At 39.4% G+C, this 128,071-nt stretch overlaps 3 protein-coding genes across 4 annotated transcripts; all 3 read left to right on the top strand.

Moving 5' to 3' along the window:
• The first annotated feature begins 2,150 nt into the window (after positions 1-2,150).
• On the top strand, positions 2,151-10,728 carry LOC140245126 (serine protease inhibitor dipetalogastin-like). The gene is made up of 7 exons (XM_072324729.1): positions 2,151-2,264; positions 2,777-2,884; positions 4,502-4,858; positions 5,644-5,802; positions 8,625-8,774; positions 9,675-9,863; positions 10,682-10,728. The coding sequence occupies exons 2-7, from the start codon at positions 2,827-2,829 to the stop codon at positions 10,726-10,728; spliced, it is 960 nt and encodes a 319-aa protein (XP_072180830.1). The 5' UTR covers positions 2,151-2,264; positions 2,777-2,826.
• Positions 10,729-21,682: 10,954 nt separating this feature from the next.
• LOC140245116 (putative aldolase class 2 protein PA3430) lies at positions 21,683-31,032 on the top strand. The gene is made up of 6 exons (XM_072324717.1): positions 21,683-21,744; positions 22,581-22,661; positions 25,433-25,625; positions 26,644-26,818; positions 30,104-30,354; positions 30,833-31,032. Exons 1-6 carry the CDS (start codon positions 21,683-21,685, stop codon positions 30,986-30,988), a joined length of 918 nt encoding a protein of 305 aa, XP_072180818.1. The 3' UTR covers positions 30,989-31,032.
• Positions 31,033-49,442: 18,410 nt separating this feature from the next.
• On the top strand, positions 49,443-125,978 carry LOC140245994 (uncharacterized). 2 transcript variants are annotated; one of them, XM_072325445.1, is made up of 13 exons: positions 49,443-49,758; positions 90,579-90,720; positions 98,225-98,449; positions 107,192-107,402; positions 108,435-108,624; positions 115,408-115,521; positions 116,121-116,295; positions 117,862-118,210; positions 118,858-119,036; positions 119,592-119,713; positions 121,861-121,969; positions 123,216-124,036; positions 125,724-125,978. In XM_072325445.1, exons 2-13 carry the CDS (start codon positions 90,622-90,624, stop codon positions 125,893-125,895), a joined length of 2,766 nt encoding a protein of 921 aa, XP_072181546.1. In that variant the 5' UTR covers positions 49,443-49,758; positions 90,579-90,621; the 3' UTR covers positions 125,896-125,978. The 2 variants fall into 2 exon arrangements, with proteins under 2 accessions (XP_072181546.1, XP_072181545.1); XM_072325444.1 differs by having other exon boundaries at positions 118,855-119,036.
• The last annotated feature ends 2,093 nt before the right edge of the window (positions 125,979-128,071 follow it).

Below are 128,071 nucleotides of genomic sequence, written 5' to 3'. Positions count from 1 at the left end.
AGGATAGAGACATACTCTCTACAAAAAGATCGAGTGAAAATATTCACTCTTGAAGGAGTGAATACAAAAAAAGAGTGAATTTAGAGTGAAATTGGAGTGAAATTTGAGTGAAAATTTTCATTTTCACTCGTTTTGGAATGACCTCAGGGATCACTCGAAGATTTTGGAGTGATCCCTGAGGTCACTCGAAAAAGAGTGAAAATAAACATTTTCACTCAAAATTCACTCCAATTTCACTCTAAATTCACTCTTTTTTGTTTTCACTCCTTCAAGAGTGAATATTTCCACTCGATTTTTTTAAAGAGAGAACAGGGTATCGTAGGGTCTTTTTTATCTGTCACAAAGATAGTGAGAGAATAATGTAAAGACATGACAGAGACAGACAGACACACAGACAGATAGACAGACACACACACACAGACACACACACACACACAGAATAAAGTCCCATCGAAGAGGAATAAAAGGACTGATGACCGCAGACAGGGAACTCTGCGGTAGTAGCAATGTTCAATTTCAGCAGGATTCTGCGTGTTTTGATTAGAGAGTATATCCTTTGCGTCACGCTGTCTGTATCAAGTCCCCCAAACTGCTTCGAGCGGGAAGGAAAAGTTTATTAAAGTTATTTCCATGGTAACGGCCCTTGTAAATAAAAAGGGGAGGCATTGAACATGATGGGGCAGGAATGGCAGTAGTGACTAAGAGGTACAAACGGACGTGCATTGTTTTCTGGTTATGATGACATCATGTTGTTGTTTCTCTACCTGTAACCATGGTAACCTTGAATCTACTTCAACCTTGATTTTATTGAGTTCAAGGTTATTGCTCGTCATATTATATCAAATCATCATGTCAAATCATTAATATAATGTTTCCATCAACTTATGAACTTATAAGTGGCAATAGATATTCTTCGACTTGCAGTGTGAATTGCGGTGAATTGCGAGGGCGGTGAGTTGGCTCAGTCGGTAGCGCGTCTGCCTCACGATCACGCGGCCCGGGTTCGAACCCGAGTCTGGACTGAGCAATGTTGTGTGTAGACATACCGTCCCCTCTAGCAAGAGGCAAAACACTCTGTCCCTCGGATAGGACATAAAATGGAGGTCCCGTGTATGAGAGAGTCACAGCTCATGCACGTAAAAGATCCCGCTTCATTCATTCATCGCAAAGAGCAGGGTGTCTAACCCGGTTAAGTGGTCCCACCCCACATCCAACTGGACCCCATGGAAGACCAGCTTAGTGTAGCTGAATATGGGCTATCCAGCCATCTTCACAGATGGAAAAGGAACAACAACAACAACAACAACAAAATTGGCATCAGGATGAAAGTGATGTACATACTAATCACGTATTTTCGGCCCCTTTAAAGTGCCCTTGAGTACAATATACCGCGTCATGTTTAAGTTAGATTTTTTTTAAGAGGCTGAAACCACAGAAAAAAAGTCAGAGATTTCATCAAAATCAAACCCTCAAATCCCAACCGACGAAAGTATATGATCCTGCTTTATTCGTTCATCGCAAAGAGTAGGGCGCATAAATATCCTGTGAATGGTGGTCCGCCCCAAGTAGTGTACATACAACTCGACCCTATGGAAGACCAGCTTATGCAGCTGAATATGGGCTGTCCAGCCTCTTGTGAACTAGAAAAAAAAAACCAAACATAATCATAATCATAAAAATTGAACTAGAAAGTATAAAATGTCACTTGTGAGATTGGAATATTGGAAACTTGAATAAGATGATGTAAATAGTTTCCCATCGCCCTACAGGACCTTATAATCTTTTAAATTTCCCTTTTTCGACATCAATTCAAAAAGAAAAATGTATATCTTTCGCAAAAAGTGTTTACAAGTTATGAGTTGTGATTGACATAAAACATTTGTTTCAGAGTCAGTGACATTTTAATGTGTGCTATACAATTTTAAGTGTTTTGAGCGCGTAATTATAAATTCCTGTAAATGATCTTTATTTCCTTGCATGGTCGCTTTTTCCCTCATTTTTTTTTTTCATCATTGGATATTTTGACATGTAATTCGTCGATTATTTCAAAGGTTGCAGGAAGATACGTCGCCGGTGTCCGCCAAACACAGTCAGAGGTCCCGTCTGCGATTCTAACGGTCAAACGTGGCCCAGTCATTGCTCGCTGCTGAGAGGCCAATGTGCTAACACCGGACTTCACACGAGATTGGCTTATGTTGGAAACTGTTTGCAGCCAAGACTGACGCAACAGCCGTGGCTGCGCCAACAGTGGCCAAACTTTCAAGGTTGCGTGTTTGCAGATATTTTCTTTGAACCTGTTCGTTGTAACGGTATGATGATTAGTGAGTAATAATTTCATATATGCATATATGGTATAACGTATATAAAATGATGACACTGGACCTGTTACGTGAGTATTTCAAAAGGTACATGATGAACCAACATGGGATTTGAAATCGTCATTTACACCAGACCATTTAAAGTTGATGCCAGTTCCTGGTAGTAACAGAACGAACTTGAAACAAATAACTTATTGCTCTTTATTTCTCACTTGTTATGCCTGTCATATTACGGTCATGAGTCCCCAACCACTTGATAATGAATCAAAAATATAATCATGAGATGCATCTGCTGAAAATTCTTCCATGTGATTGAACGAAGAAGGAGCATATAATATGGATATCAAGACGGTTTTGTTTGTAACCTATAATTTCTCGGTCATCTCTGATATTTCATGGCACTGTGTTACAACTTCGAAGAGTTATCCCGAAAACTATATTCGTATCTGTTATCACAGAAACTTTTTCCGTACCAGAGAGCAGTGAGGAGACAAGCGAAGAAGTTGGGATGTGGACCACAGCTGCCCCAGCCGCCAGGAACACAGTGCCGATGAGATTTCCCAATGGTATCAGTTTGTTGTTTGAAAAGAATCTCTGACAATTCAGACGTTGTCTTTTGATGGGACTCTGCGATCAAACCAAATTTATCTTAAGTTATGCTGTTGCATCTATTGTTAGTAATGATACGACTGCTTTCAATTAAAACCAGGAAGGCGAGTTCTTCTCACTTTCCTGATTCTAACCAACTATTGTATTCTTGATGCTCACAAGATAATAAAGTATTTGCCGATTTGCTGTATAGGATTTATTCAAGTGGATTTGCTTTGAATTCATCAGATTTCCGTGAGAGGAATGAGCACAAAAGATCGAACATTTTATTTCAAAACGTCCCAAATTACATTGACAAAGAGCTTTCAAATTCAACAAAATTTGATATCATTTACAATCATAAGTCTTGCACATCATGATTGAAAAGAAAACAGCATTAAATACCAAATTGTATAGAGCATCAAGTACTGCCTGAAAAAAAGAAAACCACATATTTTTATTTTTGTTTTACAGAAATTAATGATAAATGCGACTTACGAAGGCAGAATTGATAATTCGATGTGCAGTTGCTGTTTTCTAGTCATATTTGCAAACTGTATGTTCATCATTTCGTCATGTTGGCAAATTACATGTTGTTTTTCAGACTTGCTTTCCCCCAACACTTCGTGATTCTAGGTAAAAGATATTATTTGTCTATGAAAATTGTCGCTTGCATTCTCGGTTTGATTTCAAACTATGATAAATATTACATGACCCATACCATGCCGTTTGGAAGTGTAGGCAGCTCTTCATGCACCTGCTTTGCTTTGCTGTAGTTTAAAGGGATTGTACTGTTTTGGTTGAGACCTAATTTCAGGTTGCTTATACAATTTTGTGAGATAATGAAAAACCTCTTATGAAATATGAAAGAGCATGTAATTCTATGAGGAATTCAACATTTATTTGATGAAAATTTGTTTTGGAATGGCTGAGATATCCAAAAAAGAGCAATTCTAATAAAGTGTAGGACCAACACTTTATTACGATCTCTTTGTTTTACTTTGTTTTTGGATGTTTCAGTCATTCCAAAGCCAATTTTCATCAAAGAAACTTTGAATTCCTCATAAAATAATGTGTTTTCTTGGTATCTCGCTAAAATTTAAAAGCCCAATTTTCATATCCACCAATACTGTACCATCCCTTTAACCCGCCATGGAGAGAACTGCATGCATTCTGAAGAGAATTCGTAGAAGAAGCAGAATAATAATTAGTTGCATTTGAGACAGCAATAGTCAAGTAACAGTACTTGAAAAGCTAGTGGAAGTAGCAGTGGCATTAGTTACCGTAGTAAATAAGTGAATACCTGAATATACAAACGACCCAAGTCCAAATTTGGCTATCGTCTTTGGAGACACTTAACAAAGTCGATCAAAGATAGATAATCAGTCAAATGAATGTTTTACATTTAAATTTGTATAGATACATTCCATTAACCGAAAAAACTTTAACATTAGGGAAATTATTCAATGGTGTCTATTTTTTTTTTCAAAATTTTTTGTAATGGATTTGGGTCATTTTTATATTCGGGTATTCAATTTTTCGTCTTGAGGCCTGATTTTCTGTAAAATTTGCTGTCATTCTGCTGACCTGAATAGATCCTGTTACCTTACCACCGGAAGGAGCGATGCCCTATCCGTGTCCTCAGCGATGCGGCGCCAGCGGTAAGCGCGTTTGCGGCACGGATGGGCGCACGTACGATTCGGGGTGCCACATGCGAATGGAAGGGTGTCGAACACGTGATCGAACGCTGATGGTCAACTACGTCGGGCCATGCCAGTGTCCCGAGAGCTGCCCGATGGTGTACGAGCCGGTGTGCGCCACTAGTAGACGCCAGGGCTTCGGGCGGGAGCGAACTTACTCGTCGGAGTGTGAGATGCAGAAAGACGCATGTCGACACAATGATAAATCGGTGGCTGTCTCATACAACGGTGAATGTGCCGCAGCTCTTACTGGTAATCTCCCTGGCCACACAAATTGATTAAGTTTGAGTTTTTCTCCTTTTTTTTTTTTCTTATTCATTGGAGAAGTATCCACCGTTTTTCAGATATACATAAGGCGTTATCTTAATATTAACAGTTCTGAATGAATTATGAATGTCAGCGAGAAGTCAAAAGCACAATGTCACAATGCACAATATCTAAAGACTCATTCTTTCAAAATAAATGGAATTGTAAAGTTTAGTGAATTGCAATTAAAGTGAATAATCAAGCCTAGTATCGATGGCTAAAAAGGGTCGAAAAGGTCCAACGGTTGAACATAAATCATGAAAGAATTTTCAGCTTCATTATCAACTGCTACTATAATACTCCTTTTCCTTCCTCGATGACACTACATATCAACATTTTTGTTTGTTTGTTTGTTTGTTTGTGTGTGTATGTGTGTGTGTGTGTGTGTGTGTGTTTGTTCGTTTGTTTGCTGGTGTGTAGTTGGCAGGGTTTTTTGGGGGAACCTACATCTACGTCTACATTGCGCTGTTTCTTTCATAATGGAGATGAGAGGATTAGACAGCATTTGATGAAAAGGCTGAAGCTGTGTTTTATTTTACGTTAATTGAGTCACCATTAACAGGAAAAGCAGAATGTACTTTTGAGTGATAGAGACCTGCCATTGTTTGAGTTTAAGGTGCTGGTATTCTACCAGCCGTTTTCATTCACCTCCTTGCTTTCTCCCTCAGGATTGATAAGCCAAGCACACATCAGACATGGCTTTCTTAATAATTTCTTTTTCCTTCTGCCAGGGCGATGCCGAATACAGTGTGATTCCGTCTACGACCCCGTCTGCAGTTCGACGAACGTGACGTACAGAAATGAATGCGAACTCCGACGACATCGCTGCATCTCGCAAGTCCGCTCGCTGTCTGTTGCCTACTCCGGAGCCTGTCCCCACGCACCAATTAGTGAGTAAGCAATAGCCACACACACACAGAAAAAAATAAATAAATATCGGACTGAGACAACTGCAAAATTTCGACAGTCACTCGAGAGAGAGAGTAAAATTTGAAAAGAAATGCAATCGACAGCAACTTCCTTCGGAGTTACAAGAAGATTTCTTGATTGTTTCGCTTTCTACAAAGTTAGTTGGCGAATTATGTGCGAGAACTGAATTTGAGCTACATGTAAGCTCTGAAAACAACGCTTAGTTAAGCTCACTTATCAAGCAAGAGTTAGGTTTCAGAAGAAGAATGGTTTCATAGTGATAGCCTATGCGATGGATACATTTTCATCACCCTTTTCATGTTCAAACATGTGCATTACGTCAAACGGTGAGAATGATAATCAGATAACTGTTATTACTTCTACTTTCCTCAGTTCAGCTTAAAATGAAGTTTCCCTATATTGACGCTTGATTTTAACATTTAGTCAAAATTCAATACACATTAATGTAGTACAGTCTGAAGGGCAGAAAAAGTCGTCAAGACTTAAAAGCCGCAGTCCACGTGAGACATTCTCCAAGGGCATAAAAAATATCAACAAATTCTACCAACAAAGGTTGCGAATATCATTTTGCAGCTAGGCAACAACCAATCACCTGTAAGCAGCTGAATTCTTGCTTTTGCAATTGCAATTATCACAACTTTCATAACTTGCTACCTTCTCTATGAAAGGTGTCCCAGGGAGGCGGGGTCAGACTACGGATACCCAAGGGAGCTAAACACTGTCGAAAGCATGACTGTCTCCTTTACACTTCGTAATGTCACGCTCGAGACTTTGCAGGCGTGGCTTGCTGATATTGACATTTTCAATCGGATGGACGTTCCCTCTCAGGGGACAAGTCTTTCACGCACTTCGATACAGAATATTCCAGATACTCCCCTCGGAGCGAAAAGAATAGAATTTGATAACAATAATGAAAAGGGAATTCAAGTTCATAAGCACGTGTGCGTGATGTGCCAATATCGTCATGGCGACGTCAATGCGGTGTGTTAGTGAGATCTTGAATTGCTCCTTTACATTTTCGTCATAAAGTGTGGGCCACACTCAAATAGGGGCGATGTATCCCCCTTCACTCTCCCCATCTATTATACCCATCTCCCACCCCCATCCCAACCTCTTCCTCAGAAAATAGTTTGCTCCGCGTAACCTTGCTGTGTTGCATTAAGGCGTAGCCGATTGAATGTGTCTGAGCTTGACATAGAAATAAAAAATATCAGTATGTACATATTCCTGTTGTTTCTTGAATGTTCCCATCCAAGATTGCAGTCATCTTGGACCCTTCCCATCACTCTCTTTTCTGCATACATCTATGTAGCAATAAATCATACGATTTTACGTTCATTTTAGTCCTAAACATAGTTCGTTTTGATCATATTCATTTATTTATTTATTTAGTCATATTTATACAGGGTGGCCCTATCAGTAGTCAATGCACTGTTCTCCCTAGAGGCCCTGTGTCACAAACTCATTCATAAAAGTCAAACGAAACAGACAAATAACACTACAGAAATCTACAACAAAGATTACAGAAAATGGATCTAACAAAATCTACAGATAACAAATAACCCAGGTTATGAGGCGAAATGTTTCAAATAATTACAGCAAAAGGTAGCTTTTGAAGGAGAACTGCGTATAATTGCAGGAAGTGCATTCCAAAGCATAGCTCCAGAGAAAGAAAAAGCCCTTTTCCCACTCTCAGAGGTGACTTTGGGCAAAACAAGACCATGGGTGCCCGCCCTTCTTGTCCTGTACCTATTCATATTCTATTCATATTGTTTATTTCGATGATTGGACTAGAACTAAATTTCATCTAAATTCGAAATTGAATGACACTAAGGTTATTTCCAATTTAGAGTCTCACGACTGTCCAGTTTAACAAGCTCTGGTGCATAAAGATCACATTTCTGTCATCATTTTGTTTGAATTTGTCCCCACGTCCATTTCCTTCACTTCAAAATCAATTACTTAGTATTCCGGTAAAAGTAAGGCCTATAGTTGTTGGATGTTCAATTCTACACTCATGCAGGTGCTTGTTTTATTCAGAGATGTTATTGTCATTCTTTCAAGCCATAAAATTTGTCCTTGAGAATCTGCACAATCAAAAAAAAGGCAAGCAATTATTACAATGATAATTATTGTTTTAATTGAAATTACTATTATCTTCATTATTATCTGTACATGTTTTAGATAACCATACGGAGATGCGCATTGCCGCAAAGATAGTCAGCATGAGTGAATATTAACACATGTTTTTCCCATTATTTTTTTTTAGTAAAGACAAACTTGGTAACAATCTCACAGAGAAATATGAGATTGATATCTGGTTATCAAATTAGATATTAAAGTGGAATGATGTACTTCTCAACATGCGTAATGAATTGTCCAAGATGTCAAAAGTGTAATATTTATTATGTAAAAGTCATTTCGTACAGAACACAGGAACTTCGATTTATAACTATAGAAGGTATCTTTATATTTACGTCGTCCTATTAAGGGATCCTAGCCATGAGTTCTTTGATTTTTCACATCAAATTAGTGGAAAATTGAGGTCAGTCAGTTATTTTTTCGCACAAAACCATGTTCAGATAACGAGCAATATCCATTTAAATTAATTTAGTGTATTGGAATATTATACCATTATTGTATACTGTCCAAACAGATTTTCCATGTCGCTGAAAGAAGGGTCAGATGTTTGGAAAATCTTTAATGTCAGTGCAGTGTATCATAACCTCACGTATTCTGTCTTACGTTTTTTGTTTTTTTGTTTTTTTTTTCATGCGTACAGGGTGTCCAAACCTGTGCCAACCAGCAAAAGACCCCCACTGCGGAAGTGACGGAGTGACGTACTCATCTCTTTGCGAGTACGGGGTGGCAGCGTGCAAGGACCCCACCCTCAGGCTGAGATACGCAGGACCGTGCGTTCCGGGCACCGTTGGTATGTCGTGACGTGGATATGGTTGTGGCTTATCACTATCTTTATACAATGTATTTTGTGATGTGATCTGCGTATTAAAAAGAAGGAATGGTTATTTCTGAGTTGACGGGAGGAAACGTTATTGGAACTTATGATCATATAAGGACATGGAAACTTATTCAAATTCAAAGTCAAATTCAAATGAAATCTTATTTCTAATAACACGTTTGTTGTCGATACAGATTCAAAGAAAACAAAAAGTACAATGTATTGCAGCAACAACAAAAATATGCATGTATTAGGGAACTAATTATTGTTCAAAACAATAGCGTAAATGGGGAAAAATCGTTATAGAACCATCTGCTTTCAGAAAGCAAAATAACTTACGATTAGGCATACCGATATTTGGGTTTCAGTAACCAGGTACAATCATGAGAGACATGATTTTTTTAATGTAAGTAGCTCCTTAGAATTGGGAATTCTTTCAAAACGAATAGTCATTCATAATGGGGGAAATTAACTTTAGAGCAATAAACGGCGAAGCTATTCTTATCGACCAAGAAATCACCTCGTCATAACGTATGTGAGTCGTCATAATAAAAGAGAGTTTAATGATCTTTATATCGATTTAATCAAATCGCTGTGATTTTAGTTCTTTGCTTATACTGCAAGAGGTTTTGGTTGCACTTCTTGATATATGTATGTGTCGCGCGGGACATACTAATATAGATGTCAATCTTTCGTGAAAACAAAACAAAACAAAAATCTTTGATTCCATAACGGTCTTAGTTTCTGTCCGATGTAAATTAAGCTTTTCCTGTTCTGATTGTTCCTTTAAATTCCATTTCTTCTTCAAGTTTAAATTTGAATATCACTTTTCTTTTTAACTTATTTTGATGACTTGAACTCCCTTTCTCGCAGACCCGTGTGCCAGAATCTGCGACAGTTTCGAAGACCCTGTGTGTGGGACTGATGGGGAGACTTATTGGAATCCATGTCTTCTTCAACTGGCCCATTGTAAGGACCCAACCATTACACTCGCATTCCGCGGGCACTGCCCCGGGACCACGCGGAACATCGGGAACGCTGTGCCCGTAGGACGAAGGAGATGTAAGGGAATTTTTCATTTGGTATCATTTACAGATATAACCTATGCCATTTCATGTGAATTTTTGCTAGCTCAATCAAAAATGCTTATTGATCATAATTGGAGATCCTTCATTAAATGGGATACGTGTTTATTGTCACACCAACTTCATATTCTTTCTGTATTTTCAACATTATCACGAAAATATGCAGTTGTATACTGTAGAATACTGTAGAAAAAACAACAAACGTGCTTTTGTAAACCGTTGTTAGTGTTTTGAGAACATGCGCAGTGAATTGTAATAATAAATAAGGAAATTCTGCTACATTCAGATATACGAGCCAAGTCTTGTCAAGCTAGCAATGTAACAAATCAATGTTGTTGATTGTATCCTGTTGAGGTACATTTTTTTTTTCTTTTAGTCGCTCTGAATAACCGATTCGCAAATGTTAATAGGAACTGCTGACATTAACTTCTCATTTGCCGAGGAGACGCAGGATGCGTGCCCCTCGCGGGAACTGAAACACCCATGTCAAGATAAATATGTTTAAAAAGTTGTTTCTTTAATTGATCCAATTTGCGAGTATGTATTTTGGTCTTATGCAGCTTAATGAGTCTTATGCATTTCCTAACATTCAGAGCTCATAGCGAACTCTGCACGACCTGAGATATACAAAATCAACAAAATTGAGTTAGTTGCCTCGCCACTTACGGTACTTAAATTACGTATCCGGCTCTACCCACCATTTTGATTTCGCCAATTCCAATACGTACATTGCATTGTTGAGGTTTAAGTTTCACTCAATAAAATTTATAACGCAACATTTCGCTTACCTTGCAGATTACACGGCGTACGGTGCCAAGAGTGCTTTTATGGGCTTTCCGTGAGCGAACGCGACAGGTAGAGTTGAGTCATTCAGTAGTAGCGACGCTCACTTTTCGTTCTCAGAGGCTTTCGACTCGGGAAGTGCTAGTGACAACTTGGATTCGTCTTCTAGTCCGTAGTGCTTACATTGCAAAACCAAAGAGGGACTGAACTCTTTTGTGTGGATGATTTCTGGGAGAAAAATAAAGAACTGAATGTAATTCATTCTTGATAGTGCCTTGCATTGCTTTCAGAATGACCCTCCTATACACTCAGTGGCATTTGAAACATTAAGGTCATGTATTGTACTGTATATAGATAGTATAAGTTAAATCTTTTCTATTGCGACAATCAAGTGAGATCATGTAGTTTTAAACAATTATATTGATATACTATTCTTTTGAGGTATGGAAAGCGGCGACAATAATCAAGCAGTAACTGAAATGTTGGGATGGTGTCAAGCGATCATAATCTTTCTTTACTTGTACAAGAAGGTAAAGCGATGAATTGAAAAAGCTAATCTCCTTCAATCTTAGTTTACATTTGTCACAAAGTATGTCTTATTTTGTTTACTTTTGTTCACAAGTTAGTGGAGAATCTGTACATTTTTCATATCCCATTTTTTTTGCAAAGTACCATGTACAGGCACACTGCTGCCTATATTACAAAATATTTTTTAGATGGTGCAGCATTCTATCACAATTATTCAGTTTTAAGACGCAATTTAACGTATAGTTTTGTGAGGTTTCTGTGAACTTATAACTAAACTGACAAAAATACATATATTATATTTTGTAATTTCCTAGGAAATGAATATACCTCAAACAACACTGTCTGCTGTTACTTTTTCTGTAATCATATAGGGCCTACATGTCATCAAGGTACAGATGTGTTAATTGGTTGATTCATATTGTAAGCTTGATATTTCAAACTGAGATCATCTATTGATGGTTTCCTTTATATAATCCATTATATCATGATAATAACCCCATGTTTACTAAATAGGTACTTCTAAGTCATTCTGTCTTATCAGCTCACATGCATGCTAAACAACATGCTCATGATTTTCCTGTGTTTTCCTTCACATGAGATTCTTAAAATAAAACTTTAATGATACTGTTTGAAACTGACGTCTCTTTTTCTTCCATTAAACACAAGGCCACCTGATTGCTCTGGATGCAGCCTGTTTACAGGGAAACAAGTGCGAATTACACAATTATTTTTGAGAAGGGGAATCGATCGTGTCACAGGAAACCGAGTTTGGGTAAAATCGAATGCTCTATGTGGATAACCAACGCGACCAGCTTATTAATGTTCCAGGGATATGATTATAAATAAAGTTTGATAGCGACCAACTTATTAATGTTTCAGGGATTATGATTAAGTCTTGATAGCGACCAATTTATTAATGTTTCAGGGACATGACATTAAGGTTTGATAGCGACCAACTCATTAATGTTATAGGGATATGATATTAAGGTTTGATAGCGACCAACTCATCAATGTCTTAGGGATTTGATATCAAGGTTTGATAGCGACCAACTCATTAATGTTTCAGGGATATGATATTAAGGTTTAATGGGCTCTTCATAGGTGATTTGATCACGTCATACTGATTTTCTTGCAGGCTCCCAGTTTCCTAACCCAACTGATATATGACTTTAAATTGATAAAGATATATATATATATATATATATATACACTCAAAACAAAAAGTAAGTTCCCCCTAGCATTTTTGGATATATCTCAAAAAGTATTTCACCGATTTTCATAATTCAAACGGAAATGGATAAGGAATTTTATTACTCATAACATGAGTGGCAAATCATTGCCACCAGATATCATTATTGGTGTGAAAAAAAAATGCATCTTATGTCAAAATGCATGGAAACAAAAGTTGCACTTTAGTGATTTGCAATGACTTTTACACAAATAATCAAACAATCACTCATGATTCTGAACATTTAAGCATGGTTTATTGCATATTTCTCTATCTCTTTCTTTTCATGAGCATACAGTGAAGTATTTGATAATTATTGATATGTCCAACATCCGCTTCAATGACCAGCCGGCATCTCTTCCTCATACTGTTAACTAAAGTTTGTACTTGGCGCTGCTCAATGTTGGGCCATGCTCTCTGCAAGATGCGCTGAAATTCTTGCAGTGAAGTGTCATCTTTCACCTTCTTGCTCGCTTTCCGCTTAATGATATCCCAAAGATTCTCTACTGGATTACAGTCAGGGGATCTTGCAGGCCACTCCATACGTTTGATGCCATTTCCCTGAACAAACTGATCTACAACTTGAGCGAATGATGCAAAATGGCCATAGGCACATTAATGTGATCAACCCAAATTGGAATTACAAATCACATGGTTTCTACCAATATTTTCATATTGAAAATGCTATTGTTTAAAAAGTATGCATAACATCTGTTTGATAGGGAAGCACATTGTACCTGAAGAAATTCCTGAGAATTACACAATTTAAAAAGGTAATTTGCTAACTTACATAGGAAATGTATACAATATGCTTCATATATCCACAAGTGCAACATTTTTCCCCATGCATTTTGACATAAAATGCATTTTTTACACCAATAATGATATCTGGTGGCAATGATATGCCATTCATGTTATGAGTTATGAAATTCCCTATCCATTTCCGTTTGAATTATGAAAATCCATACAATACTTTTTGAGATATATCAAAAATTGTTAGGGGTTGTTGTTGTTGTTGTTGTTGTTGTTGTTGTTGTTGTTGTTGTTGTTGTTGTTGTTGTTGTTGTTGCTGTTGTTGTTGCTGTTGTTGTTGCTGTTGTTGTTGCTGTTGTTGTTGTTGTTGTTCATTTTCCATCTGCGAAGATGGCTGGATAGCCCATATTCAGCTACACTAAGCTGGTCTTCCATGGGGTCCAGTTGGATGTGGGGTGGGACCACTTCACCGGGTTAGACACCCTGCTCTTTGCGATGAATGAATGAAGCGGGATCTTTTACGTGCATGAGCTGTGACTCTCTCATACACGGGACCTCCATTTTATGTCCTATCCGAGGGACAGAGTGTTTTGCCTCTTGCTAGAGGGGACGGTATGTTTACACACAACATTGCTCAGTCCAGACTCGGGTTCGAACCCGGGCCGCGTGATCGTGAGGCAGACGCGCTACCGACTGAGCCAACTCACCGCCCTTTGGGAACTTACTTGTTTTGCTGAGTGTGTGTATTATATATATATATATATATATATATATATATATATATATATATATATATATATATATCGAAAGTTTTTCATCGTTTGCTGACGTTTTAACAACAAATACGTATTAGCTGGAAGAGATAAAGCATAGTACAATGTATAACAATATCAGCATAACGAGTATTCCAAATCAAAATCATTTATTTGACAAAAGATGTATCCACGTTGAATCATCGTAAAACGCATTTGTCCACTGGTATGATACTACCTTCTCTGCTGGTCCTTTTCACAGTATCATAGATGAGGGATGGTCTTCTGATTCGTTAACTTGATGCCCATTTCCAGGACAGAGTAAAAAGAAGAAGAAGAAGAAGAAGAAAAAGAAGAAGAAAATAAACTGTAGATTCGAAAGACAGTCAAGAAATGCACGGTGACCAGAAAAAGTGTACTTTTTGTTATATACCCCCCCCCCCCCCCGGGTTTATTTTGCTGACACTACACGGATATAAACCACATGCGGGTATGAAATTTAGGAACATGGAGATTGCACCGACCTAGTTTATATTATCAGGGTTGTGTTTGGAAGAGCCATTCGTGCCAAAGCAAAAGCTTCCTGTGTGTGATACAATCCTTCTATTGAAAGGACCCACCTTATCTGCACTTAATCAAACAGTGCACTCACCCGAAATCAGAGCAAAAATGGACCTGTAAGTGAGAAAGTTTGATTAAGGGAAAAATACAGAGCATCGTCCGCCTCAAACTTGATTTCTTCAATACATAATGTATGTGTTTGTAAACATGTAAATGATCACATAATTTCATTCTTTTGAAATAGAAAAGGAAGAAAACAGTTATTAAATTCAATTACTTTATTTCCATCAAACAAATTGCGATACATAATACAAAGTATACAAGCAAAAAGTAAAGAAGTCCAAGCTATAAAGTATAGGATAAAATGTATATGCGAGTGAATGTATAATGGTATGAGACAAACAATGCATACTTTGCAGAAATGAAATGACATTAATGATTATCATCGTAAGTACATGGTAATAAACATTTTTATAAGCTCCCTAATATTACATTGATAGCATAACACTGTATATTTCATTATAATGTTTGATTCGTCTTTAATTCATTATGGTCTAACTTCATGTCAGTATTGTGTGGGGCAAATTGTTTTTAATAGGGTCCCTATTTTTTTTTCTGGAAAAGCATAGTTAATTCCATTTGCACTTTTCAAGAGAATAATGTTCCTGCATGAGGGCGCCTGACCACAACGTAGACCGGACTTTCATATTTTATATTTACATAAAAGCACGTAATATATCATATTCCTGATCCCATGTACATACGTAAACACATACATACTTAATAATATCAACAAATCATGTGAACACATATGAACATTAACAAAGGAAAGTTTGCTCCGCTTTTGCTTTTGTTTGTTTGGCTGGTTTTTGTTTTTTTTTTTCACGGAAACTGCCAGATACATCTCGATGCGATGTCACTCACCCGGATTCGGCTTTGGAACAAGGTATAGGTAAGAAGGACATGCATATTAATAAACTAAGGTACTACCGTGATCCATATACGTGATTATACCTTTATCTTAGCAGTCTTGCACAAATATCATCTTTCATTTATCTAAGCTGGGAAAATTAGATGATCAAAGAATCCCAAGTATCGGATGTTTGCCTTTTTATATCGGGTAAGTTAGAGGCCCTATGGCCCGAATTCACGAAGGTGGTACAAATGAAACCATGGTTTAAACCATGGACAAAAGCTGTGGAGTGCCAAGTGTCGCACGGAATATTTCGTTACGAAATTGGTCATTTCGTCGACAAAATGACCGTTTCGTTAACGAAATTATCATTTCGTGGACAAAGTGTTCATTTGGTTACCAAACGTTGTCATTTCGTTACAAAATCATCATTTCATTGACGAAATGACTGATTTCGTAACGAAATATTCCATGCGACACTTGGCGCTCCATAGATTTTGTCCATGGTTTAAACCATGGTTTCATTTGTACCACCTTCGTGAATTCGGGCCTATAAGTTCATTATTTGGAGGATTTTTCATTAGTCTTGATGAAATCAACAGTTTTTGTAAAATATGAATGCCTTCCGCAGCATACATAATCAAGGTTAAAGACACCCTTATAGCCAGCTATACATGTGATTGTACTACACTGTAGGTGTTTATACAAAAAATGCATTTCCCACTTTTGACCCTTAATAGTTCAAATACTATATATCCGATAACACTTTTATGAGTTAAATAGTGCATTGTTGGAGGTAATTAAAAAATGAAAGAATAAATCAGTTTCATTAAAGTCAAGATTTATTTTGTTAGGGTTCAGGTTTTGCTCGATTTTCAACCCTCTGTACAAAACTTGAACTTTCCAGGGGTCAATTGGTGTGTATGGGAGTGTGTGGTTAAAGGGGTCGTATAGTTTTGGTTAAGACCTAATTTCAGATTTCTAACATTTTTGGTGAGATAATGAGAAACCTCTTATGAAATATGAAAGAGCATGTAATTATATGAGGAATTCAACGTTTATTTGATGAAAATTGGCTTTGAAATGGCTGAGATATCCAAAAAAGAGCGATTGTAATAAAGTGTGGGACCCACACTTTATTACGATCGCTTTGTTTTACTTTGTTTTTGGATGTTTCAGTCATTCCAAACCTGATTTTCATCAAATAAACTTTGAATTCCTCTTAAAATGGTATGCTCTCTACTATACCATAAGTGTTTCAGTCTTGGTATCTCGCAAAAAGTTAAAAGCCCAATTCTCATCTCCACCAATACTGTACCATCCCTTTAACACCCAGACAATGGTCCTGAACGATAGCCACGGTTTGAATGCTCTATTACCTGATTACATATTCATAAGAAATTCCACTATCACAGCTAGTCTTTATTCATCCTGAGATGTAGTGTATGCAAGCACACGAAAACATGTGCTTACCTTCTTCGCGTGTTTTCATTTTATATGCAATATCAACAGCTCAAACTTTGAACTCTTTCAAGAACAAATTAAAATTGTTTGGAAAAAAAAATGAAAAGGGGCTTGTGGGTTTGTGTGTTTGCTTGTCAGCCGATGAAACCCGGAAGTGGCATGCACGAGAAACGATTTTTGCTTGTTAGCTGATTAAACCCGGAAGTGGTCCACTTTTTCTAATTCTGAACCCCTCATAAAAATACTAGTTACTGGCCTAGAATTACTGAATTCCCCATAAAATTCAATGGTCTTTCATGTTTCATAAGTGGTTTCTCATTATCTTGCTAAAAAAATAATAATAATAATAATAATTCTGATGTGCCGTCGCCAACCAAAACTGGACGTCCCCTTTAAGGCCCGGTCACACCTTTCCGGGCAAGCCTTGCGTGAGACTTGGGAAGAACAATTATTACTACCCGGGGGTCCCCGCAGATGACCCACACATGACAGTACCTAGCACGTATCTCACTCGTAGTCACCCGGATTTCCGCACACAAGTCCTATTCACCCGCAGCCAAATTTAGGCCCTGTCACACCTTTCCGGGCAAGCTAGGCGGGCTTGTTGCTTGTGGGGATTTTCCAGCACGCTGGACAATTTTTGCAGGTGGACAAGGATTTGGGCGAGTTTCGCATGCGTCTTACTTGATGGACCCGTGGTACTTGCCTTCTACTTACGTGTATTCTGTGTGACCTGTGTCAGGCTGTCAGGCTCATAGGTGGGGGTATGAGTGAGGGCTGAAAACTCGGTGAATGAATCCCAATAGGAAGACAGTAACTGACCCTCAGCATGCACGCAATTTGCTTCTGTAGCTCGCTCCACTCCCGCAGAACTGATCAGCTACACGGATATTGGCAGTGCCGACACCGTTCCTTGCCAGTAAAATACCCGTATTATGCCCGTAGAATGCCCGCAGATGACACACGCTTCCGGCCAATAAGCATGGATCCACGGGCAACTTACCTACTTCAAGCGGGCCAACTGTCTGTGATTTGCGGGCCTCGGGCCTCCTACTTGCGTTCTGCGTGGACCTCTGCAGGCAAGCCCCGCGACTCACCAGGAAAAAGTTTTGGCCATGCTCAATACTTGGCTGCGGGTAAATCGGACTTGCGTGCGCACCTCCGGGCAACTACGGGCGAGATACGCGCTGGGTAATGTCAGGTGCGCGTGCCAACTGCGTGGAGGTCCGGGTAGCAAATTTTTTCCCCGCAAGTCAACCCGCAAGTCTTCCACAGAAAGGGGGTTTGCCCACGGAGGTACACGCAGAACACCAGTAGCACCTCGCAGGCAACTCCCACGCAGGTACTTCGCAGTCCCCGTATATCGCTCGTAACTGAAAACGGATCTGTTTCGAAGCTCTCACGCAGGTCACACAGAATACACGTAAGTTGCAGGTAAGTAGCACGCGTCCAGCAGGAAGACGCAAGTACGGAACTTGAAAACATCCTTGTCCGCCCAAGGGAAATTCTCCTGCGACCTGGGCCCCGTTTTGTCAAAAGATAAAATCGACTTTAAATTTCCTTACCACACAGGCTGCCATGGACTTAAAGTTGAAATATAATCAATTTTAACTCTTCATAAAACAGAGCCCTGGGCCCTGTTTTATAAAGCTGTTCATGTAAAGTTACAAACAACTTACGAGCGACTGGTGACCAGTTCTGATGTGCTATACATAATTCAGTACAAGAACTGATCACCAGTTGCTCGCAAGTCGTTCGTAACTTTACGAACAGCTTTATGAAACACCCCATGGAATATCTCGCAACAAGCCCGTAGCTTACCCAGAAAGGTGTGACAGGGCCTTGCTTGCGACTTGCGAAGAACAATTTCTGCAACCCGAAGGTCCCCGCAGATGATCCGCACATGACAGTACCTAGCACGTATCTTACCCGTAGTTACTCGGAGTTGCGCAAGCAAGTCCTATTTACCCGCAGCCAAGTTTAGGCCCTGCATGTCACACCTTTCCGGGCAAGCTAGGCAGTATTGTTGCTTGTGGGGATTTTCCAGCACGCAGGACAATGGATTATTTTTTGTTGGAGCCGGGCTACTTACGTTCTTCTTACATGTGACCTGCGTGTCAGGCACATGGGTGACGAGTGATGAGGGCTGACAACTCGGTGAAGGAATCCCTCTGAAGGAACGGCAGAAGTCCCACAGAATATCATTATCTTGGCCGCATACGGGGGCTGCGAAGTACCTGCGTTGGAGTTGCCTGCGAGGTGCCGCTAAGGGCCTCCTACTGGCGTTCTGCGTGGACCTCTGTGGGCAATCCCCGCGACTCACCCAGAAAAAGTTTTGGTCATGCTCAAAACTTGGCTGCGGGTAAATCGAACTTGCGTGCGCACCTTCGGGCAACTACGGGCGAGATACGCGCTAGGTATAATGTCAGGTGCGGACCAACTGCTGGGAGGTCCGGGTAGCAAAAATTTTTCCCCATAAGTCAACCCGCAAGACTTCCCCAGACACGATGTGACAAGGCCATGAGCATGCTCAAAACTCGTTCCGAGTGAGTCGCGGGGTTTGCCCGCAGATGTAGCTCAGAACACCGACACCAATAGGAGGCCTTTAGCAGGCAAGTCCCACGTAGGTACTTCGCAGCTGTAACGCAGGTACTTCGCAGTCCCCGTATGTCACTCGTAGCTGAAAATCAGCTGAAGATCGGTTTCAAAGCTCTCAAGCAGGTCACACGGAATACACCCAAGTAGCAGGTAAATAGCACGCGTCTAGCAGTAAGACGCAAGTATGGAATTCGCCAACATTCTTTTCTCCTGCGTGCTGGAAAATCCCTATTCGCAACAAGCACGCGTAGCTTACCCGGAAGGGTGTGACAGGGCCTTTACTCGAGACACAGTGAACAGTCCAGCACGTTTATTTTCATATTTCACTTCACATCTGTACATGTACTTAACAAAAAAAGAAAAAAAATACATACAAGCAAGATACAAAATGTGATATAAAGTTGGTCATGACAAGAAAATGTGTCAGAATATATGTACATGAAAGACAATTCTCTGTAACTTTATTGTGACCGCGGGTTATATATTTTTAAAAATACAATTGTGTTTTCTTCATTTGTTACTCATTTCACATGTACTTTTGTTAATTCGCGGGTGTTGTTTTTTTTTTCTTCAATTTTTACAAATATGTTCTGCTTATACATTGCATATAATTTCTCTGTTTATTTGATGGAAATTAAATAAATTTGAATCTTGAATCTACCCTTCACTATGAATTCAGACTAGCAGTTATAAGGGCAATCCATTATGAATTATCAATAGAGCATTGATTTTAATAGTGTACCTTGGAGCAAGAGACCAGAACAGAGCTCTGAAAAGGAGGTATTCGTGGTATACATATATTGTTTACAGGTTTAGGGGCATTGTAAGCACACACTCACATGTACGTCATTGGTTCCTATGTAATGTTCAATTTTGTACACAGGGTTCAAATTGGATCAAAATCTGGAACTTAACTTTAAAATGAATCATGGATTTAATGAAAATGATTTATGCTTTAAAATTCAAATCACCTCCAACTAAACTGTACATACACTACTCAGCTATAATTCATGTCAATGACATAGTAGCATAATTTTTGAACTACATGTATGAAGGATCAAAAGTGGGATTTTTCTAACACCTATAGCATATACAATGTGAAGATGTCACTGCAGACACCCACTGACGAGCCATGGCCTAATGTTTAAAAGGGAGCTCTGCTCAAAATCCGCTCAGATTTCCTTCCCAAAGGAAGACTGTGATTTCACTTCTCAAAAAATTGCACGTGTGTTCTTGAGCTACGTTGGAACAAATACAAGACATTCTGAATTAAGACTAAAAATGCGGATCCAGCCTCCAAATGAGGCCAATTTTGAAGAGAGATTCACCCTAATCATCCACAGCTAATTAGTTTTTACCAAGCTGGTATGACTTTATACCATGCGTTTTCTTCATTTATTTCAGTTTCTTTGTAACGACAAAGTGATGGGACTTGAGCTGGCACATTAATTTTACGTAAATTTTACGCGTGTGAGGCCTGAATGCAACGGAATGCGAGAATGTATTTCGTATGGATAAGGGATACCATCAGAGATCTGTAATTGACCCTCATATCGCACTTTTTCTTTGCTCTTCATGCATGCACACATCATATAATTTGCGACATCAAAATGACCGGCTTCTCGGATGCTTAATTACAGTATAGTTTCACTTCATGTTATGTTTAGCAGAAATAAACGGAGTAAAAGCAAACTAGAGGTTTCAGAAACGCCGGAAGTATAGGAAATAAAGTTTTGGGAAGCACACACGCACACACACACATACACAAACACAAACACAAACATGACAAGGGGACACACTTTTAAATCAATTCCATAGCCAGGTTTACTAGAATGTGAGACAACACGCCCCCTTGAACTTTGGACACCATTGTGTTGAGATGTTGAGACAGACAGGGGGGAAGTTCAACCATGCAGGTAATGCGATATCTTTACCCCTGCATGCTAACTTTTCAGCCCCATTTGAACAAGCTGTCTGAAGTATTTGCTGTTCCATCCGCTTATTTTCTTGCATGTGACGGCGTCCATGATGACAAATCCTATCTTTTATACAAAGTTTTCCTCAAAGATGAAAATTCCGAAGAGACAGACAAAAAACTATTGTAGTTTTAAGTTTCAAATAATCAAAGCGCTGGAAGCGAGACTATGAGTGTTCTGCAAGCTATGTAGGCACTGTGTGTTGTCACCACATCCAGCCGACGTACAGCTGATAACAAAATGGCAGCCAGCACTGTTAAAAGCATAGCCTCTCTGCTCTTCAGAGGAGCCTGTTCCAAGGGGTATGTCGGTAACCAAATTTAATAGATTGACCAGTCAATTATAGAATACACTATAAGAGTAGGGTTGCAATCTTAAGAGCGTACAAAGTCATGGGTCATCGGTATTGGGGCTCACAGCGTGAAGGCTACTTTGGTATACTATTATTGTCAACATTGTGTCCGTGCATCCATATCATCCGGTGTATACATTTAACTCGAAGTCCTGTCGAATATATACCTGCGCGGACCTAAAGGCCAGTGTTACTGGACTATAGTGTATTGAAACCTATGGATATTTTTCCTCTGCATGGACCTAGATTACTCAGTAGCTGATGAAACGTATTCCATCCTCCTGTATAAAATAAATAATGTCAATATTTGGAATGCCCTTTGCCTGTATTAGTTGTTGTTATGTCGGGCAAGCCTCGGGAGAACTCATATAGTTTGGCCGGAAGATCAGTTTATATCTTAAGGGATTATTAGGACCATATTAGGGCCGATACGGCGAGCTTCACGCAATCCACTGTTTTATGAGAAGAGTCGTCAAAATATTTTTTTAATAATGAAACTCGTCCAAATTGACAATTTTTTTTTTTTCTGTCTAGAGAGCTACATGCTTGTCAGGATGAGTCTTTGTTTTAAAAGGTATAGGCCATGTCAGCAGACAGGCATTCTTGAAATACAATGTCATAATTCGGTGCTTTTTATAGTCTTATCCAGTTATAGATATTGGCCTATTTATTGTCTGAGTCTTTGTTCAACACACAAAGTATAGCATAATGTCGTGTTTTATCACTGAACGATGGTGTTCTTTTATTGTTTGTCTGTCACGCATGTTTCTTTAAAACATACTAAAGCTTCACCGGCCGTCATAGCAGAGCAGCTCCTACTTTGTTACAAAGATGGCTATCAACGGCTACATCTACAAAACAGAACAGGTAAGGTTTGCTTCATAATTATATTATCGACATTAGCGGTGACCTGGGGGCCCGGACAACTCAAAATTTATGTCGGGCTACCGAATTTCATAGCGTTTTCTTTTGGTCGCTCGATCGGACACCTGAGATTATAGATCATGAAAGATTCATTTCTTTTCTTTATATTTTTTCTTGCCACCAAAATCTTAAATTTAAAGGTATCAGTGGCAAGAACGGGCTGCCAGATAACATAGTGTCTTCTTTCAATCTAAGCTCAGGATCTAATATTGGGTTCCACATGAAGTTTTGCAAGAAATGTTCACTTTGCTGACACTATTGGAATGTGCAGGGCTGCAAACTCACATCAAAATCAAGGAAATGTTTGTATTTTGCTTGGGCCTCATGGGTAAGAGTGATTTATTTCTAAATCAGGGAGGCTTTTATTTTCTCTTGTCATGCAGGATAATTATGAAGAGTTTAGGGATCTTCCCTCAGAGTCATGGATACTTGTCCGCTCTCAATGTGGAATATGAATATCCGCATCCTCGCAGCTGATATGGAATCTGAACTCAACGTCTTTGAATAAAAAGCAAAAGATGTATTTAATATCTTTATCCACTATTTGAATGTCAGACATCATGCATGCTGATTCTATCAGGTGTTCGAATTAATCGATACAATTAATCCTCTTTTCTTAAGCCCCTTACACAGTCTGTCTGCGACCGTTTGCGACTATTTGGTCTTCCGGACTTCCGGACAGGCTGCAACAGGCTTCAAGCGCGATTAACCTCATCAGGTCGCAGACGGGCAGTCACAAATGCCACAGCTGTCGAACAACAAGTAAAGAGATCGTTGCACGAGTAAATGGGGTATCTCACCGACCGGCGAATGTTTGCGAACATAGCAAATTCTAGGGAATTTCAGGATTCGTTAATACACTGTAGTTGCAATCAAATTCGCCAACAGTTTTCACGACAATGAAAACTGTTTGCGAATTTGATTGCAGTTACGAATTTGATTGCAACTGTTAACGAACCCTGACGAAACTTAAAATTCCCTAGAATTCGCTACGCTCGCAAACATTCGTCGCTCAATATGTCGCATTATTTTGTTCGCATTCGTCAGAGTGGTCGTGCGTTCACATGCGAGTTTTTCACAAATATCAGTGACTGCGAGTTGCTTGGTGCTAATCACATTATAGTTGCACGACCGATTACATGACTGTGCGAGTGGACGTTAGACCATGCGATCGCTCGTGCTTTTGAATGAGACTGATGCGAGTGGTCGAGAGAGTGGGGTGGGGTAACCCCTCCCCCTAACAATATTGACTTGTAGTCACAGTCAAGTTGGACTTCATTATACTAGTAATCAAAATTCCAAAGAAGAAAGTTAGGAAGAAGAGTAAGTTGATAGATGAGAAGTTCTCATTGAGAACCCTGATGCTACAGAGGAACAAGTGATCATCAGAGAACAAGCTGTTGTAAACCCTTTTGTCTGGCACGACTAAGACAGTGCGTGCTGCCAGCTGGGCACCGCTTCTTTCTCTTATTACGTTGTAGTCTTGTAGAGCATCCCAGTCCAAATATAAGTTAATCTGATAAGAAAGAGTAGAATATTACGACTTCAACGGTATGATTTTGATCGAATCGGATGAAAAATATGGAAGTTATGCAATTTTGAAGTTTTGCTAATTTTCAGGAAACAGTTCTCGAACAGTCAATATGAATATGCAAAAAAAAAAAAAATGGCAAAAAGAGCGTGTCATTCCCTCACAACTTGTCATATAGTTTGTACATAAAATTTTGAAATTTCCCGGAGTTTTTCATTCAAACGCAATTATGCCCGAGGCTCAAATCCTATAGTATATCTAACTGATCACTTTTCTGAAGTTATATTCAACCAGGATTAACATTATGTTTCAGACTTCAATGACAGAAACATTGAATTATCATTATGTTTGTACACGATCAATGGAAAATTGTGAGGTTATGACATGGTTAGCTCACTCACTTGCATATTCATGTCCACTGTACAAGAACCCTTTTGCAGAAATGAGCAAAACTTCAAAAATTAATGTCCTAACTTCCTTATTTTTCGTCTGATTTCAATCAAATTTTTACCATTGAACTTGCAAGATGTTACTCTTTTTTTATCAGACTAGCTTACATTTGGACTGGATTTCCCCTTTAAAGGCTAAGAACGTTCTGAAGCTCATCTACAAAGTGTCCCTGTATAAATCCCGAAGAGTAGTCGTATGCAGTCTCATACAGTCGGCCAACGGCAATACAAGATGTGCTGCAGTCGGTCGTGAAACAGTCTCTATGGTCTATAATAGCACGATAGCACTGCCACTCGTGAGAATGGTCTCTGCAGGTCGCTTGCGCACGAGAGAGTTACTTGCACGAACTACTGCCAACCCAATGCGACTGTCGAGCCGTTAGACTCAGATTGCTCCAAATCGTGCAACGATGTGCAACACTCGTACAATAATCGCACAACTGAAACGACCTTATGCGAGTGAATTAATCTCATAGGATGAGTATGTTTCAAGGTCAGATGCAACCAGCCACGACCACTGCAGGTTCGTGCGACCATCTGCAACCACTGCGAGTGCTCGTAAGACACCGAGCATTCGATAGTGCAACAACCCGGGAAAAAAACAAAAACAAAAGCAAACAAATAAAAATGTTGCATGCTGTCGCAAACTGGTCACAGACTAATAAATCATGTGAGAGGGGCGTCGAAATCATAACCAATTATCAAATATTACCACACGTTCCCCTCCTCATCAGCTCGCCCCTGGATCAAGCTTGTCGACAGAAAGCAAACTACGAGGCACGGGTCGAGTTGGCCGCAGCCTACCGCGCAGTCGATCTGCATGGACTTGGTGAGGGCGTGTGCAACCACTTGACGATGAGGGCGCCAGCCAGGGACCGTGAAGGGGACGTGATGCTGGTAGTCCCATATGGCTTACAGTGGCGACAGGTTAGGACCGAGAAAAGGACACTTCTCATGCCTTATGTATATAGACCTGTCTACATTAACTGATTGTTGGTTTGTTACATAGTTGTTGCTGTTGTCTTTTGTTGTTGTTGTTGTTGTTATTGTTGTTGTTGTGTTGTGTTTTTTTGTTTTTTTTTTTGCTTTGTTTCATTTTGGGGTGCTTTTTTTTTTGTTCCTCGAGTCCGATTCATTTTTTTTTTCTTTTATTCTTTTCCCGCGTATGTCTGCAAAGGTGACAACCATGCAGATGAAATGCAGGAGAGAGCTATTTTGTGCTCAATTTGCTTGTTTTTTATATAAACATTTTCGAAATAAAAATGGTTGTCAAGTCAAACCCTTTCTGGCAATTTCTCTAACATTGGGACAGGTCGATTTATGTCATTTTTATTCATTTGTTCTCTTTTGCCTTTGATGATGGTTATATATTTCTAAACTTTAGGGGCATCGTTCTAGCTATTTTTTTTTAATGTCTTTTCGATTTTTAAGGAGTTTTTTCCTCTTTACCTGACCACGGGCTGCACTAATACTGATCATTTATAGCAATGCAATGGCTCCACTATGAAAATATCATACTTTATTATCATCACTCTTCTCTAACCAGTGCTAATTGTATTGTTACCAAAGACACCAGTTGCACTGCATACAGTAGTTACAAAAAAACAAAACAAAAAAAACTGTCGGATAAGCAGGATATTTACCTTAAAATAGTACCATTATAATGTGGGCAGTGGTGTATGGCAAAATAGAACATGATAATCTACCACTCAAAAAGATTTCTTTCTTCACATCATTCTTTTGTTTTCATTTTGTGAGTGTACACGTTTGTTTTTTTAGTTGGTTGTTGTTGTTTTTTCTTTGACAAGTAACGATGTTCCTCAGTTCGCAGCAATCGAAGAAGCCCAGCGACTCACATTTCACCGCTAAATGCATAATGTATATATACGTTGCCATGGTAAACAACGCTGAAGTTATTTTTCCTTTTGGCCACTTTGTATTTTAGGTGACGGCATCGTCTCTAGTCGGTGTCGACTTTGAAACGGGCGAGAAAGTGGAGGGCGAGGGAGTGGCCCTACAGACCGCTGTCTGTATCCACGTTCCCATACATAGGATGAGGTACGAGATGGATGGAACCACTGCTGTCATGCACACACATCAACCATATGTGCTCGCCCTAGGTGAGACGACATTGCATCACATGCATAATGAAGATGATATTAAACCACATATAGTTGATATTATATTTTGGATTAGAAATTTATCCTGTGATGATTGGTTGAACGAGCTTCACGATTATAGGTATTTTCAGCTATGTCAGAAAGTTGACACTCCATAAAGTACTATCTGCAAAATGACGTCACTTCTATGACGACATTTTGCATATAGTATACTATTTGCAAAATGATGTTACAAAGCAATTCTGAAATTGTGCGCAGCTTTGTACCCGTCACTCTGTAAAATGTAACAATTTCTATTAAAACAATTGTGAGGTCACAAAGCAATTTTGACATTGCGCACTGCTCGTACCGTCACTCTGTGAAATGTATCCATTTCTAACAAAACAATTGCGACGTCATAAAAACAATTCTGACATTGCGCATTTCCTCAACATTTTTAAGAAACATCACTTTAGGGGGGTTCGCACGTACACCAATTAGCGGGATACAAATCTCGAGATTTGCATCGCGATCGGTATCTCGAGTATTTTTGCACGTGTGGACAGAAAAAAAAACCCCGAAAATTAGCGCGATAAGCATCGCGATGCTAATCCCAAGAAATCTTGCGCTAATTCCTCAATTAGCGGGATAATTTGCCCCGCGCCAGTACGTGTGAACGGTCGGGTTTAGAATCTCGAGTTTTATATCCCATCATGCAATGCGCACATCACAACAGCGAGGCCTCTGCGAAGAGGTCCTTATCTCTTTGGCGCAACACAACAACAGCGTGTGAACGGTCAACAACAGCGTGTGAACGGTTGCAAAAAATCTCGAGATATGGAGCGCGATCATCATCCCGCTAATTTGTACGTGTGAACCCGGCTATTGTGCGCTGCTACATGCTTTTTATGGTCAATGTAGGATCCTTTCACAACATCGCATCCACCTTACGTCTTCTCGCTTTGCATTTCCCCCTATTTCCCCTTCTTTTGTTTAAATTTTTGATCCAAAATATAAAGACAAATATACTTTGCCTAATTTCGAGTTTCTTGTTCAAACTATAGGCCTCGATGGCTCCAAAGAACTATTCACTGAGGGGCGCAGCCCCGAAGTGAATAGTTCTTTTGGAGTCATTTCTGCCCATAGTTTTAACAAGAAACTCTCAGGGCAAAGTACATTTGTATACTACATAAGTAAACAGACAACATACAGTGACCTCCAAGTTCATCACAGAACAGGTGACTAGCAATACTCAGAAAATGATACCAAACATTTTAATCCGATTCGAGAAATGATGATAAAGTTCAGACTGTCCTGAAACTTCGATTTCGATCATTGATTTTGCGAGGTCTTTTTTAATTTGAAAATTATGTCGGCTTAAAATTTGGTGAGATTTATCTCCGAACATAATTATCGTGATGACAGGAACACAGGTGTTCCATAGAGAAAGTATACTGGAATTATTCAAGTCACTATACATTGATGTTATCGATCTCACAAAGGAAACTGTTCACGATGTGAAAGGCCAATTTTGCTCTGACAAATGCGACGTAGGGATCTTATCTGGCTTTTTCACTGCTATGCATATGGCTTGAGTATTGGTTTAGAACAGTAACAGATTCAATTCAGTCAGTATGAAACAGTCTGTTATTTGTCTAGTGTAGGACTCCTATATGTTGGGGGGGGGGGGGGGGGTTCTGCCGGAGTCACGCACAATGGATTTCGGAGCTATGCGATAAAGTGAATATTGTGCGTTTAGACGTTGAGAATTGAACAAGGGCGCCGGAAGCGGGGGGAGAGGGGCAAAACGAGTTTTTGCCCCCCAAAGTGCCCCCAAAGTGCCCCCCTGTGACAAATTATTGATCAATTATTTAAAGACCAAAATGAACAATAAAGGCATTTTTCTTGTCTAAAAGTTGTCAATTTCATAACTGAAAATGCGAAAGTTTCGCCCCTGAACGGGGCGAAAATTATAATACACTAACAATATACATCATTATCTATACACTAAATATTCACTTATGAGTAAATTTAGTGTGTACATGGTAGCCTCGCGTCCTCGAGTGTGCCCGCTGAAACATAAGTTCTGATCATAGTCCTTCGCAGGGATTTTTTATTTTGTTTAATTCCCTACAAATTTACGTTAAAATGCTCTATAAACGCGACTTTTATACTCTGTTTTTACAAAAAGTCCCTACCGTGGGAGGGGGTATCCCGCTCCCATACCCTCCCCCGCTCGGTTGCTTCGCTCCCTCGCTGAGGATCTCACACCGTCACATAGTGTACGCCCGTGTGTTATATTCAGTAATCATAGTCCTTCTCACTTATTTTTTTCCCTATGTTTAATTCCCTAGAAATTTGCTTTTAAATGCTCTATAAACGCGACTTTTATACTCTGTTTTTCAAAAAGTCCCTATCCCGTGGGAGGGGGAGGGGTATCCCCCCTCCCACACCCTCCCCCGCTCGGTTGCTTTGCTCCCTCGCCGAAGATCTCACACCGTCATAATGTATCCCCCCCCCCCCCGTATGTTATGATCATAGTCCTTCCAACTGATTTTTTCATATGTTAACTCCCTAGAAATTTGCTTTTAAGTGCTCTATAAACGCGACTTTTGCACTCTGTTTTTACAAAAAGTCCCTACCGTGGGAGGGGGCACCCTCCCCCGACTCGGTCGCTTCGCTCCCTCACCAGGAATCTCACACCGTCACATTAATGTACCCCGCATGTAATAATCATAGTCCTTCGCACTGACTTTTTTTTTTTCACTATGTGTAATTCCTTAGAAATTTGCTTCTAAATGCTCTACAAACGCGACTTTGGTACTCTGTTTTACAAGGTCGGGGGGGGGGGAGGGAGGGGGAGGTGTTATTCCCCCTTCCACACCCTCCCCCCGCTTCGCTCCCTCGCCGAGGATCTCACATCGTCACATAGGGCCTACATGTGCCCCCGTTGAGATTTTGCCCCCCCCCCCCCCCAACCAGTGTTCCGGCGCGCTTGCATAGACATCAGGGCCCCGTCTTATGAAGCCTTCAAATCAATCACAAGTCCCCAAATCAATCGCAACTTGCATTGCAGCATACACAAAACTTGTGATTGATTTCTATCACAAGTCTTTATAAGATAGGCCCCAGGAAACACAATATGTATGATGATGAAATGAAAAATTACTGTTTAAGCTATGACTCAAAGAAATGGTACTAATGTCACTTGTATTGCTTCTTAAAAGCAGAACGTTAATCTCAGTTACTTGTCAATGGAATCATATCTGGCAATTTGTTCACATCGATTATCATGAATATTTACAGCTTGCCTGGACGAACCGGCTCCGTTTGACGAAACGATGTGTCAGAACAGTATGAGGTTCGCCGGAAAGATCGCCTACGACTGGGTGTACGAGACGCTCGCCTACGCCATGGACGAGGGAGAAAGACTGGGGAAGGCACTGGGGGATAAAGATGTTCTGATCATGGGTCAGCATGGAGTGCTGACCGTAGGGCGTAGAGTCTGCGATGCGTTCGACGCACTATACTATCTTGAAAGAGCGGCGAAAGTTCAGGTTAGTTAAAGATGATGAGATGATTATGGAAAATGTGTTTCCTGGAAATCTATAGTTTACATTTCTTCACACCTCATCGTACGTAACATAATACAGAAAAATCATACGTCAGAAATTGATTGAATGTTCCCTGGAGTAACCCTCATAGGCTAAGAATCATGAGAATCTCGAATGGCAGAGGAGGGCGTCTTGTTGACGTCTCGCATGAAATACATTATTTGGCTTTTGCAAAGGTTGTGCTGAGGCTGTTGTTACTCGGTGGGCAAGAAGACAGACTCTCAAATATATTTTCAGTCTCCGCTTTGAGCCTCCTGGAAACAGCGGTAGTGCCCGTGTGAACATCTCGATATTTGCATCGCAATCGACATCCCGCTATTTTTAATTATTTTTTAAAACAATAATCGAAAAACTTACAGTAACGATGTATTGTAATGGGTGCTGAGGTAACGGAAGTGAAATATTTCTGTGTGTTATGCAGATTCTGGCTCGTTCCGCGGGAGCCAAAACTCGCTCCGCACCTCCATCGGTAGTGAAGTTCGTCTCGGAACACGACTGCTATCCTTACAACGCCATCAACCACTTCGAGAGTATCAAGAAGCTCATAGCCAATCAGGAGCCGAATTTTCGCGAGTGAGGTGTACATGGTAGCCATGACAACGCTATGGGGCTGGTAGTCATTTTTTTTTCCTATTTGTGTATACAGTGGAAGCGTGAAGCAACAGCACGAGGTATATCCCAGAGTTGAATAAATATCTTGAGTAAAGATGCTGTTTCAAGCATAAAACATGACATTGGCGCTAAACGAGAGAAAGCTGAATTGTTTTCTGATTTTTCCACTCTGGCCCAATGATTTAAACTGAAAACTATTATTATTTTATGTTAGCTGAATATTCTCGTTAATGTTTTTGACCCCTCATTCTTCCGTTCTAGTTCAAGTTGTTTATTTCATCTCCAACAAATTGAGGATACAATGAAATGTTTAGATATACAAATAATGTACGAAATCAGTACAATAATGTATTGAACATAAAGAGATGCTAAGACAGTAGGTTCATCAAACCTACTTCTCTTTCATCGCATTATCTTCCGTTCTTTTTTCATTTAATTTCTGTTTGGTAAACTGTGGCATACTTCGTAGTGGAGTTTTTTTTTTATATATTATTTTTTAAAGATGTTGCAATAGGGGACACTTAAGTGAGCCGAACCGTTGAGTTTACAACGAAAAAAAAAAATGCCTCATACTGCATCATTGATTGGACTTGATCGAGATGTTTGGTGCAATACTAATTTTCTACTGCTTCTTTTAACTGGTTCACAGAAGTACTAGTAAATAAATTGCTTGAATGTGCTTCCTCAATATGCCAAATTAAAGCATATTGGTCGAAAGAGGGAGCCGTGTATAAGAAATTGTTTTTGCTTCGCGTATCTGTTGAGCAGTCAATACGAATTCACCGCACTAGAATAGTATTACTTCTTTTATTTTTTCATTTTGTTAGTAATGTGCTCCATTTTTTTTTAACAACAACAGTGAAGGATATTTTATCTAAATGATCTGTTTGACCTGTCATTTGGAGAATATGATTGATTACCGAATATTTAAAGCAAGTAATTACAAGACTACTATACACAAATTACTGGTCAAATATGGACTCAAATTACCTTGTATATACTGGTCCGGAAATTGAAAGATATGTGGTTTGTCAGGCTTTCGGGTACAATACTGAGTATCAAAAGTATCAACACTGGAGTTCGAGAGCGAGAAAATGCAAACCTGCAACAAGGAAATGGCTGAACCGAAATAATACAAAGGCGAGACAGAAATAAGAGAAAGGACAGCACCAAGACGTAGCTACTGATACCGACATTCTGTTGATGGTTGGATACTACTGAGCGAAATGGACTGATGTGAATCGTCGCAACGCAGTGCATTATCAGAGTATTTCTTTCTTCAAAGTAATTGAATTCTTGCGTCGGGTTGGTGTGTTTTTTTTTTTTATTATTGTATTTGATTGACTTTGATTTGATTTTATATTTTGGTTACTGAATTTAATTGTTTGTATAGTTTATTAAACTTCCTGATATTTTTATTATGCATTTTCTAGACTCTAAAAAAAAAATCATAATTGCATAATGTGTACTTTGTATTTTTTTAATGAACGAATGGAAATAAAATCTCAGTTGAACTGAACTGAACTGACAAAGTACCCTACATAGACGTAAGCACCGAATTTATCGATGGTTAGAAGTAAAATAGCCATGATTAAACGGAAAAAAAAAAAAATCAAGGGCATGCATACGGGCTGGATTTCTTTCTGTTCAGTTGGCCCTATCTTTGCTTTGAAGAAACAATATTCGTATCAAAGTTATTATTTTAAAAGCGTGAACTACAGCTTAAACCCCCCCCCCCCCCCCTTTGCGACTTCGAGAATAACAGTCGGATTGCAACTATAGGAGAGATCATGATTGATTGTGTCACAGAAGTGATGTTTGAATAATGATTGTCTCTTTTCTGAATTCCCATGCAGCTTTTTCAATCAAATGCGATACTTGTGGTCACTTTTGGCTGCAATCAGATAACGACCTAACAGTGGAAAGATATCGAGACTTTCCACATAGTAAATTATATATTATAACTATTGTTACAAGTTACATTACCAGTATTTCGCAGAACGGGCTTCAGATGTTTCCATTTGCCGTTATCAGAGTATACCCTACTGCTGGAATCAAAATCAAACTATTTCCATGTTTTGTCAGCAACACATGAAATTAACTCCGTTATTCCCCCTCATCTTTTTCTCTTTGTTTTAAACGTTTTCCTGTCGGGTAAGCTATTTCCTTGTAACCATACGACAATGATCTGATGTTTATCGACGTGAAATGAACCAGTACAAACACGATAAGTAGACCTATGTTGCAACAGATGCGTCACCAGCCCATGCTAACGCAAGTGCTAAAAACAACAACGCGCGGAAAATCATATTATACTAAAATAGCAACTATTTCTTTTCCTCCTGTTTTCTTGCGCGGGTATTTTGTGACAGATTCCATTGTTGGATGGAAGGATGGGTTGTGATATTCCCGAAAGGTAACAGATTACAGGCGTGCTATATAGTGTCACTTATATAGCTAAGGCAATCAAGCAACCGCGGACACTAAATTGTGCATTTGAGAGTGGAGGACTTGATGATAATGATAATAAAAATAAATCCTGTTATCAGTTTAAATATATCTCTCAGTCTCGACGATGACATGTTACTATTTTTCAGTTTAATTCAAACTTTATTTCAACTTTTGTCTTGTTCCTCCTTTTTTCAGCAACACAACGTCAGGGGGATTTTAGGTCGATTGTCCAGACTGGGTCAATGTGAATACTTTTGAATTTTGTTCTTGTTGTCGTGTTAATGTTTTTAGAAGCAACAGGCTTCTTTCACTAATATGTAGCTGAAAATTTCCCCTGATTCGCCACATTAGCGATGCAAACCAAAGAAGGACGATAGCAGCAGAGGACAGAAGCATGGCATCGAATCGAGTGATAATCAATGACATCACTAATATAATTATATATGTTTGATATAATATATAATATTATATATATCACGTCTATGATCTCCGAGATATAGATTCCGTAAGTTGTATGGATGCTTGATAATAGCACAGTATAACACATTAATGGATATAGAGAATGAGACAATAGTGAGCAGGATGTTGGTGAAAAAAAGTACAAAGCATTATTATAATAGAGCTACTTATATTGAAAAGTAAGAAAACAATCATGATCATCAACAGAAAGTGTTACATCATCTAACGAATACTTAAGAGTGTCAAAAGAAGTCATTTATACAAACAAACTTGTAGCCTTCGCATTTTGTTCTTTCTGCTTTCTGATTTTCCACTTTCTGCTTTCTGTCATTCTGCTTCCGGTGTGTTATATTAGAATCAATCTTTATTCCTCATGGTCAATTTCCGCGACGATCTTGGCGTGTTTGTGTATTATAATAAATTGCATGACCCATGACAACAAGACTTGGTGTCATTTGTTGCAAAAAGTATCTCAGTTTCAGTTTGTATTACTATTGATAGAGGTCAGCCGAAAGAACATGCATAATTATGAACGTCTGCTGTTTCGAGAAGCAATGTAATGCACTGGTCCTCAGTGATCGCAAAATTAGCGGAAGAGCGGAATTCACCAAATTTTCGTTTTTAATGTAGGTCGTGAATCACATAAAGAAGTTAAGCACGTTAATCAGCGGTACATGGTATGTGTGTGTGTGTGTGTGTGTGTGTGTGTGTGTGTGTGTGTGTGTGTGTGTGTGTGTGTGTGTGTGTGTTTGCGTGTGTGTGTGTGTGTGTGTTTGTATGTGTATGCATTGTGGGATCTGTGTTTGCATGTTTATCTGCGTATGATTTTGTTGTCATCTGAAACTGACCACAAATCTTTAATACACAGAGTCTGTAATAGTCAACAATACATTTCACTGTCTAGGTTATACATTGTATTATACTCTTCTCCTTCAAAGTCCCATATTTTTGTCTTTTTTTCGATCACAATTCCCTTCGTTAGCAGCTATCCAAAGAATTCATTATGCGAAATATAAATCATCATACATTTGTCTTAGTACTCTACTATTACAGAAATGATTTCTTGACACTGCCCAGGTGCAAAATAAAATTCAGTCCCACGTTAGCTATATATTGCTAAAATGTGTATAGACCAATTCGATTGCATCTATGCATGATTATGTTTTAAAGTTTGTTATGTTTTAAAGGATGCACACACACACGCAAAAAAAAAAAAATCACACCTACGCACACACACACACATACACACACACTCATAGAAAGTCTAGTACACACTTATATTAATGTAATGAGCATGTATGTATTTGCAAGTGTGTGGAAGTGTTTGTGAATGAGAGCTGCTGCGTTTTATACTTGTAGAACAAAACAGCAGACACAAACATCTGGATTCCAACTTAGCTGTTCCAACTTTTAGCGTACTACCCTCTTCCTATACATCCGCCTCATCTCTGGAAATTCATTTCATTTTAGTGGGTACGTATGCTGTCTTCTAGATCTCAATGTTTTCCATTTTTGCAGCTGGAATGAATTTTGTATTTTGTCCATCATAATCCATGCAACCAGCAGCTAGCAGCAGTGGATTCTATTGTAGATGGCCGTAGGTGGCGTCATTCATATACCAATTCGGTGGATGCGCCCGACGCGTGTACCAAGTTTCGTGGCCTAGCAGGTCTTCATAACATAACTCACTTGACAGTGTCCGCTAATTTCTGTAAGCGTGCAGACGACTCAAAATTTCTTCCGAAGGTGATAGCTCTTTGAAATATGACAAATGACATACGGTAGAGATATCTGTATGTGTCATACCAAACTGCTGTAGTTCCCTGTTTAGCAAGTGGGGGGGGGGGGGTATTACATCTCATCTAAAAGCTGGTGCTATATTGATATTTTTGGGAGAAGTTAAACCGAAATTACCATGAAGATATTAGACAAAGAAAAAATAAAAAAGCTTGTATATAACTGGATTTCATTTTTATGTGTTACGTCCTTCACCTTGATAGGACGGTGAGTTGGCTCAGTCGGTGGAGCGTCTGCCTCACGATCCTAGGGGCCCGGGTTCGAACCCGAGTCTGGACTGAGCAATGTTGTGTGTTATCATACCGTCCCCTCTAGCAAGAGGCAAAACACGCTGTCCCTCGGATAGGACATAAAATGGAGGTCCCGTGTATGAGAGAGTACAACTCATGCACGTAAAAGATCGCGCTTCATTCATTCATTTCACTTCACTTCATTTCACTTCATTTATTTATTTCATTCTCATTTTCATTTTCATTTTTTTTTCTTTCAACAAAACATAACACAAAGTAGATCAAAAATTAAGTCATAGGCATATATATATTACAAAGTATGACAATCAGTGGTAATCAACAAACATACAAAGATATGCACACGTACATACTGGAATTACAAAGTTATGTTTGAAAGGTAAAAAATGAGAACTGAGAGGTCCACTAAAAAGCATTGCTTGTAGATTGTGGACCACTCTAAAATATCTTCAAAATACTTATTGCAATTACAAGTACATAATACATAATACAGGAAATAAGACAAAATGAAACAAACAACAAAGACACAACAACATGACATGACTAAACTGAGGGGGATACGACTGAAAGGAACGGGGCAAAAACAAAATTAAAGGAAGGAAAAAAAGAAGGAGATATGATGAAGGAGAGAGAATGCCTACACGCTGGACAGAGAAACAGAAAAGGGGATTCATCGCAAAGAGCAGGGTGTTTAACCCGGTGAAGTGGTCCCACCCAACTGGACCCCATGGAAGACCAGCTTAACGTAGCTGAATATGGTCTATCCAGCCATCTTCTCAGATGGAAATGAAAAAACAAACAAACAAACAAGCAATCTTACATCAAGTTCTTATTCAACATGCACTGACTTAACGACGATCCAATTAACGTTCTTACAACGTTTCACATTCATAAGATTTAAAATGCCCGTTTCAAACATCGACGAAAGTGTCACTCTATCATGTCGAAATATCAAGTTCTTCTCGGCAGGATTTTGCAACATTTCCTCTTAGCATTGCTGTTCATTTGTCTGTTGTGGGGTTTTTTCCTGAGTCATTTCCCGCCAATCCTCGTGTATATTATTATTTGGTTTGTTTGTGTGGTTGTTGTTGTTTTTTTTTTTTTTTTTTGGGGGGGGGGGTGCAATCCCAGCAGTACCAGCCATGACAACAACTAACATTGCAGCAGTCAATAAGAATATTCATGTTGGAATCAAACAATACACAATTTTGTACTTTAATGATTAATACTTAAAATAATTTAAAGTACGGAGTAGCATCCATCCCCGAATATATGAATGCTTGCAATCAGTTACACGTCATTTTGATACAGGTAAATATTTTTGCCGTCGCGTGGTTGTTTTTTTTTCCTAGTCTTGGCAGTGCAGTTGTTTTCTTCGTGCAGTTTCAAACCGCACTGGCCGCCGCCAGGCAAATATTATATTATACAACAGCAATCATGATTACTCACAGAAAAATTGCTGTACAATTCACAGGATGTTCATATTTTTTTTTTAACTAAACCGAAATCTACCACATGAATCTTGGGTATATATTCTGTCAAACGCTGATACGATGTCTTTGAGCAAATATGTATACCTCTTGATTATAATTATGTGTATTATGTGGGTATAACAGCCTAACAATAAAAGACTTTTACCGGATGGCATTGTTTTCATGTCAAAAAGCTTGACTATTATGTGTATTAAATGTGTGGGTATAACAGCCTAACAATGAAAGACTTTTACCGGATGACATTGTTTTCATATTAATGTAAATAAATTTCTGGATTTGTTCCGTTCTAGACGCGGTAATAGATGAATGCAGTTCATAATGTGAGTTCAAAGTGATCCTATCCATAGTGCTCTGATTTTCAATCAAGTTCCACGCGTACACGACTAGTGGTTTGTGTTAGAATTTCGTGCATCAGATCAAGGAGGTATGCATACCTCCTTGATCAAATATAACATGAAATTTAGACCACGTCGTGTCTAGAAGTAGGATGCGTCTGCCGTGTGTACGACAGTACACGCATTGAACGTGCTCTAGCTGGCTCTGTGACGAGAATATAAAACCTTGGAGTAGATTTTCAGATAGATCTCTAAAGTGTTAGTGTCTATTTTACCTAGTAATTGAAGATGAAAGTTTGAAGCCAAAGTGGCATGATAAAAATTTTTAATTTAGGCTTCTGCCAATTCCCAAGAATCTGTAAGAGGTTAGTCTTCATTGAAAGCTTGCATATTGTAATTGTAACGTTAGTTGGCCAGACCTTTCGTTTGATACCGGGTACAATCTTTTATGAAGAGGGTTGCGTCAATAAGTGTCTGGGTGCCTTGAGTATTACAGAGTGCACTTTCTGAATCAGTCTGACTTTGTTGATTGTAGTGTTGTCCTGGGGTTATTCAGTAACTATAAAACAGTGAAAGTCTGACCTCACTCCACCTGAAATCAACATCATCCTTCAAAGTGTAGGTTTAGACCATAGTCCTTATTTTTAACGCCTTCCAGTAAGTTTCATTTTCCTGATTATTTTACAAACAGGAGAGCAACAATGTTGATTAGGGTCTAGACTGTCATCATCATTTACATGTACCACCAATCGTCATCCGAGATACAGCTGAGTTATTTGGAGCAAGGAGATCGGGAGACACCACACAGGTATAAAGTCTAGAAACACTTCATGTTACAAAGCTTTCATCGTTGACGTTTGTGCTAACAATAAACCATATTAGATATCTCACCAAATTTAATTTGCAAATAATCTTACACAATGTGTTTGTACATGTTTTGAAGTAAGATAGTTACACTTTCATGTTATTAAGGAAGGAATTACTTTGTGTGTGGGTGCACATGATAGGTCTACAGAGACACAATGGGGGGGGGGTGAGACAGAATCTTCCAAATCAGGCATCTTTTTGAAACTTCTCATGAATTTTAAGTGATAACCTACGTAATTGCTATAATGAGCAGGCAGATTGGTGATTTTGATTTCAAGTTTGCTCATGGCAGATCCAGCTCTTGGTTGCTTTTTTTTTTTTTTTTGGGGGGGGGGGTAGCCTGGTATACAATAGGGCCTATTGGGGTCTAATTTCCCCATCCCATTGGAACATCAGAACCTCCACATTAATCTAGAGAGAGCGAGAGCTTACAGAAAAAAAAAAAGAAAAAACAGGTAGACAGCTCATGTAAAAATTGCAGAAATTAATCGTTTCAATGCTAAAATAGTCATCTTTTTTTCTCCTTACAAAATTTAGGTAGTGCATTCACTTGATTAGACTGGGTATGATACATTACAGCACAATGATTTTTTTTTATTCGTCTGTGTAGAAAGAAGTAAAGCTTAAAATCACAAGAAAACTCTGATTTCATTGTATCTTTAATTTCTACGAAGTTATTGAGTATCCAAAAATAAATGAAATATGAATTAATTAATGTGAATGACGAAGGGTTAGTAAATATATTTTGAGTGAAAATTAAGTTTTATTCCCTGTACAATTCTTCAAAGCTCAACAGGTGGTGAAAAATTGAATCGTAAAGCCCATCAGGATTGTCTTGGAAAGCGATGACACCAAAGTGGACGACGATGATGTCCTGACGGCTGTAAAAATCCAGAGTAAGACATTACCTCTGCTGGCAGAGAACGAGGCATGGTGCAGTCAGCAGAGTAAATCAATGGTGATACACCACTGTCAACTACCCATGTGGAAAATTGGAAGTCAAGTTAGTACTCAAAATTGCAGGGCCAAATCAATAAATATTATGTACTTTAAGAGCATGTAAATGATTTTCTATAAAATGCAGATTTTAGATGCTTTAAATTCTTCTGTTTGGAATTCTTTTTTTTTTTTTTTTTGGGGGGGGGGGACCTACTCCCAACTTTTTCCCCAAATTTATAATCCAATCCATTACAACAACAAAAATAATGGAAAATTGATTCATTGCAAAATTGTTGAAAGTGTAAATTACAGATTGAGTGAATATCTACACCCGAGAGACAAAGGATACCGTAATGGTCGTAACTCTGCTTGATAATGATGATGAACAAGAAAGAAGCAATGAAAAGGATCTGCATTATTTCCAGAAAATTCAGCAAAGTATATATATTATAAGTAAAAACTGACGCAAGACACTATGTGCTAATGTGATGAAGGGATTCTGCTCTACCCTTATAATTTGAACTTGCTCATGGATTCAGTCAACTTCTTTGCTATTCATTTATTTTCAGAATCTATGGGAGCAGTTGAGTATTGCAAAGCCAACTGATTTGTTTTCCTTCTTGTGTAATCATTTCTTTTTACCAGTGCCAGTACGTGATGTTGAAACTCCTTGCAAAGAACTAACGCCGCCAAAATTCAGTACCTATACGTCATGGAAGAATTGATCAGGAATCACGCCAACCCTGTCTGGATTATAGAATGAAAGATGCATGCGCTTACTTCTATACAACCCGTCTAACAGTGCAAACATCTGAGGATTACAAGGGCATCGCAAGAGAATATACTGACAGTATCTATACACGCCATAATAATATGAAGGAAATGAACCATTGGTAACAATTTTGAATGCTGATAATCTTTTTCCCGCTAGCCATGTGATGTTGTCTCACTTTGTCATGATGAACTACAGTGCACTCCCGTTGTAACGAACACGGTTATAACGAAATTCCGGTTACAACGAAATAAAAATTGAGGCCGCACCATTTTCTGTTCATGTTTTTTATTGTTTATTTGTTCGGTTATAACGAAATTTCGATAAAACGAAAGAAAATTGCCGGTCCCGAGGACTTCGTTATAACGGGAGTCCACTGCATAGACCTATTGGGAGGCATCCCACCTGTTATAGCAACCTTTCTATTTTTTTATTATTAATATTTTTTTTTTTTACTGACAGTGTGCATCTAAACCTGTATACTAGAATAAAGTAAATCATGTATGGGGATGATAGAGTTTTGTATGCGATGGGGCTTCAGATTTCCCGTGTGTGTGTGTATGTGTGTGTGTGTGTGTGTGTGTGTGTGTGTGTGTGACATACTATGACGAACCTCTTAAGAAATATGAAAGTATATAATTCAAAGAGGAATTCATTGTTTATTTGATGAAAATTGTTTTTGAAATGGCAGAAATATCCAAAACAAAGCGATTCTAATAAGGTCGGACCCACCTGTTTTACGTGAGGCCATGATTGTCCTCATCAAGCATATGCTTATGATAATGGTCACCTGCATTCTTATTGCTCCTAGATTTGTTTAATTTGTATTTTTAACAGCTGATACGTAAAATCGTACATTCATCTTATATGTAAAGACACTCGCTCGAAATTCTTTTGCACAATTAAGAAAAACAGTTTTATTAATTTCATTTGATTCATCAACCAATATCAATGTAGTTCACTGTTAAAATATTGCTCAAGAACTTCATGCGATTGGCTTTCTGTTATATTCTTGTGCAAAAAGGAATGCAGAAATCAAAGCAAATCAAATCAAAATCTCAGCCATTTATTTTTTTTTTTTTCAGGTGCTTCCTATACATTCAGCAGATATTGGACGCCCATAAGAGGTCAGTAGTTGTATTTGTTTGAAATTCTTTGCAATTTTCTTGTAGACCTGCTAGGAAATGCAGCATTCGGTATTTATTTTTTAATTTTTTTTAGACATTCTTGAAATCGGTCACATGGAGAGAGGTATAGAAATGTAGTACAACATTATGGAAAGTAGGGAGGAGTCTTGCAACTGACTGACAAATTGACAAATTGACAAGGGAGGAGTCTCGCTGATCACATCGCGTATTCATATGACAGTCTTGCATACCTTCCCGCCTATGCCGCCTCCAGTTGCAATGAATGATTTTCTCTTTGTTCACGTCCTCTTGTCTTTACCAAAAATCTAGCTGTGTCGAGATTGAAATTAGCCCTCCATACCATGATTAAGTGGAGTATGATGAGACTGATTAGACTCTAATAGACTATTCATGTATACCCATTGAGTTTGACTTCCTTCTCCCAGGTTCTAGCACGGTAGAAGTTTTCTCTCACTCACCCTCTTGAAATCCACTAACATTCTTATTTCTCTCCAAATAGCAAAAGTGAAAAAAAGTTCATACAGTACTGTTAGCCTACATGTACTTCCAGTGATCGTCGCAGTGAAAAGAACAATCCACGAATATGTATTTAAGATCCATTATTGATACTGATCAGGAGTATCGATGTTCACCACAGGCTAAATACTGTGAATTTTTTTTCCTTTGTTTGTTTGTGATGGAGTACATCATCTACACTCCCTGATCAGTACCAATACGCCCATATATATATATTGTGCAATGTATAATTTGCGATGAGCCTAATCTGGTTCGGATATCCCAGAGCACTTCACCAATAATTGATGTAATCTTCAAGGTTGGCATGGATTTGTTCACAGATTGCAGTTATGTTCCTGGAGGTGATGTTACATACATTGTGTCAACCTTCTGAAGCACTGAGTTGCAGCTCACAATCATTAACAATTTTGTTTGTTTGTTTGTTTGTTTGTTTGTTTTACAATACTACGAGTGAGTTCTGAATACAGTGTATAGAAAGAAGGCGATTCTTGAAAGCAGGCCAAGAATTACATGTGACTGAAAAGTAGCTTTTAAATGCAATATTTTTTTCCAAAGTGAGTTGTGTGCGATTGTCTGCAAAATTTAATACAAATTTTACTGTGTGTATCGGAGTGAATTGCATTTTCAATATGTCTTCGTGTACAGGCCTGTCATGACTCCCAGGTCTCTTGCATTTAACTCATGTCATATAGCAAAACATGGTAATATTTAAAGGATTTTAATCTATTATTTATCAGATGTTGCCCAAGCTTTGACTGATGTTGTGATAACTTGCATTCAGAGAATTACCTCTGACTCTTGTAGCCAAAATGTTTGTGAAAGCTAAGCCAGGTCTTCCCTGTTATGCAATGTGCTGCTGATTTGGTACATAATGGGTAAATTCTATAAAATGCCATGCGTTTATCTCATTCCATGCAGAATTGGAAAAAAAAAAATCCGCTTTACATCGAATCAACATGTATGATGAGTAACATGTCTAATGTAAACACTTAGAAATGTATAAATGTATGTGTAAACATGTCTCATATAAACACTTAGCATGTATAAGGTGTAAAAATGTCTGATATAAACACTTAGCATGTATAATTATGTGTAAACATGTTTCATATAAACACTGAGAAATCAGACACGTTTTCTAAGAATAAACACTAAAATGGCAAATAAACATGTCGCAGTGTTTTTAATCTGTCACAGCGAATAAACATGTCTCAGTGTTTACATCTTAAACAGTGCCTCATGTTTATTTTTTGGTTCAGTGTTTAGATCTTAAACAGTCATGCAGTGTGGGTGATTATGTGACTGCGGTGTTCAGTAATTTCAACACTGTGTGTGATTATGGTGTAAACGTTTGGTGTTTAGCCTATAAATGGAGCAGGTGTTTAGTTTTAAACATCAGAACCGTTTAAAACATAAACATGTGTGAGTGATAAACACCTCCCATACGGCGTGATGAAAATAAGCACAGCATGTGTTTAGCTCCTAAACATGTTCAATATAATCATAAACGCGTCGCAACGTTTTAAAACTGTCACTGAAAAGTGTTTAGTTAGGTGTTTAGAAACTAAGCATTTTTTTTTTTTTTGTTTTTTACAGTGAAGGAACGCACGAACGAGGCAAACATTAAAAACTGAAAAAGTACAATCCACTATATTTCTCGAGTGGAGAAATACGAAAATGATTCACGTGAATACACATAAACACAATAGTCGTATAGTATGGATGTAACCATCGAAAAGCATACACATTGCACGTATGATTGTGACTAATGACCAGGGATAATGATTAGACATGCATGGTTGTCTGTACCACCAGTATAGTCCATCATTTGTAAAAGTATAGGTTTTGTGCTTCCGTGAATTCTATACATAATTTATTCACTCTTGTTTCCTTCCAAGTAAACGAGTGGATAGCTTATTATATTCCATTATCAGAAACGCTGCTACAGTAACTGATAAGCAAAATATTTAACTGCGGATAGAACTGCGGACGTATACTTAGGCTTATACTAATAAAGGATTTGTGGAGTTTATAATAATACCTGTTAGTACATCACAAACTTAAAAAAAAACGGCTGAAGATCATTCATAATGGGGACAGGTATGGGATAATCGTAGTGAGTGAAATCATTCCAGGGTTTGAAACTAACAAAAAAAGTATTCTTGTTATTTGATCATTTAACTTTAATCATTAAAGAGATTTTTCTCTGAAACCAGGATCTTCTAAACCATGCGTTTATGTAATACATGCTATCTCCCATCGTGCATGAGACAATATTGAAGTGTTACAAAAATAAAACTATTTTTGTTGTTGTTTATACGCAAACAATGCAGACGGAATTTATGACGAAAGACTAGGTATACTCTAACTCCCATCCCAGCCCCCCCCCCCCCCAATTAAAAAAAAAAAATGCCTCACCAATAACTTTGATATACACTGAAGGCAAAAGTGAGGCAATGGAATAGTTCACTTTCCACTCATCACGAACTGAAAAGGATGTATCGCTGCAAGAATGGGGATTATACGGTGTCTTTATATTACATCATTTATGTAACACCATCAAGCTCTCAAAACGATGAAAAATTTTAGTTATCAGCTTTCATAGGCATGTGTTATTCATAATAAAGGGGGCTTTATTAATTGTGACTTTTTTATAGTAGATTCCTACCTTGACCGAAAGATCGGTCTGTATAGGGCCTACTAGTCGTTGGGGATATGTTTCGCGGAGACTACGTCTGGCTTTCACGGAAAACCCTGGAGAGCCATATGTCAAAAAATGATTAAAAAACAAAAATCCTCCGGACAGACGATATTTTGGTCTAATTCCTACCATGCCTACCATGCTTTCCTGAAGTCCCACTATTTGAGCACGCCCTCTGTAACCGATATAGAGCAACATTTTGCTCCCAATGTGGCACTCGGTGTCCCGAACGCGAGGATACATACTGTCTTGTACATTATTGTGACGCCAGCAACTCCGACTTATATGCTACCATCTAAAACTGATTAATATGAAGGCCTACATTATTATGATAACAATCCAAAAACCCTCTGCTGTGTAATTTTGTCTTTAATCTGAGCAATCACGCGATGCATGCCGACTTGTATCTAAAGTGTATAGGAGTCAATTTATAATCAATTGAAAGACTCTGTATAATGGATCTTCCTTGTCAAGAGTATCCATGTGTGACGTGTGCATAATGAACCCCGGATGTGAACAAAAGCCAAATTACACTTTTTCCATAATTATGCATATGTAATGAGCATATCAATGTATAATCAACAAGATAGTGTGCTATATAAAGAGAAATGAACCACTAAGCAGAAAATTCAATCCAGAAGAAACTGGGAAAGGCACGCTTCTACTGCGCTATGAAAGCAGCCGCAAGAGAGGGAACGTCATTGAACTTTCAGCCAATCAAATCCAAGCTTTGATAAAAACAAATGCAATAGATTCTTCGTGTTGTTGTTGTTTTTTTCTATTCTATTGGCGTTTCATTTGTGGATGAACATTTTGACATGCATAGATATAAGTAAACACACATGTTTGAAGATCGTGGTGCACTTATTCGATACTCTTCGTTTTCGGTTTTGGTTTTGGTTTTGGTTGCTTAGAAAGTTACGAATCTTTAAAGCTTCGGTGCCGCCACGTTTTTAGATGAGAAGACCACAATGTATACAGCATTTTGTGATGTCACGTGTAAAAGACAATATAAATGAGATAAAAAGAAAATTTACCTAATCATTTTCACTTTTCTGGTATAACAAATGGGAAATTGACTTACCTCTAAAAGGGGATTAATATTACCCTTGATATTATATGCTATAGCAAGAAGTTCAGGGAATGTGTACGTTTCAGTTTTCAAGAAATGAAATTTTGTATAATTTTCTTTATATGGTTTTCCATACGTGAGGTTACTAGATGTTCTACGGTCTTCTCATTGCTCAATGGCAGCACCATTAAAACTTCATAAAGTCAACTTTTCAATGGATTGTCCCATTCAGTCTTCAAAGTTTCACTGATGTGTTCTAGTAATATTACTGCTTTCATTGAATTGAATCAAATTGAATTAAATTGAATCAATTTGAATTGAACTGAACTCAATTCACATGTATGAGTATAGATTTGGGTTTCATTCCCCGTTATCCCTGATGGTCGCTTGAACAGAGGCTCAAAGATATAGATTAATTGCATGTGTAATGCAGCCAGTCTTTCGTTGTTTCTTGAAAGAAAAAAAAAACCCTGTGTAAATCATGAGATGCGACATTATACCACTCGACAAAGTTACGGGCGCACTTGAATTAAAGTCGTTTTATTATGGGTTTGTAGAGATGCGATTTTCCATATGTTGTTATCGATGATATCATTATCAATATCGATTCATTGCAGAAAACACTAATTAAACTAGATACGCCAAAGACGCCTAAAGTGCAGTATACAGTATGTCCAAAAAAAAAAAAAATACAATCGGATATTTGCATTGATAACGCCCAATATGATTAAACCGTCTAAATGCTACTTCAGGGTCTTAAAATATTACATCTCAGCTCTATTTTGCAGAAAACCCCATTCAATTTGGTTAAAGGGAAGGTAAACCCAAAAAGCAATGTGGATTGAGTGAAAGCAGCAACATTAGTAGAACACATCAGTGAAAGTTTGAGGAAAATTGGACAATCGATGCAAAAGTTATGAATTTTTAAAGTTTTGGTGTTGAAACCGCTGGATGAGGAGACTACTAGAGGATATGACGTATGAGTGGACAACAATACAAAGAAAATATAAAGGAAATTCAACAAAAATTCACTTTTCTAGAATTATGAAAGAGCAATGGACCAACCTCTTTCAGAAAGTAGGGGGAATAATTGCTACCCCTAACATATGTCAATATCAAGTTGATGGAATTTGTAATTTTCATGAAAAATGGATTTTTGTAGAATTTTCTTTATATTTTCTTGGTATTGTTGTCCACTCATACGTCATAACCTCTAGTAGTCTTCTCGTCCAGCGGTTCCAACACCAAAACTTTAAAAATTCATAACTTTTGCATCGATTGCCCGATTTTCCTCAAACTTTCACTGATGTGTTCTACTAATGCTGCTGCTTTCACTCAATCCACATTGCTCTTGGGGTTTATCTTCCCTTTAAGCGGTCACAGAGAAATTTGGATTTTTGTAAAGCATTTCATGAGTCTGATTCTTTCAAGTTTAGCACTTGGATGCTCTTGGAACTGCATATCAATGTGCAAACACAAAAGACAGAACTTGGAGGAAGGGATTCCTGACATGCTCGACAAAAATCCTCATTTCTCTTTGACCACTGCAAGGCAAATTGAATGGGGTTTTCTGTAAGAAATGGGCAATGAGTTATGGTTTCATACCCTGAAATTGTGTTTGGATTGATTCACTACTTCCAAAGTTATCGTTGCGGAGGGTACCGTTGTATTTTTTTTTTTTTTTGGGGGGGGGGGAGGGGGACATACGGTGCAGAGGCAGTTGAATACAGGACAGGTTAGAGACACAAATCACAGAGTGTACAGAAGTTGCTTTTGTTGGGGTTTATCCCAATACATTTACTGCATAATCCCCCTCAAGGTCAATACCATTCACGTTTGTTACCAGACAGATGTCTTGAACATGATTTGCCCTCCATTAGCCGTTCAAGTTTGTCAATGTCATGAGTCATAGTTCAACGTCATCACATTCATGGCAAGGATGGTACAATGTACTGACTATATTAGGCATTATACATCATTGCAAGGACCGAATTTGAAGGGAGCGGGAAGTCAATAAAGTTTAAAACTTTGCAGGGAAGTCGGCTTATGTAATGCGTATAGTATTCGGATACAAATCCAGGGCCGTATACTTGTCTTGCATTGATTGCATTCGTGTTGTAGAAGAAATTCACGTATGGAGTCTGTTTTTAAAGACTAAGGAAGACATACTGTCATCGGACGCATGCGCAGTCAAGGCGTAAAGATTCAGAGGCGGTAAAATAAACAGTGGGAAGATTACCTTCTTCTCTGATGGATCTTTACACTGCCTCATCGTGGTTTTTTTTTTTTTTTATCATTCGCAGGGTTTGTATGTTGCTTTTGTTGCTGCTTTTTTTTTCCTTTGTGTATACAAATCAGAATCTAACGTGAAGAGTGTTATTTTCGCAGAGCAGAAACAAAGGTCACAAAGAGGATAAGTACTGGTGATGATAACACGCATTTTAGGAATCTTGTGATTACCAGATGACGAAATTTAGTGAAAACGAGCTCTACTTTTTCGTATGATAGCGATTCATCAACTAACAGACAAAAGAAAAATCACTTGATTTGGATTGACGACGCATATAGGTCTTACAGTGATGGCTTATAACCACATAGGCCCTATGAATGATGGGAGACTAGGTTGGCTATGAATAGACAGGTTGGCAAATCGGTTAGATTGGTGGCTACAAATTTCATTGGGGCATTTTTATCGATTTTTAGAGCGCCAAAGAAAGACTACCTCACAGCAGTTGCAGCTATTTTGATGCTAAGCAGGGAAGATAATAATGAATAAACACACATAGGAGTGTTTTGATGCTTAAAATAATTGTGAGACTTCAAGAAACTGCATCCCCGCAGTACACCCCGTGTACACTTCAAGGCATATACCTCAGTTGAAAGACATGTAATGACCAAGAAAAAAAATAAGGGTAGTTACATATGGGAAGTGATCGCTATCATAGATCACCATTTACATCAATAATTGAACTCGGATGAACGACGCGGCAGGAAACACGAATTAATTCTAGATAATATTATATGCTCAGTCAAAAAAAAAAAAAAATAGACAGAAAGAGACGAAAGAAGGAACGAATGAATAAAAGAAGAAAGAAAATGAGGGAACATCTGAATAAAAAAGAAAGAAAGGATAAGATATGATGCATAATCAATGATGCGTGAGAGATTCACATTGTTTCTGCAGATTAGAATTATCGCTTGCTAACCCAATTGCGATCAGTCTGGCTCGCCTGTATCATTGCTGACTGCTGAAACACGGGCGAAACCCCACGCCAGCTCCACGGGCCAATCTGGGCGTGCTGGCTGCTCTATACATGCCTACCCGTGCGCGTCCCTGGGAAACTTTCTGCATAATTAAAAGTGTCCCTGCGACGAAGCCCATGTCGCTATGTCGGATGTTGCGCGATACGGGATGAATTGGAAAAATCTGGAGAAGGGGCAACATGATGCAGGCACTGTCCCTCGAAACCGCATCAACTCATCCCTCCCAGACATCAACATAAAAATAACACGCAGCGCACCGCATTGAGGTAATTTACACGTTGCATTATGGTTTGTTTACACAGCAGGTGACACTGTTGACGTCATGAATATAGGAGACGGAGCACGACTAAGAACAACAACATGCCTCCACCGCCATGTAGCCCAGAAATGCAGACATATCTGTTTGTTTCGGGATTTCCACGGAAATGTCCGTATTAGAGAAACAGAGTATACATATTTCAGTGCATGTACCTAATTTTGTTCTGTTTCGTGGAAAATAAGCGCATCAAATCACAGTGCATATTCTCAATTCCAGCGCACTGATATTTCCATTGTTTATCGTTGTCAGGTTCAGCAAGAAGCTGTACACAGGCTCAATGTCTTTTGCATTCAAGAAACTAGCTGATTTAGGTTTCTTTTACGCCTTGATGAATTGCCGGAGTACATCTCCTAGACGGTGAGTGTTTGCCTTATGTATCTTGTATATCCTAAAATTGTCGTAAACTCACATTACAATGAATTTTCGCTTTATATTATGTATTTTTGTTGTTATTTGTGCTTTCAATGGCTTTCTATTCGGATAAATAATTTGCATAGGAAATGCACGCTCATCGCGCGGAGCCGCGCAATTTGTATGGCCCTCGTGGGTATGGATGGGATTGGGTAACATGTGACAGTTGCCCAGCTCGAATTAAACACAGTCGTTTCTCAACTTGTGTCGATGAAAAATTCTGTTTTCGATGAAAATAATGAATATTAGTAAAGAAATGTGTACGGAGTTAGATCACCCCGTACTCTTCCACTGTCATGTTTCTGCAAAGGAAGGAGAGCGATCGTAACTTCTGTCTGGGGGTACGGTAGTTGCTCGTTATCTCGGCCGAACTGTCAGGCGTGGTATCTTATGTCGCACCGCTTCGCCCTGCGTGCTACGTGCCGTACATTCCACTCGTGAACGTGCAAACGACACCGGTTTACGAAGGGCAACTCGAGCGAGCCCAACGCACATATTTATCTCGGCTAGCTCTGAGCTCTAGACTGTGGCCCATTTCTTACTGTAGACGCAGCCATAATTTTGCTATTTAGCTCTCTGAGTTTACCTGGGATTCACTGAGTAGATTTCTCTCACACTAACAATTCATTGTGGTAGAGCAGTTTGTTAAACTTTAAAGGAATAATGTTAGGAATATTATAATATTTTTTTTTTGTCTTGAGACTTGAGAATGAATGTTCTTAATTTTTAGGACACAGTATTCAGTTGATTACTCAAAATGTAGTGAACTTGAACTTGAGGTTGAGCTCGAGATTTAGAGAGTTGCTAGCATTAATAGCCGTAGCACCTGTCACAGCATGTCCGTCATGCTTTAGAGTCTATTCCTTTTGCCATTGTTGTGGGAATAGACATCAATTTACTTGGGTTAACCCGCTGCAAACAGGGCAGTGCAACAAAGCTGAAACTTGAGACAGCACCACTACGTACTGCTAGACAGGGTGTTTTAAGACTTATTTCTTCCAATTGCCCGAGTGTGCATTTTTTAATATTCGTGTATGCAGGTCTCACAGGAAGCCATTTTAATAAGAACTGATTAATTTCAATGAAGTTGAGACTGATACTCCCGATAGCTTCTTGGCAGCGCTCTTTGTACGTTGGTTGTATCGGCACTATGGAGAGGGTATCCTGCAGTCTCTGACCGGCATCCATCTCTCACCAAATCACTGGCCATGAACACTAGCTCTCACTGGTGTTCAAAATTGAATTATAGAATTCAAAGCTTTAAAATTGTTCTTCACAGGGGTTTTCTATCACATAACTTTTTTTTTTTCCACTGACTAATAGATTTAGCAACAAATGTGAAAAGGTCCAGATAGTTTGAATATTACTTTGGATGAGATATCTTGAATTCTAAGCAAGCATACACTTGTAACACCATTTATCTTAATGAGGTGTTAAACATGTTGGGGTGGGGGAGACACTTCCCTACAGAATTTGTTTGTGTACGAATGTACCGCAGACAACTGGAGTCACACAAATCGACAACTGGATGAGAAATGTAATGGTATTCTTCCAAGTGTTTGTGGAAATTCTGTCATTTATTACTGGTCTGAATTGGATGACCTTGACTTTTAGCAGGACCCTGGGACTGGAAAATATGAAGTCTCTTAAAAAAAAAAAAAAAAAAAATATCTAAGTATATTCTTAATGGTTTAAAGCATAGTAGTACTGATATTTGAGTGTTCATTTACACATTTTTATTGTAATGTAGCAGGCATTAGAATGTCCTGGAGCATATTTTTTTTCTTACTTTGCCATACCAGTAGAAATTCGCCAAGTAGCCAGAAAGACGCAAACTTGGACACCTATAGAACTAGAAATGTAACAGTTTCAATACACCACATGGAGTATGAGGAAAGCATGTAACCATATCATTAGTGGCAGAGTGATTGTGAAAGAAAAGTTAGCTATTTTTGTTTTGGATTAGAGGACTCCAGCTGCCTGACCCACTGACACCAGCATGTTATCAACGACTGCTGAACAGGGGAAAGTACAGGTAATGGTATTGCAACACATCTTTGTACTCCCTAGTCGGTTTTTCACAAATTTGTCAAAATATCAGAGAGCCTTTTTGGTATGTGGACTTAAACAGATTTTGTTTTTGTTCTTGTTCTTGTTGTTGCTGTTGTTGTTGTTGTTGTTGTTGTTGTTGTTGTTGTTGTTGTTGTTGTTGTTGTTGTTGTTGTTGTTGTTGTTGAACTTACAAACTTTAGTGTAAATATTTGCACAAGATTTGTCCCATGTCTTGAGTTTTTAAATACCAATTTTTTAAGTAGGTGTAAAGTATTTGTTGCTGTGTTTTGTTTTGTTTTGTTTTGTTTTTTTTTTTGGGGGGGATTAAGCATTGAGAGAACCTAATGCCTTTTAGGAATAAGAGAGGTTTTACACAAAGACATTTGATCAGAATACAATTTAGAGCTCTTCAAGAGACATGATCAATAAAGGTTAAATGAACAATTTGAGGATAATTCTTTTTGAACATTTTTTTTTTTTTTTGTGCTTAGGCCTACTCATTTTTTAAAGATGTCATTGCTCAGACTCACAAAGAATCTTTTCCACCCTTTTTATCCATTCAAAATGCAATTCTTAGCCACATATCAAGAAGAAGTGAATGAATGAAATTGTCTTTAAAAAAACACAAAACACTCGAATGGCCATGATGTAGGCCCTACACAAAGATACATGTATACTCACACAAATCACTTACAATAAATTAAAAAAGAATCAAATTATGTCTAATACATTCTGATTGCAGTTCCTTTTGTATGGTGCTACTAGTACAGGCCATAAAATCCCAGCCAGAGAAGCATAATCTGATACTCCATTGGAAAATTATGGAAGCGGTATAACTTCCAAAGGCACTGACCTTTTGACCTGATAGATGGGGATGAATGAAATGAGGGAAGAAAGGAAACTTTTAGAAAAGGAAACCTTGTCTTATATGTATCTCTCTTGAATTGTCTGAGTGATGCTCTCTCTTCCTAACCCTCTCTTTTCTCCCCTTCCCCCGTCCTCTCTTTCTCTCGCTGCTCCCCTCCCTCCCCCTCCCTCCTCCCTGCCCCCCCAATGATCTTTGAGGACAAAGAGAGTACCGGTAGTAATTACCTGTAGCACAGAAGATTCTTTAAGAGTTTTCCAATAAAATGTGTACAAGTGCAGTTATGGAAAGAATATGAATGAAATTTATTCTTTACCAGTATTATATCTGTTCTAGAACATATCTGGAATGTCTTCACTGCAACAGGATTCCATAATGACATCAGCCATAGCAGTTGTCATATATTGATTTAGTTTTATTTCTTTACTTTCTTGTTTGTTTTTGTTTTGTTTGTCTTGTTTTAAGTTGAAATTGTGTACTTCAGATGGGTAAGATTCTGTAGAGTTCACTGAGTGTTTGTGGTTGCCCCCTACTATCCACCTAGTATCCTCTCCTCTGAATCTTTAATTAGGAAAAAAAAAAACCTATTTGTATTGTGAATTGGTTGTCCAAGGAGTGATAGGGCAGTTTAACAGTCTCCCTTCTTTCTCCCCTCCCCCCCCCCCCAAAGAGACACAAGAGTAGAAGAGGAAACAAAAGATCCTTTGTGGTACAGTACACACCTTTCAGCATCGTTCATCAGTTGATTGTGCCATATAAAATGCAATCTCCCCATCACTGTAAAAATCAAATTTGCTCTTGAGTACTTGGTTTTTAAAGTCAAGTTTTTTATCGTCAGCACTGAGAATAGTTACAAAATTGCTCCAAATTGCACCAGAGTAGGGTACAATAGGTCCGTGTGCTTATCAACACGCTGAATATAGGCAAGAACAGACAGACAATGGCCAACTACTAATTTTCATGTGTCAATCTCTTTGGCTAGTGGCTATATTGATATTGGTATAAGAAGAAGCAGAGACTAAAATGGAGGGGGGGGATGTGTCCCCATTTGATTTAGTGCATTTTGTCACACAGGAAATTGAATCCACTTTCAATATGAAAATTTGTGAGCAAGCGGGTGTGTTTGTTTACCCAAGGGTTGTTTTTTTGTTCGCGCTGTTTACCTAGCCAAATGGCTGCAAGAGCCTGTTCATGGGCAGAGAGGCTAGGACAACAAAGCGGCCTGAATGCTCAGCTGTCAAGCTGCGCATATTGCTGTTTGTCCACAAGAGTTGTCGACTGCTGTTGCTATTTACTCTGCCCGATTCGTCATTAGAATATCCAATTTTTGTTCTTGTTCTGTCATCGATGTTTTTTTTTTTTTCTTTATGTGTGTGTGTGTGTCTCTCTCTTGCTCGCTCCCTCTCTATCTTCCGGTTTTGTTTTTTTTTTCCTGAACCTCCCATCTCTCTCACCAGCCCCCCCCCCACCCTCCTCATATTGTATGGTTTTAAACTGTCCTATTCAGTATCTAAAACTGAAAGAACATTTTGTACAAGTGACAGAAATATATAGAAAGAGACATGAATGAGACTATGCATCAATCTTATGTTTGTCTCTGTTTTGACCGTTTGATTTGTCATGTTGGAGTGCTTGACATGAAGTAATTATTACAATGTATTTCTTCTTGGAAAAAAAAAATACAGCTAACATGGCATTCAGTGCATGGTCATTAAGCATTCTTTATAGGGACTGTCATAATATCACTCCTTTATTGTTGGTGCTTTTCATTTCTAAGTCCAGATGAACAATCAAAGTACTGGTAGGCCTACATAGTACTTTATTATAGTTTAGATTACCATGTCCTTCTCTCCAATGATCAGAAACTCGTCTTGTCAGAAATTTGATGAGTTGCACACTTGGCCCACTGTTTTTCTCCTCTAAGTCGCAGGAATAGAGTACCTGGAGAGTCTCAGCTAAACCCAATTCAATTTTGTCAAAATATAGCTTTTGTGCTGTACTTTTGGTAATCATTCCATTCTTTGTGCTATAATCTCTTCCTTTTTCTTTTCTTTTTTTTTTTAACGAGAATTGGCACGTTATTAATTCAATGAGATACAGACACTGCACAATGTTAGAGAAAAGTCATTCCCTGCTGTTGCTGTTTTCTTGGGCAATTTTGTATGATATCCATGGTTTGATGAGAGAATGTAGTATAGCCTGTCCTCATATACATCACCAATCATTTTCTCTGTATGATGTGTCCTTGAGTGCCCTGTTTTGGGAACATGAGTGGTTTTGTCAAGGTTTATAGAGACAACACCCATTCTTCACCAACAAGCATGCTGTGTATCATGGAGCCGTATACTAGACTTTAAAGTCAACATAACTTTCACACAATCCTTGTACTTTCTCCACAATGGGGAGAAATGCACCATAGTGTCAGGATTTGAAGGGTTTATATTTCTGTGGATGATTATTATTTCAGGCATTATGGTTAAATATTTACTTGCACGTATGTGTGTATACAATACAGATATCAGAAAATATCGAGGATGCGTCAGAAGCAGACAGAATAGTAAACTGAAAGCAGCTGTGGCCAATATTATGTTCATCTTGGAAATGGATTCCACGTATCAAGACAGTGTGTTGTCAAAATAGAGTGGCTGCAAAAGAGAGTTTAATTTGTAAGCTGCATTTCTGCATTGGTGTCATTGTATATTACTGCATGAGACATAGCCACAAACATTAGGCCCACAGGTGCGTGGCAGTGGGGGCAAGTCATTATTGTAAATGCACCTTGCATTTACTCCTTGTCGTGGCATTAGCTTTTGTGTTTTGGGTGAGATTCAATGCGACTGAGAGACTGGGCCTTGCGTGGTGTTCGCGGTTGGTTTTTGCAGAAAGAAGAAGATCAACAACAACAATAAAAATGCAAACTTTAGACAGAAATATCATAGAAGGCAGATTTCTTTGATGAATAGTAAGCAGTTCACTGAAGCAATTCCTTTTCAGTCAGCATCCATGCTTCGCCACCCTTGGTGCACTTTCCCACAGTATGCGCTGTAGTGTGTACCTCACCTAGCCTCGCGTCTGAGATAGTAGACAGAAAAAAAAAAAATGACGACTTTTCACCTCCCATTCCTCTTTTATCTAGAGTGCTAGCTGTTCATGCGGTAAATGATACCTAATGAGTCATCTTTCCCATGGACGCTCATGCAAGACACCTTGAATGGAGACTAGGCGCTCATTCAGCGCAGTCAATAGTCAGTATTTGTGATTGGTGAAGCGCACCTTTTACCTGGTCTCTGTACACATGCACTTCATACTCCCCTGGTTCTGAATCAGAAAGAACCTCCGCCAAACTTGTAGCCGTTTTGTTTAGAGACACAGTTGGCTTTGCACTCTCAATTGCATTGTTAAGTCGTGTGTTTGAGTGACTATTTCAGGTGCTTAGACATGCATTGTGCCATTTATTTATTTTTCTGCTGCAATGATAGATCAAGTACAAAGATGAAGAGATGCTGGCCTGGTGGTGGTGGTGGGGGGGGGGGGATAGTTAGGACGGGGAGCGTTTATTGTAATTACTGGAGTGAGCTTGCTGCCATGGTTTACATCACATGGTTTGATAAGCAGGTCGTGGTTTTGATTTGTCACCCTATGACTGGTTCTTTCCCCTAGCAGCCAGATGAAATGTACTAAGGGGTTGTAGCTTACTAAATGAGAAATAGATTAAACATTTTGTGTGTGTGTGTGTGTATGTGTTCGTGTGTGTCGCAATGTATAAAGCTGACATGAAAGCATGGGAAGAATTTTTTTATGGGAAGGATTCATAATGCATAAAAAAAAGGGAGACAAAAGAGAAAAAGGAACAGAAGTATATGAGTAATATAACAATGCTTTGTATACAATGTTAGCAGCCACGCTGGCATTGAAGAAAACTTAAGCATCCCTCGAGTGCCTGTATTCTGCGACTTTTTTTCTAATCAAGCATCCATGCACAATGATTTCCCATATTATTGCTGGTATTGTGATTTCAATGACTTAATGCTATTATTACCAGATCTGTCATTGCTTCCTGTCTTCTGACAAGTTATTTATTGCTTCTTCTTCTTCTTTTTTTTCCCCTCTCTTTCCTAACCCCCCCCCCCCCCCCGCCCTCTTTTTTTTTTCTTCTTCTTTTTTTTTAGGGGGTGGGGGATTCACCTCAGATAATCATTTCTATTCTAGACATACATCCATATGTGAAGAGTTTCAAATTACCAGAGTGTCTATTAGATGAACAGTTCATGCTCTCTGTGTTGTCAATTTAGGGAGAGATACATTTGAATTCTTGGGATCTGTGTGGAATTCAACACTTACTTTGATCAGGTTTATGACAGGCATTCGCAAGATCCAAAATGCAGGCAGTTGTGTGAATTTCTGAGTTTCTGGAAAGAGCTTGAGGCGGCCGTGCAGCCAACTACAGATAAAGTTTTCATCTTAGATCTTTGATGCCAACACAGAAGCAGGAACAAGGTATGTCTTTCCTTCCTTCAGAAGAGAAATTTCATAACAATGCACTCATACCGTAATGTAGGATTTATATTGTCAGACGGGTTCTATTGAACAGTTTGTAGGTCGTCAGGGATGAAGGTCAAAGTTAAGACATTTTCCCTGCACCAGCAATGAATCTTTGTCAAAACAAAACAAAAGAATGAAAAGGAAACAAAGCTCCTTTGCAATGCAACAGTTGTGAGCAATTTGATGTCACATGTTTTGCAGCAGTGCAGGAGCACTTCATACGTCTTAGAACAAAGTGATTTGTTCTAAACAAATGTAAGGGCTTCATCTTCTGAGATGGGTTTTTAATAATATGTAGTTAAATATGCTATCTATATCAATTGCAGTTATTTGTATGATTGGTGAAAGACATTTCACTGTTATATTGGTAGGTAAAACACAGTCATGTCCCCTGAGAAGTTTGCAACTCCAGCCTGTTCGTATGAAGCACTATAGATGTTTAAGATAATGGACAGTAACCATTATTTTGATACTTAAGCATTTGCCTAAATGGGGAAAGTAAGTTAGTACCATGACAAATTTGAAAAAAAAAAAGATATATATATATATATATATATACATATATATGTGTGTGTGTGTACTTGTAGATCCAGCCAAAAGAACAAAATATATATCTTCGATTTGTTTCTACGGAAAGGTGTGCTTATACATAGCTGGAACATTATATTCTCTTGTTCAATGTGAAAGTTTATTACATTTGCCCCTCATCAAGCATGCTCTTGAGTTTCATCACTAGGCTTCGTGGGGCTTTTTTTCCCCTGTAGCGACACAGCAACATTAGGGATTTTCCCCATTGCAAAGCGTATCTATCAGCATATACTTGTATGATGGTTTTGCTTGACACCCCACAGACAATGAAAAACAATATTGTAACAAGAGCAGGAGATATCTTTGAGAAAATATCACATAAAACATTGAGAGAAAATGCCCGCAGGTAAGCACAGCGATGTCGCTTATACATCCTACAGGGCAGATGCATTTCTCCAGCAAAGGGGATACATGTAGGACCTACTTGTGAGAGAGTCTTCATAGCAAAGCGTGTGAGGCAAAGAGCACCAAGTCGTAGGGCAAACTTTGGATGAAAAGTACCTCATTGAATGGTCACAACTGGGTTAAAGCACATTTCTTGACACTTTATCTTTCATTTATAAGCCTCTCTTTTCCTTTTTTCTTTTTTTTTTTACTTCCATAACATCTCTAAGGTATATCCTCCCATAAATTTTCATAATTTAGGCCTGAGAAGTTAATTCTTTCATCTTTGTGTGGTATATATCAGTGTGTGTCATTTTTTTTTTTTTTTTCATGTGAATTTCTCAAGTCCACTGATATTTATTAGTGTAATGCACAACTCATGAAAATGTTTCCAGGCCCATAACCCAATAGCCCTATATATCATCTTCAAGGGGAAATCAATAAATTTTCTCCCAAAGAGGGATTACCTTCATTTCATTACTGTGGTGCTCAATGACAAGATGTTAACCTCTCGAAATTCTGTATACACCACATATTCAATGAGTCTAATTTTTCACGAATTGGGACTTCCCGACAATTTTGCGAGTGGTTAAATTCGCGATTGTGGCGTACAGTACTAAAAGGAGAAATTATGTATGTGTGCACGTCACATTCATGTTGGAATTGGAGTTAAGATTTTCGTGTGTTTTTAAATTTGTGAATAGCACCCTATTTGCAAAATTCACGAAAAACAAAAACCTTGCTAAATAATCGGCATAGACAGTACTCGTCTGTTCCAAAGTGCAAAATATTGTACTCTCAACTCTACATGATGCGTGGCATGTAAGCTACAATAACCAATTATTATGTTTCCCCTTAAGTTTGGGATATTTCCTTAAGACATTTGTTAAGTTTCAAACAGAGTTACTACAGCAACCCACATCCCCCTCCTCATGCAGGTTTCATCATTATCTTGTCAGAAATCTAGGTCGGGTCATCTGTTCCATATCAGCATGTTTAACATTAGTCATCTTGCATTTAGTGGTACTTTGCACAATACATTGCATGTCATAGACTAGTATATTTGTACATGTTTGAATGACAACCAAACATATACAATGTATCTAAACTGAATGGTGAAGTGCTTCGCTAAATATGCAAATAAAAGTAGGCGAAAGCAACAACCAAAAGCGCACACTGCTATAGTGAGTGAACTCATTCGCAAGTTTCAGGTATATGCATCGAAGTGTTTGTTATCGAACGTGCAATGTATAAATAGCACCGTTGCCTCCAAGTGGCAATGCATCATTGGTTCGATACATAGTTACTGAACTAATGATGACTGACTAAACAAAATGAAATGTATTAGCTTGCAATGTATACATTTAATTATAGCACCAGTGAGATAAGTCTAAAACACAGCCTCGTGATCGGATGGAAAATGACTAGATGTCCATCGATCAGATAATAACACATCATCTCCATCCTTCCATGTTAAGAGCATTAAAAAGGGAATGATATGCTGAAAGGAACGACACTTTAAAGAACCCATTGAAGATTTACTCCCCATTTATACTCGGGAAGGTATGGGAAATGTGTGATGTGGCAAAATCAGCTCATCTTTACTGGGTTAAACAAGCAAAGAATGATAAGTTAGCTTTTCACAAGTCAGTAAATTCACTATCAGTTTTGATATGGTGAAACTTTTACAGGTTTTGCATACTGTAACTGATATCAAGATTTTTCCATCCTTGGTCTGTCATGGATTTGCACATTTGAATTTGATTGCCTTGATTGTGTGTTCTTTTTCACTTGCTTCACCGTGAATTGTAGTTCTGTTTAGTCAGGATTGCGTACAATGATATACGTTAGAGTGTCTTTACAATGTGTATGCTTGGGAGGGAATAGATGCTCCCTCCACTTCTATCTTTTTCATCTCTATAGTTATACATTCAAAGTGTAAGTGAGTTTGCCCTTTTCCCCTCTTTCTTTTGCGAATCGAAATCATCTCTTATTTTTGTTGTGAACTACAGCGTACATGTATCTTCCGGCTTTTCATTTCCCTTCTCCCCTTTGATGGAGGACTGAAGGTCGAACGTACCTCTACTTTGCTGCCTTTTTTCTCTTTTTCTCTTTTTCTTTTTTCGCAAACTTATTTTTCTTGTTTGTGTTATTTGTATACCATAATTGGAAATGATTTATGTTTGTATGCCAATAGTTGAAATCAATAAAACATATAAAGAAAAAAAAGGATTGCGTACAATGAACTGTAAGTTTTGGAAACCATCTGAAAATACAGTGTGCAGTTTGTAGGCCAATTACCTGACATTTGAGATTAGAGCCAAGGTATATGATGTCAGAGTCTACACAGTTTCTCTTTGCAACCAGAACATTTGAGGCCAAGACAGTCAACAATGGACAGTCCCATACATATACGTGTGTAAAATACTATGTATTTTTGTAAGTAACTTTGGCAGAGTGTGCAGTCTCTTGTATGGTTTAGCCAGTCATGGCAGGTCTACGACTTGAATTCACAGTCAGGAAATTTTTACTTTTGTTGAGAACAACCTATGAAAGTGTACAATTTTTTTTTTTTTGTTTTTTTTTTCCAGAAAGCAAGTTCTGTTCTTTTACAAATGCAGACATGTTTCTTGACATAATAGCACTGTTGTTTGTTCGTAGATATTTGATGCATTATTATCGCATGCCTGCTATCACTAGGTAAAAGTGACACAGCCAAACTTGCAGTGTGTACAAGGAAACCAAGAAAAAAAAAAAATTGTATACAGCTTGCACATAGGGAAAGGCAATGCTCTGCTTGGCAACACTTGGATTGTTTTGTTTTTTCTTCCGCTGATTATTTGAGTGAACTTGATGCCTGATTCCTGTGGCCCTAATTTGGCCATTGTGTTTGGAGGAAACAAAAACATCCCTCGGCTGTACAGGAAACCACTTTATGCATGTACTCTGAAAAAATAGACTTAAGGCCCCCCTCGCAAAAAGAAAGCAAGAAAGACCAAAAAAAAAAAAAGGAAAAAGACCAAAAGGAAAGGAAAAAGGAAAGATGTTAGGGGGGTATTAGGGTATTGTGGATCTGACAACTGTTGGTTTCTGACATTGATGTAAGCTGAAGACTGTTTCGTGTTCTCACCATGTGAATAAAAATTACATAATCATATTGACACGTTCGGATTTTATAACAAAAGAAGACTATGACAGAGGTCTTTGATGTACGTTAACTCTCTTTTCCCCTTCTGAGCAGTAATAACTGTGGTCTGATAACTTGAGTTGTGGTGTGGCATATTCCATCTTTTGACGGTATTTGGCAGAAGTTATATGGTGCTTGAGAGAGGATAAAAACAGGTCATGGCAGCTAAAAAATGACCCAACATAATTATTGTATGTCCTTTAACCAAAGTACTGAAATAGTGATACCGCTTGACAAGGGCTTGAAACTTCAAGGATGGTGTTGGCTTGTTTTCAGGAAAAAATATTGGTCCTTTGCAGAAATTCACATATATGCCAGTTTGCATGGTATTAACCTGCAGCTAACAAAAGGAAAGATGTGTGTCTGTTCGTGTTTAGTCTGTGATTTCAAGCAAAAACTACCACTGAATGTACTAATGTGATAGAAATATTACAGTTTCTTGCTTCCATAACTGATGAAAATTGAAATGAAGAATTTTGTTGAGGACAGAGAGAAAATTGAGGTTAAGAAAAGCGATTAAAAAATCCTCCACATGGCTTGGAGATTTGAAGGGGTACATTTTTTGTAGGAGGAAGTTTTTGACAAGAAATCAAGTTGATGTGAGGATGCTCTTAAAGTTTAGGTACGTTTGTAATGGGATGCCCAGCAGTGTGGTAGTGTGCATATCATTCTAAAAGGGGGGAGGGGAGGGGGGGGGTAAGGATGAGCAAGAGAAAAGTTGTTTGCGTTAAGAAGTATGTCTTAAAATTAACAAGGGTGCAGGCGGATCACATGGATCCCTTTTAAAACGGTTGAGAAATGGAATACAAACCTCAGAGGGCAAATAATAAGCCAACAACACCACCAGAGCACCCCCCTGATGAGACTCAGCCTTGGCGAGGGAGGAAAAAACTAGTTCTGAACATCCTGCTGCCAGCCCTGCACTCGCATGTCGAAGTAATTACCCGGTTTGTTGGCTAATAACGTCTTGTTGTTCTGACAGCGTTTGCAGCATGTTCCGTAATTAATGCTCGCTGCAATATTCTCATCCCGTAATCAAATATGGAATAATTGCATTATGGGATGTTGATGTTTTCTGCTCCGGGGAAAGAGAGGGGGAAAGTGATTGAGTCTCTAGAGGTGTGCTGATTTACTACGCAGCAAGTTCAAGTTCATTTGCTGCAATTCTCTGGGACCTAATTCGAGTAATTGCTTATGAAAATACCAAGTGTGCTCAATCCCTTTTGTTGTATGAGGGGCGCTGCTTCCCTTGTGACTGTGGTGATAAACCGTGTCGATCAGACCCCCATGCTTGAAACGGCGTAAAGATGGAGATTCAACGACTTGTGTTTGATCGTCTCCTTCATTTCTTTACACAGTATGGAAAACCCGGCAGAGGTATCCATCATAATCATAAATGGCATAATAATGTTATATCTGCATGTACATTGTAGTATTATGGAATCTCATCAAGACTTTTGTTTCAGTGATGAAAGTTACACAAAACAGCATAGTACCCTTTTCTGATCTTCATATATCAATGAACATAATGATTCATAGAGCAAGCATAAAGAAGGTTTTCAAGAATCAAATTAGTCCTTGTTCTTTTATTCTAAAATGTTACTTTCAGAGGTTCATCTAAACTGCCCCAGGTGCTGCTCTCCCAGTTGTAGTACTGGGAGATCAGTGAGAATGCATGGAACTTTCTGCACTTCACTTGCCTATGTTGTTGAGAAAGGAAATCATGATCAAGGTTGATGCCGCATATGTGCAACAAAAACAAAAACAAACAAGAAAATGAGAATGGGAGTGCTGTATGTAGCCATGGTTGGCATTCACCCATTGTTAACGCTTGTTTGTAGCTCAACATCATCGGAAATTCGAAGTTAACTTCCTGGAACATTTTGACATGATCTGCTCGCGGTTCGTGACACTGCCAGTATCAAAACCCATTGTTTTGCCCATCTAAGAAATACCATATTGAAGCATATGATGGGTCCTGTATAGTTACCATGGTAACACACTTACAAACACACACACACACACACACACACACAACACTCACACACACACACACACACACACACACAGATCCTCAATGATGTCCTGCTGGCTCCTGACTCTGCTGTAGACTCGTGGCTGAAGCAGAACTGGTCCTGGGACATATGTTCCATATTGGTTGTGCGGTCACTGATTGGAAGAGAGTGTTTACTTTGAATGTACTGTATACCAGTGATTCTGAACATATGTGCACTCACAAAACACAAACACATACATCAGTTCATAAACTCACACACACATACACACACACATACAGACTTTGTATACACTTGCACGTACACACAAATAAACGTGCATGCACCTGATACTGATGTGCTCATGCGACACATCCAAAATTTTGATTACCTTGTTTGTTGCCTATTTGAAAAGGAGCCAAAACCACTCTAGAGTGTGAACAATGTGTGTCCCTGGAGATGAGATGCACTCCCTGGTGATCAGTGCAGTGGCAAGATTTACTCAGATTATAGTAATGACTACAACAGGCATCTTTTCCATATTCTAATGGCTTCAAATAGCCTGGAATTGCTAAGTTATTTTGATCCAGGTACAAAAACATATGTTGAAATCGCAAGAGAAGTCTACACTCCTGTTTATGCACTTTATGAGAGTGTGGCTTGCAATATTGTACTAAAAAAAAAGTTAAAACAAAAATAGTGTTTGTTTCTATGGTCATTTTACATGTGTGAAAGTTTTTAGACCTTGTTTCGTGATCATAGCTCTAATGTCATCTACATGTCCATCATATTAATTAAGATATCTTCCTGTCATGAATCATTTGGAAGAAATGTCTCAGCCTAATCAGAAACCTCTTGAGTCTGACCGTGACATTGTTAGGCCGAGTAATGATTTTAAGACAAGACTGTAAATTCAGAAATTATTGAGAGAAAAATCAATTAAGTATACACTCGCACTACAAATCTACCTACATTGTACCTACGTGGCAAGGGCAACTAGATCAGTACACCCGGCTATTAAAGTGAAATGATATTAAAGAGGACACTTGTCTTTCAGATTATACATCTCTGACAATAGCTGTCTTGCCTGTTCTGCTGAGTAGTACAATTTTGTAAGGCTATATGCAGTGTACAAGAAAAATGCCAAATGTTGAAGAACATGAAACAATTGCTGTGTATTGCAAGTCGTTGCCACCTACACAAGAGTTTTGTTCCTTGTGTACAGTGGTGTATGACACTTGATATTGATAAGATGGGAATATCATCAGACATACATCGTACATTTGCCGAACAATTAGTCATGCGTCATTCCCGTTAATGTGCAGTTGTGACCAGTCTTTACAGCGCGCCATAGCCTTTTCCTTTCGTGGTTGAGCCAACGTACCCTACGATGGCACAGACTCTCCGTGGCGAGTCCCAGGGGAAAGCTACGTCACTGGCAGCTCGAGCTCCCTGGCATGTGTCCTGAAATTAATGATCACCGGCGCGCTCTTTAAGGGGCTGTAAACAAGATTTGTTTGTGTCTGGGCCAGCCCATTGGAAGCATCTGCTCGTTAACCCTTTAGAGTTCATTAGCCATCCCCTAACTTCTCACCGGTTCCCCGTTTTCTTTCCACGCTTTTAAGTTGGAACGATTCAGATGCGAGATTTCCTCTGCATGAACAAGAACCTTGTTCACTTTGACTGATGCCATCATGTACTCAAGTTTACCCACTTTTGAACGCTGTTTTGATTCCACTTGACAGTGCATACATGTTATGGTATATTGAATGTCAAGCATGTCATTTGGCAAGATTTCTCACAGTCTATCATGGCTGATATTGATCAAATCTCTGGATAATTTCTGTTCATAATTTGATGACGCTCAAATTATGGCACAAAGATGCCATTGAAAGCCAAATTGTGAATTTTTCCCAATCTTACAAAGGTAAGACATTTTGGGCAGTAAAATCAAGTAGGTATGTACTCATACCTCCTTGGTAAAATTTAGCTTCATGTTGTTTCAGAGTGGGTTTTATTACTTTTCTTCCTCTCTTTTCTTTCTAGTTTCTACTATGAGTCCAGTCAAGTAATTATGTACAGCCCAAGTATTAAAAAAAAAAATAAAAAATTGGCTTGACATATATTGTACTTCTTATCCACTTGAATCTGTCAACATCCCTTCCTTTTTCTAATAAAGTTTAAAGGACAAGTTCACCTTCATAAACATAAGGATTGAGAGAATGCAGCAATATTAGTAGAACACATCATTGAAAGTTTGAGGAAAATTGGACAATCGATGCAAAAGTTATGAATTTTTAAAATTTTTGTGTTGGAACCGCTGGATGAGGAAACTACTACAGCTTGTGAGTCATATGCGTACAACAGTATAAAGAAAATGTAAAGAAAATTCAACATATTTTCACTTTTTTCGCATAATAAAAGAGCGCTTGACTTGCCTCTTTCTAAAGGCAGGGGGAATAATATTACCCAAAACATTTGTCGGTAACGAGTCGAGGGAATGTGTACTTTTTTCAAAAGATGAAATTTTGTGAAATTCTCTTTATATTTTCCTTTTATTGTTGTACACATGTGACATCTAAGTTATTCACACACTGCAGTAGTCTTCTCATCCAGCGGTTACTGCACAAAAACTTTAAAAATTCATAACTTTTGAACGGATTGTCCGATTTTCCTCAAACTTTCAATGATGTGTTCTACTAATATTGCTACATTCTCTCAATCCTTATGTTTATGATGGTGAACTTGTCCTTTGAGAAATTAAAAGTCATAAGTCATAACCAGTCTTCTCAGTATAGACATATATAGAATTCATCATTGTTTCCAGCACATGCGTTACAACATATTTACAATACATACGTACCGGCACTCAGTCACTCATGTACAAAAAGTTGTATTTCTCCCCCACTCCCACCCTTCCAGCAACTTTTTGTTTGGAAGAAAAGTTTCAGAGTATTCTTCGGCAAATGGACACACGCATCAGTCACTGCTCTTTAAGACCTTGATGCGAACTTCAATTCTGATGTCGATTTTTAGAACCCACCCCAGTTGGTGTTAATGGCAAAGGCTGGATGTCTCCCGGTACAATGCCCATCGAGAGCCGGTTGTGCGGGTTAGAGGAACACATCCTATTTTCCCAGAATTGTGACGGGCTGTGACAGAGTGAATGAGTTGGAGGACTTTGGGTTTGTCTGCCCTGCGGCCGTATCATAGGAAGTCCAGTTTCCTCTCTCTTGTCATGTGTCCTGAAATCTTTGATTCACTAAATGGATGATTCTGTTGATGTGTCTGGGATCCATTCATTGGAAGCATGTACGATGTATGCACACCAGCAGGCTGTTGGACGTACAATACGCATTGTAGAGAATGCTATTGTTTGTGTCAATAGCTTGCTGCTTGAAACTTGTGTTAGCTGTCAGTGTCACAGCACTTTGCTCTTCTCGTTCCAAAATTCTTTTGTCGAACGTAGACCTCAATGCAAAATGTTGCACTTGATGAACGATTAGGATACAGCTGCGAGATAAGATTCCATGTCATTGATTACACACAGTCGGTGTTTACCTAATCCTTATGAAAACATGTGACTGACCCATATATACTTTGAAAGGAGTACTGTAATTAACCAGAAATGTTTGCGTGCACTTAAATTTTGCGAATTTCGTGAGAGCCAAGATTCACAAAATTGAAATGGTTGCAAAAGTTCTTGTCTACACAGTGAACACCACCTTGGTGATTTTATGCCGCGAAAGAGGCCGTCGGCACCAATTGGTGAAAATGTCATGCTTTACATTCATATTATATCATTATTGATATAGTCAAGGCTGTTCGGCATTCATATAAAAAAACATAAAAGTATCTCTAATATAGATGCAAGTAATCAATGTGCAGATTTACCCTATAACAGATTCATTTCTCTTTCTTCTTTCTTCTCTTGTTTTGTGGGAGGGGGGTTGAAGACAATATATGAACCTTGATAATGTTGCCTTCATTGTGCTGAAGTTTGAAAATTGATGAGAAATGGCCATGTTATACAATGTAGAGTCTTAGCAAGTGACTCTCATGGTTCCATAAAGTGTTGTGGAACTTATGAGAATGGAATGCCGCCTTGCATTGTACATTATTGATTATAGGCAAAGACAGTGCTACCACTCGATATGGCATAATTTCCACAAAAGAGATTAATCTGCATTCTTTCACAAGCATCACATTGGACCTAGAGAGCCATTTTGGCAATGTCTGGTATTCATTGTCAAAATAATCCTGTGGTCATGACAAAATGATGGCTAAAATTTGATTTCAAAAATAATGTAATGTTGCAATTGGCATACCCTTGGCATCTGATTGTGTGCACATGAATATTAAAGCTCATCACATTCATGAGTAACAGTTCACTGTTAATACTGCAAAACACGAAATTTTAGCAAATTGGCATCCAATGCATATTGTGTAGGCAAGAACTTTCGCATGCATTTTAATTTCGCGAATGTTGGCACTCGTGAAATTCGCAAAATTAAAATGCATGTGAACATTCCTCGTTTTACAGTAACACATTTTTACACATGGTCTACATTGTACACAGTAGCTGTAATGATTGCAGAGGAATGTTTTCATAATGCCATAAGTTAGTGTGAGAATTTCAGAGGTCTGGAGTATTCAAGACTAGCGCTCCAACAGGTTGAATGGATTAGTGTTCCTGCCACCTTTAGAGTGCATTGACCCCAAGGAGAAGCCTGCCTGACCTCAAATTAGAAAGGTCACTCTGGGCTGCCCCTCAAGAGAGCTATTGCCCCCAATACTATGTTACTATTTATAGCGTATGGCTATCCAGGCTGGATTTCTGGTTTGAAATTTTGACTGATTTTACAGTAGCCTACCAAACTAGGAACAGAGACTGCTTTACAATGCATGCTGGGATGCTTTACGTTTTGACTGTAGGATGAGTTGCAAAACTCCGCAAGTCATTATTTGTGAATGATTACTGCTCAAGAATTTGTGAGATATTTCCATGTGTATATGATTCTTATATTTTTTTTTTTCCATTTTCATCCCTCTCCCTTTGTAAACGCATAGAGACACTACGGTAGTGATATGCCGTATATAAGCACTACTGTAAAAGTAGAAATTTTCGTGGTGTTGAAATTTTCACGCATTTCGCACAACCAGAAACTAGCGCGAAAAGAAAAGCACACAAATATTTTTGCTTGCCATATGTTCCTGTGCGTGATGTCTTGATTCCGCGGAATTAAAGACATGTGAAACTCTTCTTACCTGGCCAAGCGTGAAAAATTAATCGCGCGAAAATATCCACTTTTACAGTATTATATATATATATATATAGGCCTATATATTATAAAAGGCATCATAAGTTGTGCATCCATCAAGAATTTTTGGCCTGTTGTGTATCAATCACAAACTGTCATTATTAAGAGGGCCCTGGTTCACAACATTTCAGTTTCACTGTGAAATAGTTTGAAACTCAACCTGATTCAATACTTGTACTGCGGAAGGCTATCGTAAATGGGGGGGGGGGGGGGAGGGGGGGGGGAGGAAAAAAGTCAAAGTTCTACAATTTTGAACCTGTTGTACAGAAGATGAAAACTTTTCATTACAGAAATAGGTACAGGTGCAAGACACCTGCAAAGACAAAGAGGCACAGGAAAAATATACAAGGCTGCAAATTAATCACAAAGCCATCACTAATTTTTGCTGCCGTTGTCATTGCCTCTCTCCACTCACAGCTTGAATAGTGTGTTCATGAACACCGTTGTTTATTTCTATTGTCATGTCTCCGTTTTAATGTTTGCTCCTTCATTCGGGAGTATTACAAGGAGTATAACCTTGGCTCTGTCCGTGATCTCATATTTTCAAGTTTTCGTCTCTCCACCCCCTCCAATATTCCTATTTTCCTGCTTGTCTGAATGCACCGTATGTTATTGTGTCGCCTTGCTGATGTCATCGCAGCTGTCCAGCGATGACCCCATGTTTTTATTTTTGCCAGTCGGTAAACAGGAAAAGCATTAAGACGTTTATGCCGCAGCCACCCTTGAAAATAGCTGCTCGGCGCAGTCCGACAGCGACATGTATGAACTGTGGAGTCGGTGCATATTTGTGGCAACATGACTGTATTTTCCAACAAGTCTTCAAGTGAGCAGGAAAAGACCGCTCCAATCAATCAAAGCAAAACCTTGGAGGTGTGTTGAGAGGACTTGATCGCAATTACCTCAAATTCTCTTTTGTCCAACTACTTTGCTGTCATGAAATGTCTATCGAGATAATCTAATTTGGGAGATCTTCCTCCCCCTCCCCTCCCCCCCCCCCCCCATCATTATTTTGTACTGCAGATTTCATGCTTTTCTCTGTTGGTACCACAGATAAAAAGAATTCAGCATGTGCAGATCTCTTGGTAATCTGTGCAGCCTTGAGATATCATACAATTTCACCTTGTCACAATGATTTTAATTGACAGAGTCGTGTGAAAGTCATACAATTGGTATTATTTCAGAATGCTTTTCTAGCACAGATGAGCTCTGGGTTTTGTTCGGTTAAAGACTCTCAAAGACAAATCTTCGTGCTTTTACATTTTTTTTTTTGAAAGCAGGAAAGTAGGCCAATGTATTGCTCTTTTGTAAATAGAATAACCATAGTTTTCAAACAGAATAAAGGTTAGGGCCTATATGCCAGTCCAGCAGTGATAGTCTTCGGCAAAGCTGGTAGATCGGGACCTTAAACTCATCAGCGCTGAAAGGAAAGAATGTTGTAAACAATGAGAGCAAAGGAGGAGGAAATAGATAACATTTCATGAACTCGACTAAAGCATGATCTGCCTGTTGTCTGTTGTTGTTCTACACACTGTTCGCACAAACAGCCAGGTACCATTAGATACGCTCGGTTCTCCTGGGCTGTGAGGTGCATGCCTGAAACTGACTGAGGTAATTGGACCAAATTATGTTATTTGTTTGTGCATCCCGTAGCGAATAATCAGCGGATGCCAAACGAAGGAAAACCACAAGACTTGCTCAGACATGGGCAATTACTGTCTCATTACATTTGTTCCATACTGCAACATTGGTTCCTAGGCATCATGCCTGCATTATTTACTTGAAAACAAATTGTGTGGTGTCTTTACTGAGTACATTACAAATACAACTCTTCTGTGGGCCTCATGCCGAAAGTCTTTTATTTGGAGTGAGAGTAGAAGTGGGGTGTAATATTTCATTTTCAAGAAGCAGTGTTTGTTTGTAAGTAGTGTGTATGAACTCATTAAAGTGTCTTGTTAAAGTTGAGATTGGTTTCATGTAGCCCTGTGACCTGCATCATGTTTTGTTTTGTTTTTTGCTTTGCCTTAGTTTTTGTTTTATTTTAGGTGTTTGCTTTACAGTATGCACATCGTTGATATATGAGACAAGTATTAAGATCCTCTTTTGTAAGCAATTGCATTTCATCCAGAATTTTGTTTGCTTTTGATGAGAGGTATTATGAGACAGAGAACTGGGAATTTTCCCTTCTTCTATAGCGTGCATGTTTAGCGGGAAAATGATATTTCCTTTGTAATACATTAAAGGCATCTTTTACTCTTTATCACCTGAAAGTGTAATCAAGTTGATCTGAATACTGCTTTATGTTTCTTTCTGTTTCTGACCATATTGATGTCTCAGTACAATGCATTATATACTGTAGATTTTTGCTGTTTGGACATTTTGCACACATGTCGTGCAAAATTTGTGAAATAAGATGCCTGTGCCAAAATTTGTTCACTGCATTTTGTCCATATAAACTTTGACAGTCAGGGAAATAAAAAACAAAAACAAAACAAAACAAGACGTTTCTCTTTCTTCAGAAATTGCGTAATATACATGTAAATCCACCTTTACCATAGCACATTCCAGTATGTACATGACCTAGAGAAACTCTTTACATTGTAATCTGGTTCTCAATTTTTGAGTGTGGTTATGCTTACCTTGTGGGACCATGATCAGCATTTTGGAACATGACTAGTGCAAAACAGATTGCATCCCAACTCACCTTGATATAAACAGCGTTTCAAAATGCTGATTCAAAACGCACAAAAAAGTGCATTTTATGCGATTGCGATTCTTTCTAAGCATGTTTACAGGGGAAGCATAAATGCAAAAGGTATTTCTAATATCGTCATTTCAACACCTATCAGGTTCACGTGAAAATGCCTGCGCCCAGCCAGCTGCCCATTTGAATGCTAATACATGTATATATACACATACTAAACACGTACTAGTTGAAACATATAGGAAGTGTGCGCCTCAATTTGACCTGCCTACTAATAGGTCAAGGTAGTAGGAATATATACGTGTATGTGCAGTGCATGTTCGCGAAATCAGCTCTTTCTCCACCAAAAAAAAAAAAAAAAGTTGTCAGTACCTCCATGAACAGCGTTCTGGACAAGCGTTTTAGTTCTGCCTAATTGCAAATTGAGCATAAATGCACCCAAAGTTATCTATTGTAATCATCATCTTGCCAAAATGGTGGTCTACACTGTACTTCCATCTGGCTGCAAGGACAACTGACTTTGATTTTCAAAGACGACCAGAAGTGACATGCTTGAACTTGCTTCTTGTCCATGCACCACTTGATGGAGCTCAAATCTTGCTTCATTTCCAGTACAGTTCTGCTCAGTTTGGTCTATGTTTTGCGGGAAGAAGTTGAAGGCTACCATGGGATAGAATATTTAGTAGTAAGGTGGGCCCTGGCCCATCTTGCAGAAATGTCTGCCAGAAGGCATATACTGTTTAATACCATACCCTAGACTCTTTTAGTTTCACACAATTGTCTTACCTTCCGGTAGGCTGTGATACAAGCAAGAGTGTAGTTTAGTGCAACTGATGATTTTTTTTTTTCCTTTTGTGAGCGACCACACTGCCACAAGCAAATATTCTTACTCTGCTTGTATTCCTCCTTTCTCTTCATCTCCCCTTTCAATCTTTTTTTCGCTTCTCTTTCGCTCTCATTGCAACAACAAGCAAGGTCACGAGGTAAACAAAGGTAAACATATGGCTAAGTGCTTTTTCTTGTTTACATTAGATTTGAATCCTGGGCAGGACCGCAGCCAAGAGTGGCAAACAAAAGAAATGCACTCTGCCGGGGCCAGGGTAAACAAGCGGTAAACAATTTAATGGACATTTCTGGGTGAAGTAAGCAACTCTAATTCCCGCCAGGAAAAGGCAGTAACCTGTTATGAGCCCATTGTGCTGAGGGTGGTGACTGTCCCCTTGGGGTCGAGCAAGACCAATATATGTGCAGATGTCACGAGAATCTCCAAGACAAAACTCAATAACGGTATCTTTCTGTCATGAAGGAAGAGCTCGAACAGAAGAAGACAAACTACTAGTATGGGAATAAGTGTGTGATAATGTTAGCTGGTCTATACAAACAGGATCCTGTAGACTTTTTATGCATAATTCTTGGCCGGTGATGCGCAATCATTTTCCGAAAACTTGCCATAGGCGTCCCAGAACTGTCGATCTGTACACTTTTCAAGGAAGACTGAAAGTCACATTAACAGGTCTCTTTTGAATAGCTTTTTATACCTGCTTAACCTTATTGTACTGTAATGTAAATCTGATTTGGTGTAGCTTTTTGTTTTAAGTTTTTCTGGTTTGCAAATACCAGCTTGAATATACACTTGTATCTAAATAATGGCTTTCTTTCCTCGCTAGCAAGTGTATCATCATATGCACACTGTAGGCCTACTTGGTAATAATGATGAGGATGTAGACTGTAATACACAGGTATAAACATTTACTTTTTTACGGCATGAAGTTGTGGAACAGAAACCGCTTGTGGCTTCCAAATTATGACTGGGGAACCTGTGAAACCATACACCTGTCAAATCATTCCATTCATACGCCCTGTTCAGACGCAAGCCAGTTTATACCAAAACTTGATAAGGAAACGACGTATAAAGAGTCATCGTATAGCCAACAGACCGTTCAGACGCTTATTTCGACCATTCCGGAAAGCCGTCATATAGATGTGCAGTTTCTCACTGTGTATGTTGTTATGGTCATGAGTGACAGGTACAAGGTCACCTTTTGTGCTCGCTCCCATTAAGCCCCGCCCAGTTGTACCGTTCTATGGTTGCCATACGTTCAGACGCACAATGGACGCGATGGAATGCTGATTCGTTATCAAGTTCTAGTTCGAAACGATGCTCTGACCGTCATGTCGCTATTCATCGTTTTGTTAGTCAGCGTTCAGATGTATAAATTCATCGTATAGCCATACCATTTTGGTATAGCTATACCATTCTAGTATAATTTTTTTTTTTTTTTTTTTTGGCATCTGAACACCCTTAGGCCCAAATTCACAAAGGTGGTACAAATAAAACCATGGTTTAAACCATGGACAAAAACCATGGAGCGCCAAGTGTCGCATGGAATATGTCGTTACGAAATCAGTCATTTCGTCGATGAAATGATTATTTTGTAACGAAATGAAAACATTTTGTAAGTAAATGAACATTTCGTCCACGAAATAATTATTTCGTTAACGAAGCGGTCATTTTGTCGACGAAATGACCAATTTCGTAACGAAATATTCCGTGCGACACTTGGCGCTCCATGGTTTTTGTCCATGGTTTAAACCATGGTTTCAATTGTACCACCTTCGTGAATTAGGGCCTTGTAGTCTAGTTACAATGCATCATTTAACCCTTGTAAATGGTGACAGTCATGTGTTAACATGACTGGAAGCTGCCTCGTAGCATTTGCATAAAAACCAAAGGCCATTTAGGTGGAATTCGATCTGCTAAACCTGTGGCGATTTTGAGTTTTAAGTCTGAAGCGCCGGATTCTGATGCCAAATGGTAATTTTGAGATAAACTACTGTAAAAGTGGAAATTTTCGCGGTGTTGAAATTTTCGCGCATTTCGCGCAACCAGAAACTAGCGCGAAAATAAAAACACGCGAATATTTTTGCTTGCCATACGTTCCTGTGCGTGATGTCTTGATTCCGCGGAATTAAAAACACGCGAAACTCTTCAGACCCTGCCTAGCGCGAAAAATTAGTCCCGCGAAAATATCCACTTTTACAGTATGGCATACCCTGTAAGTCTACACCTCGGAGGCACTCGAAAAAATTAAAAAGGAAGACAAGTGTTCAGAATACCCTGATATTTTACTCACTACACTACCAACTGCTGTTTGTGGTGGTATATTTTCACTGTTTTATCAGCCAGGAAGCCAGAGAGACAGAAGAGGCTGTCTCAAAGAAGATTATCACTTCTGCAGTGTTTAGTCTTCATTTTCAGACCCGTTGAATACTTTCCCATGAGGAAATACACTTTCTTTAACCTGCTGTATTCCCCTGTATTCGTTTGAGAATTTGAATTCTAGTCTAGTTATGTAGACTGGCGACCATGTATAGACCTACAGCATAAAGAATGGATTCATGTATTAATGCATATAAGTAGGTTAACACTGGATGCCTCTCCATTTTGAGGTAAGATTTGAATATGGTGCAAGGATTTTTGCTAATGCCACTTCATCATTTTGAAACAAAGTTTGTTTGTTGTTGTTTTTTCTTCAAAAACTCATTTCACCCAAGTGAACTAAAGTGCTATTTTAGAATTTCACATGCTTTTTGTGGCTCTCAGCATTATTCTATATTATTCATCATAGTACCTTCTTTCTGATGGTTTCACTCTTCAAGTTACAGACTGGATACTGCCTGGTCTTGGAGTAATGCAAAGAACCAAGATGGCCTTTGTTTTCAAGCAGCATTATCTGTTGATTTGCTTTCACTCCAGGGAGATGCCTCCTAGTTTAGAATACTGTGTTAAGAGTATTTCCAAAAATATGCATGACAGCATGTATGGTCTGCCAATGAACTTCCTGTGTACTCAATGATTTGACAGTGAGGTGTGTTTTGCACTTTGATTTTGCTTTTTACCACTTCACTTACTGCAGGATACAAACAGCTGTCTCTGGAAAAATTGTTGCTCTTTGGAGAAGGAAAAAATAAAAGGCACTGAAGTAGAAGTAATTCATACTCAACCCTTCACAAGTTAATATCTATCATCAGAACATCCACAATTTACTTCATGTATCACGTGTATATTTGAGTGTCTGTGTGTGAGAGTATGTGCCTGTTTGTGTGTGAGCTTGTGTCTGTGTACTGTATGTCCATCCACAATACTTTGATGACGCAAGTGTCAACAGTAAACAGCATCAATAAGCCTGTGGAGTTGTTAAGCTGCATCCAGCCTAATAAGATTCATGGCCTTTGTGTGAGCAAAGTGCAACCTGAGTAAACAGGGAACCTCCATTTCAGTACGGATCTTATCATAAACAAGCAGTAAACAACTCCCTCATTAACATACAGAAAATAGCCGTGTCATCTTTGTGATTGATCGCTGACAAGAGCACTTTGGCCTGGTAAGCAATTTTTGGAGGACTTTAATATGAAATTGTTGACATCATTTACACTCTGACAAACTGTGATGTAGCATTTGTTTATTCAAAGGTAGCAGTTTGGTGTTTGAAGTTGAAGTTGACATTTCTTTGAGGAAAACTCCCAAGAATATCAGTTTGAAAGTCATTACCCATGCATTCTGCAGGAGTACTAGAGTATTTTGAATTAAAATAGTTTATTCAGGAATATTAATACTTTATCATGATAAGAATTGCTGAACTTGTTGATAATTGCTGATTTATTATAGTCTGAATGGTCATGTTATAAAACTTGTTTTAAAAGAAAAAAAACTTGGTCTCGGTATCTGAAATCAGGAAATCCTGAATTTGAAACAAACATACAATTTAGCACCTGTGGGAGAATGTTGTACTGTATCCACCATAGTATGAATAGAGACAAAACTGATACATTAGAATGTCTTGAAAAGCAAAAGAAAAAGTGGCTTTCTTCTTTATTGATGAATGATATTAAGTCTGTACATGCATTTAAAGCTTGTGTGAAAAACTGAATTGAAAAAAAAAAAGAGCACCTCACATCCCGATTGTCTAGTTTTGTGGTATTTGTAGGCATTATTTGCTGTTCAAAGTCAGTGTTATTTGCTTTGATTTTGTTCATGGAATAGACATGATGATGATTCATGTATTATGTAAAGATGGTTTAGATCAGGGGAAAAAGTATTGGCAAGGGCATTATGGTGAGCATGAGTACTTAATGATTTCCTGACAAAGAACACAGCAATGCTACCCAAATTAATGACCAGGATGTTTTATATGTTGTCAAAATTTTATGAACTAGAAAAATGGGATAATGCTGTGTTCAGGTTGACATTAAACGAATTCTAAGTAAAATGAAAAGAAAACAGTATACCATAGTAAAGTTTCATGTAAAAGAATTGAGCATAGAACAAAGATATGGAGTTCTAAGTTTGCATATCTCTCTGAGGAACAGAGATCTTATTGGTTGCAACTGCACATGCAAATTAGATGAAGTGATGATGTCATCATTTCCCAACTCTCCCATTGGTTTGCATTTTTTTTTTTTGGGGGGGGGGGCAATAATTTTGCCACTCGAGCCCTGCCCCCTCGAGGTTTTTATTTTTTCTTCATTAACAAGACAAAAATAATTTGAAGATGGGCCTGAAGGATGCAAGTGTGTTTGCTTCTTCTTTTCAAAAAAGATAAAAATATGGATGAAGATTTTTGTGGTGATAAGTAGGAGACTCCCGAGATGGTGACATGCATTCCAATCTTTTTATGTCTGATTTTAATGAAACACCAACCATTCTGTTCATCTACTTCATCTCTTATGAAGTGAGGTGAGAAATTACGTTCTAACTGCACAAAGGGCAATAGATTAGCACCTTTATGCCTTTCTGCCTGGTTAATGGCACAATGGCTTATAAATGTGATCTTCCCATTATCACTGACAGTTGGGATTAGAATTTGTCTTTTCATTTTTCTTTAAATTTCTTTTGTAGAATCAACTGGGGTATGACTGTACAAGTAGTTTGAACACATAAAAATACACAATACATAAACATTTGCTTCACCAGTTTAAGTCTGATGTATGGTCTGTATTGTTGCAGGTGCTATGACTTGTGCAGGATGGATGTTGTTCTAGGCATGAAATTTTTATGGAAATTGGGAGGGAGTATACAAAGAGGAGGTACTACCTTAAGAAAGCAACATTAGTGCTGTCACACCGGGAGCGGGCGACCGCACTGAATGCAGTCTGCAGGTTCTACCAATTCAGCGGCAGTGACCTTTTGACATCCCTCCATTCATGGCAAGAGAACTTGGCTGTGTCTGCCCCCACCTCTCCTCTTACCTCCCCCCCCCCCCCCCCCCCATCCACTTTGATAACCCCCTCTTACAGGTAGATGAAAGGGACTGGGGCAGAGTGGAGTTGGAAGAGGAAGGGGGGAAAGAAACCACCCATGGAAGTCAACTATAAAATATCGATGCCCCTGCTCCTAAAAACTAAGGCCAATTTCACACTGGTCGAGAAACGTAATTGTGATGCCGAAGTACAACTATGATTACAAATATGATTAGAATTATCATCCGTACACATGACCGAGGAAGGCTTCGCGAATTCTGCGGGTTTGAATTTCAGAGCGAGGAAAGGAGGTGTGGCTTCTTTCCGAGTTCCCCTCAATCACTCTTTGGGAGTTAGTAGTGTGCATTTTGACCGCAGTGCGAGCATTTGAGGAGCGCAGTTTTTCTGTGGAAGTGGTTGGAAAGTCTCCGTAAGCTCCCCTCCCCCCCCCCCCCGAAACACAATTTGGAAGCCAATCTGTACACATGACTGTTTCGTTCCTTAATTGTGGAGAATCGTGATTGGAAAACACTTCAGGACCATTATTTGAATTACAATTTGAATTACGATCCAAATCACCCTCCCTGATTCCAATTTGCCCACATACACACGACCAAAATGCGTCATTTGAACTATGATTCTAGTTATGCATCACTAGAATCGTGATTTAAATTATGCGCTCAGGCTGGATGTGAAAATGACCTTGGACAACACACAGATTGCTGAAGACATACAAGTAGGCCCTACAGTGCACTCCCGTTATAACAAACACGGTTAAAGTTAAATTCCGGTTACAGCAAAGTAAAAATTCAGACTGCAGCATTATCTGCTCTATGTTTTTATTGTTTATTTGTTCGGTTATGACAAAATTTTGATATAACGAAAGAAAACGGACGGTCCCGAGGACTTTTTGTTATAATGGGAGTCCACTGTATTCAATATGAAACCAAAAATCAAATATATGGTGCTACATATGATCCCTCTCTGACATCATGGAGCGTTAAAGTGTGTGCCAGAGGAAATCGCAGAAGACAAAAGCAGTTAAGAGATTTGCAGTTAGTCGCATGGACGGAAATGGTACAGGTGATAACCAGCAGAAGTTTCCACAGTGCTTTGTAATAGTATTGTTCTACATCGAGTTTGAATGTGGGCCCGTAATCCCTCATCCTGGTAGAGTGATGGAGTGATGTCATATGAGTTTATTACTGTTACTTCCGCAGTAAAACCATCAATTTTCTTTCTCAGTGATGCTCTCGGCTGTTAGACAGGTGAAATAGATTGGACCAATAAGCTACGCTGCACTCCTTTAATGAAGTACACTGTGGCATGATACTTTGCTTGTACATCCAGCAGTCTGGCTTTATAGAAGAAGTGAACTTGACTATAGAGTCACCTTTTAAAATTTTGGTGCATCATTGGACTTACAAGAAAATCAAAATCAAAATATTTAAAAGGCAGTTTAAAAAAAAGGCCTATGTCACAGGTTTATCACTAAGGTCACGGTATGAAGAGTCTCTGTACCTTCAATAGTAGGGACTTTTCGATTGTGTGGACGCGGACGCCTTTCTCGTACAAGAGTGATTCCAAATTGTTGCAGTCCACTCGTTACGTCCGCAGTGTTATCACCTGTTTTGATTTTCAGTACACACTGTTTCACGACGTTCTGCTATGACATCATGGCCCCATCCCCTCCCGTGGGCTGGCCATTAGGCCAAAAAAAAAAAATTGTTGCATTGGCGTAACATGAGATTTTCAAATAGGGTCGGTCGGGCGGATTTTTTTTTTTTTTTTTTTTTTGCTACCTGCATTTTACGTGTAAAACTCGTGCTCAGCTCAGTAAACAGTTACAACTGCTGCACCGAATGTGCTGTGTTCATCTATTCTACAAATCATTTATGAGGCCGATATTACTGGAATTATACCCCTTCACAGAATTTAAAGATGTTGAAATCCCTATCCTGAATGTTTTCACTTCATATTTTACTATTTTGACTTAGATAAGATAGATGCAAATTGACCCATATGTACGATCTTTTCATCGCACACGGCGATCTCTATTACAGTCCCACATATACAGATTCGTGTAAGTTCTCCACACAAGAAACCTATGGCAAAACTGTGCACAATACATCGCAGTCTGAATGCTGCGTATACACTGAATACAGTAAATCTTGTTAGAGTACGTGTCCGTGTTGGAAACAGATGACGTACTGATCAAGGAAGGCTTATGCGAGGCGCTAGATCTCTCCCTCGTACATCCGATATCCCCAGAGCCGTTTCCACTTCCGGGTTTGTGCGATCGCGATCGCAAATCAACAAGATATTTGATATCGATAGCAAAAAAAATAATAAAAAAACATGGGGTCGGCGGAATTTTTAGGGTCGGGCGGGTTACGCCAATGCAACAATTTTTTTTTTTTGGCCTTAGTGTGTCAAGCAATGATGTCACTCACATCCTGAATCTAGGGGGACGTGCGATCCTTGGAAGACGCGTTCGTGATTCTGGTGTTGGACGTGCTGGAGAACCTGGAGCATGCGCAGTTCCTTTAAATGATGCCATTACCTCGATGTCCACGTCCAGGAGGTGAAATCGAAAAGTCCCAATTTGAAATGAAAACAGCCCTTCCCTACCTTCCACCCTCCCCAAACAGAAGCGAGAACATGCTCCCCACTCCAAAAAATAATTTCATTATACCAACGCAATACCTCTCTGGTTCCATTGACACCAGCCTCTAATGGTGCTGTCTCTGACTGTCCTGCACATACCAGGTACATGCATTCTGAAGCTTTTTGTTCAATTTTTTTTTTTTTTAGCTTCATGACTAGTATGTGTGTACACCAATGTTTACAGCAAATTGAAAGTACAGATAGCAAGTAGTAAGCCTATTTGTTGTAATAGTCCTAACATGGACTCAGGATATTACCTCATTTGTGTTATCAGTGGTGCTAAATTTTGATTGGCATATCTGGATTGTACTTCCATCTCTTCCACCTCCCTGGTACAACATCATTTACTGCCCCACCAAAACAGCCCATTTCCCTGTAAAGGACAAGCCACCCTCAAACTTTGTATTTTCTTTACCTTCTGCCATTTCCCCCTGTTTTGTGCAATATCTGGATGCAATACTGACTACAGGTGATTGTAGTAACAAAACCTACATTCCAATCGAGGTATATAGGGATGTCCTTAAATATTTCGATGTTGGATGTGACTTGATAAGGCAATTTGAAGTTAAGAGACAAACCTCTTACAAGCCCAGCCAAGATTGGGAGTAAAGTTGTGTAAACAATTTTTTTATTCCTCTTTTTGTTTTTTCCCCTCTTTTTTTTTTTCCACTATAGTATCTGGTAAACTCCTATTCAGTTCTCCTTAGGTTTCCTCCTAAAACCTGTGGGGATGCAGCTGCCTCACCATTATATACCCATGTTTGCTTTCTCCCCATCCCAGAGAACCAATTTGTGTATACCTGCTCTCTCCCTTCCTTCTCTCCCTCTCGTGTATTATCTGTTGATCTCGCATCTCTGCATCTACCTTCCTTAAAGTGTTTATCTATCTATTTATCTGTCTACTATAAAACATGATATATTCGCGGCACGAAATTTTCGCGAATTGGAGCTGACAGCCTTTTTTGTGGCATGAAATTTTCGCGAATTGCCACTGGTGTTCAATGCATATAGTGTAGACAAGAAATTTCGCGTGCGTTTTAATTTTCGCGAATCTTGGCGCTCGTGAAATTCGTGAAATTAAAATGCACGTGAACATTCCTCGTTTTACAGTATCTTTCTATCTATTTATCCATTTATTTGTCTGTCTCTCTATCTATCAATCAATTTGTCTGTCTATCCGTCTTTTTATTATGTCTTTAATCCATACACCAAGAGATAAAATTGGTATCTGATCTATTCATATGTCTGTATCTGTGTGTCTGTCTCAGTTTGTATATTATCTGTTTTACTCCTTTCATCTTTCTATGTCAAGCACATACTTTTCTTTTTTTTTCTCTCTCTCGCTTCTCTTTTCTCAGCATCTTTCTTTCAAACATTCTCTTCACCCATGTTTTCCCTCCTGTAATCTATTCCCTTTTACACTCAATTATCTTTCTTGTTTACTTTTTCTTTTGCCGATAGTGTAATCACTCTCCTTGATAAATATGATAGCTTATGCTATTATAGCTTCCTCCCCAATTTATGTATTATTTGTTGACCTTTTCTTCATCATTTCTCTGTCATTCTTGTGCCCTGTCTTCTCAAATTGCATTCTGGGCGTCCTTATCACTTGTTTTTGTTTTCTGTCTGCTTTGAACAAGCGATTAAATCATAGTTGTGTCAATAGGAGTGAATGTCATGGTGTTCAATTAGTCCCAATAAACCTGGGAGGTGTATATGACTTTATGCGGTCTTTAACCCTCCACTTCTTTTGTCCTTCTTTGCTGTTGCTTTATCTCTCTGCAACTATCTATTTATCTATCCATATATATCGCCCACACAAACAACTCACAAATACCCCACCTGTCCTCAGATGGGTGCATGTATTCCATTTCCAAACAAATTTTCTTTGTTGTGGCATTGGACGCAGTCTTTGTTTATACCACAATCTAAACAGTCCTACCACTGTGATTGTTTGTCCCCAAGAGGTACTTCTCTCCTGTAGGTCCGCTCTCCCCACCCTCCCCCCCCCCCCTTGAGGAGATTTTGAAATAAATAAGAACAGATTATTGCGGAGGCTATAAAGGAAAATTTGAAAATCATATCGGCTGTACTCTGCCCCCATCACGTCTTTAAAGGTTTGCTTGCGCATTCTTCCTGTGATATTTCTTCAATTTTTGCAAATTATCTCTGCAGGTATTGGTCTGTGCTCACTGATGGTTTGCCGGAAATGGCCTAAAATGATTATTGCACCATTACTGGGATGGGTATCTCAAGTTTGCAATATTGCATCATGTAACATTGTTACCTATAGTGTTGTGAATCACATAAGGTTTAAAAACAACAACACACAAACAAAAATGATACACAGAAACAGAACTGTAGGTCAAAGTTGATCTGATTACCATAATAGCATGTCAAATATCTCGGCAAAGCTGACTTGAAGAATCCATTATTCCATGTTTGCAAAACTAAAAATGTGGAGCAGGGTAAGGTATACAGCTTGGGAGGGAAGGGGGGAGGGTGTCTTTTCTGAAAATAAGTAATGCCTGAATGGAGAAGCATCGTTTTCAGGGCATGGCATTAACTGTGCCAATATACCAAATCCCCAGCAACTGTACTGCAGAAGATGTCAGTGACACTTATAAAAGTGGTACATTGAGTTGGAATAATCAGATGATGAATGCCAGTATTCACAATCAAGGCTAAAAATCTGTGGTCTTGAAATGTTGGACGGGGGGGGGGGGGGTAAGGGATGGACTTCAGTGAAATATGCCATGAATATCATTACAGAAATATGTAATTAGAGCACTTATGATACAACAGTTGTAGCATCTGAGACTTCCCCTCTCTCTCGCTCTCCTTTAACCTGAAAACAATATCACAAATGTCATATCTTTGGTATTTAGGCCGGAACAGATGCTATGGGGGAAAATATCAACAAAATGCTCCCCTGGGGTGACATTATTTATAAACAAGCGAGTATATCTGAAGTTATGATGTAAACATCTGTGCCTTGGCTTCCCCTGAACCGTTGGCCTGGTATAACCCACAGGGCTGTATGCTCCTCTCTCTGGTTCTGTGGGCAATCCAAGAGTCACAAATATCATTAGTAATTAGACAGCCTCGCTGAGAGATTTACCAATAGTCTTCCAGTTCAGCCTTTGTCCTGCTGCTCAAGCTGTGTTGTGAAGAGACAAGAGAGGGAGAAAAAAAAAATTGCTTCCTTTCTCTTAATCTGTTCATCCTTTCTTCCTTCCAGATGTAGTTTCTCAGGGAATATTTTGCCCGGCGCAGCGCCATTAGCGAACATCACTGTTAGTGTTCCTGTGTGCAACATTCGGTAAATGTGGTCATAATGATGAACACCTTTTGACAGGGGAAAGGGAAGTCAGATAGCCTGGCAGGGTAATATGAGAGCTAGACAATCTCCTATCCCAGTAGATCCCAGTACAGATTAGTAGCCTTTATATAGCATTGATAACTGCGAGGTATACAATTCATTCATTTCATGTATTATAACCCCCACAGATAGACATAGCCACCAAAAATATGCATGCATACTTTAATTATTGATCAATGCTCGATTATTATCACAAGGGCAGTGTTTTGTACTTTATGGTCTAAGGCATAGATGCAAACCTCCACGTGTGGACCATTAAAGCAGGCTAGAATTCAATAAGATTACTATTAATTTGCTTCCAGTTTTGTGTATTTAAGCATCAAGAGGGCTGCAAATTATTTTCTATGTGGTACAAACAATATATAAGATGTCATTATTTCTATTTTCGTTGTTTTTTGCCACAATTTTCGTACCCTTTTTAGTAGGCCTAATTATTGGTTATCATTTTCTTGTTTTCACCCTACTTTCCCATATATAGACACCTATATGTCATTTCATTTTTGTTTCTTTGAATATGAAACAAGAACAAAAGTAAAACTTTCTCATTCTTTTTCTTTTTAGGATGTCATATAAATTCCAGGCTTAATACATGGCTGGATCAGGGCTCTATAAATGTCTCATCTCTAATCTGCTGTGCTTCTCAGCGTACCTTTCCTGGGTACATTGAACCATGTAGGTTACATTTGATTTTTACTCAAGGTACATTGTATCTATGAGTTATGGAGACTGCCAATACAACAGAAAGCAGACACATTCCAAATTGATCCCTGGTCGCACATGCTGTTCAACTTCAGCATTTATCAAAGATGTCACAATTTCCCTTTCCTTTTACTCTGCCATCACACAAAGTTTTAAAAGCAGGTTGCACAACTTGCAAAAGCTGAACATGAAAATTTATTTTAATAAAAGGTGCCACTAATGGTGTAGATATCAGGGGTGTGTTTGTTTGTGGGTTGGTTGCCCTCCCCCCCCCCCCCCAAAAAAAAAAAAAAAAAGAAGAAGCAGGTAACAGATTATTGCTCTATACCTGTGTTGTCTGTGCATTCTGCAAGTACTTATGAAGCAGATTGTTACACTGTCTGCTAGTATGAGCCATAATGTGAAACTTTCTTCTTTGAAGCAAGCACTTATGTCTCATGTCCCATGTTTCTTTCCTGGAAGTTCCTCGTCAGCATCAACCACTCATTGAAAGCACTTTGTAAACATATTGTGCACAAATTCAGGCTTTGAGAATATATAGCATGTGTATGTGTTATCAGTTATGATTCCTTGATGTAGATTTGTAGGATTTAAAATGTATCAGTTTATTATAGAATCCCATCATAGAAGATCTTGAGACAAGAAGTGCTTAAATGCATGATAAACACAGGATCATACTTGGTTCCCACTATTATTAAGGTTGTGTAATTTTTTTTAAGACTTAAGTTATGGCAATTTGTTAGAGTGACAAGAAAGGAAACAATGCTTCGAATGTCATCCTGTTATCTTTTAAGCCATTAGGCCTTGCTCAACATTAGCAGTAGCCTGGGGGGGGGGGCCTGGGGCCACTGAAAATTAATGTCAAGCCTCCAAATATCCAAAAAGACTATCTTTTGTTGGCCCCATTGGGCACCTATGATTCAAAATGAATTGTTGGGTATTAGGCCTACATCTGTTTCAGGCCACTCCAGTTTTCTTATGGGCCACAAAAGTTTCAGATGTAAAAGATTTTATTTGCCTGAAGAACGGGCCACCAGAGAAGAAAGTTAGTGTCGAGCAGTGCATTAGGGAAAGATGTCTCTCTGAAAGAGACTGTGAGACTGACTTTGAAGGAAAGCAAAATTGAATCCCCTCCCCCCCCCCCCCCAAAAAAAAAAAAATATATATAAAAACAAACAAACATACTTCCAATTAGGAAAACTGAAGCAAAAATAGGCACACTCAGAGACAAGGATCATTGTGAAAGGAATGCATGTAAAACAACAGAATTGTATAGTCCTATCGATGGGCAACTCAATTTATAAGCCTATTCAGTCTTGCGATTGTTCAGCTCCCTGCATTGTAGCTGTTAGGTGTGTCATATTTGCTTGTTCATGAAATGTCACCTATGTAGTAACCTTTTCCGCAAAAGAAGGGAAAAAATATCCCCGACAGCTCTGTTCGAGTTATATCTTCCTTGTTATGTTCTGACACATTTTCCAAGGTGATGCAGTCAGGGGCTTGAAAGCAAATTCAAGTGAATCTCTTCGTCCTTACGATTGTTTTCAGTCAGAGATGATTTGCTCGTAGATTTAACTTCTAGAACCATGAAGTCCATTGAAAAGGGTCTTTTTGTGGCGTTAACATTAATGTTGTGTGATTGTGAATGGAATTGTTGTTATGTTGAAAAATGTGGAACTGTACACTTGTGCCTTGAAGTCTGTGGAATTTGGGATGAGAAATAGGAAGGCTTATTACAAAAAGAATCTGTACTTTCTATCCCAAAGGTGGGACATTTTGTGTAGATTCTGGAGAAGGGTGACAATTTTTGACTCACATAATGGACATATGTACTTGTAGTCTGATATTGAAGACCCAGTTCGTTACTTTCAAAGCAAGTTGTATTTCCAGTTTTTACTTGTCAAAGAGCTCACCAGCTGTGTAGCTGCAAGAAGACTTACCAGACTACAAGTCTGCAAGTCAGAAGTTGCCATTCTAGTATTTTGGTGCTGCATCTTGGAACCTTTTTTTGAAGACAGCATCAATTCAGCAGGATTCTTCTTGAAATGGTATGCACCTACCCCTGTGCATTCATACAATGTGTGAAATATCATGGGGAAAGGACCATCCCCCACATCTCAACATTCTCCAGGTCTGAGCAGATGTAGACTAGCCTGCCTCCACCAGACCCAACTCCCCGCTGGTTTGACCTCAGCACTGCCAAACAAAAACAGGAAGGAGGACAACAAACTTGGTCACGACCTTGTTTTGTCTCATCCTCCCCTGTTTCAAACCCAGCCTGGGTCAGGAGCGGGTAATGGATAATTAACCCCTTTCCCATAAATCACATCGGGGAGGGGGCAAGACCTGGGTGTCTGGTGTGTTTACACTCTCTCTACAAAAGCGTTGTGGAAACATTCTGCAGTTTTGTGTCATTCCGATCTTATGAGATGTGAGAAATTATATATGTAGTCAATGTCTGTGAAATAGGTTGAACTTGGAGGTGTGATGAATGTCATGTAGAGTCTCTCTGTAAGGGGACATGACTGTGATTGTGGGTGTATGTTAGACTAGGAGACCGACTAAGGGTGTATTAGGACTAAATCCAAACATTTTCTGAGGCACAACCATGACCCTAAATGCGTTTTAGGCATTTTCTGGCAATAGATAAAAGCAATTGTGTTTTGAGATTATGCGTTCAGAAATGCTGATTTGAAATGACATTCAAAGGGCATTTTGAAATGCATTTAAACCATGATTGCCTTTCTGAGAGTAGCTAAACGCAATGCTGTTTTGAAAACTGCCAAGATGTCCTTCCATGCAGTACGGCAACCCACAGGTTACAACATGGGCCTCAGTTGACCTCTGCTTCTCGGGTCAAACTGCGCAGAGCAGCTGCGCAGTGAGAACATTCAAATCGTGATTCGATGATGGGTGGATAAATGCGGCATCCGAGAATCTCGTTTTAAACCACGTTCACAAACACCATTCTAAACGCGTTTTGAAACAGTGCTCTCTCTCAAATTATATAAATGCAGCCTCGCATAGAATAGAATGTACCTTTTCAGTTCCTTCAGAAAAGTACCAGTATTATATGTGGGCAGCTGGTACATTTTATGGAACATTTTTAGTGTTGTGTAGCTCATTCTCTCTCATCATTCTCATGATATTGTTATATTTCAACATCATTTCTATATATTTTTGTATACAACATCATTTCTTTGTTAATTCTGATGTCCTATACAGAGTAAAAGGTAAAGAGAGTATTCTAAACAGACGATGCTTTTAGAAACCCCTATTGTCGTCACAAAATTCTGTGCCATTTCACACTACAACAGAGATAATTCGTGAAAGACCACAGTCTTAGTGATCAAAGTCGCTATAGAAGCAATCAACACCAGACAGTACAGAGGACAAAGGTATACCAGAATGATCTCCTGGAATTATTCTCTGTAATATGTGAGGGTAGACCATCCCCATCTTCAGCAAAGTTGTCCATTTTGGGTAGTAGCTCTTCCTTATGAATAAAAAATTCAGTCTTGTGAAGGAAATCACAACCGTCATGATGAAGGACAGTTTTCTTGAAGACTTCAGATCCCGGTCTACGTTTTCACTGTGTATACCGAAGAAGACACTTTACAAAGCTGTAGTATTTATAAGAGTGCCATAGAAGTGATTCGCAACAATACTCTTCAAAGCTTTCATAAATTTCTTTGAGGATCGTCTCCACGGATTTTGATGAGAATGCCAAGTGCTTGCTGCACTCGATCATGCATTCGCCAATTATCACGGCATTTGTTTGGGGTAAGAGAGTGTGTGGTAATCCTACAGAGGTAAATACATTTTTAATGAGCATAAAAAGTAGTCCGGTTCCTGTTTTTTATTAATATGTTATATCCGCCATGAATTGAGGATATCTGTGTAATTGCAAATGCAAATCCTTGGAAAGGAACAAAGGGAATTCCAAGGAAGGATGAATTATGGGATTCTCAATATTGTGTCCCTTGGGTTGAAGAGAGTTACTGTCTCCTTCAGAAAGACGATGATTGTCCAACTAATTACATTTCTGGATCTTCAGATTTGAGGTGTATACTGGCATGGACCTGATGGCTTGCCGGCATGCATGGAATAATTGCTTACTTTGCCCTAGGCTGAGGACTTTACGTGGGGAATGCGCGATGACTGGAGAACCTGATGTCTCCCGACTTACATATATCCAGAAGAAATAATTACCACACAGCTTGCAATATTTGTGATGGGATTTATCAGGTGGGCTTATGCCGCAGAAGAGTTATTAGCAGCAAATTAGGCATGGAGTCCTACCTACAGCAAACAACATTTAAAGGGCACCATGCAAAAATAGAATAAAAAGAAAAAGGGAACCGGTTTAAGATAGGATTGGCTCGCCATACCTCGAGGCCAGAAACAAAAGTGACCAACCACAGGAGATATGCTCAGACACTTTGTAAACAGCTACTTCTGAAAAAAAAAAAAAAAAAATATTAATGAAAAAATAGGCCCCCTCTATTAAGATATGTCTGGAAACAATAGCGGGCAGAGATCTCATACCATATTGTTGAAACCACACAAAGGAAAGGAGAGACCCTCGCCAGTTCTCACCTCTCTGTGCCTAAGTTGGTAGAGAGTAAATAGTTGCTTTCATTGCCAAAAAGAAAAGTTCAGCTAATGTGAAGATATGTCTTTAATCTTTAAAAAAAAAAAAAAAAAAAAAAAAAAAGATGATTGTCAGAGTAACAGACTTGATTATTTCATGATGTTCGGATAAAAAAAAAAAAAATGCTTTCAGTTCCAGAGGCACTTGAACAGAAACTGTTTGTGATTATTTTTGGCAAAATTAGCCTTGGCTGTCTTGAGTGGAAATACTCATTAATTTGTTTTTGTTATGCCACTCTTGTTTTCTCTCGTCTGGATCATCGTCAACTGTCACAAAAGAAGTAACATTTTAATCCCATCTTGTCTGCAGTTCACGTATCACATCCTAATCTGATTAAGATTTTTTAGCAACAAACAACGGTCTTCAGTGCCGAAAGTGGGCAAAAACACAAGTCACACGGGGCAGGTTGCGAGCTGCCTCATAAGACGGATTTTTATGTGCATCTTGGCAGGCGGTAACACAGCGTGCAGCCTCACAAACACACGCACACATCGACTCTGACAAACACAAACAATGATTTCATTTCTCGCATTACCGGGCTCGCTGCTATATCTGTCATTGCGTGATTTATCATCTGAACAAACAACCAGAGATAATTGCCATATACAAGCCCTGGCCCAAAAACAAATTCCCTTCCTAAACCACCGCGTGCCTAGGAAACAGCGCCTGCAGCAAAAATATCAATTTAGTTGTGGAGGCTTACACCTGTACAACCCGCACCTCTCCCATCCCCTTCTCTCCGGCTGCATCCCCAAGTTGCGTTGTTTATTTTTCATCGGATTTACCTCTCGCATTAAACCCGGGCTTCCCTTCATCAGCACCTAGCGATATTTGTCTTGAGCTGGAGCGTAGTTTGTGCAGCGACTAGCGCAAACAAACCTGGCACGTCAACAATGTGGCTGACACTTCCCAGGTTTTTCTCATTAATTTTTTTCTTTCTCTCTCTCTTTCTCCTGCGAGACATACAAAAATGATGAAATTGTTTACAAGACTCCTTTCAATCTGCCATTTTCTTTGTGTCCACAGCTTGTGACCTTCAGCCTGAAATATTGTATTCTCCTTCAGCTGTTGTGTCACATTTACAGTGAATACAGTTTTGAAAATGTATTCTTCAGTGTTTTTGTGTAAAGATTTGTTCATTTGATTTTGCTAATTAACATACACCCTGTTGTGCAGGTCTTGATCATGATGCAAGCACAAATGAGCGTGATTTTTGTATGTTATGTAACATGCAGTTGCCCAACGGACAAATGAGAACAGAGAAGTGGGCGCCATTCCGATATACACCCGAACTTTGTTCAGTTGTTGCAGTGGTAATTACCCTGAAATGTGTCTTACCACATTAGGTAACATTGTACCCGTGGCAAGCAAACAAACAAAAATCATTGTAAAGCATTAAACAAGGTAAATTTTGTGTAGCTAATGTTGATGAAACAAGATGTTCGGCTTTCTTAATGATGCATTGTTCTCCCACTTTCTTCCTCTTGCAGTACCTTGTGGTGATCATCGGCTCACAGCTGTAAACCGGACTCCATGAGTGAGATTCTAGCGAACAGTGCTGGCGCTTCACACGACTCCAAACAGCGCAGCGATTCCGAAAACGATGTTAGAGCAAGCACAGACACACCAAAGGTGAGACGCTATCTAAATTCTTGTCTGTGTCATCCGTATTAAAGTAGTTTGCTATTGAGTTTAATGATCAGTCTTGAGAAATTCAAGCATGCTGTGGACTGCACAACTTTTCTCTACCCTCTTTAATGGCAGTCATGGAATGGCGATAGAAATAGAATGAGGTGATGTGTCACCAATGAAACCACAAGCACTGAAGTCTTGGACTTATTGTGGCAGCTGATTTTGATGGAGCCGAGTTCGATGTAATCATTACTATTCTCGGCAAAATTAGGATTTGTCTTGCGAAACTTATGATTTTGTGTGTGTGTGTGTGTGTGTGGAAACTCACCACATAGGCCAGTAGCTTCTTTCTTGCACTAGGGAAAAATAAAACTTGACAATCACACATTCATATCATCCAGCCTCAATCACATTTGCACATCTAGTGTTATATGAAATTTTACTTTGCACACTGTATAATCACAGACTTTTACGGTTTTCCATAATTATCCTAGGGCATTAAAAGGTAAGGGTGTGTAACATCAGGCTGTTGCTGTATTAAAGTGAATGCCCTTTCCAGTCTGAATATGTTTACTTGCAGATGTTGCATTTAATGTTCCTGATGTCAATATGTTATTAATGTCTGCTGTTTGTTATGCACAAGAACAAAGAAAAACACCAGAATTCAACACACACCCATATTTCCATTTTAAGCATACTTGAAAGCTAAAGTCAATGCTCTCTAACAAACAGACTTTGTGTCATCAGGATAAATGCCTGGTAATGTTCGTGACTGTCTGCAAATATGTTTGATGGTAGTGGGGGAAAATGGAAAATAAAAAAGCAAAGAAAAAATGCAGTCTGTTGTAGGGTCAAACCAGGGTCAAGTGCTTGACTAGCATGGAGTCAGTCACTTTGACTAACTCTAGAAATACGTTTGTATCACCCCATGCTTCCAGTGGATTGCAGGGATTAGGCAGTTACTGAAGTCTAAGACACCTTCAAGTATTAGAGGATTATAAACTTATCAAGCCAACATAGTGGCTTTCAGTCATTTTACCAATTTATGTACCACCTCTGACTTTGTTTGTATTGTTCTTGTTTCTCATGAAGATTGCACAAAACCTGTGGATGTCTTCGTATCGCGATTATTGTGCCCCCCCCCCCAAAAAAAAAAAAAAAAAAACCAACAACAACAACAACAAACAAACAAACAACTCATAGGCTGGAGTGTACACTGTATATTACAGAAAACATTTTTTTTATGTTATTATAATGCAATACTGCTTCAGCTGTATGTGGAAGTTATGATGCGGCCAAATCATGATTTCATGTGTGAGGAGCTCAATGGAAAATAGACGGAAATTACTTTTTAATGCCAAGGTGATCTGATTCCCCTTTTGTCTGTGTCACAGCAAATTTTCCTACAGACTCCCGTGCACATGGCGCATGAATGATGTGCACATTTACAGCAGGTGCCACAGCCATTCGCAGCATAATCCTAAAAGGTCTTTTGAAAATTCATGATAGATGTTTCAGTCGTGTAGGAATGTCAGATAGTCTGTGTGATGATGGAGGATTAGAATAAACCTTTGTGATTGTCTTTATGGGAGACCAAGGTAATTCTTGTTTCTGTTTTCTTTTTTAAGGGGGGGGGGGGTGGTGAGTGTAAAGGAATCCATGTGAATAGCTGATTAGAACCACTGCACCCTTGAAACAAACAAGAAAGAACAGTAAAAAGTACTGTAATGATCTTTCATTGCTTGTATTTATTTTGTTTTTTAAGAGGGAGAGGAAAAAAAAAAAGTATCATAAAGTAGCAAAACTGGCAATTCTGTGTTCAAAGAATGGCTGATTATAAATCCTAGAATGTGCTGGTATGAATGCACATACCCTGTTGCCAGTAGCAACATGCTTCTTCCCTTGTAGCATCCAATCGGCTGTATTACCATATAAGTTTGTGTAAACCCTTGTGTGTTCTTATCATTCAATTTTTCTCAGTCAATGCACACTTCTGTATATATGCAATTTATTGCGCGAGTGTTTGTTTTTTTTCCCCTGTCAATTTCATGAACAGTCGTATATTCGCGCTCGTAGAGTACAGACATGTTGGAACTCTTTGCAGGATACAGAACTGCCAATTTATATACACATTGTAGAAGTGCTGAAATATTGGTAATGGAACGAATTATTACCCCCTCCCCCCCCCCCCCACCCCCACCCCAAATGTATCTATACATACTCATGTTGTATGTTCTTCCTTGCAGAGCCATTGTCAAGTACTTTATTGCAGGTTGAATGGGAAGATAAAAGCAAGCAAATAGCAGGTGTTGTTTGCCACAATACACAGGTAGATGGCAGGTTGAGCACCTGCAGTGTGCCAGCAAGATGAATTTTCCAACACTTAACCCGATTACCAAAATCGCTGATGATATTTTTTTCTCTGTATGTATACTTCGAAGGGTGTGAGAGGCAGTATTTTGTCAGTCTGTCTGTCTGTCTCATGTCTCATTGTTTAAAATACAATAGAAGAAATAAACAACCCATTGGGTTTCTTGATACCTAGCCCAGGTATACTACGAGGTATAGATTGGCTGACTATGTTTTTGGCAAAATCCCGCCAGGTCATAGGTGAAAGGTCACTGTACTTTGGTTGTTACTTGCCATTTACAGCTGTAAAAGTTCATCTATGAACGTCAGTGGTAAATATAATTTGGAATGTTAGTCCAGAATACTTTTACAATTCTTTGGATAAAGTACAGTGGCCAAAACTCAGGGCCAAATTTATTGTACCTTGGCAAGAAAAATATTTCTTCTGTCATTTTTTTTTTTTTTTTCAGACAGGAATACCCAGTGATGATGTTTAACAAATGTAAGCTGGTTTACAGAGTAGGAATGAATTATTCGCATGAACATGGTAGTGGTCATAGGTCAATGTCAAAGGTCAATCTATTCTGGTTGAAACTGATTCACCAGACATAATTTCAGGTAATTGTGCGCATGGGTAGTATTGTCTCTTAATAAGGAAAGGAATTTGTTTGTTTGTTTGTTTATGATTATTATTTACCTGAAATGACAATGGACAAAGGGTCAAGGGGGAAGGTCACCAAACTTCAGCTGAAATGTCATTTCTGACCAGAGATATCACTAGGTAAAGTGCAATGGTTTGATGAAGTGGGTAGAAATAGACTGGAATCTCATTGCGCAGAGAGGGTAAAAGATCAATCCATGGTTAGTGGTCAAGATCAATGAACTTCATGAAAATGTATATATATGGAGGGCCACATCCCTGTGGCAGATACGATATATTGATTGCATGAGCTGGGGCATCCCAATCATGTGTACACAACAGTAAAAAATGCTCTGTTTTTCTTTTTTCTTTTCTTTTTTCTTTTTTGCATGACAAAAAAAAGAAAGAAAGATAGGGAGAGAGAAGAAAAGCATGCATTGGGCAGACTCTCAAATTAAGTCTGGTAGTGAGCAAAGTGCACACATCGTGTTGAAATGTCTACCAACTTCATGAGGTAGAGACCAAGACCAAGTTTTTCAGCCAACACAATAAGTTTTGAAGCATGTGATGTTGATTCCTCATCAAACATGGATAGAATCATATCATATCTGACTGATTTCATTCGTTTGGTGCAAAACCTGGCAGGAGTTGGGATCAAAGGTCATTCAAATTTTTAAGATTTTCAGTTTTCAGATACTACAACTCATCATTGTAGTTAATTTTCAGTGATTTTTCTTGACTTGTGTCTTTTTTTTTTCTTATTTGAACTTGGGTGGTTTTATTTTTTTCTATTGTGATCAAAATTAATGCATGGCATAGATAGCTTAAAAAAAAAAAAAAAAAAAAAAAAACTTTCTGATTTAATTTTGGTCAATATCTGGGGATATTAGAGGTCAAGATCAATTGTAAAACTTGTGCCACGTCTGTGTATCCAAAAACTTGTTATTACCTTTCTACCCACTTTGTGCATCAGTCATGATTTTGATTTTAAGATTACAACTAAGTCTCCATTTCTCAAAGTTTTTGAGTATTATTTGTCTACTTCTTCTTTTGACTACACTTATTCACCTCATGATGTATTTGGTTATTCAGATTTTGTTTACCTTCAGTCTATAAAAGTGTTTCTTTAAGGTTAGCCCACTTATATAGAATTGACAGTGGAGGAACTTCTATATAGTATACCTGATCAGAATAGCACAACAGAGGACTAAGATATGAAAGAGCTCTCTCTTTGCATAGATCTATTCATGCATGACATATCTGCCCAGATTTCTCACACCCACAGATTTTAATTTGTTTCTTTTTTCTGTCTTTTTGTTTGTGCATGAAGAGGTGTATTATGTGAAAATAATATAAATACCGGTAGACAAAAACTTCCTAGCAGTTAACAGATACTTTTGGCCCTCTATACCAGGTATATTTGCTTCTTTTTTTTTTTTGTTCTCTTGGAAGTAAGCATTTAATAGTGATTCCAGTGAACTTGCCTGATGAAGCATGACCTTGATGGTACTCGCTAAAATTAATTGATGCTAGGGGCCAAGGCTTTCTCATGGTAGGTCGTTCCCTTGATTAGAAGAGAAATTGACAGCTCTCGGTGGGCAGTACATAGAATCCTGGTCGTGACAGAAGTGAGAATGCACATGTGCAGCATTGAGAGGTCAGGTAAAAATAACATTTGGCAGACTTGTCAGTTGGACTCGATGTTTGGGCTCAGGTTGTCTGATGATCTGGCTCCTTCTGGAAAGCTACCGTTGTACCCTTTTCCGACAGACTGTAAAACTTGTGTGTATTTGCAAGGCTCTAACATTAGCACTGGCCTATTGGCCTGGGGCCACCAGAAATAGATTTCGGACCACCATCACTTAAAAATAACTGATTTTTTTTTTTCTCCCAATTGGGCCACCAAATTTATGAGTGTGTACATTGTACATTGTTTGCTGTGTCTTTGTTGTCCAGAAAAAAAAAATAATAATAATAATAATAACTCTTGGCTCAGTAACTGCAAAATGAAAAACGCTGTATACTAATGAACCTTCAGAATTCTGAACCTTATTTAATTTTGAATGAATGAACCATCCGAATCTCATTCATGGATTAAACAAACCTTCTGAATAACAAATTGTAACTGATGATTCTATGGGCCAAAATAAATTATACAGGTTACAGTGTACTATCTTTGACCAGTGATTTGAAATTACATTCATACCCCGTTGGGAGAAATCTCTGTCTTGGTAGTATTACAGCTTACAATGTAAGTGTACTGTGTGAGTCTAAAGTGATGCGAATTACCTGTACCAATGTTCCCATTTTAGCCTAATATAATGTTGCCGTTGCAGGTGGAATTGGAGGTTGTTGCAGTGGTGACAGAAGGAAGCAGCTTACTTCCAAGCAATGTAAACAGCAAAAAGCTCATTACACATAGGCTGCACATATCTAACTTCAAAGATAGAACGTTTTCAGACATGTTTTGAAAGACATATGAACGTGGTTTAAAGTGTGTTTCTCGGGAGGCTGCAAAATTCATATGATCGTGATTTAGGAGTTGTCACTATGCAGCTGATTTGCGCTATTCTACCCGGGAAGCAGTCCCCTTGTCTAGGAGGACCTCTAATACCCCTTTCAGTAACTCTCTTGGCTTGGGCTAGGCCCAAGCTAAGTCATCAAATTTTGAGTTTATGATTTGGTTAGGCCAAAGTGGCCCGCACCAGGCTCGGGCTATTTTGGCGCTGCTGTAAGCTAGCACCAGGGCGGGCCTAGTGCTGATCGAAGAGTTTATGAACAATAGCAGTGCCAGGCTTGGGCCAGAATTCCTTGCATGGTCAAGGGTAATAACCTGGCCGTGCCTCTGCCAGAGTGCGCGTTCTGTTACCATGGTAGTTATCCCTATACGTAGCCGAGTTCATAAATGGGTCATCGTAAAAGTGGTGCAGCTCTGCAGTACATGTAGTTATTGAACACAATCTTTACTGCTTGGCACGGGTCAATTTAGCTTGGGCCAGGAGCTGGCCGTAAATGCATAAGTTACTGAAAGGGGTAGAAAAGACCCTGGAGGACATGACAGACAAAAGCGAGCATTTTTTTTTTTAAACTCGGTGGGGATGATAGAGACCCATGTTAAAAGTTCCGTGGTCGTCTAGCCTAGTTTGGCATACGTTTCTATGGAAACCAGTGGTTATGCGTTTCTCCTCAAGAGAGTTTCTCCTGCACACGTATGCGCACTCCGCCACAAACGGCGCAGGTCTCTGGAAGTGTGTGCCGTGTTCAAGTCAAGACCGTTTAGAGTCCCCTCATGTAGCATGAGTCTAGCACAACCTCCGGAAGTAGTTCTAGACTCACACTGGGCTGTCTAGCGTGATCTTTACCTCAACACTCGTCCTTTGTGCTTTGTGCCGTGAACATTTAGAATCCCCACCGTCTGAGGTAAACATGGGACGACTTGCCGTGTTTTGAGGAACTCTAAATGGGGAATAAGGCACATGCTCTTTTGTTTCACATAATCCAGATGCATGCTGGTCATGCATATCATATGCTCTTATGACACAGCTATTACGCAGCCTATAGTACGTGTAAAATATACTTCATTGTATTAAGCCGTGGGAAAGAAAAATCAAGAATCTAGACTAGCTGTGCGATGACGATGCCCTTGTCTCAAGTTGAGAAAGCCTTGCATGTTTATGTAATGCCTTGATCATGTGCGTATTGGTATGTGTATAGTGCTTGCACTGGGCATCGCCATCCAGTTGCTTAAGACACTCACGATTTGCTGTTTGCAGTTTCGCTGGAGAAGCAGTAGGTTTTCTAAAACTATCTTTAGCATTGGATAGTCTAATTTTGTGCACATTGTAGCAACTGCCTCCTGGACTGCAATCATCGGGCAATATGCAATATTGTAGGTCAGTCGTGGAATGTCATACAGGTACGTATGCCAAAGACACAACATGTTTAAACAAAGAAAAGAAATAGTGGATATTAAGAGCACACAAACACATACAATTATGTAAAAATCACATGTTTCTGTACTAATCTTCTCAATATTATAGTTCATGCAAATATCTGTACCTGTAAGCAATTTCGCTTGAATATATTATATATATATATATATGTATACAGAATACATCACAGAGTCATCAATTAGTCATTTTCAGAGTCGGCACTGGTGGTAATAAGCTCATCCAGCTGTCTGATTCCTTTGTCAAAGAGAGTGAAATGCTGAATGAAATTAAGCTGCACCATGGCAAAGCTTTACTCCAATCTCTTGTATTTGGTAATGCAATTAGTCTGCACTTCTCTCTCCTAACAGAGCAGAGCGTCAATCAGTTTTAATGGGATTTGAAACCCTGTGTACTTTTTTTCCCCATCTCTCCATCTCCATCTCTCTCTATCTTTCTCTCTTGTCTGTCTCTCTATGCGTGTCTGTGTGTCTGTTTGTCTCTTTCTGTGGATGCTTTTCTCTCTCTCTTTCTTTCCTTCCCTCTTTCCCTGTCTGTCGTTCTGTCTTTCCTTCTCCCCGTGCAGAAATCAGATTCCCTGTCCATGTTGAGCGGAAGCGAGAAGGGCCTGCTCTCCGCCGCAGGCAACGCAGGGGTGCAGCCAAGCCCCCTACCGCATCTCCTCATGCCTCCAGGAGCCCAGACGCTCTCAGCCCAGCAGATGCAGAGTCTCCTTCAGGGCCAGGTCCTCAGCCAGCAACAGTTGCAGCAAATTGTGCTGCAACAACAGTCTTACCTTCAGCAGCAGCAGGTACAACAACACCACCACAAGAGTATAGAAACTGGGAGCAGTGGGGGCTGATATAAATGCTGTCGTATATCTGACAGCGCAGTTCTGTCATGATACATTGTACGCACATGAATATATGTACGTACCTCATGCAAACATTCAAACATTCATTAAAGGTAGGGAATCCCATTTGCATGCCTTAAATGAAGAGTTGTATAAACACAGTGGTATGTTGAAGAGAGTATCATTTTAGAAACTCCCATAAAGTATTGAAAGTGGAAGGTAACATTTAGGACATTTTTATTGACCGTTAGATTTTGAATTGAATTTTTTTCGGGGCTCACCGTAAATTCCAGTACATTACTAGGCTACCTTTGCAGACCCATGCACTGCATGTGTGCCCATCATGTATATTTTGTGAATAAAGTTCATCAAAACTTACAAACATTTCTATATACATTCTTGCCACACACTCTATATGTTATGACATCAGCTCTTATACTTTTAGATTTGTGTTTATAGATAAAAAAATACAGAAGACTGCAACAAAAAGGCTTAAGTGTGGCTGACACACAGAACTACTGAGTAGTTGAGTTTTGTGCATTATTCAAATTGTAGATAACTGTTGACTTCCAAATTTCTAAGCAGTGGCCTAAACAAGTCCCCTGAGGTTCATATTTAATGTTTTGCTGCATTTTGGGAGTTCTGTAAAAGGTATCCCCTACCTTTAAGGTGTACATTGTTCTTGCATCCATACTTAATGGCACACACATGAAATTCACACAATGTGCATGCATGCATACATGACGTGCATGTCATATAATATAAATTATACTGGTACTGTTGTTTTTATAGTGCAATGCTGCAATATGTTTAATATTCCTGCAGCATATACAACTATTCTGAGAAATGAAGAAAAAAAATGGGGGGGGGGGAGGATAGCAAAGTAGTGAAAATTACAAAGTAGATATAAACTTTGAGGAATTCATAGCTGTGGTTATGCTCATAGAATAAAGTAAACATCATGAAAGCTGCTCAGTTCTTTGATCATTCCATTCTACCGGTAACTTGATGAAATTCTGTGAAGAGAGGTTTCAGTGTGTGTTTTCATGCACATAATCAGAGCCAGAAAGTAAATAGAACTTATTCTAATTTAGATTACTCTTGGACATCCTCAAAGCATTATAGTGACAAAGAAAGTTTTTCCTTGCCTTCTTTTACTGGTAGCCAAGTACAAGGCAGAAGAGATTTTTTTTTTTCTTGGGGGGGGGGGGAGGAGGAAGGGTTGAGGTGGTGATTTTGCCAGGTGGTGTGTCAGAACAAGGAGGTTCTTGGCGCACTCGCCTAGTACCTCCTTGGTTAGAAATAGATTGGTATACTTGTAGAGCAAATTGATTTTTTTGGTGAAGTGCAAGTATAGTTGAAATAATAATTGCTGGGCAGACTGCAGACAGATGCCACAGGGACAATGATAACTAGAGGACTCAAGACAATAATATGAAATATCTAATTATTGGCACCTTTGCACTCCTTTGGTGGTGTGTCTGATATCACACCCAGCTGACCATGTCTGACTGTATTTTGTGCAGCACTTGTGCCTTTCAAAAAAGCAAGCAAGCAAGCGAACAAACAAACAAACAAACACACAAGCATGGATCAGCCTTTTTGTGGTACACACAGACAATTCCTTTTTATTCTTCTGTTTATGTAAAACTGGAAGAGGTTTAGTGGGGGGGGGGGACTAGGACAGTGGTTCAATCCCTCCAAAAGGATGTGAGCATTTGTGAATACCATGGCGTATGTCATTCCATTCTGGTATGTGTGTATGTTTGTTTGTGTGTGCGCGTGTGTGTGTGTGTGTGTTTGTGTATGTGTATGTGTGTAAATTTCTAGATGAGTGAACCCTGTTCCACATTCTTCAAAGGTCTTGGAGTTAGAAAAAAAAATGTATATCCCGAGGGCCAAGTAGATTTATTCATTGTTGCCAAGACTTTTGGAAGGTTGAGGCTGTAATAGGCTGTATTTAGGAATCACAGATTGAAATAGTCAGGGCATTGATTCAAAAACTAAGATTTACGCTGTGAATAGTGCCATTCACTTTTCATCCTTGTAGCATTTCTACAGCAAGCCATTGATGGTGGGAGAAACCCCACCGCTGAGACCGAAATTTAGTCACCGGAGTCTTTTTTTTTTCTTTTTTATTCGTTTCCCAAATTTTTAGTTTCTCTTTGTGCCTACAATATAAAAGCCAAAGAACCGTAGCACATGAGCAAGCACTGATGTTCATTCATCGTTAACGTGGAGTATACGACACAATGGGGTAACCCAAACAGTTGCGACACTGATTTGTGGTCCGGATTTATATCCAACAATAGGTTCTTTTATACTTGGGGCTCAGCTCTTTTTTCCATTTGTCCATCATTTTGGGGAAAACTCACTCATGGAAATCATCTCCAAGGATGAGGTTGGGCTATTCTTATCAGACAAGGAGGTCCCTCTGACTCACAACTGCACGAATGTTTCCTCAAATCTTCGGGCGGGAGGCTAACAATACATTCGTTTTCTGGGCCGTCCCAGCCTTTCTGTAAAAGGGGGGGGGGGGGGCATTCACACTGATACTGAAATACAGAAAGCTTTAAATCCCCAAAAAGTTTTGTTCTGATACTGGCCAATGTGGACTCCAACTCAAGGGTGGAAATTTACGCATCTGGGAAAAACTGGGGAGCTGTCTCGTGACTTTCACACTGATACTGAAATGCAGAAAGTTTCACAATCCTTAAGAAGTTTTGACCTGATTGTGGCATATGTGGACTCGGACTCAAAGGGTTAAATCATACACAAGGGGGAGAAACTGACGAGCTGTCACTCAATTTTTCAAACCTTTTGATTTTTTTAAAGTTTGACTCAGCTAGCATTTTGTTGGAATGTGACATCCAGTACTTGCTGCCAACAAACTTCATGGTAAACTTTGAAAATTTGAATTGGTCATCCAAGCTGACAGTGTTTGGTCCATTACAGAGTATCATAACCTGCAACATTTTGTGGGTTTTTGCTTCTGAACTGGGAGGTCACAAATATGAACAGGGAGGAAAAAAAACAACTCAGAAGTTTTATCTTTATGGTGTAAACAGGTGAGAATGGCCATCATACTCCAGAGGAGGGATATTTCTTAGTGTATTGATTGACACACTATATGCACATTTATTGCACACACACATACACACAGGAAAAAAAAAAAGTTTAGTTTTTTGGTGTGTTTTTTTTTTCTTTTCAGCCTTCAGGGAGCACATGTCATTTTTTTTTTTTTTTACTTCAACGTAGTGCATATTTTGTTTCTTATAGCCAGAGCTGTAATACTTCCAATTTAGAGTGAAAGATAATTGATTGCAACATCAAGGTCAGCATAAATCAAATGTGTATTGATCTACATCTCCTAATTAGTGATTTACAAAGTTGTATAGTGCAGTCCAAATGCTTTGTCCTTGTGTGTTTTATATCTCAGTATGTGATTAATCAGTGTCTAGCACTGTCCTATTACATACCAGAGGTAGACAGACACCATTTCCTGATTTGAATAATGAAATTACAATTGTAATTTCAGTATGAAGTTTCTTCCAGATTTTTGGGGATTTTTTTTTTTTCTGTGAAATCTCGTGAATATAGAATATTATATAAACCAATAGTAATTAATCCACGACAAGGGTTGAGCTAAGTAGCGACCGTGGAGATGGAACACTGTGTGGCTATTAAAGGAAGTAGTAGTTCAAGTGAATGTTTTGATTTATGTGTCCTTCTAATCCTGGAGATGTCGTTCTGTGACGCGGCCAGTGTCTGCCCACAATACTCATGAAAGCAAAACATAAGAGGAGAAAGGATGAATCCCTTGTACCACATGATGATGATTGTCACGTTTTGCATCCCAAACTAGCCCCATGTCCTGCCTGCTCCCCCCTTTAAATCCAATTATGGAGGGGGCCCAGTGTTTATCTTGCATATTGCAATCACCATGTGAAAGGCGCATGCATAACTGCTGATGCCAGCCCCAGCCTTTTTGTTTATCGCAAACATTTCTTGCCCCTGCCCTCTCCTCCCCTCTCTCCATCTCGCGCCCTCACTCCTTATTTCTACCTCCGTCTCCTCTCCTCTTTTCCCTTCTCCCATCCTCTCCCAGCCTCCCCCTTGTTCCTCAAGGAATCCCATCCAGCGCACTCAATCATGGTCCCCTGTGTTTACATCACAAACAAAACTGCGCTCCAGGAAGGGAAATAAAGAAAACAACCATCACCTAATGTAAACAAGATGCTAGCTGAATGTAAACACAGCGCTCTGGCCTTGGTAGTTTTCCAAAATAATCAGGCGATTGTTGGTGGCTTTTTTTCGTCCCCTGTACAAAGAAGGGCTCTGGCATGAGAGTGGCGCAGTGTTTGTGTGGTGAGGTGTGCTTGTATGAGAAATGAAACCAAGAATTCCATGTGTTTGTTCAGCTAAACAAAGGAGTTTTCAAGAAATTCGTAATGACTTGTTCCGTTCTCCATTTTCACTCTTGTGTGGGCTAACTTCAACCTGAACATTAAACGTGAATCATCTTCCTGCACATATTTATGAATCGCAAGTTATAATTATGGCCATGTTGTTTAACAGCGAACTTCCAAGAAATACTGTGCGATAACTTTTATCACTTGTGTAGTCATTTTGGCACCAAATGTCACATGGTTCATATCATACATACGGGAGGGATGAATAAATTTCCTCTTCAGAAGAAGCTCTCCTCACTCTTATTACACAAAAAAAAAAAAAAAAAAAAAAAGAAAAGGAGAGATTGCATATGCATGCATGAGGGTATCTTATGTGATGAACATACCGGTAATCCTTGTTGAAGTCTATGCGAACCTCTTAAAAAACAAACCATTAACAGTATGAAGAAGTTCCGTCAAAGGAGAGCTTTAACTCGTTAGATACAGTATGTAAAGCTTTCTTTGCTGTGCCAGCATCTCCAAACTGGAGGAAGCATCACATTTATTTTGCAAGAGTTTGGAAAACATAAATAGTACATTCATTGAGATTACATGGCAGAGTGCAGTAAACAGGAGTAACATATGAACTCCATCACGAAACACACACACTCTCTCGCTGCACACCACATATATACGCAAGGGACACACATGCACGCACACACACACATGGACAAACATAGGCGATATACCACAGAACCAGAAACGTTCGGGCATGAAATGCCGCGAATTGGAGCCACCAGCAGTTTTCATGGCATGAAACTTTCACAATTACCACTAGCATTCGATGTATTACAAATTGTACAATATACAATATTACAATACCATGGGTATACAAATTCTGGCTCCTCGCGAAATTGCAAAAGTTTTTACAGTACTGGTTTTCAAGCAGGCATTTGCAGGCTGTTCAGGGGCTAACAGGTTAGAGACCAAATCACTGTAAAACTAGAAATGTTTGCTTGCATGAAACTTGCGCATATTTCGTGAGGAGCCAAGATTAGCAAAAGTAAAACGCATGCGAAGTGTTTGTCTACACAGTGCGTTGAATGCCAGTGGCAATCACAAAACTTTATGCCACAATGAAGGCTGTCGGTTCCAATTTACGATAGTTTCATGCCGTGAATGTTTCTTATTTTACAGCAGGGCTACCAAGTTTTCAAGCAAAGGAGATAATACATTGCAGAGAAAGAAAGTAATGTAATTCTTGCAACGCTTCCTCTCACATACCTGCATTTATGTGACTTTATAGTGCATTTATAGTGTATTTAGTTTAGTGAAGCTGAAGGGTGTATTTTAATGTGGACTATATTACAGTTGTTATTCATGTTAAGTGTGTAACTAGAGATTTCATACAGAATACATATACTTATTCCCCACTTTATCCGAAAGCTCTGAGATGACAAATGATTATGATTATATATTGTGAAGTGTTTATTCAGTTGTGAAAGGTAATATCTTTGAGTTGAAGGTCAGTCAGTGAAATGATTGAACTACAAACGAAAGATGATACAATGTAGTTACTGCAGACATGTACCTTCTATGCACGAGTTTCTCACAAAAGAAAAAAATTATCCAAGAGATTAATGTTAAAGGAAATGTAACATTACTAGCAAGATTTATGCAAAGATCAACACAAGGGATAGATAACATGGAAGACAGTGACAGATTACTGGAAAGATGTGTGTGAAATCCAATATGTTTCATTTTGGATGAAGTTTTCAAAATATAGCAGTCTCAAGCTACCCATGAACAGTTGACTCCCAGTATAACAAAGTCCTTGAGACCAGCAGTTTTCTTTCGTTATATCGAAATTTTGTTATAAGCGAACAAATAAACAATGAAAATACATAGAGTGGAAAGAGTTGTGGCCTGAATTTTTACTCCGTTGTAACCGGAACTTCGTTATAACCGTGTTCGTTATAATGGGAGTGCACTGTATTTGAAGATTTCTTCCAATGTTTGACGACTGTGATAGTGAAGAGGACATTTGTCAAGGAAGTATCACATTCATGACTAGTTTAGATTTATGCTAAATAGTCAGTTCATGGTGTGGTGCTGTGCAGCTTGTTGGGTCGAAATAGGCCCCCCAAATTTGTACGGGGTCTTCAAGGGGACACATCGAAAAAGTGTCTATATCATGGGATCGAAAGATGCGAAATGATCGAAGAGAAATGAAAGGAAGATAACAAGTAATTTAGTAGAATTGGAAGGGAAGATAATAGGATAACACAAAGAAAAACAGTGACGGATAGAGGACTGAAGGGGAGGAAAGATAGAAGAGGAGATGAAAGGAAATAAGGAATAAACTAAAGAAAGGAAAGATGGGAAATATGACACAATAAAACAAAAGATAGGGAGAGACAGAGAAACATAATTGAAAGAAGGATAAAGATAAAAACTATTCATTGAAATAATTTTGACCCAGCAAAGCCGTGCTGCACCTGTGACCCGACTGTTAAACTAGCCTAAGCCAAAGTTTACATGTTTTTAGCAATTGCTGTGCTCCACTAAGATGAATTGGAAAGAAGAGGGATCATCCCTATACATACATGTATGTCTTTGTTTCTCATAAAATGGGGGGGGGGGGGGAGTGGAGAGAGAACAGGAGATTTAATGCTGATGATGTCATGGAGAAAAATATTCTTAGCAGAGGTGAATTATGTAACATGTCTTTTTGGATGATAGTGATGCGCATAGGTAGCTTAAGGAATGTTCATTTAAAGGAGAATCTGTCCGTTAGGGATATTCAAAACTTTAAATTGATATGGAAACTTGTTGGTTGTTACTCTAGAGTTGTCAGATGGGTTTGTTAGGCTGTCGTTATGCCATGAACTTCTGAGATAGGAATAATTTTAGTATGAAAGAAACCACCGAATGCTCATATTTCTTTATTGTTTTCCCCTTCAGTACAATACACTGTTTCCGTTACTGTGTATTGCCCTGGTAGATTTTTGTAACATGAGAGGATATGTATGCCTATATGTACAGTATGCCTGAAAATGAATGTACCCTCCATGCTTAGTTTCGGCCTATTCAAGTTACGTGTGGTCGTTAATCACTATTGTCATGTCGTACAAGGCCTGAAGAGTGCCTTTTATCCTGTGGGAAACTCTACTCCCTTTTGCATCAGTTGAGTTCCTCAAAGACAATGCCTGGCGGGAGTGAACACTAATGTTCGCTACGGCTTACCGATCCTACATTCCCATGATTCAAATAAGGGTTTGCACTGTATGCAAATGATGAGGGAATGTCTTTTTATTGCATCGTAACAAGTGATGTAGTAAAAATTTATTAAAGAAGCATTTGCAGTATGCAGATTTTGTGTCAGTAACCTACTCTGCTGGGTCAGCCATACATTGTACGTGTAGGTAAACCTGTATGCAGTGTACACTGTACTTTGAGGTTGTCAAAACATATGGCAAAAAAAAAAAAATCAAGAAGTTTGGAATGCAACATGGCAACTGTTTGATGTCAGAGTGTACAAACACAATTTGATATTTGATCTTTGAAGGTAACATCGAGAACGTGGAATCTAGTTTTATCTCTAACCAAACTGCCCAGAAAACATTCTATTTTTTTTTTTTTTTTTTAGTACTGGAAGTAGGAAGAGAGTAAATGTTAAAGAAAACTAAGCCTCCTCAGCTGTAATTGATGCAATACATTCCATAACAAAAGTGAAACATACTTTGTATCTTTTGGTGTATGCTATTATTACTTACCCCAATCGGGAGGAGATTGGAAAGTACTTAGCTTTAATACTGGGTTAATCACTTTAGGATTTTCATTCGATTGAATACCTGGTCATTGGCAGTTATATCAACAGTTTAATGTTTATTACCATACCATGTATGTTGATTGCTAGGAAGTGAAGAAAATTGATGATGCATGAAGAAGACCAAAAGTCTGTTATTTTGCCAAGAGATATGTGCAGATTTTCTCACATGATTGATTTAGATTTTTTTTGTTTGAAGATGAATTTTGATTTATGTAAAAATTGGTATATTAGTTATGTGTTGGTACTTTTTATCACAGGCAGGTCAAACACTGTGTAAAGAATATCTCTGGAGTTATCTGTTAATAAGAAGTATCAATACTGTCTTGTGGAAATGTCGAAATGCTCTTTTTGTTTAAAATATACAGAAATGTTAGTAACAGTATTTTCAGACATTAGAAAATTGCATATCTCGCCGCTATTTGCTGAACAATCAGACATTTCAAACTTTGCCATCTCTCCGCTTTCGCATTTGGACAGCTCCAAGAGCAGACAACGCTGCTGCAACAAATGCAAGCGGCTGCCATCGCAGCAGCCAGCGGTGATGGCAGCAAGGTGCAGTCCAAGCTGACGCCACACCAGCAACAACTCCACAGCCTGGCCCTGCAGCAGGCCCACATGATCCAGCTCCAAGCCCAGCAACAGGCTGTCGCCACGGGCCAAATGTTGCTGCCACCCAGGTTACAACAAGGTGGGATATATGTTTTATAAAAAAAAGAAACATATATGTAGCTGAAAACTAGCCCCTGTCTGATTCTACCTGTCCTGACAACTGACTTGCAAGCACATCACGGTTAATCAATTGTGACAAGAGGTTCATATCCATGGCATGCAACCCTGAGAGACTCACTTTAGGGGCTGCAAAGGTAATCCGGCAATTCCCCGCCACTGGAGGGACTTGTAATTAAGAGCGCACCGGGATGGTGTTATGCGCTCCCAGAATTTTAATTTCTACAAATATTTACATTTGGGGGAATATGGGGAAGGGGCTTCAGTCAGTTATTTACCAATAGCGGGGGACTGCGCTGTTTGGGATCGAAATGCTCCCGCTGAAGAAAGAGGGGGAAATTGCTTCCATTTAGCGCTCGTGTCTGTCGAGCTCATTGCCGCATGAGCCATTTTGCGGAACATGTATTGCTGATTGCACAATATGACAACTTCATTCTTCCTGGGTTATCAGTGTCTGTGTCATCTCCTATTCAAGGATTAGTTGAAATCCTCTTGTAACTTTTTCTATGAAATACATGTACATGTGTGTAATATCTTTTTTTTTTTTATTTGGTCAATAGGAAACGTAAGAGTTTGATATCTTAGTTGTAGTCTTTCTCATGCATGTTTTTAAATTACAAATGGTCAGTGAAGAGTTATCTACATTGTGTTAAATGGGAAAATGAGTTTAAGATTAGGTTGGCTCCTCCGAAAGACTGACCTGACTTTTTTTCTCTTTTTAAAAAATGAAAATAAATTTCATATGTTGTTCATATCAGTAGGTGACTTTGCATTATCTTAAATTTTCAAATTGTTCGATGATGAGGAATTGATGTGTGTATTTATAGTTTAGAAGTGACAAAGATTGCCCAAATATGGGTAATGAAAAATCATCTCTCAGTTTTTCACTGATTGTGGAATAAGCATCCCGATATCTTCATCAAAGCCATTTCAGATATTCTTCATCATTTCAAACTTGTACTGAAATTTATAATCATTCTACCGTTTGCACCAGTTATGACAGCGTCTGAGCTGCAGTCACTATGGAAAGAAGTAGCCTCCTCCTCCGAGGACAGCAAGGGCGCCCCCACAAGTTCGTCGTCGCCCATGCCACCGGGGCTGAGCGGCCATCGCCACATGATGAACGGTCTCCTAGAGGCGGGCCCAGTCCACCCGGGGTTCCTGCTCACGCCGCATGGCATCATGTAAGGACTCTACCACACCAGATAGATATGATCGCATCCTCTTCTCTCTTTCTCTTCCTCCTCCAACCTAGCCTTTAAACAAGGCGACTCGCTCTGCGTGCCCCCGTATAGCGCGTTTACCCCACAAACCTGTTGGCCGGCGAGCGGAGCGAGCCGCCTTTATCCACTCGTTCAGGGATGTGTACTTCTGTCGTTGTTGTTGCTTTATATTCTTTGACAAATTTGCGTACAAATTTGACGCAGAAAATACACACGGCACCAAGGCAAGCCTCGTTAATATATTAGGATTGGTTAACTATTCTTATTCTACTTAATATTAACGAGGCTTGCCTTGGTGCCGTGTGTATTTTCTGCGTCAAATTTGTACGCAAATTTGTCAAAGAATATAAAGCAACAACAACGACAAAAGTACACATCCCTGAATGAGTGGATAAAGGCGGCTCGCTCCGCTCGCCGGCCAACAGGTTCGTGGGGTAAACGCGCTATACGGGGGCACACAGAGCGAGTCGCCTTGTTTAAAGGCTACCTCCAACCATGAGCAAAGCATCTCTCCCTCTTAAACAAATATTCTGATGATCTTGGGTCGGGTGCTACCCGAGCAGCCACCAAGTCATCCTGGGCAAATGAAGATCAGGCCCACCACATTCCACATTGCCGCTGCCATAGCAACAGTGAATAAACTTTCAAGATTTCTCCTTGTTGTCATCATTTTAGAAGTGATCTGGTACGCCTTAAGGGATGGTATAGTTTTGGTTGATATTTGGATTCAGCTTTTAACTCTGTGAGATAATTAGAAACCACTTTATTATGAAATATTAAAGAGCATACACTCCTAAGAGGAATTCAAAGTTATTTGATGAAAATCAGTTTTGAAATGGCTTAAAGTTCCAAAAACAATGAGGTCCTAATAAAAGTAGGGACCCACCTTTTATTTGGACCACTTTATTTTGCTTTTTTTTATATCTCAGACATCTGAAAACCAATTTTCATCAAATAAAGTTTCAGTTGCTTCAAGAAACATAATTATGTTCTTGAACATTTCATATAAGACGTTTCTAATTATCTCACAATGAGTTAAAAGCTGAACCCCCATCTCAATCAAATTATATAATCCCTTTACTTTAAAGCACTCAAACTATTGGTCAAAATTCAATAAAAGAGTCAAGTTAAGATTGTACATTTAATTTTGCAGTAGATATTCAGCTACCTGCAACTGGGAGATGTAGGCCAAATGTATTTATAATGTATAATACACACGTTATAATGTGCATGTGACATGCATGCTAAAAACATAGACTCATTTGTTGAATATTATGTGGTATAATTAAACATTGATTATTTTGCCCGGTATGACTAGGCTTTTTTTCTGTTATCTTTAAAAACTGAAACAAAAAGAGATAGGTCTCCGAACAGGCAGGTGTTCAGAGAAATCATGGCTGAGATCATGTCTAAACAAACTCTTGGTAATGTCAATTCTTCATCTCATATGCTTGGCTGTCACCCAGCGGGAATTTCTACAAACATCAAAATGGATGTATTCCAAGGCTGCAGCGAAAGAAATTGTAACCACATACATGTGAAGTGAAAGTGTTGCCATGTACTTACCCGTCTATATTTACACACTTTAGACAAAGAAGGAATTTGTTTGCAATTCGCTCTCAACATTGCTCTCGCTGAATGTATCACTACAACTAATGGAAAGTTTTTCATTCCTAGAACTTGTTATGCTATCCATTGATAACTCTGAATGTTTGGAAGGGGTTTGTGAAAAGAAACATACATGACCCTTTTGGGACCAACAAGAAAGAGAATGACACAAAGCAAGGGACTCACAGCAAAATCCGAAATAAGCATGTTTGTTAAAGAATTTTCCCCAAAGAGGAAGTAAATGGGACAAAGGCAATGAAGTAAATACAGCTTAGTTCATATTTCGGAACAATTAGAGTAAACAATGGCTCAGGGTCACCAATGCGTGTGAAACAGGACAAATTTTCTGAAAGTTGTTAACGGTTTTTGTCAGTAGACATCAACATCACAAAGTTGATCTATCCTTGGGCCTGACTGTGGTATCATATCCTGACTTAGTCTGATTCGTTATGAATTAATGACACTAATTTCACATTTGTTTTGGATGGTAAAAAAAAAAGACAAAAAATGAAGGTCTTTGTATCTGTGCCTTTTATTTGTCAAAGACATTGAATTCTTTTTGGTGAGATGTAATCCAACCCTTGGAACAAAATCAACAATCAGTAAAGAGGTATCTTAACAATCCATGTTTGTTCAAGTGGGATGTGGAGTGTGGTGCTGTATATATCACAGCCAGAGAAGCGGGAGAGCTATTTGCAGGTGTTTGTGGGATGTGATGTTGTGGGATTTCACTGACAAAATAGTGGAGGCAGTCTTATCAGTTGTCTGATATCACTTATAGTGGTGTTGATCTGCCGTCATTTTTGTCAAACAAACATCAAACTAGCTGTTCTTTGTGGCTGTACTTTATTTATATTTTTTTAAAGCCTTGGTAAAAACGTGTAAAAATAGTAAAAAACTGGTCAGGCATGTCACTGCTGTATTCCTTGCTTCCTATGCATGGACACCAGATGTAGGGGGTGGGGGAAGCAAGTAAATTTGCACATGGCAGAAGAAAAAACAAAAATGGCAAGGAAATCGCCATGAGGAAAGTACAATGTGTACAATATGGCAAGTTGAAAATACTATGACAAGGAAATCACATTGTCATTGGGAGATTACGATACTACAAGTTTGAAAACTATGGCATGCTATTGGAGGAAGGGAAGAGACGTCTAATGAATATAATTGATTTGTCAGATATTTACAGTACAATCAAAACCAGAGGTGTGACATTGATATATGAGTGTAGACTCGGGAGAAGAAATATGAGCGCTAAGTTATATGTCTTCACTCAGATCTGGCTGCGAGCTGTTGAAGGGGGGCTGATTGATACATTGCCCATGTAGACACTTTATAAGAAGTCTCGATCATTTTGTTGCTGTTGTTGTGCAGGTGGGTTTTTTTAATGCTTTTTGCTTGCGTTGCGTAGCGGGGCTTTTTTCAGTTGGGTAAGAGTGGAGGTATGTTTGGTTTGTCCAGTAAAGGCAGCAAGGCGCGTGCATCATGATACTTGTGTAGCTCTATCGTCACTGTCCAGACCAAACCGTCCTGGCATCACTATTTGGCGGCATCTGGTGCAGTCCCCTTGCAAAATGGCAACAGATAAGAGCCCAACATGATCTGTGAATGGGCACTATGCGACTCATAAATGTGGTTTGAGCCATAGATATAGATTCCCTCCAAAGTGCAATGATGCTTTCATTTACGGACTGTGTATGACGATACAACCTCCGTGCTACTGTAATAAATGATCTTCAGAGGCCAGTCTCTAAGAAAGTTTTGCAATTTTTCATTCTTTTATTTTTTATCCTCTTGGATGATCAGAATGATTAGAGATTCTAGAATTCAACAGGTTTTGTAGTCACTTTTTAGCAACGGAAAATTTGAGTATATTACCACCACAACTATAGTAATCAGATAAAGCTCTCATCAGGTTTTGAAACAAAACAACATCTTCCCAGAGTAGATCATCAATACAAACAAAAGAATCTTTCATCTTCGCTGCGCAAGATGTCGGCAGCAGTCAGTTTGATTTGCCAAAATTAGGCACTGTTGGCACAGCTTTGGATACTGCGCTTCGGGGCATGAGTAAGTCGGGACGTTTGTGCGAAAGCGTTTTGCTTCTCACGAGAGTAGTGAAGCACCTTCTTGGATGTGAGGGCATGGTGACGCAAACTTTCTCTTCGTGACGGAGTCGTATGTCAAACATGGCGACAAGGATGACATGTATTGCTGTTTACTCTTTCTGGTTGTGAAAAGAAATTTGATGATGCAACTTAATCGGATGAAGTAAGTAGTGTTTTCTATCATAACACAAAATGAAAGGAGTGCTACAGTTCAAAGTAATGGACTAGAGCTCTTCAATTCTCACTTTCTTGAGAATTGGCATTATTGTTATGTTCGTCGTAGGTGGTGTGTTTAGATTGATATTATTAGACCAAAATTACCCAGCGGTAGTATTCATGCTCAAGATTGTTTATTGTTTTAATTGTGTTCCGTGCCAGTGACGAGAGGCTGATACTACAGTGTTCAATCCTGTGAGAAAGAAGAGTTCAGCTCTTAAGAAGCTGGAGTGTTTGTGAAAATATTTGTGGAGAGTGGGGAGAGGAATTCCACGACTGTGGATGGATTACATGTAGTGTTGTTTTTTCTTCTACATGTTCTTTTATTTTTTTTCCACAATACTCAATGCATCAAGCAATGGCGATGAATGAGTTTCAATTTTTCCAATAAGTGATCTCAGAAATGTAGTCAAATGTGATGGCAAATCACTGTTACACATGACTGTTATAAATGTAGCAGAACTGGAAAATATTTTGTAGTTTGTTCACATGCAGACTCGAAAGCGCTTAGCAGTAAAGATAGGAAAATGCAAGATTGTCTGACAATTGATCATTTGTGTTTCCTCTATTTACCTTTTTGTAAAGTTGAGACTGCACTGTTCATGTGAAACCTTGAACAAAAGTGTAATCTGGTCAGTTGAGGATAAACATGACGTAGAACATGCTCTGCCTCTCTGAAGTTGTTGGGATCCAGGCATTTTTTTATGTAGTGTCGACACTGGTGCGAGGGTTCGTGCAAGGTATTTAGGAGTGTCTACCCTTGTATGTATTCATTTAAAATGTCAACAGATCTCATTAGTGTTCAAGGATCTGATTCCACGCTCTGTGCATCTTTGATCTAGCAGCATGTTTGTCTCCGAAGACATATCCATTAATTTTGGTTTGTGACACTGCTAGACCCTTTTTTAGGCCTGTTGTGGCACGTTATTCCTACCCTGGCTTGATGAATCATTTACTATGTTTACTGAGTGTGGACAAAGCTTGGTAACATTGTAGACTGCTTTGTCATTAACATACACGCACACAAATTAACACGATTGTGGACTGTGCAGCAGTATGGAAGCTACATAGCAATTAGAATATTCAGTGAAGCTTCTTGAAAACTTGACCAGCGACAAATATTGGAACGTTAATTAGTTTTCTGCGACGTCAGCTGCATGTGACCTTTGCAGTGAAATAGTGGGCTTACGCAAATGTCAAACCCAACCGGTGAAAAACAAGGCTTGCAGTAAGGCTAATGTCACTGGACGTCATGTTTGCGATGACCAACATAAACAACATATGTGATCTGCCCACTCTTGTCATTGCACAAAACCTCTGACTGCACAAAATTGTCAACTTAAGCCAGTTGAATAAGGACAGTTGATAGTAAAAGACATATTGTGGAGATCAATGGAACAGTAGATTCTCATTACTCTTTGGGTCTAGTGAAAGATAAAAAAAGAACAGCTTGCAGATCACGTTTGATGCTAGAAGACAACAACAACAACAACAAAACAGACAAAGAAATTGTCCTGGGCTATTGATTAATATTCCAGTCTCAAATTCATCATAACTTGATAGAAAAGAAAAAAAAATGGGATCAAAAGTTCCATGAATGCTCTCCTTGACATTGATTAGACCTTCACAAACAATGAGATATGCTGAGTGTGTTATACCTGTACAATGAACATGAAAGCTTTAATTGACGTACTGACACCCACGTTACAGCCATGTGTGCATATGATAACTCTTCAGGGCCCATTGAATTTCACTGAGAGTGTTTCTGTCAGTTTAACACCATCCCCCTCATTTTACTTCGGGTGTCAAGCATGAAGTAGCTTTATGTACGTTATAAGATAATAATCCCAGATAATTTGAGATCACAACATTCCAACCCACACCATAAAGTGGCTTTGATAGGAGAAGTGAGTGCTGGCCTACTCATAGGTATTTGAAGATGCCAGAACCATATGCGAAAAATTAAAGCAGCCTCAGATGAAACTTTTTTTTTTTTTTTACCTTGGTCTGAGGGTTGTTATGAAGAGAAATATTAAAAACTGAAGCAGTTCAGCAACAATACATTGCCTTGATGAACAGTTTCCTTTCATCATGTTGGAGAGTTGAATGCACTTCAGTTCATGAATATTTATTGTTGTCACATGTAATGATGAGATGGTGTCTTGACTGTCCAATGAGAGGGCTCAGTTTTTCACAGGGAATATTGCTTTATATTAGATGGTCTATATAAATACTGTTCGGTGATTGGTCATAATATAATCACGTGACTAATGCAGCTGGGATTGAAATTGTTATTGCACCTGCATTTCCAGAATTTGGCTGGGGCCGATGGGTCTAGAATGAAATAGTGTGTATTTATGGAGACCATTTGATATAACAAATAGTGCCTTTTCTGTCGCTGCAATGTAATACTAGACGGTCCCTTCAGAGTTGTAAGACATGCAGGTAATCTCATAAATGTTAAGAGTACTAATGTGTAACACCCAGGGGGATAGCAAGTAAGTATATGCCGAATATTTTGCAAGGTTTGTGGGGTTTTTTCGCAGATTCCACTAGTCGGGTGCTATTCACGAATTTAAAGACACAAGAAAAATATTGATTCTGATCCCGATATGAATGTGACGTGCATGTATACATTTCTCCATTCAGTACTATACTCCATGATCAAGAATTTAACCACTCGCAAAATGCAAAATCATCGGGAAGTCCCGATTCGCAAAAGTTTAGACTCGCTATAAATATATGGCATATATATGAAGTAGTATATTACACTTCTAAACAGGTAGTATCTGTATGATGATCTCCCATGCAGGATTCCTCATGAAGATGGCCTCATCAATGCCACCAACCACCCCCTCTACACTCATGGCATGTGCAAGTGGCCGGGGTGCGAGACGGTCTGTGAAGACTTCCCCGCTTTCCTCAAGTAAGTGACACTAATTTGTTTGAGTGTGGGTCATTTGTGAGTGTGTGTGTGTGTTTTTGTGTGTTATATTGTGGTCTTTACCAATCCCAATAATGCTGGGTACTAGCACTCATAAGTTTTCACATGTACATTATATATTGGTGTTTTGCTTACAGGGTACTTCAGCTAAAATGGTTAGTGTGTATTTGTATGTGTGTGTGTGTGTGTGTGTGTGTGTGTGTGTGTGTGTGTGTGTGTGTGTGTGTGTGTAAGGGGGGGGGGGGGTTGCCCAGTTGTGAAGAGTTTGAGATGATACAATTTTATGCATTAACCACTGTATAGTAAGAGGTTTTTAATGGCATGCCTGCAAAGGTGTAGTGAGCTGTTTCTTCAACCTCAAGAGTAGAATAGCAGCAGCAAATTACTTGTATGACAGATGGTGAATGCAATTAGTAGGCAGCATTGTCTGCATATTAATCAGTTAGATGCATGAGTATGATATATATTGTATGTCTCCTTGAGGTGCATATGTATGTCAATTAGCGCGTCTTTCATTTGCACAGTCAATCCATCGAAGAGTTCTGCTTTGCTCTTTCTGCCAACTGTCCCATACATGACAGGCATCTCAGCACGGAGCATGCCCTCGACGATCGCAGCACGGCACAGGCCCGGGTCCAGATGCAGGTGGTCAACCAGTTGGAGATTCAGCTGACCAAGGAGAGGGAGCGACTAGCCGCCATGATGGCCCACCTCCACATGAAGCCCCCAGTGGAACCCAAACAGGAGGCAGCCAAGGTACCCCATCCAGTTCAACCCCTCCCCACTCCATTCCCCCCCCCCCACAAGCCGTAAAATTTAAGATCAATTGTACCATTGCGAGGTTGAATGAATGGTGCTCATGATTGCGTAACGCTTGAATAACTTGAATAATGAACGAGCATCTTTGTTACTGGCAGACCTTTTCTTTTCCCAGAGGTAGTTTTAGGAGAGTCTCTTTGTAAGATTATATTGATGACATGCATGAGTTTGTATGCCTGTATGACTTAAACCCAACAACAAAAGTGCATTATTATACCTTCAGAGATGAAAGGAGGATATGCTGTCATGAAAATGATATCCAAATAAATGTGAGCAGATGTACAGTTATTCTGTTGTGGATGCTTTAGACTATTCACATTGATTTCATGGGCACAGCAAACACGAGGTTATTCCAGCGCATACCAGACGGGAGATTTGGATCGCTGCCCAACTCTGTGCCGGAGACTTCAAGGCCGGTCTTCAGACGGACATCTTGTCCGTCGACCTTGGCAGCTAAACGCATCAATATTTACGTCGGCTCGAGTTTCAGCGATTAATTTGCGAAATGCACACCCGACATCTCCCCTCTCCGTTTCTAAACAAATTGAGGTTGCATCATTTGCACTTGACATGCTTATCACCCCCTGTCAGGGATAGACTCTGCCAAGGTAATTGTACACGCTTGTCTGACGGCAGATCCTGTTTCGACGCTTGTGTTGTCCCACCAAATAAGGAGCTCCCTCCATTATCATCCTGGTTACAGTAGTGTTGATGCTTGTGAGCTGGCATAAACTACCATATTTATCTTCCTTTGTCTTGCACTTGAAACAAAAATATTGTGCGTTCCCAAGGAAATAACAAGCAGGAAACCTACATCATCTGGTCGTGCCTGGCCAAACACATCTCGGCTTGCTGTGTAAACACGCGAGTCAACGACAGGGAACAAAGGGGGAAATGCGCTGTTATTGTTTCGAGTCGCAGCAAAATGTTGTGAATGCAAGATGTGGGACTTTCTGGACCAGCTCCACTGCTGGCTGCATTCAAGTTCATGTGAAAATTCTGAAGAAGAAGTGGGGGACTGCAAGGCTGGTGGTGCAGTAATGCATGCAGGCCATTGTGATCTGAATGAATCACAACTGAGCTTGAATTGTTACAGCTGTGAACAGCACCGCCTTGACAAGTACACCTGCCAGTTTGAGCACTTTGTTTGCTTGGAATAGGACAGCATTGCAACAGGATGTATTATTGTCCATGTTGTCTCACATGTATAAGAACAAGACAAGAACAAAAAATTCATAGAAAGAAATAAACAGGATTTAAATGAGAATGCTGAACACTTCATTAATCAAGCAATCTCACTTAAGAAAACTAAACACACCTGTCAGATGTCCAGTAAATCAAACAAAGATCTTTATGAAACAAAAGCAGGACACATAGAGACTGATATGTGAAGTACAGCGTACATGTAAATAGTGATACGCTCAGTGAAGAAACATATTTTACCATAGCAGAGACTGACATTAATCTTTGGTCTTCCTATTGTCATTTTTCTCCCTCCAACAGTCATCTCCCTCCCTCTCTAAGGCTGTTTCAGTGGTCCAACATGCAGCTCCATCGTTACCGATGGTGCCCAGCACCCCTCCTGTTCCCATCACCTCCATTGCCTCCGCCCCTTACCCCGTACCCCTCCCGGGCCACGGGCCAGGCCACCCGCCCAAGATCCCGCCCCTGATCCCCGTCTCCACCCAGGCCTCGGTCCAGGCCCTCATGGGCCAGGCCCTGCGGAGTCCGGTCATGTGCAAGCCCTCCCACAGCCCCAACCAGGCCCACAAGCTGACCTCGCAGCATGTGACCCCCGGTGGGCCAATCAGGAGGCGGAACAGCGAGAAGTACGGCCTGTCACTTAGCACAGGTACAAGCCAACATTCCAATCTTAATGTCGGCTCTAGTTTAAATTACCCACCTGTTACTCATTTACACACTGGATTAGTTACTCAGAACGAACCTATTAAGATATATTATTAGGGTACATGCTCACATTGAGTGTTTAACTGAAAGTTTCAGAACAGCTGCTGTAAACTCCTCTCATGCACAGCACACTATGTAGTCAATGAAATAATTAAAAATGCAGGTGACCATGGTCATCATAATATGCTTTCTTTTGTGCCTCCAGGAAGTTTTGTTCTCTCAAATCCTTGCAGCTTTATTGCTAGACACAAAGGTTTAAGTCTAAATCAAAATATTATCAGTGATTTGGAGGTACAGAGTTTAATAGACTCATTTTTTCGGTTCAATGCAAATAGCAGTGTCTTCTGTTGACCCCTTGCATTTAGTCTCAACCACCCTGATAACTTACTATCTTGCCATTGTGCATAGTATGAAAGATTGGATCGTTGGCTTCCCTATTGGTTTATAAGCAGTAACACTTGATGGACTTTTGTCACTGTATCAATCATGTACGGTATACATTTTACCTGTCCTAGATTAGCATGTCTTTGCTTTAGAATGTTCTTTTTCTGTGATGTAACTGTGACTTGTGTTCCATTTTGTTCATAGCAGAAATCCACCACAATTCGGATTTCTACAAGAATACCGATGTGCGGCCGCCATTCACGTATGCTGCCCTCATACGGCAAGCCATCATCGATGCCCCCGACCGCCAGCTCACGCTGAATGAAATCTACAACTGGTTCACGAGGACGTTTGCCTATTTCAGGAGAAATGCTGCCACATGGAAGGTCAGTGGAAAATGTTTAGTTCTTTGACATCGTTTCTAGCTGGAGACAGTCATGATAATCTAGTGCTACAGTCTGTATTGCTTTCTGTCCGAAGCTATGGCTACAGATCTACAGTGGATAGCTTATCGCTGCAGTTGGTCTCTGGTTTGTTTGTTTTGGTTGTTTTTGTGGTTTTTTTTGGGGGGGGGGGGTTGAGATGTCTCTGGATTGTAGCATGTTGAGGATTAAGTAACCCCAATATACTGCCAAGATCAGAAGGATGAAAGAGAAATTTTGAGGGGTAGTTTGGTTGACTACTTTGTGTGAGCTGCTGAAGAATATTGACAACTAAACTCTTAAGAATGGCAATGCAACTGTCAAGGTTTTTTCACCCTCGACGGAAATTGATGTTCATGTGGTACATGTATTTCTAGATTTGAATTCACTTTATGCTGTAACATTTACAAGATGCAGAAGCAGTGAATTTATATAAAAGATTTGCATACATTGCAAAGCATTGGCTTTGTATCATTGTCAGAAAAGTAACATCTCTCTCTTCATTTGTTGTTTTTCCAGAATGCTGTAAGACATAATCTGAGTCTTCACAAATGCTTTGTACGAGTTGAGAATGTAAAGGGAGCCGTGTGGACGGTGGATGAGATAGAGTTCATGAAGCGGAGGCCGCAGAGAATGGGCAGGTGAGTCTCTGAGTAGGATGGAGTTCTCACATCTTCTCAGCTCCTACTCTTTCTTCTCCTACATATTTTTCCTTTTTTTCTTCTCCTTCATCTTCTTCCCCATTTTCTTCTTCTTCATCCTCTCTTTCTTCCTTTTCTTTTTGTCATCTTCCTCTGCAAAAGTTTTCGTCTATGATGTCTGCATCTGCCTCGTGTTCTGGAAGTAGCCCTGCTGTTTTTGTTTTTGTTTTTTTGTTGTTTTTTTTTCATTTCCAATTCTTCTGTCTTCACAATTACAGTGACAAATTTCTATCTCTGCTTTCATCGTGCCATCTTTCTTCTGATCTCACCAGTCGGCCGGGGAATCTTTTGCCTCTTTCAGTTTTTCATCGCTTTTATCAACAATCTTTCTCCCTTTCATACTACGTCACTTGCCTTTGCCCAGTTTCCTCTTCTCACTCATAGCTACAGTTCCATATCTTCAGCTTTCATGAGGATAGGTAGGTAGATACTGTTATCGACTGGGCAACGCGTGTAGATGGAGAGAGCAGTCATGACCTAAGCTCAGCACATCTTTTCATGCAGGAGCTGAAGACAACTCCTGTTTGTATATCATAGCACCGTGCTTGTTAAAACTGAACACCGAACTTTGTCGAATGGGAGATGTTATCTTTTTCATCTTAAGTAAATCTTGTCATAGCATTGAGAAGGAATGTGAGCATATCTGTTTGAGAAGAGCAGGGTGTCCTCCTTTTGTCCATTGGATGATTATTGGATGAGTCATTCCTTAGGCAAATATCCCTTTGATGTCATATTACCTTTTACGACTAAACAGTCAGTTTTAATGTCTTTCAATTGTTTGCATGTGCATGGAGATGGAAAACTTGTGTAGATTATCACCTCTCAGCAAGGCTACCCTAAAGACCATGCATGACTGCGTAGATGCGTAAGAAATGTTACACTTTTGGCTGTTGCCAACGTCACATCTTTCACACAGTCGCTGTGATAATTGAATCGGCGTCAGTCACGCATATCGCCCTGTCCGCAGTGCATGTCTCCTCACATTTGGCTCCCCCCGTTCCCCGTCTGTCTGCCTGGCAGGGTGTAGCCTTTGTCACGACACCGCACGATTCACCTGCCCCGGTTCTAACTCACTGGGCGTGTCTTAAGGTCGATGGTGACAGATAGCGGTAGTCGTAGCTTTGATGCATGCACTGGACCTAGCCATTTCTGACAAAAGTGTAGTATTGGTGTCTGCAGTAGAATAATTAATCACAATAGGTCATTCTGTCTATCCAAGAGATGTTGTTCTCTCTCTCTCACTCCCTTTTACTCCCTTTCCCTCTCCCACTCCCTCTCCCCCTCCCCCCTCCTCCCCCCCCCCCCCTCTGTCACACAGCCCTCACAATGTCTGCAACAGTTATTGCAACAGACAATTGAAATCAGAAGAGCATATTGTATAAAGTGTTGCACGATAACGATAATAATACCATGATTTGACGTTGAGAGTTTGGATTGTTTTGTGAGGATTGAAGGCATCATTAGAGTCCCTGTAATTCTTTTAGAACCACCATATAAAAATATGAAAAATGACATCAGATGCCAGTGCATTGACATTTGTAATGTAATAGTTCCAGTGAATAGTCTATGATAACATGATACTGTCACTGTAGCTAAAATCACTTTGACATTTACATTTACATCTTGACAACGAAACACTCATTTTGAGGCGTTGACAATAGAAGCCATTGTTCAATTACATTTCATAATTGAGCTGCATACAATAATGGACATATATTGGCTAGGTCTACGTGCTATCAAGATTTGCAGTTTTATTTACTTCATACTTCTTGTGTTGTTGTTTTTTTCTAAAACTTTTGCTGAGCTATTGCTTTAATTTGGGGGATTACATTCAAAATATCTGTTTATTTTGGTATATTCTCCCTGAATGGAGCAGCCTGTTGCTACCATTAATCGGAGAGCTTCATATGTGTCTGCAACCACACAATGCATGAAAATTTTATTGTTTGCTTCACTGTTTTCTTCCATTGATATGTTGCATGCTAATTTTTGTTGCTTTGTGCTTGCTTCACGCTCACCCCACCCCCAAATATTTTGCATGAGCTTTTCCAATAACCTGCTGACAGACCGTCGTTATCTTCTTACAGCCTTAACACCCCGCCCAGTACGCCCAACACTCCAACCACACCCATCAGCAAATCTGTTGGGATGCTGCCGACGGAGGATATGCCCCTTAACCTGGAGACACACATCCATGTAAGTATACCGGCAGTGGTAGCAGTAGGTGCAACGTCGGTAGGGGAAGATGCAGTGATGGTGGTGGTGGTGGTGGTGGTGGCGGTAAATGGTGGTTACAGGGATAGAAGTGGTCGCCATAGTGATGGTGGTGGTAGGTGCAGTGGCTGTAATAGTGGGTCATGGGTGGGAATTATGGCTACACCTATGATGGTTGTAGGTACATTAGAATGTACCTACATTAGAATGTACATTAGAATGTACGGTGGTGGTGGTGGTGGTGATGGTGATGGTAAATGGCTGATAATGGGATAATAGTGGTGGCCTTAGTGATAGTGGTGGTAGATACAATTGTACACTGAGGCAGTGGCAGGTGCAGTGGCTGTAATAGTGGCTCACTGGTGATAATTGTAGCTACGGTTATGATGATAGTAGATGCATTGGAAGGTACAGTGGTGGTGGTATATGGCTTGTAATGGGATAATAGTGGTGGCCTTGGTGATAATGGTGGTAGATACATTGAGGAAGTTGTAGGTGCAATGGCTACGATTGGGGGTCACTACTGGTAATTGTTGCTAGATGGCTGTAGGTACATGTACATTGGAAGGTACAGTGGTGGTGGTTTTGGTGGCGGTAAATGAATGGTAATGGGGTAATAGTGGTGGCCTTAGCGATAGTGGTGGTGGGTACATTGAGGTAGTGGTTGGTGCAGTGGCTATGATAGTGTGTCACTGGTGGTAATGGTAGCTACAGATATGATGGCAGAATCATTGGTAGTAGTGGTAGGTACACTGCGGTTATGGTGACAATACTGGTGGTAGTGGTAAGTGCAGTGGTGGTGTTGGTTGGTACAATAGAAGTGGTACATACATTGGTTGTAACAGTGGGTTCAGTGATAATATGGGAAGGAATACTTCTGGTAATGGTAGGAAAGTGTCAGTACTAGAATTAGGCCCAGTATTTGCAAGAAAGGACACTATTTTTAAATGCTTGACAAAATTATATATAAGATTCTTTTTAAGGAAAACAAGTGATACCATTCCAGAAAAAAAAAAAAAAAATCTAGTGGTCATAAAATATGTCATTGTCATGTAGGTTGACGTATCTGCAGCAGAAAGAAGCAATCTCGTTCATTTGCAGATGCGCATTTCAGTTCTCAACAATTTTCTCAAATGAGCTCGAAAAATGTATGAATGATTCCAATATAGTTCGCCATTTCCCCATGTAATGCCAAACACGAAGGTTTTGTTTTCTTTCATTCTATCAGCCTCTTGGTGGCAGTTTACCACTGTTGAGTGATGCAGCAGCTGCAGCAGCAGCTGACAACGAAATCGAGGTCCTTGACAATGACGGAGACTTGGACCAAGAGGACTTTTCTGGGGAGGGCAGGGGGCGGTTCCCGGGTGAGGAGAGAGACGGATACCCCTCAGAAGAGAGGGAGCGGTATGTGTTGGGTGGGGAGGATGGAGAGGGGTACCAAGACGGTGAAGGGGGTGACCCATTTCCCGATGAGGACAGAGAGACTTACCCCAAGGGTGACAGACAATCCCACCCTGGTGGCGACAGAGAGACTTACCCCGGCAACCGGGAACACTCGCCCAGGATGGACGAGGCCCGCTATCGCATGGAGGATCGCGAGCACTTCGCGGAGGAACAGCGGCAGCGCTACGCTCAGGAGGCGGAGGAGCGATTTGCCAGGCAAGAGGCGGAGGAGCGTTTCGCGAGGCAAGTGGCAGAGGAGCGCTTAGCACGGCAAGAGGCAGAGGTGCGCTTCGCCAGACAAGAGGCCGAGGAACACTTCGCGAGGCAGGAGGCCGAGGAACACTTTGCAAGACAGGAGGCAGAGGAGAACTTTCGGCGCCAGGACAACGAGCAAGAGGAGGAGGAGGAAGAGGATGACGTGGGCTATGGCAGGGAAGAAGTCTTCGAGAGGAGTGAAAGAGATAGCTACCAGGGGTCTATGCAGGAGGAGGAGGAGATTGGAGAAGTAGAGGAGAGGGTGAGGAACACCGCCATCGGGGATGAGATGGCAGAAGATGGGATGGAGGAGGATAGAGACGAAGCAGTCAACCATGGCATGGCGGGACTGTGAGTAATTCGTCTCAGTACTGTACCGTAAGTGTTCTAAAGTGACTTGTCCCTATTAGAAGTGATCTTTCTTTTCTTCAGTATTAATGCTGGGTTATTTCATGGGAGTGCTCACCGTTTCAGGTGGAATATTGTTTGTGATCTTTCATATCCAAAATTGAAACACTGCATCTACTGAAATTCTAGATTAACTGAAAGGTATTCGCCCTTTTACACAAAACATCATTGTGTCTTGGGAGGATTCATAGTGTTTTGCATCATAAATTGGACTTGATGTTCGATCAAAATCACAGTTACAGTTCATCATCTGAAATCAGATCTGTTTCATTATATGGGCACTTTATGCTGCTTTAATATTTGAAGTAATATTTACCAGTGCACCAAGACCATGTCCAACTACTTGAAAATGATTTAGTGCATTTATGTGATATTGGTGCTGTTAAAGGGAGCATATACTTTTGGTTGAGACCTAAATTCAGGTTTCTAATATTTTTGGCCAGATAATGAGAAACCTCTCATGAAATATGAAGGCCTGTGTAATTCCAAGAGGGATTCAACATTTATTTGATGAAATTTGATTTTAACATGGGTGAAATATCCAAAAAGAGAGCATTCCTAATAAAAGCGGGACCCACCTTTTATTAGAATTGCTTTGTTTTACTTTGTTTTTGGATGTCTCAGCAATTCCAAAACAGATTTTCATCTAATAAACCTTTAATTCCTCTTAAAATGGTATGCTCTGTACTATTTCATCAGGGGTTTCTTGGTATCTCGCAAAAAGTTAAAAGCCCAATTCTCATCTCCACCAATACTATACAATCCCTTTAAAGAAGCATTGACTGTGATACCTAGTTTAGTTTGATAACCTAATTCAGATAGTAAGCAAATAATCAACGTTGGTGAGGGTGATGGGACAAACTATCACTTCCGAGGCGATCTGTATGTAGCTATCTTTCCGAAGTGCAGCTGAGGAAAGATAGCGTACACATTCAGATCGCCGAGGAAGTGATAGTTTGTCTCATTGCCTGAAACTAAAAGTTGATTATTTGCTTTATATTCCACATCTAGGGTCCTAGAAATTCCCATTTTATTCCACATCTGAAACCGTTTTAGCTGTCTTTAGGTATCCTTAAGGGCTTAGGCTACGTGTGCGCGTAGATGACAAAACAATGAATTTGCTGCGCGCAACACGCGGCACTGAAGTGAAAGTGCGTTGCACTGTGTACTATCAAGTGACCTAGTTAAATGATAGTCCACAGTGCAACGCACTTTTATTTCGCGCGTACTCATCTCGCGTTAAGACTGTATGGACTGCCAGAGATCAGCAAAACAAACAGCTGTCTTTATAGATGACAAAACAATGAATTTGCTGCGCTTACCGCGCGACACTGAAGGGAAAGTGCATTGCACTGTATACTATCAAGTGACCTAGATCTTCTCAGGTGATGTGCATGTTCAGTGGTGATGTGATGGGCAAAACTACGCTTTATCACGTGATCAGCTCTTGACCAATCCTATAGCAAGATTCTAAGTATGTGGAATATAATAAGTGATACTGTATATAAATTAGATAGCATAAGAGGTGTTAAGTCTAGGCTGTTGATAAGTTCTTGAAGTTATTTCCATGAAACACATATCTGTATCATACTCTTAAGCCAGTCCATGCTTTTCCTCATGTTTGTCACAGACGGGACCCATCTGGTCAGGCCATCAAGCGGGGGAAACCATGCCATCTGACAGCTGAGCAGGTGAAGTGTCTGATGCAGCAGCCAGCACAGATGATGATGATGATCCCTGCCCCAACCAACGGCCAGTCAGAGCATCACCATGACAACTCATCCATGGAGCACTCCAACTAGGAGGCATCAGGCTGCTCCTGGTCCAGATCCAAGTCCCCTTACCCCAACCCCAACCCTTCCTTACCGCCTCCCCCACCCCCCCCCCCCCCACCCCCCGAGAAATGAGAAGCTGATAATGAAATTACTTGAAAAGCAGAACCCCTCCTTAATGACAAAATGGCTCTCATTCTCATGTGGTGTAAAAATTGCCAAATATTTTCAGATGTTACCAGTATTTTGAGGATCTTGAAACAGTTCATCCGAGTCATGATGACTTAAAGATTTTTAGCTGTTATGCTACAAAGACCAGAGCATTTCTCAGAGTACATCCAGCTGTGCATTTGCAAGCTTAAGTGAGGGTATTCTGATAAATTCTGTGGATCTTCTTGCCATGTTTCAATTGATGTAAAGCATAATGATGTCATCAATGTTACTCTTCATTTTAAGTTTGGATGTTTTTTTTTTTTTAATTGCAAGCCATTTATTATGAGCTATGATGTAACTTGACAATGTTTACATGATGTCCCTCTCATAAGGCACAGCAAGATATGATATCAACTGCAGAGCAGTATTCAGTAATAACAGGGGAAAAATAAGATGGGAATTTCAGCCTTGTTTTACAGAACAGCACCTTGAGTGCACATGTAAATGTGGGTGATGCATAGTCTCGCTTACATGCTTTGAAATATTATATTTGGATCCCTACATGCCAGGAAAGGGGATTGATAGTGGGGAAAAATGAAATAGTATGTTGTGACATTAATACTTAAAAAATAGACCTAGCATGGATTGTACACTTTGACCTGTATGTGCATTAAATGCCTTCGAAGTTACTTAATGCATAATTACATGTATATCTGAAACTGTACACTTGCTAGTGTTGTCAAGTTGCAAGGTCTTTCACTTACAAATTCTGCTCTTTAAATATCTGCAACACCCCCATTTAACACTGCTACACATGAGAAAGTACTACACCAACCCCATACAATCCAGCTAGAGCATTACTTTGTGACAGAGCTCACTACACCATAACACAGCCAATTACTACAATCTCCGGTGTCATATTACAATGTAGTGTGCATCACATTTCTCTTGCAAAAATCCAAGGACACTTGTAGTTATGTGATTCAACTACATTGCACCAAGGCATTAAATACCATGGTTCTCATTCCATACATGATTATCCTATGCGGTATGATTTACAGGTTAATAGTCGTGACACTAAACACCAAGAATGTTTTTCAAGAAGCCATTGTAGTGTGCTCTGTGTTTCCTGGTGTTACACAAGGACACTGCCTTCATTAATCTCTAGCTGTTGACAGTAATACCCCATAAAGGCATGTTCTGTGTTTCTCACCCAATATGTTTACTTACACTTCTACACAGCATGCACCCCACAGTTCTCTTACATTACACCTTCAGTACCCTACACCACACGGTGACATCATATTGCTGTGTGATCAATTCCCTTTATGCATGTGGAGCATACAACACCAAGCTCACAGAGACTTCTACTAACGATATTTAAGTGTACACTGTGTAGATTGGCCTAAAGTTTGTAGTTATGTGTTAACACCCGTTGTGTCAGAGGGATCTCATGTAAACAGTATTTTCCTCTAAATGTATCACCCAGCGTGAGAAGTGAAGTACTACTTTAGACATGTGGTAAAAGTTGTAGAGCAATAAATGTTACAATCCTATCCAAATTGTCTAAAAGTTTTAAGGGACCAAACAAAGATAGGCTTAAATGTCCAGTAAGGAGCCTTGTATTTTAAACCATCATGATCCCCCCCCCCCCCCCACAAAAAGAGAAGAAGAAGATAGTACTTAATTTGGCACCCAAGTATTGGTCTCAAAGACATCATTCATTATGCAATACAAAAAGTAGTTAGGAAGGGAAGGTGTGTGTCCTAAAAGCATTCTGCTGGATAATTTTAACCGAAACACGCCTGCTGTCAGAAGGCGTGCGTTTCTTTGAAGTGTTTTTATCACGGACTCAGAGGACTGTGAAATGACTTGTGCTTGTGATGCACTGTTCTCGCACACTGCCAGCTGATGAGGAAAGGGTATCCTTTGCCACCCGTCTCAATATTCTTGCTCTTGTCACCGACAGAACTCCTTAAAGGGGGAAGTCATGCAGGGATGCATCAGTCTACTTACAGCTGGAGTCTCTCTTTGATTCTCTGGAGGAGATACC

This window comes from Diadema setosum, chromosome 2 (genome assembly GCF_964275005.1).
Source record: "Diadema setosum chromosome 2, eeDiaSeto1, whole genome shotgun sequence".
Taxonomy (NCBI): domain Eukaryota; kingdom Metazoa; phylum Echinodermata; class Echinoidea; order Diadematoida; family Diadematidae; genus Diadema; species Diadema setosum.
Note: the sequence above shows the minus strand (reverse complement) of the source record. Positions and strands in the feature narration are given on the sequence as shown.

Coding starts and splice junctions, on each gene's coding strand:
- LOC140245126 (XM_072324729.1), top strand. CDS start 2,827: ATGTGGACCACAGCTGCCCCAGCCGCCAGGAACACAGTGCCGATGAGA. Junction 2,885..4,501: donor GCCGATGAGATTTCCCAATG/GTATCAGTTTGT, acceptor TGACCTGAATAG/ATCCTGTTACCTTACCACCG. Junction 4,859..5,643: donor ATGTGCCGCAGCTCTTACTG/GTAATCTCCCTG, acceptor TCCTTCTGCCAG/GGCGATGCCGAATACAGTGT.
- LOC140245116 (XM_072324717.1), top strand. CDS start 21,683: ATGGCAGCCAGCACTGTTAAAAGCATAGCCTCTCTGCTCTTCAGAGGA. Junction 22,662..25,432: donor ACATCTACAAAACAGAACAG/GTAAGGTTTGCT, acceptor CCTCCTCATCAG/CTCGCCCCTGGATCAAGCTT. Junction 25,626..26,643: donor ATGGCTTACAGTGGCGACAG/GTTAGGACCGAG, acceptor TTTGTATTTTAG/GTGACGGCATCGTCTCTAGT.
- LOC140245994 (XM_072325444.1), top strand. CDS start 90,622: ATGAGTGAGATTCTAGCGAACAGTGCTGGCGCTTCACACGACTCCAAA. Junction 108,625..115,407: donor CTCACGCCGCATGGCATCAT/GTAAGGACTCTA, acceptor TCTCCCATGCAG/GATTCCTCATGAAGATGGCC. Junction 119,037..119,591: donor GAAATGCTGCCACATGGAAG/GTCAGTGGAAAA, acceptor TTGTTTTTCCAG/AATGCTGTAAGACATAATCT.